This window comes from Aotus nancymaae, unplaced genomic scaffold, assembly GCF_030222135.1.
Source record: "Aotus nancymaae isolate 86718 unplaced genomic scaffold, 86718_ANA_hifiasm-v0.15.2.pri h1tg000021l, whole genome shotgun sequence".
NCBI lineage: Eukaryota > Metazoa > Chordata > Mammalia > Primates > Aotidae > Aotus > Aotus nancymaae.
In genome coordinates, this window is record NW_026988433.1 from 23,257,632 (window position 1) to 23,369,344 (window position 111,713).

At 51.5% G+C, this 111,713-nt stretch overlaps 3 protein-coding genes across 4 annotated transcripts; all 3 read left to right on the plus strand.

Moving 5' to 3' along the window:
* Positions 1–1,235: 1,235 nt before the first annotated feature.
* On the plus strand, positions 1,236–30,738 carry GLTP (glycolipid transfer protein). The gene is made up of 5 exons (XM_021675531.2): positions 1,236–1,505; positions 22,927–22,985; positions 23,994–24,127; positions 26,280–26,430; positions 28,972–30,738. Exons 1-5 carry the CDS (start codon positions 1,403–1,405, stop codon positions 29,152–29,154), a joined length of 630 nt encoding a protein of 209 aa, XP_021531206.2. The 5' UTR covers positions 1,236–1,402; the 3' UTR covers positions 29,155–30,738.
* On the plus strand, positions 20,597–22,920 carry LOC110569259 (ribosomal biogenesis factor-like). Its single transcript, XM_064379471.1, has 3 exons — positions 20,597–20,604; positions 20,791–20,958; positions 21,421–22,920. Exons 1-3 carry the CDS (start codon positions 20,597–20,599, stop codon positions 21,758–21,760), a joined length of 516 nt encoding a protein of 171 aa, XP_064235541.1. The 3' UTR covers positions 21,761–22,920.
* A 16,372-nt stretch (positions 30,739–47,110) lies between the features above and the next one.
* Positions 47,111–97,525, plus strand: TRPV4 (transient receptor potential cation channel subfamily V member 4). Of its 2 annotated transcripts, XM_064379871.1 has the most exons (16): positions 47,111–47,134; positions 65,986–66,604; positions 72,355–72,527; positions 77,925–78,077; positions 80,140–80,280; positions 81,977–82,275; positions 84,386–84,565; positions 86,634–86,792; positions 87,094–87,186; positions 87,502–87,575; positions 88,306–88,471; positions 88,693–88,759; positions 92,694–93,010; positions 94,547–94,674; positions 96,050–96,171; positions 96,707–97,525. In XM_064379871.1, exons 2-16 carry the CDS (start codon positions 66,219–66,221, stop codon positions 96,862–96,864), a joined length of 2,616 nt encoding a protein of 871 aa, XP_064235941.1. In that variant the 5' UTR covers positions 47,111–47,134; positions 65,986–66,218; the 3' UTR covers positions 96,865–97,525. The 2 variants fall into 2 exon arrangements, with proteins under 2 accessions (XP_064235941.1, XP_012324534.2); XM_012469111.3 differs by lacking the exons at positions 47,111–47,134; positions 65,986–66,604; positions 72,355–72,527 and adding an exon at positions 76,847–77,153 and having other exon boundaries at positions 96,707–97,268.
* Positions 97,526–111,713: the final 14,188 nt, after the last annotated feature.

A 111,713-nucleotide genomic window follows, 5' to 3' on the forward strand; every position in this document is an offset into this window, starting at 1 on the left:
CGTTAGCGAAGGGCGGTGGGATAGGAGTTGGTTTTATAGATTGAGGCAAATCTTTTGGGGAGGGAGCAAAGGTGTTATGGAGTAAGATCAGTTACAGTGGTGGGGGTAGGGGCATGGAGTATACATTACCATAAGTTCAGGGGAAGCTCCACTGGGTGATCAGGGATAATGGCGAACGCAGGCAGGGGTGGGGGTGATCATCTGAGGCAGGCAGGACTTTAGACTTTCTGGGTCCGGGCTTGCACATGGAGGCCTGACAGAAAGTCCACCCCACAGTGTGGGAGCGGCCCAAGCAAAGAGGCTCAAGAGCCCAGTTTACAGAATTTTGTGGGGTTTCAGTACTCTAGGGGTTTTCCATTGGTTACTTGGTGAATATTCTATGTAAATGAAGAGAATGAAGTCACAGAGTCATTTACTCAGAATGTGCCCTATTGCAAATGGAGAGGATGTTACTTGGAGTGTGTGGTCCATGTAAATGGAGAGGATGAATGTGAAGTTACAAAGTGTGAAGGGCATGAATGGAGAGGATGAAGTGAAGTTGCAAAGCGGAATTCACATTCCTGTCATTGCTGAGGTGCTCTCATTCGACTTAGGTCTAGGAAGTCAGCGTGGATCGGCCTTACGTTCCCTGCCTCCAGGCCCTGTTCTCCTGTCTCACAACAGGTAACATCAGACTGTTGAGGGCAGACGGGACCCAGATTTCGGTAAGCAAGAGTCGTCCAGCAGGGCAGTGGCTGAGTTAGGCTGTGACTTCAGCCGTGTTCAACAGGTATAAGGTCACTGAAGACGAAGAATCAAGCAATCGAGCGTCTCCGTCGGTTGTAGCGAAAGAGAACCGTGACCAACAGGAGAGCAGTGTCCACCCAGGTCATTTGGGGTTATTGGGGAACAATTTTGGGGAAACGGAGGTCCTGGGGAGCGTTGGCTGGTTGGGGCTGTAACCTAAGCTGGCGGGCGGGTTGTGAGCAGTGACCTGGCCCGAGCCGGCCTGTCCGGGTCGGGGGGGCCTAGCCGGGGGTGGCGAGAGGCACACCTAGGGAAGACTCACCTGGGAGCGGCTCACCTGGGCCCTTCGGGATCCAAGCGCCGGCGCGCCACCTCTGCGCCCCGCCCCCGGCCCGGCCCCTGGCCAATGGCGGCGCGGAGACCTCGGCGGCGGCCGCGGATTGGGCGCTGGCGAGCAGGGGCGGGGCGGCGCGCCTGGCTGCTTAGGCGCTTGGCCGGCGGGCGGCGCTGAGCGCTCGGCTACTGGGGCGCAGCGCGGGCGGAAGTGGCGACGCTGGCGTCCCCGGAGCCTGCGGCGGGAGGCTGTGACAGTCCTGGCACTGACGGCGGCGGCCCGGGGGGCGGCGTGGACGCCCGCGGCGCCGGCTGGGGCATCACCGCGGGCCTCGACCCCGAAATGGCGCTGCTGGCCGAACACCTGCTGAAGCCGCTGCCCGCGGACAAGCAGATCGAGACCGGGCCCTTCCTCGAGGCGGTGTCCCACCTGCCACCCTTCTTCGGTGAGCCGGGATGGAGGGGGGAAGAGGCCCGCAGCTCCACGCGCACCTGAATCCTTTCTCCCCCAAGCATCCCCTAACCACCTCTGCCCTAGACACCCCAAATCCTGTTTCCCCAGGCACCCAAGATCCTCTTTCCTTCCACACACCCTAAATTCTCCCTTTCCCAGGCCACTTCCAAGTCCTCTCCCCTCTGAACATGTCACATCCTCCCTCTCCCTGGATACCTCACATTCCTCCATATCCCCCAAGTGCCTCACGGTCATCCGTCCCCCCAACACCCCTTACTCTTCCGTCTCCCCTAGGCGTGCTCCAATCCACCATCTCCCCCGAAGCCTCCTGCCCCCTTTTCCCCAAAGTCCTTCATCCCTGGCGCTTTCTGATGGTTCTCAACTCCCTTCCCTTACAATGAACCCCCCCTCATAAGCCTTCTCTTTAAACGCTTCTATCCTCTCCCTCAGGGGACAGATGAACCCTTCTTTCTTCCCTCAGAATTACCCCATTCCAGATCAGAGACTCCCCGCCTCCCCCTCCAAGGGTAGGAAGCCTTGTGAGGCGGGACGGGGAGGGGGTTTTGAAGCTGGAGTTGTAAAACTCCTGGGGCTCTCTTTAGGGGAAACCACCTAAAGTTTTTCCTCCTTCTAGGACAGAGGTGAGAGTTGGGGGAGCGGGGGAGCTGTTTTGTGAGGCGACATCAGACATACAGAGCTTGGCACTAATTCCTTCCTCAGTTTGGGCTCTACAAGAGGAAGCCCCTCCCCTATAAGTCATGCGGAAGTTCCTGGGAGCACTGGGAAGGCAGTCCACTTTCAGACCCTTTCCCCCCACTCCCTCAGCCCAGCCCAGCCAAGGCCCCAGATGGAAAATGGGAACTAGAAGCCAGTACCACTGCCCTGCCCTTTGCCTTTTGGGTCCTGGGTAAAGGGTGCAACCTGAGCCTCTGTTCTCCTCCTCCACGTGGGCTCTGTCTCACCCTGCTGGTTCACTTGGTGGCCTTGCAGGAAGATACCAGCCCCCAGGGCAGAGTCCAGCTGAAACCCGCAAACAGGAGACTGTAAGACAGATGGACTTAGTGGGCGATGAAAGCTTACTGGGGGTGGCAGTTCTCAGTGTCCTGAGCTCTGGGAGGGTTGTGGTTACCTGGAGTCTATAGTTCCCCTCCTCCACCTCTTGAGCCTCAGTGTCCCCAGCTGTGAAATGGGGATGCTGATCTCCTAGGCCAGCTGTGAGGAGTAGATGACGCGTGTGTAAAGCACTGAGGCCCTAAGTACCAAATAGGTCTTCGCTGTGGGGGCCGTGGTTATAAGTTCCTGAATCCAGTTTTGGTTCCTTGCTAGAGTGATTAATCAGTGTTTGAGGGAGTGCAGTTGTCTGGCGTGCATGATTCTCAGACCTAGATAAGCGATCTGGGAGCAAGGGCTTGGTCTTTTACATCCACTCTGTGTCCCCAGTGCCCAGAATAGTGCCTGGCATATAGCAGATGCTCAGTCAATACTGCTGAATGCACAAAACTTTCTTACTATCAGTGTCGTAGTCTTGAGGCAATGCTCTCCAGGCAGGGGCCTGGGAGCGAACCGGCTCTAGCATTGAGAAGTTGTTTAATTTTGTGACAGCGTTGTTGTTTCTTGCTTGCTTCTTTCCTCTTTGGTTCCAGGAATAGTTTCTTTCTTTTTTTTTGGGACAGAGTTTCACTCTTGTTTCCCAGACTGGAGTACAATGCTGTGATCTCGGCTCACTGCAACCTCCACCTCCTGGGTTCAAGTGAGTCTCCTGCCTCAGCCTCCTGAGTAGGTGGGATTACAGGCGCATGCCACCACATTTTGTATTTTTAGTACAGACGGGGTTTCTCCATGTTGGCCAGGATTGTCTCAAACTCCCGACCTCAGGTGATCCGCCCGCCTCGGCCTTCCAAAGTGTTGGGATTATAGGCGTGAGCCACCGCACCTGGCCGCACCAGGACTAGTTTCAAGTCAGAGCCAGCTTGCCCTGGACAGGGATTCAGAATTCATTTAAGCCAGTGGTTCTCAACTGAGAATAGGGGACATCTGAGAATGCCTGGAGACATTTTTGTCACAACTAAGTTGGGGGAGGGGGCGTGGGGTCTTGTGGGTAGAGGCCAGGGAGCTGCTCCTCAACAGCTTATAGTGCACAGGACAGTCCCTCCACGACAAAGAATGATCCAACACCACATGTCAGCAGTGTCAAAGGTGGGGAAACCCAGGGTTAAACCGGGTGGCTTTTTCTTCCCTTATTTTCAGCGAGGTTGCACATCCATTCTGCATTTGGGGGTACCATCATTTGATGCAATTATCTGGCTGGTTTTGGAGGAAAGAGGGAGGTGGCAAGCCAGAGCCAGCAGGCATCTGGTGCCAGGGCTGAAGAGCAGCTCCTCTTCCCTTTCCCTGATCTCAAAGGACCCTTGTCTGTGTTGCAGTCCCTGTGCTGTGGGGTGTCACATCTGTTGACAGAAGTACCATTTATACAGAAGCCTCAGTGGGGTTGGTCCACAAAGCGTTAACCACCACAAGGCCCTCTGCCCACCAGAGCTGTTTACTGTTCACCAAAGAGGCCAATTCTTAGGACTCTAAAGAAGAAAAAGTGATAATTCATTTGAACCATTATTCTCTTCTGTTTCTCCTGAGGGTTTAAGACTTAAGCTTTAGGAAGATTCTTCCACAGTGACTTTTCTCTGAGACATTTGATCGAGATCAGCTGTTGGCTCTGATGCAGGGGCTTTTTCTTTTTTTGAGACAGAGTCCCAATCTGTCACCCAGGCTGGAGTGCAGTGGTATGATCTTGGCTCACTGCAGCCTTTGCCTCCCGGGTTCAAGTTATTCTCCTGCCTCAGCCTCCTGAATAGCTGGGATTACAGATGTGTGCCACCATGCCCAGCTAATTCTTGTATTTTTAGTAGAGATGGGGTTTCATCATATCAGCCAGGCTGGTCTTGAACTCCTGACCTCATGATCCGCCTGCCTCAGTCTCCCAAAGTGCTGGGATTACAGGTGTGAGCCACCGTGCCCGGCCGCAGGGGCTTTTTCTAGATCTTGGGAGCGTCCAGTCACCTGGATGATCTGGGTAGTGTGTGTGTCTCTTGAATGGAGCCGATCTGGGGTGATGGACAGCAGGAGTCTGAAACGCCTTGCAGTTTCCTCCAAGTCAGTGATTTTCCACCACGGCATTGCCAGCATTTGGGGCCAGGCCATCCTTTGTGGTAGTGGGGTTGTCCTGTGCGTTGTAAGATGTTTAGCAGCATCCCTGGCCTCGACCTACCAGATGCCAGTAGCACCCCCCTCCCCAAGTTGTGACAACCTAAACTATCCCCAGGGAGGCAAAATCACTTCTGAGAACCATGGCTCTAGATATAAATATGGCAAAGAACTGAAAGCTGTGTTTTTGGTTTTTTTTTTTTTTTTTTTGAGACAGAGTCTTGCTGTGTTGCCAGGCGCCAGGCTGGAGTGCAGTGGCGCGATCTCGGCTCACTGCAACCTCTGCCTCCTGGATCCAAGCAATTCTCCTGCCTTAGCCTCCCGAGTAGTTGGAACTACAGGTGCATGCCACCACGGCCAGCTAATGTTTGTATTTTTAGTAGGGACGGGGTTTCATCATGTTGGCCAGGATGGTATTGATCTCTTGACCTTGTGATCCATTCGCCTCGGCTTCCCAAAGTGCTGGGATTACAGGTTTGAGCCACCACACCCAGCCAAAGTTGTGTTTTAAAAAAGTATTTAATTCTGCAAGGAAGATCTGTCGATTAGAGGAAAACTGAGCAAATACAAATGATATATAAAAGTCTTCCTCTCATTCATTGAGCTCTTACTATGTGCTAAGTACTTTATGTAGATTAGTTCACTTGTCTGTCAACATTTGAGGTGGAGTTTTAAAGAAAGAATCTCTACTAGGATTTCAGAATATTTTCCTTCCAGACTCATTTACATCTATCTTTTTTTGGGGAAAAAAAGTATGGGCTGGTATGGTGGCTCATGCCTATAATCCCAGCACTTTGGGAGGCCGAGGCGGGCGGATTGCTTAAGGTCAAGAGTTTGAGACCAGCCTGGGTAACATAGTGAAACCCTGTCTCTACCAAAAGTACAGAAAATTAGCCGGGCGTTGTGGTGCACGCCTGTAGTCCCAGCTACTCGGGAGGCTGAGGTGGGAAGATTGCTTGAGCTTGGGAGGTGGAGGTTGCAGTGAGCTGAGATTGTGCCACTGCACTCCAGCCTGGGTGACAAAGACCTTGTCTCAAAAAAAAAAAAATCTATGTAACACCTAATTGTCACTCATTACTGGTTGGCAGAGTGAGATGTTGTCTCAAAAAAAGAAAGTATAACCTGCTTTTTATACCTAACAATATAGCATGACCATCTTTTAATGTGAGTCCTCTTCTGTCTTTCCTTTTCTTTCCCTCTCTCCCTCCCTCCCTTCCTTCTTTCCTTCCTCTTTCTTTTTCTCTTTCTTTTCTTCCTTCCTTTTTTCTTCCCTTCCTCCCTCTTTCTTTCTTTTCTTTTTTTCTGTCTTGCTGTGTCACCCAGGCTGGGGTGATACAGTGATGTGAACTCCTAAGCTCAAGGGATCCTCCCACTTCAGCTTCCTGAGCAGCTAGGACTACAGGTGTGTGCCATCATGCTCAGCTAATTTTTTAATTTTTATTTTTGTAGAGACCGGTATCTTTTTATGTTGCTCAGGCTGGAGTGCAGTGCCATGATCTCAGCTCACATCAACCTCCACCTCCTGGGTTCAAGTGATCCTCATGCCTTGCCCTCCCAAGTAGCTGGGATTACAGGCATGTGACTCTATGCCCAGCTAACTTCCGTATTTTTGTAGAGACGAGGTTTCACCACGTTGGCCAGGCTGTTCTTGAACTCCTGACCTCAAGTGAACCATTCGCCCTAGCCGGCGTGAGCCATCGCACCTGGCTGATTCTGTTGTTTCAATGTGGTATAATTTATTAAACCAATCCCCTACTGTTGGACATTCACACTTCTTATGCCGGGCTCTGGCAGACAGTGCTGCAGTGAATATCCTTGTATGCACTTCTTTGTGCACTCCTTTGGTTATTTCTCATTTTTAGAAGTGAAACTGCTACATTTCTTTTCTTTTCTATTTTTTTGAGACAGAGTTTTGCTCTTGTTGCCCAGGCTGGAGTGCAATGGTGTGATCACCGAAACCTCCGCCTCCTGGGTTCAAGCCATTCTCCTGGCTCAGCCTCTCGAGTAGCTGGGATTACAGGCATGTGCTATCATGCCCAGCTGATTTTGTATTTTTAGTAGAGATGGGGTCAGGCTGGTCTCGAACTCCCAACCTCAGGTGATCTGCCCGCCTCGGCCTCCCATAGTGCTAGGATTACAGGCGGAAGCCACCTCTCCCGGCCTCGCATCTCTTAAGCCTTTGTTAGGTGTGGTTTGTGGCAGGATCACCTGGGCTTGCTTCAGTGGGCGTGGGCTGTGAGCTAGCCTCCTGCCTGCCTGGTTTAGACCAACCACATCTTGGGCCTGCCCTTCCTCCTTATCTCCAATCGGAATCTCCCGAGTTGTACAGGTTTTACTACATCCACTTAGAGGCCAGCCCTGTGTTTATCTTCTCTCTCTACCTTGACCCAGTAATCAGATCTCTCCTGACCGATCAGTTTGCAAGACTGAATTCTGGGAGGCCTGCTTTCTCATTTTGAAGATGAATTTTTCAGCTGTTCTAAAGCATGAGCAATGGGAGGGCAGGGGCATGGAGAGTTAAGTGTCATCTAGTTCTTGACACTCCCTGCCTAGAAGGCTCTATGGTTCCCTATCACCCCGGCTTGAAGCCTTTGCGAATGGCTTGCAGCCCCACACGTGGCACGACTGTCATACTCTTGCCTCCATAGCTTCCCCCATCAGCCCCTCTGCCTGGTGGAGCACTCTGCCCTTCAGCCCACCTCCCTCCTTTTGCCTGTCTGGGTTCTACATACCCTTAAGGGGTCACCTTGTCTAGAAGTCTCTCCTGACTCTCTTAGACTCCCACGGACCCTATCAGATTCTGCGACTTTGAGGTATTTCAGTGCCTAGCACTTGGTGCTAGTGCTGTTCGCTGAATGACTGCTTTGCATTCCATTCTCATTCTCCTGGGTTCTTGTTGAAGATGCTGGGCCCTTCTCTCTCTTTCCAAATTAAAATACATGACTAGAGTGGGCACAGTGGCTCATGCCTGTAATCCCAGCACTTTGGGAGGCTGAGGCGGTGGATCACCTGAGATTGGGAGTTGGAAACCAGCCTGGCCAAAATGGAGAAAACCCGTCTCTACTAAAAATACAAAAAAATTAGGCGGGCATGGTAGCGTGCACCTGTAGTCCCAACTACTGGGAAGCCTGAGGCAGAAGAATCCCTTGATCCTGGGATTCAATCTCAGTGAGCTGAGATTGCGCCACTGCACTCCATCCTGGGCAACAGAGTAAGACTCCGTCTCAAAATAAATAAATAAAATAAAATACCTGACTAAATTAAACTACATAACCCCCTTTATAGCCCGTACTTATGGCAGACATCATTAATCAGTCATGATGCTGTTTCCACTTTGAGCCTAGACACAGCCTCGGCATCTTTCTTAACACAGCCACTCCAGGTCAGTTAGAGCGGTGCATGAGATGACTCCTGTTTGCTCTGGCTTAGGGAGAAACTAGACATGGAAGAGCTAAAGGTCATGATTTTCACCTCTCAGATCTTGAAATCCAAATTCTGGGGTTGATTTTTCTTCATGCCTCTTACCTTAATTAAATGGATATCTGTGGAATCTGGCCTTCTAGGTATCTGGCACTCATTAAATAGTCCTAGAGTGAATCCAGAAAGAGTGGTTTTCCATCACTTTTGGTTCAAGACTTGTTCCATTTTTGTGGGCAGGGGGACAGTGGCAGCCTAGAATTTATCTTGTTTTACAGCCAAAGAAACCAAGACCAGAGAGGTTAGGTGACTTGCCTGGGGTCACACAGCCAGTGAGTGACCAGTAGAGCCAGACTAGAACTCGGGCCTCTGGACTCCTTATGCAGTGCTCTTGCTGTCATGCCTGCCTGCTGTCCTGGCTTCCTCTCTGGTAAAGGAGAAGATGCCAAGTGGAGCCAGCCTGGTTGGCCACTTGAGGAAATCCAGTGGTTCTGCTGGCACCATGGTGACTTGTCCACATGACAAGTGGCATGGGTGCCACAGACCAGACATGCAGGTTTGCTCTGAGGTATGTAACTTCTAAACAGCCCCCCAAGCTGGTCCATAACTCCTGATCATTTGAATGTAAATTAGAAAATGACTCGGGTGTGGAAATCATCTTATGGGAAAATCCCCAAACAAGTTGGCTGTTTGTGTGTGTGTGTGTGTGTGTGTGTGTGTGTGTGTGTGTTTTATTTTTAAGACAGAGTCTCCCTCTGTTGCCCAGGCTGAAGTGCAATGGCGGATCTCTACTCACCACAATCTCTGCCTTTTGGATTAAAGCGATTCTCCTGCCTCTGTCTCCTGAGGACTACAGGCGTGCGCCACCATGCCTGGCTAATTTTTGTATTTTTAGTAGAGACGGGGATTCACCATGTTGGCCAGGCTGGTCTGAAACTCCTGACCTCGTGATCTGGCCGCCTTGGCCTCCCAAAGTGCTGGGATTACAGGTGTGAGCCACTGCGCCCAGCAGCATGTGTGTTTTTTAAGAGACGAGGTCTTGCTCTGTCGTCTAGACCAGCATGCTGTGGGGTGATCATAGCTCACTGCAGCCTCTAACTCCTGGGCTCAAGTGATCTCCTGCTTCAGCCTCTTGAGTATTTGGGATTATAGGCGTGCACCACCACACTCAGCTCTGGCATTTCCTTTAACTGGGATATCAGGCTAACTGGGAAGCAGCCCCACCTGTACCCCTTGATCTGTGAGTTAGACGTTCCTCCACTGCAACAAGTATCCTCTGAGATTTGGGACTACCCACCACAGCCTTGCAATGTTTTTTGCCTTTTTAAAAAAATTTAAAGTTAATGCTAATACATGTTTATTTTTGGCTTTATATAGCACAGGGGTGTCCAATCTTTTGGATTCCCAGGGCCACATTGGAAGAATTGTCTCGGGCCACACATAAAATACACTAATGCTAATGATAGCTGATGAGCTGAAAAAAAAATCTCAAATCTCATGTTTTAAGAAAGTTAATGAATTTGTGTTGGGCTGCATTCAAAGCTATCCTGGACTGCGTGCAGCCTGCAGGCTGCGGGTTGCACAAACTTGGTGTAGAATATCCTAAGAAAGACAAACTGTATTAACCCTTCTAATATAGCAGGTGAGTTATCATTTTGATTGACTGTTGAGAACTGGATTCTAGAGGAGTGGGATTTAGATTGTGTGCTTGGGAGGGACCCCAAGAAGGTGAAGCAAGTAACATCTTGCTGAGGGAAGAAGCCAGATAGACACTTTCCGCAATGGCTGTTACAGTTTTGAAACTGCTGGCCAACTTTGGAGATGCATTTGCAAGTAGTAAGATGCTTTCTTAGCCTTCAAGAGCACCTGCTGTGTGCTGGGGCCATGCTGGTGGGTCCCACTCTTGATTCCACCTGGCCAGAAAGGCCCATTTCCTAAAGGTCCAGGACCGTTGTCCTATCTGTGCAAAGATGTGGCGACTCCAGGCAGGGGCACCAAAACCAGTGGCTGACTTGGTGAATGACTACCAGGGCACAGAGCCAGCTGCATGGCTGCTTAAGGCTGACAGTTGCTCCAGTAGCCTCCTTTATAATGTCCAAAGGCCACAGCAGAGTACATACAGACCAGTGGCACCCGCCCACCCTGTCCTGGGATGGTGGTGATTAGATCTTTGTGTTCAGAAAAATCTGGCCCTTGAGGTCAAAGCCTGAGGTTTGGCCTCTCTGCTGCCAGAGGAAGAGGATTGAGTAGGAAGGGAGAGACTACAGTGGCTTGCTAACTCATCTATCCCTTCTCTGCTGCTTGGAGGGACAGCCCTCCACTGTGAATCCCTTGGGTCAGAAGTCAGGCCCTCCCAGGACCCAGCGATGGGCTTCTGCAGTGTAGGCGCCCAGCCTATATCCACGTGAAAAAAATGGTAGGAATTCGTGACAAAGGGCTTTGTAAAATATAATGCATGACCGTGATCATAGCTAGCGTCATCTGTTTTGAGTGGCTCTCAGGATCAAGCATCGAACTGGGCAGTAACTCTCAGGATCAAGCATTGAACTGGGCAGTAACTCTTTTTTTTTTTTGAGACCGAGTTTTGCTCTTGTTGCCCAGGCCTGGGTGCAATGGCGTGACCTCGGCTCACCACAACCTCTGCCTCCTGGGTTAAAGCGATTCTTCTGCTTCAGCCTCCCGACTATCTGGGATTACAGGCACGCGCCACCAAGCCCTGCTAATTTTGCAGCAGGTCCAGCCCGGTGACAGGGGAGACCAGCACCACTTCAGGAAACAGGAAGATGTTACAAGCCCTCTTCTGTGGGAGGAGAGGAAATGATAGAAAGTTCCTGGCTTGCATGACAATTCGATCATTTCAATGAGCTTCTTAGAATGGAAATGTTTGGTCCAGGTGTGTTGGCTCACACCTGTAATCCCAGCACTTTGGAAGTCTGAGGTGGGCGGATCATGAGGTCAGGCATTTGAGACCAGCCTGGCCAACATGGTGAAATACTGTCTCTACTAAAAATACAAAAAAAATTAGCCAAGTGTGGTGGCGCAAGCCTATAATCTCAGCTACTTGGAAGGCTGAGGCAAGAGAATCACTTAAACCTAGGAGGTGGAGGTTGCTGTGAGCCGAGATCGCGCCATTGCACTCCAGCCTGGGACAGAGCGAGACTCCCTCTCAAAAAAAAAAAAAAAAAAGAATGGAAATGTTGGGTTCTAGTCTTAGGTTTCACCGTTTCGGTAAAAACCTGCCAGAGTGAATGTTAACTCCTTTTATTACATTCTTACAGTGATTCTTATATGGAGGCTTTTTTTGTGGTTCTTGTTACAGTGTTAACTGTATCTGAGTTTTTCAGAGTCATTGTAGTGGATCAGCTCTCTCCAGGGTCTTCTAGAAACCTCGGCTTTCCACGTTGGCCGTTAGGCAGTCGATTCATACTTCCCTGTGTTCAGAAATGATTCATTTTCTGCCCTACTGTTCCCCCAAGTTCCTTACTTCATTCCCTTCTGAGATCTCTGTCTTAATGGTCTGGAATATATTTGAAGTCATTATTTTATGATGGGGAGATTTTTGCTAATTTTACCCATAGCAATCAATCAATGAGTCAATAATTCCTTTTCTCCCTCCTCCCTCCCTCCCTTCCACTCTTTATGCTTTGATTTCTTAATCATTGGAATAATTGTTTTCTGGATTTCCTCTCAAAAGAAAAACTTTGTCTGATGGGAAAGGTGATGATATAATTTATAATAATAAGCATAAATGATAATACCTTCTTTTTCTTTCTTGGCTTTTTTTTTTTTTTTTAACAGAGTCTTGCTTTGTCACCAAGGCTGGAGTGCAGTGGCATGATCTTGGCTCACTGCAACCTCCACCCCGCCACCCCCCATCAAGCGATTCTCCTACCTCAGCCTCCTGAGTACCTGAGATCACAGGCACACGTCACCATGCCCGGCTAATTTTGTTTGTATGTTTTGGGATGGAGTCTTGCTCTGTCTCCCAGGCTGGAGTGCAAGTGGCATGATCTCAGCTCACTGCAACCTCCACCTCCTGGGTTCAAGCAATTCTCCTACCTCAGCCTCCCAAGTAGCTGGGACTTACAGGCGCATGCCACCACACCCAGTTAATTTTTTATTTTTAGTAGAGATGGGGTTTTGCCATGTTGGCCAGGCTGGTCTCAAACTCCTGACCTCAAGTGATCTGTCTGCCTCAGCCTCCCAAAGTCCTGGGATTACAGGTGTGAGCCACTGTGCCTGGCCTGATACTTTCTTTTTCACTGAGCACTTACTAGGTACCAGAAACTATGCTGAGGCCTTTATTTATACAACTTCATTTAAGCCTTACAGCAACCCTTTGAAGAAGGGTCTGTTATGAGCCTTATTTTAAAAATGAGGAAACTTGCCGGGTGTGGTGGCTCATGCCTGTAACCCCAGCACTTTGGGAGGCCCAGGCGGGCAGATCTCTTGAGGTCAGGAATTCGAGACCAACCTGGCCAACATGGCGAAACCTTGTCTTTACTAAAAATACAAAAATTAGCTAGGTGTGGTGGCTCACACCTCTCATCTGGAGGCTTCTCTGGAGGCTCCAGAGGCTGAGGCACTCCTGAGGCTGAGGCAGGAGAATTGCTTGAACCCGGGAGCCAGAGATTGCAGTGAGCCAATATCACGCCACTGTACTCCAGCCTGGGCAAGAAAAATAAATGAACAAATAAATAAAATAAAAATGAGGAAACCAGTTTGGAGAGGTTAACTCATTTCTCCCAGACCATACAGCAATTAAGAAAAATGGTTTTCCCAACTGCATCATTCTTAGTTCAAGACTGGTTTTTCCTGAATAGGGAGAAATTATGGGACAAAGAGTTGGCATGTCATGGGGGTGAGGTTTTTGTTTTGTTTTGTTTTTTTGAGGCAGAGTCTCACTCTGTTGCTCAGGCTGAAATGCAGTGGCACGATCTCAGCTCACTGCAACCTCTGCCTCCTGGGTTCAAGTGATTCTCCTGCCTCAGCCTCCTAAAAGCTGAGATTACAGGTGCGCACCACCATGCCTGGTTAATTTTTGTATTTTTAGTAGAGATGGGTTTACACTATGTAGGCCAGGCTGATTTTGAACTCCTGGCCTCAAGTGATCCACCCACCTCGGCCTCCCAAAGTGCTGGGATTACAGCCAGAGGCCAAGGCACCCGGCCCTGGGGGGAGGTTTTTAAAGCAACGTTTTGAATTGTTTTGTAAACGTTCTTTCCTTTAGATAGTAGACTCAGAGCAGGAATCTGTGTTTTAGGAATGTAGGTAATCTCAAGGCTCAGTATCCTTAAAAATAGGTCTTATTGCAAACTGAGCTGTGGCAACCTGCACCCCCAGATTAATAAATGATTCATCTCCATCAGCTGTAATTTGAGTGTCTTATATTATGATCCTTGTAACCCCAGGACCTATAAGGTTAATCTGCCTCATCTGTTTAACAACTGAACTTTATTATCCAGCTATGAAAAAAACACTGAATTTGAAATGGAACCTCCCCACCCCAGGCTTGTAGCATCACGACTCAGGCATCCTGTTCTTTCTTTCTGGAAATAACTGTTTGGGAATTGGGCTAGGTGTGTTCTGTCCTGAATCACTCAGGCTGACAGTGAAGCAAGCTGTGCATCTTAAGGAGTGCTTTCTTGTTCCTAAATATTGTTTCTGAGATGAAATGAGAGGGTGGGCCAGGGCAGGGCAATGTGGTCACCTCGTTACTCAACGTCAGGAACGGGAACTTCCCCATGTCATAAGAGATGGCTGTTTGAAGAGGCAGGCATGGAGAGGCAGCTTGGATGGAAATTTCCAGATACAGGCTGTGGTCTTACTAAGAGTATAACAACCAGTACTGTCCAACTCTCTTGAGACCAGAAAAAGAGGAAATGAGGTCGGGCGCAGTGGCTCCTGCCTGTAATCCTAGTGCTTTGGGAGGCCAAGGCGGGAGGATCATTTGAGGCCAGGAGTTCAAGACCAGCCTGGGCAACAAAGTGAGACCCTATCTCTACAAAAAATTAAAAACAAAAAAATTAGCTGGGCGTGGTGACGTGTGTCTGTAGTCCCAGCTACTCCAGAGGCTGAGGCTGGAGGATCACTTGAGCCTGGGTAGTCAAAGCTGCAGTGAGCTGTGATTGTGCCACTACACTCCAGCCTGGGTGACACAATGAGACCCCATCTCAAAAAAAAAAAAAAAAAAAAGAAATTAGTATGATTTTGTGTGGTTACTGCTGGCTTACACGGAATTCTGCTTTCTGGGCAATGTCACCCGTCTGAACTGTGGCAGAGACCCAGGCAGGAAGCCCCAGATGGCCCTTATCTAGTCAGAATCGTCAGAGGTGATGGATGAAACCCCTCCTTGGTGCATGTCTCCTTTTTGCAAGCGATTCTGATTCTGGTGGCTATTTGGTTTATAAGTATCTAAAAGGATTCAGCTGGGCATGGTAGCTTACGCCTGTAATCCCAGCACTTTGGGAGGCTGAGGTGGGTAGATTGCCTGAGCTTAGGAGTTCAAGACCACCCTGGGCAACATGGTAAAACCCCATCTCTACTAAAATACGAAAAATTAGCCAGGCATGATGGGGCATACCTGTAGTCCCAGTTACTTGGGAGGCTGAGGCAGGACAGTCATTTGAGCCCGGGAGGCAGAGGTTGCAGTGAGCTGAGATCATGCCACTGCACTCCAGCTTGGGCTACAGAATGAGACTCGGTCTCAAAAAACAAACAAACAAAAAGAACTGAAGCACTGCAGGAAGTAGCTGTCAACCATCAATAGGAGTTTTCAAAACATACACAAAGTTGGCTGGGCATGGTGGCTCATGCCTGTAATCCTAGCACTTTGGGAGTTCAAGAGCAGCCTGGGCAATAGTGTAGTGAGACCAAGTCTCTACAAAAATTAAAAAAATTAGCCCAGCATGGTGGTGCATGCCTGTAGTCCCAACTACTCTGGAGGCTGAGGTGGGAGGATTGCTTGAGCCCAGGAGGAGTTCCAGGCTGCAATGAGCCATGATTGTGCCACTGCACTCCAGCCTGGGCAAAACAGTGAGACCCTGTCTCAAAAAAAACAAAACACAAAGCTGTCCAGCTGTCCTAAAAAACCCTGAAGGCACACCATCTATCACTTAGTGAAGCTTTGAGGGGACCAGTGACATTTTTCCACCATGTCTCTATCATAACTCATATTTTTGATGATGGCTTTGTTTAGAAAGTTACAAATGGCTTCCACTATGAAAGCAGTGATATTTGTGTTACATTTTGATGAGTTCCATAGAGGATGCTGAACTAGAACATTGTTGGTGTATTCATTTTGAAAGCCAGACACAGTGGTGCACACCTGTAGTCCCAGCTCCTCAGGAAGCAGAGGCAGGAAGATCACTTGAGCCCAGGATTTCTTGGCTGTAGTGTGCTACACTGATTGGGTGTCTGCACTAAGTTTGGCATCCATATGGTGACCTCCTTGCAAAGGGGACCACCAGGTTGCCTAAAGAGGGGTGAACTGGCCCAGGTCAGAAACAGCAGGTCAGAATTCCCATGCTGATCAGTAGAGGGATTGTACCTGTGAATAGCCACTGCACTCCAGCCTGGCTGATATAGCAAGTCTCTGTCTCTTTAAAAAAAACAGGTAGATGGAAAATAGTCCACTGTTTTCAGTTTTTTATTATTTAGATTAAGCATCTTTTCATTTCCGTTGTGGATTGCCCATTGTTCTATAGGGCTGTTGTTTTTTTCTTACTGATTTGTAAGAGCTCTTTACATATTAGGGATATTAGCGTTTTTTCTGTTACGCTTGTTACACAGTCTCTCTACTCTCTGCCGCCCAAATCGTTTGGTTTTGGTTGGTGGTGGGATTTCTCCTCTCCCCCACATAGGAGGTTTCTGTTTTTTATAATTAGATTTATTGGTTTCTTTCCTTGCGTCTTCTGAGTTGAGTAGTGTGCCTTCTCCATTAAACAGAAGGGGCCGTTTGCCAGCTGTTCCAGATAACCAAAGCTTTACCGTATTTGGAATCTGCTCATTCTAGTTGGTTCTGTGAAAGAAGATGGTGGGACCATATCTGATTTTTCTTTTTTTAAAGACAGCTTCAGACCAGGCATGGCAGCTCACCCCTGTAATCCCAGCACTTTGGGAGGCCAAGGCAGGTGGTTCACTTGAGCCCAGGAGTTTGAGACTGGCCTGGGCAAAATAATAAGACCCTGTCTCTATTTTTTTTTTTTTTTTTTTTTTTCAGATGGAGTCTTGCTGTGTCACCCAGACTGGAGTGCAGTGGCACGATCTCGGCTCACTGCAACCTCTGCCTCCCAGGTTGAAGCGATTCTCTTGCCTCAGCCTCCCAAGTAGCTGGCATTACAGATGTGCACCACCATGCCCAGCTAATTTTTGTATTTTTAATAGAGGTGGGATTTCATCATGTTGGCCAGGCTGGTCTTGAAGTCCCGACCTCAGGCGATTCTCCTGCCTCGGCCTCCCAAAGTATTGGGATTATAGGCGTGAGCCACCATGCCTGGCCCGACCCCATCTCTATTTAAAAAAAAAAAGAAAGTAAAAAAAAGCAATAATAATAAATAAAAATGGTTAAAAAAGACAGCTTCCTTTCTCCCTGGAGTTAAGATCATGAACTAGAGAACCCTCCAAGTCCCCTCCCTCCCTCCCTCCAGGCAGACAGGTTCTGGGTGGCATTTCAAAGAGCCTGTTTGCTGACAATTAAAAAAAACAAGTTTGGGGTAACTGCAAAACTGGTCAAACAAGAAGGGTAATTTGGGGTTAGGGCTGCATTCTGTAGGAAAGGGAAGGCTCCAGAGCCTGGTAGAAACATGTCATGCTCTATTCAGAGTGGGTGCAGGCTTGAATTTAAACTATTAGAGGCTGGGCGTGGTGGCTCATGCCTGTGATCCCAGCTACTGGGGAGCTGAGGCAGGAGAATCACTTGAACCCGGGATGGGGAGGTTGCAGTGAACCTAGATTGGGCCACTACACTCCAGCCTGGGCAACAGAGTGAGACTCTGTCAAATAAATAAGTAAATAAACAAACTATTAGAAAAGCCACCACATGCTTGAGAATTAAAATCATCTGGTTACCTATTTTCTCTGAGTTCAAAGAATGGTAGCATTCTAGTCAGAAAGGTTAAGGGTGTAGTGGAAGCAGCCTTGGCTCTGGAGTTGTGTCTGAATTCCTGGCACTCCACGTGTAACCCTGGCAGGTCATGTGGCCTCTCTGTGACTTGATGTCCTTGGACTGCACCAAAGGCAAACATAAGCCCAGAGCCAGGGCCGGGCGCAGTGGCTCACGCCTATAATCCCAGCACTTTGGGAGGCCAAGGCGGGTGGATCACGAGGTCAAGAGATCAAGACCATCCTGGTCAATAAGGTGAAACCCCGTCTCTACTAAAAATACAAAAATTAGCTGGGCATGGTGGTGCGCGCCTGTAATCCCAGCTACTCGGGAGGCTGAGGCAGGAGAATTGCTTGAACCCAGGAGAGGCGGAGGTTGCGATGAGCCGAGATCGCACCATTGCACCCCAGTCTGGGTAACAACAGCGAAATTCCGTCTCAAAAAAAAAAAAAAAAAAGCCCAGAGCCTTGGGTGGGTGATGTTGAAACAGGCTTCAGCCCAACCATATACAGAGCACTTCCTGTTTGCACAGCACCTTTGGGCTGTAGAAACCGAAGGTCCTGAACTTGGAGTGGTTAAGTCACTTGGCCAAACTCACACCAGAGCTGAGATTCAAACCCAGGACTGTGGATGCCACTGCTTCAGTGCCACTGCCCCGCTTGATACTACTGCTAATCACAGGCAGCCCACTTCCAGATGCTTCCAGATTAACTTCAGCATGCATGTTTACATAACACAGAGATGCATGCAGAGCTGCCTCTCCTGCCAGGACAGCGGTGTTCCCAGCCCCTGCCTCGCCTCCCTTCTCTTCTGGGCTTCCAGCCCCAGAAGTGCACTGGTGGCAACACATTCCTCCCCCACTGTTGAGCAGGACTTCTGGGCCTGTGCGGTGGCCTCACACACAATAACAGTTGCTGTTAGGCCCAACTCCTGCTGACCACGGCGGCCTCGTGACCCTCGAAGCGCACGGTCAGGAGAACACAAAACAAAAAGCCTTTCTCCCTGTCACCAGGGCAGGGCCATTCAGAACCGCACAAGGACACTGTAGAACATTCTTCTGTGTCTCTGAAATGCATGTTGAATGACCCGAGTCATTGAGAAAAGCTAATAAGCCACCCATGGTCGATGATTATCTGTCATCAAGCCCTGCCATCATCTTTTCACTGGAAAGCTTTGGTTGAAAGCCAGCCAGTGGCAGTAAAAACAATCATGGTCCGTGCTTTGGGCCCTCGCTTTGCACGCGTGACACCTCTCTCTCACAGCAGCCCTGCAGAGGAACATCCTAGAAGGATTTCCATTTTATAAGTAGGGGAACTGAGGCCCAAGTCCCTTCGTGTATCCTCTGCCATCCGGGTTGGATAGGTGCTTAAAACCAGTGCATTGGGGCAGTCTGAACCATGAGAGGGTGTAGAGATGGAGAGGCTGGCTGGGAAATCACTGACAGATCCCACATTTCCCACAGTTCATTCATTCATTCATACATTCATTCCTTCATTCACTCATTCATTCATTCATTCCACAGATGTCATACAAGTACCCACTGGGGTCAGGCATCAGCTGGGTGCTTGAGGCACAGCAGGGAACCTGGTCTCTGCCCTCTTCTGAGCTCAAGTCTGGTGGGAAGACGGTTGGTTTAAAAAAGAAAAAGGTGTTACACATGTGACTATCATCACTGTAACAGTGAAACGTACTTGGAAGAAAAAGTAGAAGAAAGAAATAGGACTTCTATGAGCAAAAAAAACTGACATTACTTTTTCCAATATTTTCTATGAGAAAATTCAAACGTGTAGCAAAGTTGAAAGAATTTTACAGCAAACTGTACTCTACACCTACTACCTAGATTAATATTTTACTATACCTATCTATCCATATATCTACCCATCTGTCCATCAGTCTCATGTAAGCCTTTGGACATGATATATTTTTATTTTTATTTATTTGTTTTTTGAGACAAGAGTTTCGCTCTTGTTGCCCAGGCTGGAGTGCAGTGGTGTGATCTTGGCTCGCTGCAACCTTCGCCTCCCGAGTTCAAGTGATTTTTCTGCCTCAGCCTCCCGAGTGGCTGGGATTACAGGCATGCACCACCACGCCTGGCTAATTTTTGTATTTTTAGTAGAGACAGAGTTTCACCATGTTGGTCAGGCTGGTCTCGAACTCCTGACCTCAGGTGATCTGCCCGTGTCGGCCTCCCAAAGTGCTGGATTACAGGCATAAGCCACCATGCCCGGCCTACATTTTAAATTTTTTTAGAGATGGGATCTCACTCTGTTGCACAGGCTGGAGTGCAGTGATACAATCATAGCTCACTGAAGCCTCGAACTCCTGGGCTTGAGCAGTCCTCCCACCTCAGCCTCCTGAGTAGCTGGGACTACAGGTGCATGCCACCATCTGGCTCATTATACATTTTGGGAGAGGAGGATGTAAAGCCATCAGCTGGATCTGAGGAGCAGCCATACCTCCAAATGGGTTTTGCCAGTCCCCATGTGGCCCATCCATGGCACCTGCCTGCCACCTCTGCCCCCCGTGAGGGTTGGAATTGGCACCCCCTGGTGGCACTGTAGTCATTGGCCGGGGTGGGGGTGTGTGGAGGATCTTGGCTCCGGGGTTATTATGTAATTCAAGAATGCATGGTCTTTCCAGAGAGGCAGTGGTAGCAGTGCTGGAAGAAAAACACCTTCCAGGCTAACAAGTGACATGACCTCCAATGTGGCCTCTGATGTGGCCACCCTAGGGAAGGCTCCAGCATGGCCCCTTGCTGGGAGATTTGCCTCTGCAGATAATGGAAAGAGGCTTAGTTGCTGAGAGAAGACTGCTCTCAACAACTGTGTGAGCCCAGTGTGAGGACAGCATGCCCAGAGCTTGCAGCAGGGGAAGGTGGGAGCCCTGGCCCTAGCGGGGCCTCACGGGGGAGCTCAGAGAAAGTGGCAGGGTTGCAGGTCAAGGATGGGTCTCATTCGGTGGAGGTTCTGGGGGACCCTGTGGCTTCCACAATAATGTCATTTGCTGGGTCACAGCGCCTGACCCTAGTAATGATATGAAGTCATAAAAATGATTGAAGTCCAGGTACTAAGTGCTCACCACTTACCAGGCACTGCTACATGTGTTCAGTGCCTTATTTTTAATTTCTTAAAGAAGCGTATGAAATAAGTACTATTATTGCCCCATTTGACATGTGAGGAAACTGAGGCACATAGAGGCGAGGAGACTTGCTCAGCTGAGGAGTGGTCACGCAGCATTCACACTCCATCTGTCTGAAACCCTAGTCCACCTTCTTTCCATTGGGCCATGGGGTGTTTCTTTAAATGTTTAATGCTGTTTTTCTCATACACCTCTTTTCATAGCTGCAATTAGAATGTTCCAGATGGATGGCCAGGTATGCAGGGTCTCCTTTGGTGGAATTCGGCTGAAGGAAGTTCCTCCCCTAGCCCTTTTGCCTCATGCAGTCGGCTGGTGCACACACTGAGGTCCCTGTCTGGCCTCCTGGGCATTGGCATCACTCCCATGGGGCTGGCACTCACCTCTAGCTTGCTCTGGGGTCTTTTTCACCTGGGCTCTGTAGCAGGCTTAGCAAGCTCACTTTTCTGGACTGGAACAAGGACAGTGAGGTGTCTCGGAAGCCCAGCAGTCTGTCTTCAGGCTCGAAGGTGGAGTCTACATCGAGCCTGCTCAGTAAAGAACCTGCAGACTTCCTTCATGGAAGGAGCGAGATGTCCTGTGACAGCCTGCCGTGGGGGTGACAAAAGAGGGAGAGGAGGAGTGGCAGGCAGCAGGCTGCTCACATTTTAGCAGATACCAGCACTTCAGGAACTGCCAGGCAGTTTCCAGGTCTACATTTTATCAACTCCAAGGTGTTACTTATACGACGCTCCGATATATTATGACCCACCAAGAAAGGAAAACGCCTCCATTTAAGAACATTCTACTGGGTGTGATGGTGTGTGCCTGAAATCCCAGCATTTCGGGAGGCTGAGGCGGGAGGCTCGCTCAAGTCCAGGTGTTGAAGCCTGCAGTGAGCTGTGATCTCGCCACTGTACTCCAGCTTGAGTGCCAGAACAAGACCCTGTCTTTATTTTATTTATTTATTTTTCTTCACTGTTACTTGCCAAAGGACCCTGTCTTTAAAAGCACACATAGGTGCACGCAGATGGCATCACATGGAGCAAGCTTAAGCTGCACGCTACTATTGAAGACAATGGCTGAACAAATTAAGAGGGCAGAAGTCCATGAGTGTATTTCACACAGCCAGCCGAAAACACTTCAAGGCTAAAAACAAAGCCAAACCAGTTACCTCTAATCTTAAGAAGATAAACACTATGAATGATGAAAAAGTCAGCAGAGTAGACGAAGCTTTTGTATTCAAAAACGGCAATCACTTTTGCACTAATCTAATAAATGTACAAGAGAGATTTGCACACTTCTTAAAAGGCCTTTTTCCTGAACCTCTGCAGAAAGAACTGATTCCTCAGCAGCATCATGAAAATAAACTAGTTAATATTGATGAAGCTACAAAACAAATGGCTCAGTTCTAATATAGTGGTGATGCATCTAATTCCCCCAAAAGACCCATAAATTAAATGTTTTATACAATTTAAAAAAACACACATTGTACAGCTCTAGACAAATTTTTTTTAATTCAATCACAGACACCTCATACAGGAGACAAATTTTCTTTATATCCTTATTCTATGAGCTTTTTTCTATTTTAAGAGTTAAGCACTTAAAAAAAAAAACTTTTGTTAAAAACAAAGACAGTTTAGGTCTACACAGGGTCCTGATCATCAAGCTCTGTGATGATCATCAAGATTTGAGACAGAGTCTCCCTATGTCGCCAGGCTGCAGTTCAACGGCGTAATCTCTGCTCACTGCAATCTCCACTTCCTGGGTTCAAGCAGTTCTCCTACGTCAGCCTCCTGAGTAGCTGGGACTACAGGCACACACCACCACGTCCAGCTAATTTTTGTATATTTAGTAGAGACAGGATTTCACCATGTAGACCAAGCTGGTCTTGAACTCCTGACTTCAAGTGATCTGCCCGCCTCAGCCTCCCAAAGTGCTAGGATTACAAGCATGAGCCACCGTGCCAGGCCAAAAAATTTTTTTTCATTAGCTGGGTGTGGTGGTGCGTGCCTGTAGTCCCAGCTACTCCAGAGGCTGAGGCGGAAGAATCGCTTGAACCTAGGAAGTTGAGGCTGCAGTGAGCTATCATACCACTGCACTCCAGCCTGAGTGACAGAGTGAGATCCTGTCTCAAGAAAAACCCCCCAAAAATGCCATTCTGATTCCAGAGATGAACCAAATGTGCGTCTTAAGATTGGATTATTTATTTCAAGCCATCCTCATCACACCTCTGTGATTGGTGCTGTGGCCTCATTTGCCAGGTGGGAAACAGGAAGCTCGGAGAACTGAGCTAGGGGCTATACCTAAGCCCATGCTGCCTTAGTAACACCCAGAAAAACTCAGCTCTCCCTGGGACACACCATGTGACCCGCCCCCCGTGTCCCCATGGCCCTGAAAAATCATTCTTGCTGGGAATCTCTTTTTCTTTCTTTTTTTGAGATGGAGTTCTGCTCTGTCACCCAGGCAGGAGTGCAGTGCCTGGGTGACAGGTGGCGCGATCTTGGCTCACTGCAACCTCTGCCTTCCAGGTTCAAGCGATTGAAGGAAATCTCAATCTCTCTTCTCATTTTGTCCCCAGATTGCCTTGGGTCCCCAGTGTTTACTCCCATTAAGGCAGACATAAGCGGCAACATCACGGTACGTACCTGGCCAGGCAGCCACAGCCCAGGACTTGCGTCAGGAATCTAAGCCCACCCGGGTTCCCAGCACCATGGTCTCAGCTGCAAGCTTCCCAGCCCAAGGAAGGGGAGGGAGACATGGAAGATGGACCCCAAGCTTGTCTGATTGGGGCTCGATGTTCTCGGCCCTCCTCCACAGCCTAGCCTGACTGGGACCGAAGTCTAATTAAAGTGTTGACCCTGAGAAAGAACCTGCTGGTTTTTCATCTATCCCCACCAAATAAGTAAGCCCCTAAGTCCATAGTCAGCATGGGTCTGGCCCTCCCCTTCTCCAATCCTGGTAGTTCCTGATGTCATCTCCCCAGCCATAGACTCCCTCCCTGCCTGTGAGAATCCACGTGGGGCCCAGCCAAGGGCTTGGGACATGCTGCATGGTCTCATTTCTCCATCCCAGCAGCCCTTTGAGGCTGGTCCTATGTTATCCCCTTTTTACAGATGAGGAAGCTGAGACTCAGAGGGGTTGAAGGACTCACTTAAGGTCACAAGCAAGTAAGTGGCAGAGCTGGGATTCAGACCCAGGCCTACCCGGCTGTATCTCAGAGGCCTTCGTTCCTGGATGTCTGAATCTTCAGAACCTATTTCCACTTGTCCACCAAAGCAGAACTTCAGATGCTTGGTGTCTGAGGCAGTGTCAGTAGCGGCTGGAGAACATGGACTCTGTACCGACTGTGTGACCTTGGGCAAGTCTATGCCCCTCTGTGAGCCTCAGTGTTTCTGCCTGTAAAATGGGATAATGACAGCAACATCAGGGTTGCCACTGGGATCACATAAGGCAGTGCCTATAAAGCACTTGGCAATTCCTGGTTCATGCGAACAGTTGTAATTATTGTTATAAGTTTTGTCCCTGCTACTCCTGGAGCGCAGGAAGGAGCGGGAGATGCTGGTGGGGTGCTCTTCACCCAGCGTGCGGGCCAGATGTCTGTGGAGGCAACTTACCCAAGGGAAAATCCTGTGTGCTCCATTTCAGAAAATCAAAGCAGTGTATGACACCAACCCAGCCAAGTTCCGGACCCTGCAAAACATCCTGGAGGTGGAGAAAGAAATGTATGGAGCAGAGTGGCCCAAAGTAGGGGCCACACTGGCGCTGATGTGGCTGAAAAGGTGACGGGCTCAGGTGGCAAGGCCCGTGCTCTGGGCTGCAAAGGAGGGAAAGCAAACTCATCACTGTTCCGTGGTGGCAGCTCAGGCTGGGAAGGTCACTCCCCAGCCCTTCCAGTGTGATGCCAGTTAATGGCTGGGAAAAGGCCTCCCGAGGGCCAGGGTCTGGCTGACAGTGATGCTTCCTGGTTCCAGTCCCATCAGAGCATATGAGTGAGCGCATACCCCCATCCGGGCATTGTGCTAAGCTCTTTATACGCCTGGTTGGGTTTCATATGCTGTAAGTTAGGTGTGGTAGCTATTCGCATCTCAGAGGAGGCCGCTGGTGTTTCTTGAGGCCAAATCACGTGCCCATGTCATCTAGCACAGTTGTGCAAGTTGCGTACTACATAGAGGTATCCTGTTTAGGGCTGGTCACATGTACAAAGTGGGTTTGTATGTCATGACAGTTTCTTGGTAAAATTACACCATCTTGAGAAGGAGTTCTTTTATTTTTATTTTTTATTTTTAGACAGAATCTCGCTCTGTTGCCCAGGCTGGAGTGCAGTGGTGCAGTCTCAGCTCACTGCTGCCTCCACCTCTCGGATTCAAGCAATTTTTGTGCTTCAGCCTCCTGAGTAGCTTGGATTACAGGTGTGCACCACCATGCCTGTTTAATTTTTGTTTTTTGTTTTTTTTTTTGAGACAGAGTCTCACTTTGTTACCAGCCTGAAGTGCAATGGCACAATCTCAGCTCACTGCCACCTCTGCTTCCTAGGTTCAAGCGATTCTCCTGCCTCAGCCTCCTGAGTAGCTGGGACTACAGGCACGCATCACCATGCCCAGCTAACTTTTGTATTTTTAGTAGAGATGGGGTTTCACCATCTTGGCCAGAATGGTCTTGATCTCTTGACCTCATGATCCACCCATCTTGGCCTCCCAAAGTGCTAGGATTACAGGTGTGAGCCACTGCGCCCAGCCTAATATTTGTATTTTTAGTAGAGACAGGGCTTCACCATTGTTGGCCAGCCTGGTCTCAAACTTCTGGCTTCAAGTGATCCGCCCACCTTAGCTCCCAAAGTGTTGGGATTACAGGTGTGAGCCATCATGCCTGGCCTTGAGGAGGAGCTCTATCTCATTTGCACAAATACATCCTATGGGCTGGTTTGAACCTATGCTGTTCTCTACCAGCTACAGATTCGTCAGCCCTCAAGCCCAGCACTTCTGTCCCTTAGAGCACCTCACCCTGACTCAATCCCTACCCCACTGCAGGGAGGGAGCAGAGCAGCTCACCTGGTGACTCCAGTGAGAGAGTGAGGGGCAGCAAAGGAAAGAGCCTGCCTGGGGGTGAGGCAGGCAGGTTCACATCCTTTTTTTTTTTTTTTTCTTTTTTCACTATCCACCTGGAGGTACGGGTTCACATTCTGGCCTGTGACTGAGCCTTTCTAGGGGACCCTCAATGCTTTCTTCTGTGAAATGATCTGATCATACCAAGCTCAGCCTCATGGGCCTGAGGGAAGCAAGAGATGAGATCATGGGTGCTAAGGGGTGGGCCCTGGTGAGATGTTTGATGTGGACTCCTTGCTGTGCCCCATCCACTTCTCCTGGCTCATGAAACATTACCCTACCCATCGAGGAAAGGCTCAGGTGGCCATTGGAGGATGCCCGGGGAGGTCTCAGGTACAGGGGCAACGAAGCAGATTTAGAAAGATGCTGAGGGCTGGAAGTGGAGGTGGGGAGCCCGGGGCATGTGAGGCCAGTCTCGGCAGTGTGCCCAGTGTGTCCGCAGTCTGTGGTCCATGAGCCCTTTGAGGGCTAGCGCTGTGGCGTCATTCCTTAAGCACTGATGGCTGCCTACCCTGTGCCAGACTGTGGGGGTCACGTGGACACAGAAATGGACAAGGCAGCCCCAGACCCATCCCTCATGGATCTTCCAGCCAGTGGGACCGTTGTCACAGGCCAGCACCAGGCCTGGAGGAGAGAAGGTGCTTGGGAGATAGTGAATGGAGCCAAGTGGTCACATTACTTGTAAGCAGAAGGGAAGATGATTAGGGAATAATAACTCCCGCTGGGGTGTACATATTCCTGGCTCACAGTAGGTGCCTAATTCAGAGTCTATCAGGGTCTTCATAGCAGAACTGTGCAGGTCCTAACCAACCTCCTCCCTGGGCCGTAGGGGCCTCCGTTTCATCCAGGTCTTCCTCCAGAGCATCTGCGATGGGGAGCGGGACGAGAATCACCCCAACCTCATCCGTGTCAACGCCACCAAGGCCTATGAGATGGCCCTCAAGAAGTACCATGGCTGGATCGTGCAGAAGATCTTCCAGGTGAGCCACGCCCACCAGCCCCAAAGGACCACACAGGTTCTGCTCCCTGCTCTGCCGCTGCTTGGCCGAGGCTTCCTGGCCTGTGAGGCTGTGGGGCTCAGGAAGGGCTCCCCCGTTTATTTGGGTGAGGCTGGTATACTGAGAGGTTCCCCTCCTGTGCCCTTGGCCCGCCCCATTCATGGCCACGGCAGGTGTCACTGTAGATACTCCATGGTGTTTCTCTTTGGGGCCTTGGCCTGTGAGGCCCAGTGGGGGGGCAACAAGAGAAACCATGGGGAAGGCCCTGGAGGACCCCAAGTTGATGGTGACCCAGCATGACAGCCCCCAAATTCAGCCTAGATCCCCACCTGGGGCACGTGGGGAAAGAAGGGCCCCATCCCTCTGGGAGCATCTGCTGAAAGGCCCTTTGGGTTCTTGGTAGCTTGTGTTGGGGTGACATTGGCCAGGGCTCCTAGAAATGAGGCTGCAGTACCTGCCTGGTTAGCTGAGAGCCCCAGGGTTGGTCACTGGCCTGAGATCCCTGCTCAGGAGACATCCGAAGGCCCTCTGGCTGCCCTGTGCCATGCCCATCACTTGCTGCTTGTGGCCCTCATCTCACCTGCGTGTCCCTGCCCAGCCTGTTCCAGCCACTCTTTCTGCTGCAGCTCCCTCTGCCTGCCCACCCTGGCTGCCATGAGAACGAGGGGCTGACGGGCCCTGTTCAGTGTTCCTGTGGGGTACAGGCTGCAGGCAGCCTGGGGCAGAAGCCAGTATGGTTCCAGAGAGGAAGAGCTGGTCATAGGCTGAGATGCATGGCAGTCCCTGGGCCATCCACCCTGGCAGAGCTGGAAACAGGCTCATTCCTATGGCCCCTCGAGAGTTCCACAGTGCATTGCCCCTACAAATTCTCAAATCACCCCAATAATAACACTGTGTCCTTTGTACCTGGCCAAGGGCAGCTACCCATGAATTATAATCTTCACAAACGCACCACAAAGTGGGCACTGTTCTCACCTCTATTTCCCAGATGAGGACAGTGACGCTCAGACCAGGTCACCCAACACAAAAATGGGGGGCTGTGATCCTACTTCCCTGAGCCTCAGTATCCTCATCTTTCAAATGGGTATAAAATAAGCCCTACTCAAAGAGTCATTGTGATGATTAAATGAATTCATCAGTATAAAGTGCTTGACACGTGGTTCACATGGTTTACACTCAGACATCAAAGCTATTATTATTATTTTTTTGAGACAGGGTCTCACTCTGTCGCCTAGGCTAGAGTGCAATGGTGCAGCCTTAGCTCACTGCAACCTCCACTTCCCAGGCTCAAGCGATTCTCCAGCCTCAGTCTCCTGAGTAGTTGGGACTACAGGTGTGAGCCACCAATGCCTAGCTAATTTTTATATTTTTTGTAGAGATGAGCTTTCACCATATTGCCCTACCTGGTCTCGAACTCCTGAACTTAAAGCAATTCTGTTATCTCAGGCTCCCAAAGTGCTAGGATTACAGGCATGATGAGGCGCCGTGCCCGGCTAGCCTACGCTTTTTATCCAGTTGCACCTTTCTTCTTCTGGCTCTGAAATTCTGTGAATTTCTAATTCTCTGCACTTTTCAAGTATCAGAGCAACCGTGATATTTAGAGAAGTATCGCCCCCCTAAGGACAGAAAAGAGACCACAGCACAGATTAGCAGTCTTCTCCCCAGCTCAGAAAGTGGGTTTTTCTGAATGTATTTTGCATATGAAAAGGACATTAAAAAAGAAAGAAAAGAAAGTGGGTTTTCCGAAGGAGTAGTTCACCTTTTCCAGAGCAGAGAACCCAGAGGGAAAAGACTCAACCATGCTGAACACCTACTGTGTGCCTGGTGTTGTGCTGAGCGCCTACCGTATGCCTGGTGCTATGTCAAGCACTTTGTACAACAGCCTTAATCCTTATAAAAGCAACCGGAATGACCGAGTGCAGTGGCTAACGCCTGTAATCCCAGGACTTTGGGAGGTTGAGGTGGGCGGATCACCTGAGGTCGGGAGTTCAAGACCAGCCTGACCAACATGGAGAAATCCCGCCTTAACTAATAAAAACACAAAAAATTAGCTGGGTGTGGTGGTGCCTGTAATCCCAGCTACTCAGGAGGCTGAGGCAGAATTGCTTGAACCTGGGAGGCTGAGATCGCACCATTGCACTCCAGCCTGGGCAAGAAGAGTGAAACTCCATTTCAGAAAACAAAACAAAACAAAACAAAAAACCGATTAGGTGGGAGCCATTATCCCCACTTTGCAGATGAGGAAACTGAAGCTCAGAGAGGCTAAGTGACTTGCTCAAGGCTCACAGCTAGTTGGTGGCCCAAACTGGCATTTGCACCCAGGTCTGTCTGTCCCCAAAGCTGATGTCCTTCCTGCTGTCTCTCAAAATACACCTCCCTTTTCCTTTCCCTTCCAACACCTCAAATAGCACAGCCCCCTGTCCAGCACGGACCCAGGGGAGACCCTCCTGGAACCCTGTCTGCTGGCCTGGCTTCTCCGCCCCTGCTAACGCTGTGCCTACCTCCCTTCTTGCCCGTCTCAAGGCAGCGCTGTATGCAGCCCCCTATAAGTCTGACTTCCTGAAAGCACTCTCCAAGGGGCAGAATGTGACAGAGGAGGAGTGCCTGGAGAAGATCCGCCTCTTCCTAGTCAACTACACAGCCACCATCGATGTCATCTATGAGATGTACACCCAGATGAATGCGGAGCTTAACTACAAGGTGTAGTCATGCCCACCGCTGGGCACGCCCCCGCCTTGAGGCCACACGGAGAAACATGCAAACCAGAATCACTGTGAATCAAGTCAGCGGCTGCCCCTGGCCTGCATCCCCCAGAGCAGCCCAGGTTCCTGCCAGAGTCTGCAGGGGCAGCACTCGTTTTTTAAGTCTTTTTTTGTTTTGGTCTATTCTAAAGGACCGGTAAATAATGATCTTACTTCCAAATCTCCTTGGAATTTCACGACAGCACAGACTGACTTATGCCTTCATTTCAGTGTGGTGAAAATCGATTAACACTTCTAACGAATAAGTCCTAGGGTTTTTTGGTTTTGTTTTGTCGCCAATGAGGAACACAACTCTGGGGGAGTGATGTCATCCACCTCACTTTAAAAATAAGCACATGATGGCCGGGCGCGGTGGCTTGCGCCTGTAATCCCAGCACTTTGGGAGGCAGAGGCGGGCGGATCACCTGAGGTCTGGAGTTCGAGACCAGCCTGACCAACATGGTAAAACCCTGTCTCTACTAAAAACACAAAAAATTAGCCAGGCGTGGTGGTGCATGCCTATGGTTCCCGCTACTTGGGAGGCTGAGGCAGGAGAATTGCTTGAACCCGGGAGGCGGAGGTTGCAGTGAACCGAAGTTGCACCATTGCACTCCAGCCTGGGCAACAAGAGTGAAACTCATTCTCAAAAAAAAAATTAAAAAAAAAAGATGCGGGTGGATCACTTGAGGTCACAGTTCGAGACTAGCCTGACCAACATGGTGAAACCCTGTCTTTACTAAAAATACAAAATTAGCCAGGTATGGTGGCGCACACCTGTAATCCCAGCTTATTGGGAGGCTGAGGCAGGAGAATTGCTTGAACCTGGGAGGCGGACATTGTTGTAGCCAAAATCCTGCCACTGCACTCCAGCCTGGGCAACAAGAGTGAAACTCCATCTCAAAAAAAAAAAAAAAGCACGTGACCTTTTATGAGGCTCTTGCTGTATTGCTATTTTGGTATTTTAAGGACTATGAAGAGTTTGATTTGAAATTATGCAGGGTCCCTATGTGGGTTTTTTTTTTACAAAAAGCAAACTTGTATGTATTCTCATGCGGTTTGCACGGCCCAGCCTCACAGCACCGTTATAAACCCTGCTCTTTCTGACTGTCTTTTGCTATACAGGTTTTGTTTGTTTGTTTGTTTTTACAGCTGAAACCAACCAGCAAGCCCTCGATGACCAAGAGGCGTTTCTTTCAAAGCTATAGGGCACAAACAATTGACCATAGATTACTAAGTTTGCATTCTTCTGCAGAATTATTTCCTTCAGGGACAGATTTTCCAACCTAAGAAACTACCTACTGTATGTATTCTCTTGACCGGGAGAGATGAACCCTTCAGCTGCTAAGACCCAAGAAAACGCCTCACTGCCTTAACTTTACTGTTCTTCCTGGCGCTAAAAAGAGCTGTATTTTTTAAAGTGCTGGGGCAAACAAAGCAACCCCAAAAGAATTGATGTGTGTTTAAAAAAAAAAACCCAATGAGGAACAATTGGTGATTTTTATGCAGAAACTAAATAATCCTTAATAAATAAATCTATTTTGGAATCACATCTGTGTACTATATTGGTTCTTGATTTTTTTTTTTCTTTTCTGCTTTAGAAATTACAACTGGGGACCCTTACAGATCCTACCAAGAGTCCAGGCGCGGTGACTCCTGCCTGTAATCCCAGCACTTTGGGAGGTCAAGGCGGTTGGATCACTTGAGGTCAGGAGTTCAAGACCAACCTGGCCAACATGGTGAAACCCCATCTCTATTAAAAATACAAAAAAAATAAAATTAGCTGGGCACAATAGTCGGCACCTGTAATCCTAGCTACTCTGGAGGCTGAGGTGAGGCAGGAGAATTGCTTGAACCTGGGAGGCAGAGTTTGCAGTGAGCTGAGATTGAGACAACACTGTACTCCAGCCTGGGCGACAGAGCAAGACTCTGTCTAAAAACAAAAAGAAAAACAAAAAACCAAGAACCTGTTTTCTGGCCTCCATGGTTTTAAAATTTTATTTATTTATTTTATTATTTTAAAATGTTTTTGTAGAGATTGGGGTCTCGCTATGTTGCCCAGGCTGGTCTCAATCTCCTAGCCTCAAGCAATCCTCCTGCCTCAGCCTCCCAAGGGTTGGGATTATAGGCGTGAGCCACTGCACCAGGCCTGGCCTGCATGGTTTTAAAAAACAGAACTGGTTGCTGCATTGAGAAATGGGAATTTCACATAAGAATCTTGGGTTTCGGCAGGGCGAGGTGGCTCACACCTGTTCTCCCAGAACTTTGGGAGGCCAAGGCATGTGGATCACTTGAAGTCAGGAGTTCAAGACCAGCCTAGCCAACATGGTGAAACCCTGTCTTTACTAAAAATACAAAAACTACCCAGGTGTGGTGCCTGTAATCCCAGCTACTTGGGAGGCTGAGGCAGGAGAATTGCTTGAACCTGGGAGAGGGAGATTGCAGTAAGCTGAGATCACACCACTGCACTCCACCAGCCTGGCTGATAGAGTGAGACTCTGTCTCAAAATATATATGTATAAATCTTGGGTTTCAGTAGCCATAAAAAAGAATGAGAATGAGTTCATGTTCTTTGTAGGGACATGGATGAAGCTGGAAGCCATCATTCTCAGCAAACAGGAACAGAAAACCAAACATCACATGTTCTCACTCATAAGTTGGAGTTGAACAATGAGAACACTTGGACACGGGGAGGGGAACAGCACACACTGGGGCCTATTGGGGGGTGGGGGGGTAAGGGGAGGGAGAGCATTAGGACAAATACCTAACGCATGCAGGGCTTAAAACCTAGATGACGGGTTGACAGGTGCAGCAAACCACCATGGCACATGGATACCCATGTAACTCAAAAAAAAAAACAAAAAAAACATGAATCTTGGGTTTCTAGCTTTTGAAAAACCAGGCTGCCTGGCAGGAGTTGAGAGATGACTGCCCCCTTAGCTGGGCAGGGCAAAGGAAGGAGGAATCAATTCTACACTTTGCCTGAGCCTCCACCCATCCCTGTCGCCTCCTCACCCCTCCACCGGTTTGCACTATTTCATGGGCTGTTGTTTTTTTCTGATTCTAGGGTTAAATGTAGAGGGAAATATTTATTTTATTTTGTTCCTGCTCCTGTCAAGCTTATAATCTAGTGGGCAAGATGGACCCGTAAATCAATAATGATGAAATAGAGTGGTCAGTTCCCAGAGGGAACCTGGAGCCTCAGAGGAGGGGCGGCAGCCTGGACTGTATCTTAGGGAACTGGGGCGTGTACTGAGACTCTGTGGAAGTTTGGGGGTGGGGGAGCCTAGTAGAAGAGGAGGGGCAGGGGACAACTTCAAGGCACAAGCAAAGACCTGGTGGCTTGACCCAGAGCAGGCTGCGTATGTGTGTATCACATTGCACTATTAAGGGATTTGACTTGACCCTGAAAATTATGGTACACCTTCAAGGCTCTTGTGTACAATCGAATATACCCAGGTATATGCAGATACCCAGTTTGGAAAGCTCCCTCTGACGTCAAGAGATGGAAGCCTGAAATAAGGTTTTTCGTGTCTGTGATTGTATTATATTTTCTAATAGTCCTCAGATTAGGGATGCTACTGTTCATTCTAAGCTCTAATTCCTTTTTAGGTTTTTTCCCCTTTGGATTTCCTAGAAATACAGAATTCTGTCTCTCCTTTTTAAAGTGATTTTTTTTTTTTTTGAGACAGAGTCTAGCTCTGTCACCCAGGCTGGAGTGCAATGGTGTGGTCTCAGCTCACTGCAGCCTCCACCTCCTGGGTTAAAGTGATTCTCTTGCCTCAGCCTCCCAAGTAGCTGGGATTATAGGCACACATCACCACATCCAGCTAATTTTTATTGTTGTGGTTGTTTTTGGAGACAGAGTCTTGCCTCCCAGCCTGGAGTGCAGTGGCACGATCTTGGCTCACTGCAACCTCTGCCTCTCAAGTTCCAGCAATTCTCCTGCCTTAACCTCCAAGTAGCTGGAATTACAGGCGTGCACCACCATGCCCAGCTAATATATTTTTTTTTTTTTGAGACGGAGTTTCGCTCTTGTTACCCAGGCTGGAGTGCAATGGCGCGATCTCGGCTCACCGCAACCTCCGCCTCCTGGGTTCAGGCAATTCTCCTGCCTCAGCCTCCTGAGTAGCTGGGATTACAGGCACGCGCCACCGTGCCCAGCTAATTTTTTGTATTTTTAGTAGAGACGGGGTTTCACCATGTTTACCAGGATGGTCTCGATCTCTTGACCTCATGATCCACCCGCCTCGGCCTCCCAAAGTGCTGGGATTACAGGTGTGAGCCACCGCGCCCGGCCATATTTTTGTATTTTTAGTAGAGACAGCGTTTCACCATGTTAGCCAGGCTGGTCTCAAACTCCTGACTGCAAGTGATCCATCCGCCTCGGCCTCCCAAAGTGCGGGGATTACAGGCGTGAGCCGCTGTTCCCGGCCTTTAAATGATCTTTTCTTTATGTCTCTAACATAATATGGTGAGAACCGGGAGGGCGATTTTTTTGTAGAAGTCAGGGATTTTTGCACACCAACCCCTGTTTTTGATACCTGTGGGGACCCTGGGAGCATTTTGGGTTTTTGACTCCAGAGCCAAAAGCTAGCAGGGCATCTATGCCCTTCTCATTTCATCCTTGTTAAAGTGGGACTGAATTCCACCTGGGGCAGGGAGGAAAGAACACACATTGATCACTATATAACAAGCAGGCCCTGCAAAAGTGCTCTATACAAATCATTTCACAACCACTTGAGACGTGGACCTCAGTAGCCCTGTTTATCAGAAAAGGAAATTGAACCCCTGAGGGTGTGGCAAAGAGACTTGCCCAGGGTAACCCAGCCAGATGTGGGGCCACAGGAGTTTCACGTCCATCTTCAAATCTGTCCTCGGCTGTGTTCACTTGGTGCCAGCTGACAGGGAGCCCAGCTTCAGCACACCTCCTGCCAGGATGTGTCCTGCTGATGGGGTGCTGCCTTATCTGACCCAGGTTAATCCCATACTGTACAGAAACCCAAATTAGCGCAAATGTTTGAAGAGGGTTGACATTCACTTGTTGATTCATCCAATTAAAACTCACCGAGACCATTACAATGCAACATTTCAAACCCATTGTAATATATCACTGTTATAGACAAGGAACTGAAATTCACTTTGTAACAATTAAGCAGCAGAAGAACTTTTTTTTTTTTTTTTTGAGGAGTCTCACTCTGTTGCCAGGCAGGAGGGCAGAGGCACGATATTGACTCAGTGCCACCTCCGACTCCCTGGTTCAAGTGATTATCCTGCCTCAGCCTCCCAAGTAGCTGAGATTACAGGCACGTGCCCCCACGCCAAGCTGATTTTTGTATTTTTAGTAGAGACGAGGTTTCACCATGTTGGCCAGGATGGTCTTGATCTCCTGACCCCATTATCTGCCCCCTCAGCCTCCCAAAGTGCTGGGATTATAGGCATGAGCCTCCAAGCATGGCCAGAACTTTTTTCTTTTTAAAGACAGGGTCTTACTTTGTCACCCAGGATGGAATGCAGCTGTGCAATTATAGCTCAGTGCAATCTCAAACTCCTGGGCTCAAGGGATACTTCTGCCTCAGCCTCCCTAGTAGCTGGTACTACAGGCATGCACCACCACGCCTGGCTAATTTTTTTAAAAAATGGGGTCTTGCTCTGTGGCCCAGACTGGAGTGCAGCGGTGCGATCTCAGCTCACTGCAGCCTCTACCTCCTGGATTCAAATGATTCTGCCTCAGCCTCCCGAGTAGCTGGGATTACAGGTGCCCACCACCATACCCAGCTAATTTTTGTATTTTTAGTAAAGATGGAGTTTCACCATGTTGGCCAGGCTGGTCTCGAACTCCTGACCTCAGGTGATCTGCCCACCTTGGCCTCCCAAAGTGCTGGAATTACAGGCGTGAGCCATAGCATCCAGCCCCGGCTAATCTTAAAAAAATTTTTTTTGTATTGACCATGTTGTCCACACTGGTTTAAGGGGCCTTTATCCATTCCTGTACGAGGGCTAGGATAAGTTTAAAGCAACTGAGATAAAATGCAGAAATAGCAATGACACAGTTTTCAAAACTAACTTTGGGATTAAAGAGGAAGTATGTAGACAATTATATTTTGTTAAAGATTTATAAGAACAAGGAGATTTGGCTAGTGTCACATGAGAGACCATTACCCAAGGACAAAGAAGGTTCACAAACCTCCTCCCGACCCTTGCCAGCACCCAGATGTCTGCAGTTGGCATCTTTCTCTCCCCCCTTACCTAACATAGAAGACAAGGCCAAACCCACATAATTCTAAGAAGGCTCTTCAGAACATTTAGGTCATCTGGGTTTGCTGGTCCTCCGAAATAAAGTCACTTTCCTTGCCCCAGCTCCTTGCCTCTCGACTTAGTGGTTGTCATGCTGGGATCAGAAGGCGTTTGGACTCAGTTACAGCTTCACCTTTCAGAGCTTCAGTTTCCTTGTCTGTAACACACAGGGCTTGTTGAGAGGCTTCAATGACATGTTACCATTTGTAAGGTAATAAGAACAATGTTTGGAGCATAGTAAGCTGCCTTAGTAGGTGTTCAATAAAACTGCAGGAATATGTTTACGTGATGGGGGTGTACGGTGATGAGATCGAGTACTGGAGTCCTGGGTCTGCTGTTTATTAGGGAGGTAGACTTGGACAGCTCATTTCACCCCTCCCAGCCTCAGTTTCCTCCTCCATACAATTGGAATACCAACAGTTACCCGCTCACTGAGTCAATGAAGCTGCCCAGGCAGGCGCTTATCTGCGTAATCGTTCAACGTTGACCAATTACCGTCGTTTGCAGGAGGTTATATGGTGACACCACACTTCGGTTCTGCTGGTCAGTGGACGGGCTCCCGGATTCACTCTGGTCCCACCGCCCTGCGCCTGCGCACTAAGCGCCTGCAGCTCCCACGGGCCCGGTAGATGGCGCTGTCTCCATTGCACCGCAGAAGCAGAGCTGGGAGGCCCCGCCAGGCCCTGCGCTTCCCCGCACCCCATGGCTCCCGCCCGCTCCCAAAGTGGGTGGGACGGAGGGAGGGCAGGAGGGAAAGGAGAACTTGTCCTCCTACTTTGCTCTGGCTGTTTCCTGAGAGCTAATGAGAAGCCTCACTTGAACACGGTTGGGAAAGTTTGCAGCTCCTCCAGCAGATGCTCCTCCAGGCCTTGACTTCACACCGGCCCCAGTGTGGTCATTAGGTGGGTCCTGTTATTTTCTCAGTTACTACTGCCACCAGCACCACCACCACCACCTAACAATTCTTGGGTTCAAGTCCAGGTTCTGAATCTTTGTAGTTTTGTGCCCAGGACAAGTCAGTTCCCCCCTCTGAGCCTCAGTTTCTGCATCTGTGAAATGGGACAGAAACATCTCTCTCTAACTTGCAGGATTACATGAAATAAGGTGAGTAAAATACCTGACACTTAGAAGATAGTCTAAGTGCAGTGGCATGATCTTGACTCACTGCAACCTCCGCCTCCCGAGTTCCAGCGATTCTTCTGCCTCGGCCTCCCGAGTAGCCAGCTTACAGATTGCGAGCTCTTAGCTAGGATCTACCTCTAGGGGTCCCTTTGGGGGACTCAGAAACGAGGCTGTCCCCTCCTCTGCCCCAATCCAACCTCTGCTCCTTCCTGGCTGGGTAAAGTGAGAATTCCTCACACATAGGGTTCTTTACTTTGTTGGGGGCATGGGGTAGGGAGGGTGTCCCAGGCCTCTGAAAGTCATGAGCCTCTCTCTGGAAGGTGCTTGCTCACCCCCTCACAATTTCACTCCCTGTTCTGGGACCTCCATGGACTCCCACTTACTGGGACCCAGGGACCCCAGCTGGGAAGCCCTGAATCAGTCCGCCTTCCCTGGGACCAAGGCCTCGACACCCCCATCACTGCCTGTGCCATTGCCTTCAGAAGGAAGCTACCTTTGAAGTGCTGTGGCCGGCTGTGACTGGCCCCACCCAAAGGCCACCACACCCGGCTGCCCAGAGGAATGGAATCACGGCCAGTGGCTGGACGGCTGAGAGTGGCTGTGCCCATGGCAACGGTCATCTGAGAAGAGCTTCCTCCTTACCTGGCCTCAGGTTACTGGCCCAGAGAGAATTCCAGAAGAGCCTCATTGAAGGTCCCTGGCACGGTGGGGCCCCGGTGTCTGGGACAAAAGCTAGCTATTCTTAGGACCAGGGTGGACAGAGCCGCTGATTGTCTGCAGCCTCGTTGTGTCCAGTCTCCGTGGCTTCTTGGTGAATGGGGAAAGATGTGATTTCATGGGGAAACAGACCATCAGACCCCACCTCCTCCCTGCTGGGTGACCCTGGGCAGGTTCCTTCACCTCTCTGGCTGTGCCTCCTCTCCTGCAGCTGGGAGGAGCTCATGAAGGCAGAGCCCTACACAGTGCCTCTGGCACACAGCAAGTGCTGCATAAATGCATACATGCTAGCCCCTGTGCTTCCCCTGGCCTTCCCCCCGCTAATTTCCTGTGTTTTTCCTTCTTTTTTTTTTTTGAGATGGAGTCTTACTCTGTCACCCAGGCTGGAGTGCAGTGGTGTGATCTCAGCTCACTGCAACCTCTGCCTCCCGGGTTCAAGCAATTCTCCTGCCTCAGCCTCCCGAGTAGCTTGGATTACAGGCACCTGCCACCACGCCCAGCTAATTTTTGTATTTTTAGTAGAGACAGGGTTACACCATGTTGGCTAGGCTGGTCTTGAACTCCTGACCTCAGGTGATCAACCCACCTCAGTCTCTCAAAGTGGTGGGATTACAGGCGTGACCCACCATGCTTGGCCCGTTTTTCCTTCTTATTGTCATGATTTGAGCCCATCCGTGGCATTCATAGGAAAAGAGCATAGAAGGCCGGCCAGACTGTCTCTCCATGTCTCCCACCCCGCCCCTACTCGCTGATCTCATCCTAGGGGTTGTGAGCAGGGACTCCCTTGGTGGTGAGGGGCCTGAGGCACACAGGGCAGTGGGAGGCGGTTGCTTAGTGGCTGAAAGGTGCAGCTGGAATTCAGACAATCCTGGGTTTGAATGCTGACAGCACCATCGGCAGGTATCTGTCTCCTTGGGTAAACGGCTTTCACTGTGTGGAGACTCAATTTGTCCGTCTGCAAAAGGGCAGGGAGAAGATCCGCCGACTCATTTCAGGGAGGGGTGGATGAGATGAGGATGATGGGGAGGAGGGAAGAGGGGCTGAGAGGCTGGCACAGGTGGGGCTGAGAGGCTGGCACAGGCGGGGTTGAGAGGCTGGCACAGGAGAGGCTGAGAGGCTCGGACTTGCAGGGGTCCAACCCCACATGGTAGCCTTGGCTGCATCCACACCTCAGAGACCCAACTCCAGGCCCCCAGGGACACAGACATTAACTCTTGGCCTAAACCAAGGTCAGGAGCTGTGAGGCCACCAGCCTGGCTAAGCGGGTGAAGGGTGCAGGGAAGGAAGGGAGAGAGCAGGGGCAGGACAGCAGGGAGTGTGGGGAAGGAGCAGAAAGAAGCTTCTGCCTGGGGAGGAGGAGGAGAGCTACGCTTGCTGTCTTTTGGACTCAATAGTTCTCATTCCTAAAATAGGCACAGTCAGATGGGGAAACTGATGCCAACTTCACAAGGTTTCTGGGAAGGGAGATGCGAAGGAACATATGGGAGAGCACTGGGTCAACCTGAAAGTGCTTGGGTGGGAGGGCATGGGAAGCTAGTCTTGGAGGAAGCAGGGCCACATCATGGGACTATTTATTGAACAGTTACCATGTTCCTGTACTGCCCAGCCCTTGCAAGCCCTATCATGTTTAATCCCCACAACCTGAAGAGGCAGGGGAGGTTACTGTTCCCATTTTACAGATGAGAGAAGCAAGCCTCAGAGAGGCAAGGTCACCTGCCCTAGGTCACAGCTTAGAAGTATGATGGAGCCACACCCAAATCCTTTTGACCCTAGAGACCATGTCTTTTCTCCTTCTCCTTCCTTCTCCTTCTCCTCCTCCTTCTCCTTCTTCTTCTTCTTTTGTAGAGATGGGTTCTCACTATGTTGCCCAGGCTGGTCTTGAACTCCTGGCCTCTCACCTCAGCCTCCCAAAGTGCTGGGATGACCGGCATGAGGCACTGTGCCTGGCCGTCTTCTTTTTAAAAAAAAAAAAAAAAAAACTTCACAACAGCTTTATTAAGATAGTCACATACCATACAATTCACCCATTTAAAGTATACGACTCAATAGTTTTTATTTTATTTACTTATTTATTTAATTTTTAATTAAAAAATTTTTTTGAGTCTCACTCTGTTACCCAGGCTGGAGTGCAATGGTGTGATCTCAGCTCACTGCAACCCCCGCCTCCCGGGTTCAAGCTATTCTCCTACCTGGGACTCCTGAGTAGCTGGGATTACAGGCACACAGGCATGTGCCACTACACCCAACTAATTTTTGTATTTTTAGTGGAGATGGGGTTTCACCATGTTGGCCAGGCTGGTCTAGAACTCCTGCCTCGTGATCTGCCCACATTGGCCTCTCAAAGTGCTGGGATTACAGGCGTGAGCCACTGTGCCTGGCCTTCAGTGGTTTTTAGTATAGTCACACGTATGAGCAACCATCACCAAATGTCAATTTTAGGACATTTGCATCATCCTATTTGGTTGGGCGTGGTGGTATGCGCCTGTAGTCCCAGCTGCTCAGGAGGCTGAGCCCAGGAGTTAGAGACTGCAGTGAGCTGTGGTCGCACTGCTGCACTCCAGCCTGTGAGACAGAAGAAGGAAAAGAAAGCCCATACCCTTTAGCTATTACCCTTGGCCCCCCGAATTCTTCCTTCCCCCAGCCCCTGACAACCCCTGATCTCCTTTCTGTTTCTATAGATTTGCCTCTGCTGGCCATTTCATATGAATGGAATTATGTAACATGTGGCCTTTTGGGTCTGGCCACTTAGCATCATGTTTCCGAGGTTCATCCATGTCGTTGCATGACTCAGTACGCCACTCATTTTATTGCCAAATAGTATTCCATTGTGTGGATATACTGTGTCTGCTTATCCATTGAGCATTTGAGTCATTTCCGTTTTTGGCTATTATGAATAATGCTGCTATGAACATTCAAGTTTTTCTATGGACATATGTTTTCATTTTTCTTGGTTATATTCCTGGGGTGGAATTGGTGGGTCATATGGTAACTCTAGATTTTTTTTTTTTTTTTTTTGAGACAGGATCTCACGCTGTTGCCGAGGCTGGAGTGCAGTGGCACGATCTCAGCTCACTGCAGCCTCCACCTCCTGGGCTCAAGCAATTCTTGTGCCTCAACCTCCTGAGTAGCTGGGATTACAGGTACCCGCTATCATGACCGGCTAATTTTTGCATTTTTTGTTAGAGATGGGGTTTCATCCTGTTGGCCAGGCTAGTCTCAAACTCCTGTCCTCAAGTGATTCACCCGCCTTGCCCTCCCAGAGTGCTGGGATTACAGGCGTGAGCCACCATGCCCAGCAGTAACTCTAGATTTAACATTTGGAGGAACTGCCAGACTGTTTTCCACAGCAGCCACACCAGCAGCGCTTGAAGATTCTAGCTTCTGCACTTCCTCGCCCACACTTACGGTCTGTCTCTTTGAGACTATATATATATATATTTATTTTTTTTGGCGGGATCTCGCTTTGTTGCCCAGGCTGGAGTGCAGTTCCCTGAACACAGCTCACTGCAGCCTCGACCTCCGAGGCTCAAGTGATTCTCCTGCCTCAGCTTCCCAAAATGCTGTGCTTACAGGTGTGTGCCACTGCACCTGGCCAAGAAAATATTCCTGCTGGCTATGCTACACTGTAATCTGCTGGGCTTGGGTTCAAATGTTACCAGCTGTGGAATCTCAGACAAGTGGCCTCTCTGTGCCGTTATCTATAAAAGGGTGTAATGGTGTAAGAATTCCTCCTTTCCAGGCTGTCAAGAGATGAATTGGGTTGGTGGCAGGACGGGACTCTGCTAACTGTAAAGTGAGGTGCACGCGTATTTTTTTTTTGAGATGGAGTTATGCTCTTCTTGCCCAGGCTGAAGTGCAATGGTACGATCTCAGCTCACCCCAACCTCCACCTCCTGGGTTCAAGCAATTCTCCTGCCTCAGCCTACCGAGTAGCTGGGATTACAGGCATGTGCCATCACTTGTGGCTGATTTTGTATTTTTAGAAGAGATGGGGTTTCTCCACGTTGGTCAGGCAGGTCTCAAACTCCCAATCTCAGGTGATCCGCCTGCCTTGGCCTCCCAAAGTGCTGGGCCACTGCGCCTGGCAAATGTCTTGTTTTATAACTGGATGCCCTGGGTGTAAAGTCCCTGAGATTCTTACTTGTCTGGCTCACCAATCTCCCCGCAGCATCTAGCACTGGACCTGACATACAGTAAGTACTTGTTAAATGCAGACCCTTGGCATTTAAGGGAGGTAGCCGAGTGCACCTGGTGCAGTCCAGGAGCTGCATGGAGAGCAAGGCTGCTCCCCACCTGTGGCTGCCACGTGACTCACAGCCAGTGCTAACGGCCTTGAAATTTTTTCCTTCCCTAAGAGGAAAAGTTCTTTCTGGCCAGGCAAAGTGGCTCACGCCTGTAAATCTAACACTTTGAGAGACTGAGGCAGGAGGATCACTTGAGCCCAGGAGTCTGAGACCAGCCTGGGCAACACAGGGAGACTCCCATCTCTAAAAAAAAAATTAGCCAGGCATACTGGTATGCACCTGTAGTCCCAGCTACTCAGGAGACTGAAGCAAGAGGATCACTTGAGCCCAAGAGTCTGAGGCTGCAGTGAGCCGTGATTGTGCCACTGCGCTCTAGGCTGGGTGACAGGGCGAGACTCAGCAAAATAATAGCAGTCACATGCTAGCAGCGACCTTCTTTATATTTAGTAAAACCTGCAAGGATTTGCCAGGTGCCCAAGGCTGCAGCACTTCCTCTTTCTACTCATCACTCCTGTGTGAGGCAGCTCTGGATGGCTTCAAGCAACCAGGGTTGTTGTTTTTTTTCCAATTTAAAAAATTTCAGTAAAATACACATAACATAAAATTGACCCTCTTAACCATTTTTAAGTCTACTGTTCAGGGATGTTAAATATACTCATGGCCTGGAAAGGTGGCTTGTGCCTGTAACCCCAGCACCTTGAGAGGCCAGGTTATGAGGATCACTTGTGCACAGGAGTTTGAGACCAGCTTGGGCAGCATAGTGAGACCCCACCTCTACAAAAAAAATAAAATTAAAAAAGCCAAACTTGGTGGCACGAGCCTATGGTCCCAGCTATTCAGAAGGCTGAGCAGGAGGATCGCTTGAGCCTAGGAATTTGAGGCTGCAGTGAGCTATGATCAGGCAACTGCACTGCAGCCTGGGCTAGAGAGCAATACCCTGTCTCTCTTAAAAAAAAAAAAAAGATTAACTTAAAAAGTATATTCATATTGTTGTGTGACCATCGCCATTATTCATCTCTAGAACTCTTTGAATCTTGCAAAACTGAAACCTTATACCCAACAAACAGCAACCTCCCACTCTTCTGTCTCCCAGCCTTATCAACCAGTATTTTTTTTTTGAGAAGGAGTCCTGCCCTGTCGCCTAGGCTGGAGTATAGTGGTGAAATCTTGCAACCTCTGCTTCCTGGGTTCAAGCAATTCTCCTGTGTCAGCCTCCTGAGTAGCTGGGACTACAGGCACCCACCACCACGCCAGGCTAATTTTTTTTTTCTTAAGTAGAGAGGGAGTTTCACCATATTGGTCAGACTGGTCTCGAACTCCTGACCTCAGGTGATCTACCTGTCTCGGCCTCCCAAAGTGCTGGGATTACAGGTGTGAACCACCCTGACTGCTCAGCTTTTTTTTTTTTGAGACGGAGTCTCGCTCTGTTGCCCAGGCTAGAGTGCAGTGGCTCGATCTTGGCTCACTGCAACCTCCCTCTCCTGGGTTCAAGTAATTTTCCTGCCTCAGCCTCCCAAGTAGCTGGGATTACAGATGCCTGCCACCACACCTAGCTAATTTTTGGATTTTTAGTAGAGACGGGATTTCATGATGTTGGCCAGGCTGGTCTTGAACTCCTGACATCAGGTGATCCTCCTGCCTTGGCCTCCCAAAGTGTTGGGATTACAGGTGTGAGCCACTGTACCTGGCCTACAGCCATGCCATTTTCATTTTCATCATTACTATTTCCTTCCTTCCTTCCTTCCTTCCTTCCTTCCTTCCTTCCTTCCTTTCTTTCTTTTCTTTTCTTTCTTTCTTTTTTTGAGATGGAGTCTCACTCTTGTTGCTCAGGTTGGAGTGCAGTGGCTTGATCTCAGCTCATTGCAACCTCTGCAATGAGAGAGATTCTCCTGCCTCAGCCTCTTGAGTAGCTGGGATTACAGGCGTCCACCACCACGCATGGCTAATTTTTGTACTTTTAGTAGAGACAGGGTTTCACCATGTTGGCCAGGATGGTCTTGAACTCCTGACCTCAGGTGATCCGCCTGCCTTCGCCTCCCAAAATGCTGGGATTACAGGTGTGAGCCACTCTGCCCAGCCCATCATTAGTGTTTTCACTAAATTGAGCCAACTCAGAGACTGTGGGGTAGATCCTTCCTCAGTTTGCAAATAGCAGCCTCTCCCCTGAGGTCCAGCAGCTGGAAAGTGAAAGTTTACAATTCCTGGAGGTATATATATATATATATATATATATATATATATATATAGAGAGAGAGAGAGAGAGAGAGAGAGAGAGAGAGAGAGAGAATGTGTGTGTGTGAACCCCTGAATAGGAGTGATGTGTTCACCACCAGTGTGAAACATTTACAAAGAAACAAACGCCAATAATTAACTCACTGAGCATAGAAGCATGGGGGGTGAGGGGGAGGAGTATTGCCAAGTAAACTTTTCTTGCAACAGGCTGTGAGGTAGGGTTTGCTGTACCCATTTTGCAAATGGGAAACAGGCTTGGAGAGGAGTGTGGCCTCTCCAAAAGCTGCTCCCTCCGTGGTGGGGGTGGGGTGGGGAAGAGAACCCTTTGAGAGTCCGGAGTAAACAGGCAGCTGTCTGGCAGTGGAGAGGAAGGTAAACACAGGACCCCTCACACCTCCCTGACAGACAGCTATCTGCTGGGGGCCCTCAGGGCTGGGGCTGGGGCTGGGGCTGGGGCTGGGCCAGGTTGAGAGTGGAGGAGTGAGTCGGGCCCATTTCTGCAGAAAGACCTGTCTCAAATTCAAAGAAAATGGCAAGGGTGATTCCGGCCACAGGAGGCTGATGTTGGGGACCAGAACTGCAGGAGATGGGGCTGGGCATGGTGACCTCCTCTCTAAGCTCGGAGGGAAGGGGGCTGAGCTCTCAGCATCAGTGTCGCTAACCCAACTCTTTCCTGATTCCCATTTCATAGATGGGGCAACTGAGGCTGCCATGCGGGGAAGTGACTCGTCTTGGGCTAGGCAGCTGGAGCTTGGCCTCTGCACCAGACGCCTGGGTTCAAACCCTGCCCTGCCGCTGGTGGGAGAAAGAGCTGTGGTGGGAGCTGTGGGCAAGAGCTTCCCTCTCTCTGTGCCTCAGTTTCCTCACCCAAAAAATGGGTATCAGTGTCCATGAAGCAAGAGAACATGTTCATGACCACAGGTCTAGCACCTGGCACTTAGTAGATGCTTTAAAAGTACTGGTTGATGGCTGGGTGTGGTGGCTCATGTCTGTAATCCCAGCATTTTGGGAGGCCAAGGTGGGAGGATTACCTGAGGTCAGGAGTTCAAGACCAGCCTGGCCAACATGGTGAAACCCCATCTCTACTAAAAATACAAAAATTAGCTGGGTGTGGTTGCAGGCACCTGTAATCCTTGCTACTTGGGAGGTTGAGGCAGGAGAATCGCTTGAAGTCGGGAGAGGGAGGTTGCAGTGAGCCAATCACTGCACTCCAGCCCGGAGAGTGAGATTCTGTCTCAAAAAAAAAAAAAAAAACTACCAGGTACCATAGCTCACACCTGTAATCCTAGCACTTTGAGAGGTCAGGGTGGGAGGATCATCTGAGGCCAGGAGTTTGAGACCAGCCTGGCCAACGTGGTGAAACCTTGTCTGTACTAAAAATACAAAAAATTAGCCAGGTGTGGTGGTGAGCGCCTGTAATCCTAGCTATATAGGAGGCTGAGGCAGGAGAATCGCTTGAACTCAGGAGACAGAGGTTGCAGTGAGCCAAGATCACACCGCTGCACTCCAGCCTAGGTGACAGAGTGAGATTCCAACTCAAAAAAAAAAAAAAAAAAACCTCTGCATAGCCAGGAGCCCCAGTGCTCCCAGCATCTTCACTGGGACAGTGAGGTGAGGACTTCTGTACACCCCACTCTACAGGGGGATGTGGAGGCGCTGAGGCACAAAGGTGAAGGGACTTGCATAGGGCTGCTGGGTTAGTGAGTCACAGAGCCAAGCTGTGGGCCCACTATAGGCTTTCCAGCCACCCTGAAGGAAGTGAGCTGCCCATCCTGTGGAGGTATTCAAGTGGACTCAGCATTGGGTAGAGGGTATGGCCATGTGTTAGGGCTTACCTTTGTTATCTGACCAAAAAAAAAAAACCATGGTGGGTGTGGTGACTTACACCTGTAGTCTCAGTGCTTTGGCAGATTGAAGTGGGAGGATCATTTGAGGCCAAGAGTTCAAGACCAGCCTGCACAACACAGTGAGACCCCCCCCGCTCCCCGCTTCTACAAAAAAGTAAAAATTAGTGGAGTGTGGTGGCATATGCCTGTACTCCTAGTTACTCAGAAGGCTGAGGTAGGAGGATCACTTGAGGCCAGGAGTTTGAGGCTGTGGTGAGCCGTGATTGTGCCACCACACTCCAACCTGGGTGATGGAGGGAGAACATGTGTGAAAAAGAATAATAATAAATAAATAGCCGGGTGCAGTGGCTCCTGTCTGTAATCCCAGCACTTTGGGAGTCCTGGGCGGGCAGATCAACAGAGGTCAGGAGTTCGAGGCCATCCTGACCAACATGGAAAAACCACGTCTCTACTAAAACACACAAAATTAGCCGGGCGTGGTGGTGAATGCCTGTAATACTACCTACTCAGAAGGCGGAGGCAGAGGCAGGAGAATCGCTTGAACCCAGGAGCTGAGATCATGCCGTTGCACTCCAGCCTGGGCAACAAGAGTGAAACTCCATCTCAAAAATAAAACAAACAAACAACAAAAAAAACCACATTGAGCTGGGCACGGTGACCCAGCACTAATGAGGCAGGTGGATCACTTGAACCCTGCAGTTTGAGACCAGCCGTGGCAACATAGTGAGACCGTATCGCTACAAAAAATTAAATAAAATTAGCCAAGCATAGTGGTGGGCGCCTGTGGTCCCAGTTGCTAGGGAGGCTGATACGGGAGGATTGCTTGACCTCTGGTGGTGGAGGCTGCAGTGAGTCATGCTCGCGCCACTGCACCCCAGCCTGGACAACAGAGTGAGACCCTGTCTCAAAAACAACAGCAACAAAACATATTGATGGCCTCCTCCGAGCCAGGCTCCGTGGTGAGCACTGGGTGAAGCCCGAGGAGAACAGCTCACATTGATTTACCCCTGAACCAGCACTATGGGCCATACCCGAGGGGAGGAGCAAATGGAGGGAACTGTCTGCTGAATGAATGAATGAGCAAACGCGTGGAGGACCCGACCGGGACGCCCATTAACAGACGAGGACACAGTCCCAGGGCGACCGAAATCCCGGAGCAAGAGCGAATGGGAGCCGATTCCAAGCAGAGTTCCCCCCAATGATCGCCTGCCTCTCCATGCAGGGATCGCGACGCCCATTTCCCAGGCGAGGAAACTGAGGCCGCGGCCCTCGCCTGGCGGGCGGGGTGCGAGCCGGGGCCGCCCCTTCCAGGGCCTGAGCTCAGCGGAGTCCGCGGGCCGGCGGGTGGGCGGGGAGCAGGCCGGGGGCGGCGCGCGGCTGGAACCTGAGCCGGCGGAGGAGGGACCCGCGGGCGGACGGGCGCCGGGCGGTCCGGCCGGGATTCAGGAAGCACGGAGCTCCCGGCCGCCGGCGCCCAGCCGACCCGGAGGTGAGTGGGACCCGGGCTCAGGAGGGGCGGCCCAGCCGAGGGCCCCTCGCGCCCCTGGGGGCGTCTCTGTGGCCCGTCCGGTTCCGGGGGTCCCGAGGCTCCGAAGTGTGGGCCGGGGGCTCGCGAGGCGGGAGGCGCGAGGTTCCCCGGGCGCCGGCCTCTCCGCTAAGTGCCCTGGGGCCGGACACCGGCTCTTTGGGCCTCGGTTTTATCACCTGTGAAATGGGCACCTACGCGGGTCCTGGGGTAGCTGGTCCGGGGAGGGCGGTCCAGTTCCCTGAGACCCCAAGCCAGGGACCCAAAGGCCCGGAGCTCTGCAACCTACCTGAGGGGACTTGGAAGAGGGATTTGGGCGGGGGGGCTAAGGTTTGCCCTTGGCCTCTGAGCATGTCGGAGGAAATTTGGAGTCTGGAGCTTCCAAAGGCTACTTCTTGGTTACTGAGTCCCAGAGAGACGGCTGTTTCCTCCTAAAAGCATGAAACTCTTTAACCTATAGTTCTGCCCTGGACTCTCAGGAAGGCCCTGGGCAGAGGGAGAGACAGACTCCCACACTCCCCACTTGCCTGGAAATACCAACCACAGACACGTTATCCAGCCGCCCCCGCCCTAGCCTGCCCCAGCTGTCCCCTCTGTCTGTGCTCTCTGTTTTGCAGATGGGGACACTGAGGCTTAGGGCGGGAATCTAACCAATCGGGATTTAAACTAGGGGCTGCCCTGCGCCAAAGCCCTCCCCTACCACACCAGGTGGCCTGTCCTGGGGCCAGCTCTGCACACAGGACCTGGTGCCCACGGGGTGCTTGGGAAGTGACAGAGCAGAGGTGGCCTATGACTGTTCGGGCTCAGCTGCTAAAACAAAGGCCTCTGCTGCGGGCAGGGGGGCCGTGAACCCCTCAAATGCTGGGCAGATGCCCTGTGGGAGCTTTGTTCTGGGATGCTAAGACCTGCTTGAGGATTTAAGCTTTGCCACTTTGGCTCTGGGCAAGGGGGTAACTCGGGATTGGCTCCTGAGGAGGGCGAGAGGTGGGCTTTTTGGGGAGCATGGGTAGAAAGTTCAGGCTGGGTCATCTGCGAGGTGGAGAGCAGGCCTGTGTGGGGCTGGGGGTGTGTGCTCTGCAGTCCCCTGCTGTGTGACCTTGGGCTAGGTGCTTAGCAGTCTGAGCCTCTGTGTCCTCTCCTCGGTAATACTGGGGTGCCTGAGGGCAAGCCCCAGGGCTGCCGTGAGGACCTCTGCCCTTGGAGGAACCTGGCTCGGCCACTGTTGGTTGCCATTGTTTCAACAGTTGTTGCTGCCCCAGACGTTTTCCTAACAGAGGGTGAAAAAAGTCAATTGGCCATTTCCACGTTTCTCTAGTTCATTCTGTCTGAAGAACGGTGGGAACCAGAAAGGCTGGGGACCCACCTTAACTGGTGGATTGTAGGGAGAAGGGACCCCAGACACAAACGGCAAATGGCAGTCATAGCTCAGGGCGGTTCACTTTGTAAGACCAAGGCGGGGCTGTTTGGAATGGAGGTAGCCAGGGAATGGTTGCCTGAACAAGAAGGGCGTGATGCCCCAGGAGGGAGGCTTCACATGAGCTCTGGTGAGGATGGGATTCCCCAGGTGAAACCCAGACACCTTATATCTGGGGCAGGGGCTGTGGAGTTTCCTCCTGCCTCATCCGGTGCCAGCCGTTCCTCTGCCACTTACTCCCTCCTCCAGTAAATGTTCTCTGCAAGCTCACCTGTGCCAGCTCTGGGCTGGGCACTGGAGCACTGAGATGCCTCAAATCCCAGCCTCGCTCTAGCCTGTGCAGGGAAGGATTTCCCCTGGTGCAGCTGTGGCCCCCAGGGAGGAGCTCCCACACCTGACTGTGGGCATCTAGCAAGGTGAGCATGGCCAGCGCTTAGTAAATGTATGCTGTGGAATGAATGGAGGTCAGGGGAGAACGCCAGAGGGTAGGAGGACCAGAAGGACCCACGAGGGCTGGGTCAAGGTGGTGTTTGAGCCACACCTTGAAGAATAAATGCAGAAGTAGAAGAAAGGGTATTCAGGCAAAGAGAATGGCGCTAGCAGAGACAGGACTTTTACCTGTTACCAGGTGGCTACACCTGGGGTTTACAGAGCAGAGAAATCGTTCTGTTTGTCTGGAGTTTGTGACGTGACCGAAAGGGTGAGGGATCAGACAGGCAGGGGCTAAGCCAGGCGCAGAGGCCCAGAGGTCCTGGCTGGGAGTGACATGGTTGTTGGTGTGTTCTAGAAAGGCCGCTCTGGCTGCAGAGTGGGAAAGATTGGAGGATCCTAGAGGGAGAGCTGGCGCCAAGGCTGGGGAAGTCGTCCAAGCTCCGAGTGGAGAGGGGCAGCTGGAAGGAGATGTAGGCTGGACGGAAACACTCAAGACTTAGCCTCCCGTGCCTGGCACATACTAGGTGCTCAGCCAGTGTTGATGGCATGGTTGTCTGAACAAATGCTTCTGAGATGGTCAAAGTCCTTAGAGTTCCTTCCTCTATTCCTAGGGGGATGGGGTCCACATGAAGTGGGTGCCTCTACCCCACGCAGGCCCTTGACCCTGCTGCCTGCCTCAGTTTCCCCCACTTGACTTTGGGAAAGACACGCCAGTCTGTTCTCCAAATTATAGGGACCCAAGTAACAGCTCCTCTTGTCACAAATAGCATCCGGGGAGCCAAGAGAGCATTTATTTCATGCTGGTGGGCCCTCTGGAATGCTCCGCATCACCAGTTTGGAGCAGAATTCACCTGTTAAAGATTAATTCAGATTTCTTGAGATAACTTGTGGTCTTCGGCCCTGTGGCTGCTGTTCTGAACTCTGGGTACAAGGTTCTGTCTGGCTTTAGCCAAGCCTGGGTTGCATTGACAATTATGATGGTGGCAAGCCTTTACTGAGTGCTCACTGTGTGCCAAGCAGTGAGCCAAGCACTCTCAGCACATTTGGATACAAAACTGTGATTGTCCCCTTTTTCAGAGGGCAGAATGAGGTCTGGAGGGTAAGTCACTTGTCTAGGTTCTCTCAGCTGAGAAGGGCAGAGCTGGGACCTGAATCCCATTTGTCTGATAGCAAACCCATCCCTTCACCTGTAAGGTGGCCCGTCCCCATTTGTCTGGACCCTCACTGGGGTGCCTGGGCTCATGGGGAGATACTCTACACTACAGAGATAGGAACCTGAATTGCCCGGGTAATCGCAGTGGCTCACGCCTGTAATCCCAACACTTTGGGAGGCCAAGGCGGGTGGATCGCTCGAGCCTAGGAGTTTGAGACCAGCCCGGACAACATGGTGAAACCCCGTCTCTAGAAAAAATACAAAATTTAGCAGAATATGGTAGCATGCAGCTGTAGTGCCAGCTACTTGAGAGGCTGAGGTGGGAGGGTCGCTTAAGCCCAGGAGTCAGAGGTTGCAGTGAGCTGCGATTGCGTCACTGCACTCCAGAGCGAGAGACCCTGTCTCAAAACAAACTAAGAACCTGAATTGCACAGACAGGCCTGGGCTTAAACCTCAGTCCCGCTGTTCCCCCAGGGGGAGCTCTGGGAAGCCACCTGGCCTTGCTGGGCCTCCATTTCCTCCTCTGTCCAAGGGACTCTCGTCCCACTAAGGGACGTGGATGGGGCTCTGAAGCCTGCTCTTCTCCCTCAGCCTGTATCGGCTCTCCTTGTCCCCACGCCCATTCCGGGGCATGGGTTCTTCCAGCTCATCCCCTGGCCACCCATAGAGAGCCCCCTTGTGCCAGGTGGGTGGGTGGAAGGTATTGAGGGCAAAGCTAGACTTGCATTTGGGGAAAGAATGATACCTTTTCAGCAGTGAAATATTTACGAGCATTGACTGAGCGCCAGGAGCCATCAGCTTTTTTTTTGCTTTCCTGATTTAACGCTTAAAAACTGGGGCTGGAGCCCAGCTGCCCAGGTTCAAATCTCAGCTTCCAATAAGTTCCCTTACTCCTTTGGCCTCAGTTTCCTCATCTGGACAATGGGGATAAGGTAATGCCTGCCTTGCTGGGAGGTTGTGGACAGTCTTCAGCACAACCTTGAGTATTTACTTTAAAACCAGCATCTATTGCTTGATATTCACTTTTTATTTTTATTTATTATTTTTAGAGACAGGGTCTCAGTCTGTCTCCCAGGCTGAAGTACAGTGGTGTGATCATAGCTCACAGCAGCCTCAAACTCCTGGGCTCAAGTGATCCTCCTGCCTCAGCCTCCCAAGTAGTTGGGTCTACAGGTGTGCATCACCACACCCAGCCAATTAAAAAAAACTTTTTTTTGCAGAGACAGGGATGTCACTATATTGCCCAAGCTGGTCTCAAATTTCTGAGCTAAAGTGATCCTCCTGCCTTGGCCTCCCAAACACTCAGATTACAGGTGTGAGACCTGATGTTCATTTTGATGTGGTAACAGCTTTCCTACTGCTGGGGATGGGCAGGCGCAGGAAGGCAGAGCCCCATTTTACAGCTGAGGAAACTGAGACTCAGAGAGGAAGCAATTTACCCAGGGATGCCCAGCTGGCTCATGGCAGAGCTGGAGCTGGAAGCCAGCTCTGAGTGACATTGGTGTCCTTGGGTTCATGAAAAGCCCAGTGGCCAACTTAGCTTCTTGTGTGGAAAGCGATGGCAGTCTCACTCACCTTGGAGCCTGCGCCACCTCAGCTCACCTCCCAGATCCGCCACTTGCTGCTCTGTGGCCTCAGGAAGTGACCTAACCTCTCTGTTCCTGGGCTTTGCTGAGGTCAGAGCTCTGCCGGCTTGAGGGGGATTTGTGTTACTCTGGTTGCTGCTTTTGTCCTGGCCTGGGCTCCTTCTGCCTCGGGTGCCCTTGGGCCCCAGGAGCTGGCACCCAGGTGGCCGGACAGAAATGAGGAAGGGGCAGGGCCTCACTTTCAATGTGACTCTGACTTCCTTCCCCACCCAGCCCCTTCCTGATCATTGGTTTCCCCTTTCTGCCCCGAGCCCTGGCCACTGCTGGTTGTGTGACCCCAAGGAGGTCACGCCACCTCTCTGAGCATGTTGCCTCATCGGCGAGGGAGGACCACACGAGACCACGCCAGGCACACAGGAAGCCTTCGCAGGTCTCCAGATGAGGTCGGGGCATTGGAAAGGCCGCAGAAGGAGGTGGGAGCTCAGGGGACAGACAGGCAGGCCATTGACCAAACGGGAAAATCCTTATTTTTCTTTGGGTAGTGAGTAACAGCTGCCCCTCCTGTCCACCCGCCCTACCCCTGCACAAAGAGCTCCTCAGTCTCACGGTGTGCCCGTTTTTCTCTGAGGGTGGAGTGGCCTGGGTTCCACCCGGTTGACTGGGAGGGCTGCCACCTCCTGGGACTGTTCCATGTGTGTGTGTGTATATGTGCATGTGTATGTGTGTATATGTGAATATGTCTATGTGTATGTCTATGTGTGTATATGTCTATGTGTGTATATGTATGTATGTATATATGTATGCGTATATGTGCATATATGTATGTCTATGTGTGTATGTGTGTGTATGTGCATGTGTACATGTCTCTGTGTGTATGTGTGTGTTTGTGTGTATATGCATGTGTGCATATGTGTGTATATGTGAGCATGTGTGGATGTGTGTATATGAATGTCCATGTGTGCATGTGTATATGTATGTATATGTGTGTGTATGTGTGTATATGTATGTCTGTGTGTATGTCTGTGTGTATATGTGTGTGTGTTTGTGTGTATATGTGTGTGTGTATGTGTGCATGTGTATGTGTGTATATGTATATGTGTGTGCGTGCATGTGTCTCTGTGTATGTATGTGTGTGTTTGTGTGTATATGCATGTAGTGTGTATGTGTGTGTGTGTTTATGGAGGGTGGGCTCCATGGGCTTTGGGCTGAGACCCCAGCAGGTGAGGGTGGGACAGGGGGCATGGGGCTGACTGACCTATGGGTGTGGTTCACTCCTGTCCTCACTCAGCACACAGGAGGGACTCAGGAATACCTGTAGGTAGAATGAAAGAATGAAGGAAGGAAGGAATGAATGACTGGGTGAGCTAGCCAGGCAGGGCATCAGAGGGAAGCACCTGCTCAGATGCAGGCTCTGGCTCTGAGACTGAGTTTGCTTGGGTGAGTGTCCTGGTCTTGTTTAGCCTCAGTTTCCTCATCTGTAAAATGGGCTCATGATAGTTGTCCTCATGAGAGGTGTTGGTCTCATAGGTCAGAAAGCCACACACAGTAGGTGCTCAGTAAGCTGTCTGTTAAAAGATGGAAGGTAAGAAGCTAATTAGTTGGGCAGAGGTTTGCTTTGGAGACCTGTCTGCCCTGGAGAGAGTAACTAAGCCTGTCTTCACTCCTTTCCTCTGTTTGTTCATCCATCCATCCATCCATTCCTCCATCCATCTACCCATCCATCCATCCCTCCATCCCTCTATCCATCCATCCATCCATCCCTTCATCCATCTATCCATCCCTCCCTCCCTCCATCCATCCATCCATCCCTTCATCCATCTATCCATCCCTCCCTCCCTCCATCCATCCATCCATCCCTTCATCCATCTATCCCTCCCTCCCTCCCTCCATCCATCCATCCATCTGTCCGTCCGTCCGTCCATCCATCCATCCCTCCATCCATCCCTCCATCTATCCATCCATCTATCCATCCATTCATCCATCCATCTATCCATCCATCCATCCCTCCATTCCTCCATCCATCCATCCATCCCTCCATCCATCCATCCATCCCTCCATTCCTCCATCCCTCCATCCATCCCTCCCTCCATCTATCCATCCATCCATCCCTCCATCCATCTATCCATTCCTCCATCCCTCCATCCATCCATCCATCCGTCCATCCATCCACCCTCCATCCATCTATCCCTCCATCCATCTATCCATCCATCCATTCATTCATCCATCCAACTATCCATCCATCCATCCATCCCTCCCTCCATCCCTCCATCCATCCATCCGTCCATCTGTCCATCCGTCCATCCATCCATCCGTCCATCCATTCATCCATCCCTCCATCCCTCCATTCATCCATCCCTCCATCCATCCATCCCTCCATCCATCCATCTATCCATCCATCCATCCCTCCCTCCCTCCATCCATCCATCTATCCATCCATCTGTCCATCTGTCCATCCGTCTGTCCGTCCATCCGTCCATCCATCCATCCCTCCATCCATCCATCCCTCCATCCATCTATCCATCCATTCATCCATCCATCTATCCATCCATCCATCCCTCCATCCATCCATCCCTCCATCCATCCATCCCTCCATCCATCTATCCATCTATCCATCCATCCATCCATCTATCCATCCATCCATCCCTCCATCCCTCCATCCATCTATCCATTCCTCCATCCATCCATCCATCCATCCACCCTCCATCCATCCATCCCTCCATCCCTCCATCCCTCCATCCCTCCATCCATCCATCCATCCATCCGTCCATCCCTCCATCCCTCCATCCATCCATCCATCCCTCCATCCCTCCATCCCTCCATCCCTCCATCCCTCCATCCCTCCAACCATCCAGGAAATACATCTTGAGCAGTTGCTATGTGCCGGGCCCTGCTCCAGGCATCTGGACCTCAGCAGTAGTGACTGGAAAGGAGTCCTCCCTCCTAGAGCTTTTGTCTGAGTCACGTCATCTCACACGCAATGCTCTAAGGCCACTTTGTGAGACTCTGATACCCACAATGACCAAGTAACCCAGCGGTGGGAACTGCGATGAGCTCCCTTTTACAGGCGAGAAAACTGAAGCTCGGAGGTCAAGTGATCCGCCTGGGGTCACAGAGTTACTAAATGGCAACGCCAAGATTCAGACTCCAAGCCTATCATCACTGTGCCATCCTGTCCTGCTGACTTCCAAGGGGCATGGCATTGAGAAGGGCAGTCCTAGGGAGGGGGCATGGTAGCCCCCAAAGGGATAAATGAACTCAAATAGATTTAAAAGCAGATGGTTGGAATTCTAGGCACATTCACTTCCTGTAGTTGTGGCCTCAGTTAAATCTCATTCTCTCTGATCCTCAGTTTGCTCATCTGTGAAATGGGGATAACAATAACACCTACCTCAAATGAGAGAGAAATGTGAAAGTGCTTAGCATATGATAGATATTGGATAAATGTCAGCCCTTACCTCCTTTCTCCGGGGACTGAGTTTATTCATCTAGGAATGGAGGCAAACATTTTTTATCTCTATAGTTATTATTTGGATTAAAACAGATAGAAGGGGCCAGATGCAGTGGCTCACGCCTATAATCCCAACACTTTGTGAGGCCAAGGTGGGTGGATCATATGAGCCCAGGAGTTCAAGACTAGCCTGGGCAGTATAGTGAGACCCCTTCTCTACAAAAGATAAATTTTAAAAGTTGGTGGTACACGCCTGTGGTCCCAGCTCTGGGGAGGCTGAGGTGGGAGGATGCAGTGAGCCATGATTGTGCCACTGCACTCCAGCCTGGGTGACGGAGCCAGACCCTGTCTCAAAACAAAAAGCAACCAAATGGGAGGTGCTGTGTGACGTGTGCCACGGAGGGTAGGCATTACTGATGGTGGGATTGCAGGCATTAGCCTCGGCCGTAATTCCAAGCAGTTTACCCCAGAGGCAGCAGTCTGCTGTTGGCACAGACTGGTGTTGAGGCGGGCTGGGGCAGAGGAAGGATCTTAAACTGCTGCCTCGGGCTCCCTTCCCCACTTCCCGCCCCATCCACCCATCCTGGGCATCTGCCTCCTTCCCCCTCCTCTGATTTGGCAAACTCGGACTTAACTCTTAGGAGTGGGGTAGAGGAATGTGCGCATGGATGAGTGTCCCGTCCCTTCTGGTCCTCAGTCTCCCAGCTGGGGGAGAGCCCTTGTCCTGACAGCCTTCCAAAGGTGACAGAAGATGGAAATGAGGTGGCAAAAGGTGAGGTCTCTGCAGTCACAAACCCTACAGAGACCTGGGAAGTGTGGGTTCCAGCGCCTGCTCAGTTCACCTCCCTAGACCTCATTGTCATCATTCCCACCCCCGCTGTAAGTGGAGGGAATCTTAGCAAGAATAGCAAAGCAGCTGCTGTTCATTGAATGCTTCGTGTTTGCCAGGCACTGCGCTGAAGGCTTGAACTATCACATTTAATCCTCACAATAGCTCTTTGGGGTAGGAGCTGTTATTTTATTTTTTAATATTTAAAAAAATAAATAAATGTATTTTTTTTTTGTAGAGATGGGATCTCACTATGTTGCCCAGGCTGGTCTTGAATTCCTGGGCTCAAGCGATCCTCCCACCTTGGCCTCCTAAAGTGTTGGGATTACAGGTGTGAGCCACTGTACCCAGCCTTGTTTTTAATTTAAAGCATGAATGTACAGTACACCAAATAATTATGGAGCAAATATGGCTCATCCCCACCCAGGTCATAGTAATCATACGCCCGCTTTACAGATAAGGAAACTGAGGCCCAAAGACAAGATGTGACTTGCACAAGACCATACGGCCAGTGAGTGGCAGATGAGTTGTAGAGCATTGATCAGGCAACGTTCGGAGGCTAAAGAATCCTCTCTGTGGCTGTGACTGTTCTTTAGGAGAGGGACTAGGCCAGAGAGAAGGCGGCCCTAAGGTTTTTTTTTTGTTTTTTTTTTGAGACGGAGTCTAGCTCTTGTCGCCCAGGCTGGAGTGCAGTGGTGCTATCCTGACTCACTGCAACCTCTGCCTCCTGGGTTCAAGTGATTCTCCTGCCTCAGCCTCCCGAGTAGCTGCAATTACAGGTGCCCACTACCACGCCTGGCTAATTTTTGTATTTTTAGTAGAGACCGGGTTTCACCATGTTGGTAAGGCTGGTCTCAAACTCCTGACCTCAACTCATCCACCCACCTCAGCCTCCCAATGTGCTGGGATTACAGGCATGAGGCACCGTGCCCGGCTGGCCTAAGGTTGTGATACCTCCCTTCTCCTGGGCTGAAGCTTAGTAGCCTGTTCTGAAGCAGGGCTGGCTGAGAGGGTGGAATCTTGGGGCTATGCTCTAATGGGAGGGAAGTGAGATAAGGAAAGAAGGACCTGGAGCCTCCTCGGGTAGTGACTTTGTATCCTTGAACCCCTACTGTGTGCCAGACCCTGTTCAAAACCCTTTACGTGGCCAGGTGTGGCTGACACCTGTAATCCTAGCACTTTGAGAGGCTGAGGTGGGTGAGTCATCTGAGGTCAGGAGTTCGAGACCAGCCTGGCTAGCATGGTAAAATCCTGTCTCTACTAAAAATACAAAAATTAGCTGGTGCAGTGGTGGTGCCTGTAATCCCAGCTACTAGGGAGACTGAGGCAGGAGAATCACGTGAACCTGGGAGATGGAGGAGGTTACAGTGACTCAAGATTGTGCCACTTGCACTCCAGCCTGGGTAAAAGAGCAAGACCCTGTCTCCAAAAAAAAAAAAAAAAAAAAAAAAAACACCCTTTATGTGTGCTTAATCCCCCTGGCATTCCCATATTGCAACAAGGAAACTGAGATTCTGGGAGGGAAGTGACTTGCCTGAGATCACTCAGCCTGGAAGGGTCATTTACATGTAGTTCACATATCACAACTCAGTCTTTTAAAACGTACAGTTCAGTGGTTTCTTAGTGTATTCGGAGTTGTACACACGTCAGCACCATCTCATCCCAGAACATTTTCATCACCCCCAAAAAGGACCCTGTACCCATCAGCAGTCACCACTCCCCCCTCCCAGCCCCTGGCAACAGCTAATCTGCTTCCTGTGTCTATGGATTTGCCTGCTCTGGGCATTTCATATAAATGGAATTCTGCAATATGTGGCCTTTTGTGTCTGCAAGGTGCATACTCTTAACCATTAAGCCACACCACCTCTTGGTGGCTCCTATCCCGGGGCCGGGACCCTTGGAAATGACTTGGTCCCTGTGAAAGCTCAGAGGAGCATCTGCGTGTCCTGTCAGCTGGCCTCCCTCCAGCCAAGGGCTTGCAGAATGACGGAAGGACTGCCACGGCCACGCTGGCCTTGCCCTCCGTGGGGCCCGGTGAGTCACCCCAGACCTGCCCTGCCTGGGTGGTGTGAGTGTAAGGGGGACACCCTCCCGCATGGGGTGGGGGCCCAGCAGGACACTGGGGCTCTGTCTGTCCTGGACAGGCGGCCACTGTGCAGCAAACAGGAAGCGGGCTGGGCCGAGACCTGCTAGGTAAATACAGGCTGGCCAGGGAAGGTGCTGGGCATGGCGCAATGCCTCCCCGCCGCTGCTGCCTGCCAAGGGCCGGGGAGCCGTGGGTAACCTGGCAGGCAGTAGCTTCTGCCTGACCAAGGAGCTGAGCTCCCAGCCGGCTGCTCCCAGTGGCCGACACTTCGAGATGGCTGCCAGAATCTACCTCCAAGGCTCTGGGTCCAGCTGCTCGGCCTTCTCTAGGACTCATTGCCTTTCTTGGTCCCTTTGTTTATCTGTTCCCCTAATGATACTAATAAATAGTACACTGATACTGATGATTCCAACAGCAGCCACTCTTGACTGAGGGCATGCTCTGTACCAGGCCCTGGGCTCAGTGTTTTGAAAGCTTTATCTCATTTAACCCTCATGACAGTCCCCTTGGAGTAGGTGCTACGAGCATTACAGGCGAGGAAACCAAGGCCTGGGAAGGCCAGGTGACTTGCCCAGAGCTGGTGAACTGGCAGTTCACTAGGGACTGCGATCCGCCCCCCCCACCCCATTCTTTCTCTGGCTCCTCCCTCCCAGAGTTCTCTTGTCTTTGTAGAGTGTCGGTCAAAGGCGCAGGTCCTGGGGATGGATGGATTCTAATCCTGCTTCCCACTTTCTGGAGCAAGGCAATGCCAGACAAGTGACTTCGCCTCTCTGAGCCTCAGTTTTCTTAACCTGGAAGGTGGGGAGGGGTGGACAGGTCTGGGACTTTCCTCTAGTACCAGCAAAGCTCAGAGTCCTTGTCTTCCTAGTACCTTCCTACCCACATGTCCCCTGCAAGACTGATCTGGAATGGCAGGCACTCACAGTTGCGTTTATTCGAGGGTACTGTAGGAAGTGGGGGCTCCCAAATTGGCCAAGGAGCCCCAGGATAGAGGGAGGAGGAAGCACACTGGGTCTGTCTGGGAGCCTGAGCTCCTTTCCCGGGGGCTGCTTCTACCCATGGATTCCTCCCCCACCCACCTCCCGCTGCTCACAGGCTCACCCTTCTCTCCCTCCTTTCCTTCTCCCTGTGCCTCAGGCCACACCATTCCTCTGCTTACCCTGCACTTCGCCCCAATACCTTTGTCCTTGACACCTCCTCTGCCCTTTATCCTCCTCCTCCTCCTTCTCCTCGAAGCCTCTCCCCGTCCCCATCAGGATTCCTGCTGCCCCTGCTTCGTAACTCTGCCTGGAACTTCACAGGTCCCTGGTCTTACCGATTAAAAAAACTAATATTCATTGACACCTCATTTTGCTTTAGCACCTTGCTGAATGCTGGGGACACAGGGGACACGAAATAGTCCCTACCACATGGAACTAAAACTCTGGAGGCGAAGAGAGAAGATGAATCAAAGAATAATATAGAGGTCAGGTGTGGTGGCTCATGCCTGTAATCCCAGCACTTTGGGAGGCCGAGGCGGGTGGATCACCTGAGGTCAGGAGTTTGAAACCAGCCTGGCTAACACGACAAAACCCCGTCTCTACTCAAAATACAAAAAATTAGCCAGGTGTGGTGGTGCATGCCTGTAATCCCAGCTACTCGGGAGGCTGAGGCATGAGAATTGCTTGAACCTGGGAGGTAGCGGTTGCAGTGAGTTGAGATCATGCCACTGCACTCCAACCTGGGTGACAGAGCAAGACTCTGTCTCAAAAAAAAAAAAATACACATATAGAAAAGTTTAATCGTGGGAAGTGCTATAAAGGAAGGCACATGTTACTTTAAGAGTGGAAACAGGAGGGCTTCTCAGAGGAAGTGCCTTTTAAGACGAGGCCTCAGGTGTAAGTGGGAGCCAGCCAGTGAAGGGAAGGGCACTCCAGGCAGAGGGAACAGCCTGTGCAAAGGCCTGAAGGCGGGGAGAGCCGTCTGCCTTCCTCCTGGACTGTGAGTTCTCTGAGGTTCCACACTTTTATGTCTCCCCTGTGCCCTGCAAACAGGTGCCACTCCACTGATGCCTAGTGGAATGAATTGATTCCAGAAGGGAGGGAACCGGCTGCCTGGAATCCTCTCCCCTGGCGCGGAGCAGCCTTGCACGCCCAAACTTGCCCCCAGATTTAAGCAGCTTTCCTTGGTCACGTAATCAGGAGGATGGGATTTGACAAATGTGTGCCAGCGTTTCCATGAGATCAGGCAAAGCCGTGGGTAACCCCGAGGATGGGCCCCTTTTTCTACCCTCCACAAGTTGGGGCAGGGGGACGGAGCCAAAGACCTCTGCCACCGCTGAGTCGGGATTCTCAGAGAGAAGGTGCCTGCTGTGCAATCTGCTGTTTAGTGAGGCTTTCTTTGTGCCAGGCACTTGGCTTGACGGATATCCCTCTCACAAGGACCCTGTTAAGATCCCTTAATAGGGCAGCTGAGGAAAGTGAAGATCAGAGAGGTTGAGTAACTTGCTCAAGCTCACCCAACGAATGAGCTGTGGACCTGGGATCTGAACCCCTGGTCTGTCTGACGTCAAAATGCTCAGGGGGCCATGGGAACAGAAAGCCAGGTTCCCGGAAAGCCTGGGGTCTCTGTCCAGGGCAGAAAGGAAGGCTTGGGGACCCTGGCTCAGCCCTGTATCTTGTCACCCTACTCAGGACCCCTGCACCCCTTAACTTGCCCACGCCGGAGCCCTTCTGGTCTATGCAGTTCTAACACTACCGGGCACGACTCTGCTGCTTGGCTTTTCCAGTTGTTTCCCCACCAGAAGGTCAGCCCCCAAAGGGATTTTTATCTGTTTTGTTCACATCTGTGTCTCTAGTACCTAGCACAGTGTCTGGCACATAGTAGGTGGTCAGTAATTGTGTGGAATAAGTAAATAGTTATCTGGTTTCTACTTCTGCCCCTTGGGTCCTTTCCAGAGGAAGATGCAAATTCTACCTCTGTCCATCCTAACACAACTGCCATCTCTGTGTGGACTACCCTTTGGCAAACATATTCTAAAGAAGGGTTTGACTATAAACCTTCTTTTGAATATATAGGATTTAAAACCAACATATTCAAAAACCGCTACTTTGGCTGGGCGCAGTGGCTCATGCCTATAATCTCAGCACTTTGGGAGGCCGAGGCGGGTGGATCATTTGAGGTCAGGAGTTCAAGATCAGCCTGGCCAACATGTGAAACCCCGTCTCTACTGAAAATATACAAATTAGGCGAGCGGTAGTGGCGTGTTCCTATAATCCCAGCTACTTGGGAGGCTGAGGCAGGAGAATCGCTTGAGCCTAAGAGGTGGAGGTTGCAGTGAGCTGAGATCGCACCACTGCACTCCAGTCTGGGTGACAGAGTGTGACTCTGTCTCAACAAACAACAAACAAACAAACAACCGCTGCTTTGAATGAACGCTGTTGTGAAGATGTCGGTATGTGGGGACGTTCACGGTTGTGCGGGAACGTTCTTGGGCGCCTCCCTGATGCATCCACTGGGGAGGGGCTCCTGGTAGGAGGCGTTGTGAGCCCGTGCGGGCACGAAGGGCCCACCATTCCTGCTCACAGTGGGTGCACACATGCACACGCGCATGGAGGAAGGTGGGAAGAAATGTGCATGAATGTCACACGCAGAGGAGGCGCACGCGGACCCACACCCAGGCTCTCAGCCTCTCTCCCTGCCTGCACCCCCACTTCCCTCCCTCCTAAAGCTGGCATGAGTTTGGAATGTGTAATAACAGCCTTCGGGGCAAATTAGAACAGGGAGTAAACTCTTTCTCTGACCACAGAGAGCAGGGCAGTGTTTGGGGAGGAAATTGCCACAGAGCGGCAGAGCGGGTTGTGTGTGTGTGTGTGTGTGTGTGTGTGTGTACACGTGCCTGTGTGAATGTGTATGTGTGAGCTGGTGTGTACACACTTCTGGGTGGTGTGATGTGGAAGGATCCCAGGCTAGGAGTCTAGAGGTTTTCTTCAAAGCCATTTGCTCCCTGACTGGCCTTTTGGAGCCTCCATTTCCTGAGCTGCGAAGTGGGAGCAATAGCGCAGCTTTGTCCAGGTTCTTCGCGGGATTAAATGAGAGAGGGGCTTGGTAGATTTTAACGTGGGCTCTAAAATGCCAGGCTGTAGCTCCGGAATGTGTATGCATGTGTGTTTTGGGGAGGAGGAGGAAGGAGGAGAGGAAAATCAGAAGCATATCACAGTGGTGATGATGATGATTAAATATGACAAGAACCAACATTTATCAAATATTTCCTAGATGCCCAAGAAACACTTGACCTGCCTTATCTCCCAGAAGCCCTACAAGGGAGTTCTATTATTGCAATCCACATTTTACAGGTAGAGAAACTGAGGCTCAGAGAGATGAGAATGGGCAGGCAGCAGTCATCCCTACCTCCTGGGATGGTTGTGAAGCTTGAAGGAGACATTGTAAAGGCTCAGCTGGTACCCTGGTACTCCATCATTAACCTGCTGTGTGACTTCAGGCAAGTCGCTTAGCCTCTCTGAGCCTCAGTTTTCTCATCTGTAGAATGGGAATGATCGCAGTACCTACCTCCAGGGCAGGCTTTCTCAACCTCAGTGCTGTTGACCTTGTGGGCTGGGCCATTCTTTGTGGTGTGGGCTGTCTTTTGCTTTGGAGGCTATTTAGTGGATAGCCTCTGGCATGGTGGATCCCAGCGAAGGCTCCTGTGCAGGGCCTGGCGAGGTGGCTGAGCTCCCTGATGGGGAGGCCTTCCCTTTCTCCTCCCTGATCAATCTGTTTGAGGGTGAGTATGGCTCCCTTTTGCCCTCACCTGGCACCCAGGACATCCCCAGTCCACGGAGGGGTTCAGCCTGGCCTCTGCAGCCGACTGCCCGCATTTCAGTCCTCGCTCTGTCACCAACCTGCTGTGTGACCTCAGCAAGTCGCTTAGCCTCTCTGAGCCTGTTTCCTCATCTGTAGAATGGGAACGATCGCAGTATCTACCTCCAGGGCAGACTTTGCCATTGTGGCCGGGTCATTCTTTGTGGCGCGGGGCTGCCTTCGCTTTGGAGGGTGTTTAGTGCCATCCCTGGCCTTGACCCGCCAGATGCCAGTAGTGCCCCTCTCCTGTACAGTTGTTACCACAAATTATGTCATCAGATATGGCCAAATGTCCCTGTGGGAAGAGCAGAACTGTCGCTGGTTGAGAACCACTGGTCTGGAGTCATGGTGGGGGCTGGATGAGGCCCCATGCTGGGCACAGCATGAGCTGTGTCACCAGGTGAGGATGGTGATTTAGTTCATAGTGATTATTTCATCCGAATTAGAATGCTAATCATGATCGCCAAGGCCTTGACTTGCCCAAGGCCACACCACAGCCAGTCAGGTTGAGGATTGCTGGGAGGGGATTTGAACCCAGGACTGGCTGGCACCAGAGTCCCCATTTTGGAGTCCCCAGGAACCCAGGGTGCTGTCCAGGCATTGGGGGGGGCTTTCCTCCTTAAGAGAGGGGTGTGGGCATGGTGGGGGCTGGAGGGACCTTCTTGGCTCCCTTCTCTGGCCTCGGGAGCTCCCTGGGGTGGGGTTCTATTAGCCCTTGGGGTGCCTTGGTGAGGGGTGCAGTGGATAGAAGGGTATTGACAACAGAGGATGCGCCTGATGCTGCCTTCTCCCCCGACCTCAGGACTGGGCCCCCAGTGAGGTGGACAGGGCCGTGCCCAGGAGAGTCTAATCCACCTCCCGCCAATGCCTGTGTCCCTGCAGATGCCCCTCCTGCCTCAGCATCCCCCCAGCCCCCATTCCTGCAGAGCAAAACCCAAACACATGCGGCAGCCATGAGGTACTGGGGGTCCAGGTCTCCCTCTCCCACCTGGCAGGTCGAAAGGACCTCATGTCTCCAGAGGTCCTACTAGGTGCTGGCACTGAGTAGGTGCCTCACGTGCTGGAGGACCCTAGGAGGAGGCTAGTTACCCCGGTCTTACTAATTATCCCATTCTACAGGTGGGAAAACCAAGGCACAGAGAGAGGAAGTGATTTGCCCATGGTCAAACAGCTAATGACGGCCAAGACAGGAACTGGATCTATCTGATTTCAGAACCTGGCCTCCTAACTTCTCTTTTCTCCTTTAGCTATAATAACTGAAACCCCCACTCTATTTATTCATTTTTAGATGGAGTCTTGCTCTGTTGCCCAGGCTGGAGTGCAGTGAAGTGATCTCGGCTCACTGCAACCTCTGCTTCCCGGGTTCAAGCCATTCTCCTTCCTCAGCCTCCTGAGTAGCTGGGACTACAGGTGCATGCCACCACTCCTGACTAATTTTTCTATTTTTAGTAGAGACGGGGTTTCGCCATGTTGGCCAGGCTGGTCTCAAACTCCTGACCTCAAGTGGTTCTCCCGCCTCAGCCCCCAAAAGTGCTGGAGTTACAGGTGTGAGACACTGTGCTCGGCCAAAACCCCACTTTAATCCCAGGAGCAGCACTGGATATACCTGGCCTCACTTCCCACTGCCTGCAACCTTATGAAGAAGGTACTGTAATTGTACCCATTTGGCAGAGGAGGAAACTGAGACTTGGGGAGCTCAAGTGACTTGCCTACATGTAAATAGCAGAGCTGGGATTAGAACCCAGGCCTCAATGACTCCAAAGGCCAGGCTCTCCCTCCCTGTTGGTGTCCAGAGGGGAGCCCACCCCTGGAGGGAGCTCTGACCCTCTGTGTCCTGCTGTGCCCACTAAGGGAGGCCTCTTGCTGTGTCCCCACCTCTCTGGTCCAAGCCTTCCCTCCTGGAAGTCACAGAACAAACAAGCTGGAAACTGGTTTATTTGTTTTTCTACGTGTGTCTTGGGTGGGAAGGGTGAAATGTACAAGAGAGGCCTTTTCAGACATGCCCCTGCCTCCCACGTGGGGTGGTGAGAGTTCCAGGAAACTCACCCTCGGTGCTCAGCCCTGCCCGGCCGGCACCATGCTACAGAGAACAGGCGACTGACAGCCAACCAGTGGGGTCTTACCCCTCCCTTGCCCTGGCTCCTGGCTAAGCACTGGACCTGGGAGCCAGAGAGACCTGATTCAAGTCCAGCCCTTCTCCCTGCAAGCTGTTTCACTACCGCCTTTGAAACCTGCTTCCTCATCTGATAAATGGGAACAAATGACATCTTTGTCATAAAGTTGTTCGTTTGTGTGAGGACTTGGGGATGAACAAGACAGATACATTTCCTGCCTCCTGACGCCCACAGCCTGGGAGCGGACTGTCCCGTGAACAGCTGGGATAAAGCTTCCGAGGAGATGAGCGTGGAGCGTGGGAGCGAGTATGTGTCGGGCAGGGAGGGCTTTCCAGAGGAGCCCAGTTGAGCTGGTACACCAGTGGGGAAGGAGTTAACCAGGCAAAGGTGGGGGAGGGATCAGCGCTTTGTGCTGGGGAGCAGAGTTTGTGCACTGGGGAAGTCAACTGAAGTTCTGGAGCCTCAGCTTCCTGTTCTGTAAAATGGGGATCATCATGATGGTGTGTGATGAGGAAGCAGGGCTGCCGGCCCACACGGCAAGCCCACGTGGATTTTCTGAGCCCCTTCTGTGCCTGAAGCCCATGGTTAATGGTTCTACTTTAGCAGGTGCTTATCACATGCCAGGCGCTGCACCGCACTGGCCACCGGCCAGCATGTTCTGCCCACCAGGCTTGGATATCCCCATCTTACAGGTCAGGAAACTGAGGCCATAAAACGTTGACTTGCTCCATGTCATGGAATGACTGAGTGTGGAGCCTGGATTTGAACTTGGCTCGGTGGGGCTCTGAAGCTGGCTTTCTTGGTCATCAATAGGGTCTGGGATCCAGGTATGGGGTCCCAGCGTGACCCTGCCCTCCACCCTCTTTCAGCCAATGCCCAGGGTAGTTGGACCTGGGGCCAATTTGTGTTTCCAGGTTCCTGAAAGAGGCTCCTGTTGCAGTTCCCGCCTGAGGCTGGCGGCCAACCACATCTGGGAGTGGCCTCCCTGCGCCCCTGTCATTACAACGGTGGCTTTGAAGCAGCTGGCAGCACTGCGCTTGTCCACGTGGGAGGGGGCTTCCTGGAGCCCCTGCTACTGGCCGGGTTCTGCCTGATTTCCTTTTCATTCCCTTGCAGACTGAGCAGTGAAGACGGGCCTGGGGCCGGCATGGCGGATCCCAGCGAAGGTCCCCGAGCAGGGCCCGGGGAGGTGGCTGAGCTCCCCGGGGATGAGAGTGGCACCCAAGGCGGGGAGGCTTTCCCCCTCTCCTCCCTGGCCAATCTGTTTGAGGGGGAGGATGGCTCCCCTTCGCCCTCACCGGCTGATGCCAGTCGCCCTGCTGGCCCGGGCGATGGGCGACCAAATCTGCGCATGAAGTTCCAGGGCGCCTTCCGCAAGGGGGTGCCCAACCCCATTGACCTGCTGGAGTCCACCCTATATGAGTCCTCGGTGGTGCCTGGGCCCAAGAAAGCACCCATGGACTCACTCTTTGACTACGGCACCTATCGTCACCACCCCAGTGACAACAAGAGGTGGAGGAAGAAGATCATAGAGTGAGTATTGCTGGCTTCCTGGCCAGTGGTCTTCTCTGTATCCATTCACCCATTCATCATCCATCCCTCTATTATCCACCCATCTATCCATCCATCCATCCATCCATCCATCCATTCATCCATCCATCCATTCATCCATCTGTCCATCCATCCATTCATCTCTCCATCCATGTGTCATCCATCTATCTATCCATCCGTCATCTATCATCCATCCATCTGTCATCTATCCATCCACCCATCATCATCATCCATCTATTCATTTATCCATCAGCCTTCCATCTGTCCATCTATTCATCTATCCATCATTATTTCATATGTCTATCCATCTACCCATCTATCCATCATCCATCCATCCATCTATTTATCCATTATCCACTCCTCTACCCATTTACCCCTCTGTCCACCCTTCCACAGGACATTTGTCTGTTCATCCATTCACCCATCCACCCACTCATTTATATAACTATTTATTCATCTATCTGTTCATTCATTCATCTGATTTTTTTTTTTTTTTTGAGATGGAGTCTCACTCTGTCGCCCAGGCTGGAGTGCAGTGGCGTGATCTCGGCTCACTGCAACCTCCGGCTCCAGGTTTCAGTGATTCTCCTGTCTCAGCCTCCTGAGTAGCTGGGATTACAGGTGCCCACCCCCAAACCTGGCTCATTTTTGTATTTTTAGTAGAGACGGGGTTTCACCATGTTGGTCAGGTTGGTCTTGAACTCCTGACCAACCTGAGTTCAAGTGGATCAAGTGATCCACCCACCTTGGCCTCCCAAAGTGCTGGGATTATAGGTGTGAGCCACCACACCCGGCCATTCATCTGATTTTTTATTCACCCACATATTCACCTAATCATCTGTCCCCCATTCATCTGCTTGTCTGTCCATCTCTTCACCTACACATCCAGCCTTCCATTGTTTATTATCTTCTTATTTATGCATCTATTTACCCATCCATCCATCCATTCATTTATCCGTCTATCATCTACTCATTCATTCATCCAGATACCCATCTTTTCACTCTTTTGTCCATCTGTCCAATCCATCCATCCATCCATCATCCACTTATTAAAATGTCTGTCTACCATCCATTCATCTGTCCAGCCGGCCACCCACATACCAGCCTTCCATTCCTCTACATTTACGCATGTGTATGTCATTCTGCCCTCATCTGCCCATTGTTTCTATTCACCTAGACATTCAGCTATCCAACCATTCATTCATTCATTCATCCATTCATTACCTTTCTAATGCTCGATTGCTAACCCACCTGCCTGCCTTCTTTCCTTCCTCTCCTTCTCTCTTCTAACCACCCATTCATTCACCCACCTCTGTCCATCCCTTTGTTTGCTTAGTCACTGACTCATTGATTCATTTGCTTATCTTTTCTTCCATTTTTGCATCTATTCATCCATCCTTCTACCTACCTTTTCCCTGCACACATGCAGCTGCCCCTTCTGGGTCTTCCTCAAGGATCACCTCCATTCCTGACCATCCAGTGGCTTTCCTGAGGCTTGAAGAGAACTGGCAACCCCAAGGCATCCCCCTTTCTCCCATAACCATAGCCTTATGACAGAAAAGACAGAGTGGAGAGAAGCCCTGGATGGGGTGACAGCATGTGGCCCCCACGATGCATTCCAGGCCAGGCCTAGCTGGGGCCGGGAGCCTCCAGCCCCCTTCCACCAGCTTGTCTGGTCCCTGTCCTTCCCCCAGCGGGTTCTGCTCTGAGTCTTACAGCCCAGACTCTAGACTCACATGCGTTTGCCTGGCATCTGCACGTGGTTCATGTGACATTCTGCAAACTCGAGCGCCCAGGGTTCTGTTTCCAGCATGACCCTGTCATCTGTCACCGGCAGAGTCCCTGCTTTGTGAGCTTGAGCCCTCCCTCCTGGTCTTTTAGAAAGTCCAGGGGCTTCTACAAGCTTTTGGCAGTTTTCGGGAGGGAGCAGGGCTTACAGTCTGCTAGCTAGCTCCTCCTGAGCCTCAGCAGGCCCTGCTGAGCCGTATCCTTTCTAGGTCCCAGCTCTGCTGTCCCTGATGTGCCCTGAAGTGACCCTTCCCTCAACTGCTCCCTGAGATCCCCTCTCGGTGACCTCTGTGTGTGTCCTGGAGGACGGCTCTGAGGTCTGCAGATGCCCTGGACATGCCTGGTCCTCCTCTCTCTCCGCTGCTGGCCGCGGATTCATTGATCTCTTGCATGGAGCCCATTCACCTTCGCAGCGCTTGCTTGGTCAAGAGCCGCCCCCTTTATTTATTCAGAGTCACCGATTCTTTTAGTGGATGTTTCTTTTTTTTTTTCTTTTTTGAGACGGAGTCTCACTCTGTCATTCAGGCTGGAGTGCAGTGGTGCGATCTTGGCCCACCATAACCTCTGCCTCCCAGGTTCAAGCGATTCTCCTGCCTTAGCCTCCTGAGTAGCTGTAAATACAGGTGTGCACCACCACAACCAGCTAATTTTTGTGTTTTTAGTAGAGACGGGGTTTTACCATGTTGGCCAGGCTAGTTGGAACTACTGACTTCAAGTGATCTGCCGACCTCGGCCTCCCGGAGTGCTGGGATTACAGGCGTGAGCCACTGCATCCGGCCGGTGGATGTTTCTTGAGTGCGCACTCTCTGTCAGTCAGTGGGGTTGGCCCTGAGGCTCCAGGGTGAGCCAGAGCAGATCTGCCTCTACTCAGGCGACACTTTCCGTTTAGAGGATGAGACAGGGAAGAAGCAAGTAGCTGAGCACATGGATGTATCATTTGAGTTGGGGAAGGTGCTGAAGTTAGAGAGTGGGAGGATACAGGAAAGGTAATCCAGGAGGGCTTCTTGGAGGAGTTGGCACTTAAGCCGAAAGCCAAGGGTTGCGAAGGGGCAGGTACAGAGAGGGAGGGAAGGGTGTTCTAGGTGGAGAGAAATGTGAGTGCAAGGGCCTAAGGCTGGAGAGGCTCTGTAGATGTGTCCACGGAACAAGGCCTCACAGTTGTGTGTGCGCTGAAAAATCTGTGCAACCTCTGCTCAGAGGTGGAAACGAACTGAGGGCCAGAGCAGCAGAGTGCCCGGGGTTCCCGCCCTTCCACTGAAAGCTGTGAGCTCTGTGTCTCCCCTTCCCTCCCTCAGACCCCTCCTGCAAGCCCTCCTCCCAACCCTACCCCAGGAAGTCCAGGCTGTGGAGGAAGCGGGGTGCAGCTGAGCCCTGAAGGCGGCCTCAGTGAGATCTGGTGGGAGCAGTATTCCTTTCTATTTTTTGGCTCAAAGGTCAAAGTTCAGGAAGAGGTAAAGTGGGGGCTGCCCAGGTGCCCTTATTAGAGGCTGTCCCTGTGTCTGTGCTCCGGTCAACAAGAGAGCACCTCTTACCCCACCGTGGATGCTAACGACCCTCTTTCCCAGCACCTGCCCTGAGATGGAAAATCTCGACCCCTGAGGAAGAGGAAGGGAGGAGAGTGGCTGTCCCCTTCTCATGGTGAGACAGGCGGGGTACAGCCAGATGCCAGCTTCGTCTGCCCTTGCAACCCTGTCCCACCTGCTTCCACAGCCTGCCCTGTCCTCAGTTTCCCCACCTGCATTCCCCCTTCCCCTCTGGCCCTGCTGCTTCTTGTTAGGGTTTTCTCTGTTCCCTCTTCTCCCTCCCAGACCCTGTGCTTCCATCCTCCTTCTCTTTAGCTTCTTATTCATTGAACAGAGTCTTACTGGACCCCAGGAGGTGCCAAGCACTGGGCCGGGTAAGAACGTGACAGAGAGAGCACTCCTGCCTCACAGTGGCCCTGGGCTTATTCTCTCTCAGCACCTAGCATATAATAGAGGCCCAAATAATGTTTGTTGAGTGACTGAATGAGTGTCTCCATGCCCTCCTTCTCTTAGTGTCTGTTTCCTTCCTTTCTCTCTCCATCTCTTCTCCTCCCAGCCCTCTCTGTGCCATGCCCTTCCTCCTTCTGCCTCTGTAGCTCCACATCTCCCATGCACATACAAGTTCCTGACACACAGTAGGTACTCCTTAATAATGGTAATATCAACTAACATTTATTGAGTGTTTACTGTGTGGCGGGCCATGGGCAAGTACATATAAGCATGGCCTCATTTGTTTCAAATGTTTGTTGAATAATAAATTTATTTATTTATGGAATGAATTATTATGGAATGATAGTTATGGAATGAATGGATGAAATGCTTCATCTTTTAGTCTGCTGTTTCTTTTTCTCTCTGTTTTTATCTTGTTCAGTCTGTCTGCCTTAGTAAGTACTCAATAAATGACTAAAATATGAGTGGGTGGGTGGGTGGATGGCAGTTGGATGGATGGATAGATGGATGGGTGGATGGGCAGATAGATGGATGGACAAGTGATGGATGGGTGGGTGGGTGGGTGGTTAGATGAGTGATGGACTGATAGATGGGTTCATGGATGAGTGATAGATGGATGGGTGGGTGGATGAATGAGTGATGGATGAGTGGATGGATGAGTGGGTGGAGGATGGATGAGTGATGGATGGATGGGTGGATAGATGGAGGAGTGAGTGGATGGGTAGATGGATGGATGAGTGATGGATGGATGAATGGATGGGTGGGTGGGTGGATGGGTGGAGGGATGGATGGATGATGGATTGGTGAGTGGATGGGTAGTTGGATGGATAAGTGATGGATGAATGGATAGATGAATGGGTAGATGGATGGATGAGTGATGGATGGATGTGTGGGTAGGTGGATGGATGAGGGATGGATGGATGGGTGAGTGATGGATGGATGGATGGATTGGTGGGTGGATGGGTAGTTGGATGGATGAATGATGGATGAATGGATCGACGAGTAGGTGGATGGGTGGATGGATGGATAAGTAATGGATGGATGGATGAATGATGGATGATGGATGGATTGGTGGGTGGATGGGTAGTTGGATGGATGAATGATGGATTAATGGATCGATGAGTGGGTGGATGGGTGGATGGATGGATGAGTGATGGATGGATGGATGTGTGGGTAGGTGGATGGATAGATGAATGGGTGGATGGATGGATGAGTGATGGATGGATGGATGTGTGGGTAGGTGGATGGATAGATGAATGGGTGGATGGATGGATGAGTGATGGATGGATGGATGTGTGGGTAGGTGGATGGATAGATGAATGGGTGGGTGGATGGATGAATGATGGATGGATGGATGAGTAATAGATGAATGGATGGGTGAGTAGATGAGTGATGGATGGATGATGGATGGGTGGATGGGTAGATGGACGAATGAGTGATGGGTGGATGGATGAGTGGGTGGAAGGATGGATGAAGGATGGATGGATGAGTGATGAATGGATGGATGGGTGGGTAGTTGAATGGGTGAATGGTGGGTGGGTGGATGGTTGGATGGATAGATGGATAAGTGGGTGGATGGATGGATAGATGGAGGAGTGGGTGGATGGATGGATGAGTGATGGATGGAGGGATGGGTGGGTAGATGGATGGATGAGTGATGGATGGATGGATGGATAGATGGATGGGTGGGTGAGTGGATGGGTAGATGGATGGGTGGATAGATGTATGGGCAGTCTATGTGTTTATTTCTTTATGTTTGTCTCCACCCAGCACACAGTAGGTACTTGCTATAGTTTGTTGGATAAAACATTCCTTAGTTCTTCCAGCTGCCCTGCCTACCTCGGTCTGCTCCTGTAGGGCTTCAGCTGCCCGCTTCACCATCAGGCACAATCTCTTGGTCCCTAAGGCCAGGGACAGTGGGGCAGGCAAGGGATGAACCCTCCCATCAACTTGCTTCCCCACCTCCTCCAGGAAACAGCCGCAGAGCCCCAAAGCCCCTGCCCCCCAGCCGCCCCCTGTCCTCAAAGTCTTCAACCGGCCCATCCTCTTTGACATCGTGTCCCGGGGCTCCACCACTGACCTGGATGGGCTGCTCCCCTTCTTGCTGACCCACAAGAAACGCCTGACCGATGAGGAGTTTCGAGGTAAGCCACCCAGATGGGCATAACCAGTGGGGCAGCCAGGGGTGTGAGGGAAGCCTGGCATTGGGGGTCCACTTTCCCCTCAGCTTCTTCCTTTGGGTCAGTGGACTGCATTGGCCTGAAAAGAGCACTGGACAGGGAGTCTGCTCCTACGTGTTCTTCACCATGTTACTTAACGTGGTCTCTGGGCCTCAGCTACCTCCACCTATTCATTCGTTCATTCAGCCCTTATTTATGAAAAGGTTACTGGGGTCAGATCCCACCTTTACTACTTAAGCAATGTGTGGCCTCTCTCAGCCTCCGTTTCCTCATCTGTGAAAAGGGGGAATGATCACAGCATGCTCCTGGCTCTGAGGGGAGATCATCTCACAAAGAGCCCAGCGCAGGCAGCTGGAGTCCTGGAGCTCCTGTTCCCCTGAGGGAAGGTCTGGAGGGGTGGGCAGAGTGTCTGGGCTGGGAGTTTTGATTCCAATTCTTGGAATCTGCTCCACTCCAGCGCAGCTGGGTTGAAGCCCCGGCCCAGAGAACTCACCCTTCAGCCTTGTCCAGATTCAAAATATCCACCTCAGGGCACCGGCACCCTCCACAGCCCCAGACCTCACCTGTGAACACCTGCACCCAGATCAGCCACCTGTGATGTGCTGGGTTCCGGGTAAGCCATTAGTAACTGGCCGTGATCTCACAAGTCAAGATACCATGTCAAGAAGTGTGACACCTAGGCTGGGCATGGTGGCTCCCAGCACTTTGGGAGGCCAAGGCAGGAGGATTGCTTGAGTCTGGGAGGCCAAGGCAGGAGGATTGCTTGAGCCTAGGAGGCTGAGACTACAGTCAGCTCTGATCGTGTCACTGCACTCCAGCCTGGGTGACAGAAAAAAAAAATTGTGACACCTGCTATGAAGAAGGGCCCATCTTGGAAGACTGACTGGTTGGTCTACATCCTAAATTTGAGGAAGCTTCAGGGATGTCAGAAGAGGCCATTTTTTGAGACTTCAGTTACTTTAAGTAAATTAAGTTCCCAAACGGTGAACAAGTCTGTGCTACGTCATCCACATACACCGTTATCAACCTGGATTTTTTTTGCTTTTCTTTTAAGATAGAGTCTCATTCTGACACATAGGCTGGCGTGCTGTGGTGTGATCACAGCTCCCTGCAGCCTTGGACTCCGGGCCTCATGCAATCCTGCTTCAGCCTCCACAGCAGTTGGGACTACAGGCGCAAGCTACCATACCTGGCTACTTTTTCTTTTTTGTTTTAAGAGACAGGATCTCACTCTGTTGCCCAGGCTGGTCTCAAACTCTTGGCTTCAAGCAATCCTCCTACCTCGACCTCCCAAAGTAGGCGTGAGCCACCGAGACTGGCCTCAACCTCATTCTTTTTTTTTTGAGATGGAGTCTTGCTCTGTCACCTAGGCTGGAGTGCAGTGTTGCAATCTCGGCTCACTGCAACCTCCGCCTCCCAAGTTCAAGCGATTCTCCTGCCTCAGCCTCCCAAGCAGCTGGGATTACAGGAATGTACCACCACGCCTGGCTAATTCTTTTGTGTTTTTAGTAGATATGGGGTTTCACTGTTTTAGCCAGGATGGTCTTGATCTCTTGACCTCGTGATCTGCCTGCCTCGGCCTTCCAAAGTGCTGAGATTACAGGTGTGAACCATTGCGCCTGGCCAACCTCATTCTTACACTGAAACAATACAATACACTGTCATTGTGTCTATCAGAAGATAATTGTTGGGGCAGGGCATGGTGGCTCACGAGTGTAATCCCAGCATTTTGGGAGGCTGAGGCGGGTGGATCACCTAAGGTCGGGAGTTTGAGATCAGCCTGGCCAACATGGTAAAACCCTGTCTCTACTAAAAATACACACACACAAAAAGAACCGGCTTGGTGGCACACACCTGTAATTCAGCTACTCGGGATGCTAAGGCAGGAGAATCACTTGAACCTGGGAGGTGGAGGTTGCAGTGAGCTGAGATCGCACCACTGCACTCCAGCCTGGCGACAGAGCGAGTCTCTGTCTCAAAAAAAAAGAGACAGTTGCTGGATGTATGAAAAATATTCCCTTGTGGTTCCCAGATAGGTGATGTGGCCTCGTTTGGAGGCACAAGTTTAGAGGTGTGGGAGGACAAGGCTTCTCTCTGCTCCTGGAGTAGCTCAGTGATGGCATGGATAATCTCATTCGGAGATAACCCGGGTTTAAGCCCTGGCCGAATGGCCTCTCCTGGGCCACCCAGTATGTGAGGCAAAGGTGGGGAATCTCTGGGCAGAGAGGATCCTGGGAGGTGGCTGCTGGCACCTGTGCCTTCAGCACCAGGCTTGCTCGTTGAGGCCTCTGGCTTCTCCTGAGTTCAGGACTGAGTCGGGGGCTCTTAGCCGAGTCCAGGAACCCCCCAGATGCCCGTGTGTCTGTGCGTGAGCATGGGTGGGGGCTCTAGATAGGCTTGGGAGGTGGGTCGCTGAAATTGCAGCGGCTAGTTTATGTGTGTAGAGGGAGACACTGTGAGGCCCGTGATGCTACTGAAGTGACAGGGCCCCTGGCTAAGGCCTTTTCTAAGGTCCTGGATCTGCCCCTGCATGTCTTTCTGGCTACAGGGTCATGAGCTCATCTGATTATAGGGAAGTCTGGAATGCCCTCCCTTGCCCCCACGTCCCCTCTGCAGAGTTTTACAACCTCCAATTTGGCAATTGTCAATTTAGAGCCCCTGGCTACAGCAGCCCACCCTGGGCAGAGCCACTTCGCCACCTGGTGGCCGGGTCCTGGAACTGCATGTTCCACCTCGTCTTTGGGAAGATCCTGCTCCCGACATCTCCCAGGACCCAGGCGCCCCGTCCCTGGGTCTATAACCTGTGTCTGAAAGCCCGAATCCAAGGTCTCTAGTTCCACTTTGAGTCACCTATGGTTTGGAATTGCCTGGGGTGCGCAGATCGCCCCTTCTTTCAATGTGTGTTAACTCAGCAAATGGTCGTGGGGCACCTACCCCATGTCAGGCACCATGCTTGGCAGAGGCCGAACAATAGTGAGCAAAGCAGACATCACAAGGTGCCCTCAAGGTGCTCACAGGCTCCTGGGCAGGACCAGCATTGACCAAGCAACCACAGAAATAAGCACACAGTTACAAACTGTAACGGGTGTCAACAAGAGGCTGTCCTGGAGGATTTGAACTAGTTAGGGAAAATCCAGGAGAGCTTCTTGGAGGAGGTGACACTTGAGCAGAGTCTGAGTGAGTTGCAGTTAACCAAGTGAAAAGAGGACGGAGGAGTATTTCAGATTGGGGTGGGGGTTCAGGGACAGCAGGTGCAAAGGCCCTGTGGTTCACTGTGGTCAGTTGCACTCTGAAGTGACCATTCCAGCTGCTATGTGGAAAGTGGATGAAGGAAAGCCAGAGCGGGAAATGAGGGCGGTGTCTTAGGCATCTGAGAGGGAGGGAGAGCCGTTGAGGGGTTGGAAAAATAGGAGGTACAATCGATAGGACATGTTGGGGTATGGACGTGGCAGAGAAGGAGGGTGAGGACAAGTGTGACACCAAGGCTTTGGGCTGGATGGGGATGCCGTCCTCTGGGAAGGGGACACATGCAGGCTGGGGTGTGGGAGGGAAAGATGTTGAAGTCAGCATGGAGACTTGTAAGCAGCCCAGCAAGAGACAATAATGAGAAAACAGACTAGCCACCTTGAGGCTGGAGCTGAGTGGGGGTGTGTCTGTGCATCAGGGCGGACTCCCACGGGCCTCGGCCGGCATCCTGGATGGGTAGGTGGATGGATGGATGAAGGAAGGCATTCCCTGGGGAGCAGGAGTCAGTTATTCATTCAAGAAATAGTTAGCTGGTGTCGCCTCTGAGCTGGGCACCAGGTGGACAGCGGGAAAGCAACAGGGAACGAGGCTTGTCCCAATCATCCCTGCTCCTGGAAGGGCCGAGACTAGAATTCAGGTCTCTGCGAGGCTGTCCCACTGCTTGCCGGCATTTAGGGAGACGGTTCCTAAATCCCCTCTCATTGAATAATAACAGCAACAGTAATATTTATCAAAGACCCCTATCTGCCTGGTACTGGGCTGATCAAATGCTGATTAAGCTCCTCAATTTCCCTTCATAGCTTTAATTTAGCCAGGAAGGACAGTAAGCAGAGAAATGGTCATACAGCTGTGGGGAGCAAAGCCAGGACTCAAACCCAAGGCGCCTGGCTTCAGAACGGGCACCTCAACCCACACCTGCATCTTCCACCCTCTGGCCATTCCCGAGCCCCTGGCATGATTTTGCCCTGTCCCTGATTCACAGGGGAGTTTTCAGCTCACTCTTTTGAGATATAAATCAACTCAGGTAACCATAAAAATAGCTACAATAGAAAGAAACTTGCAAAGAGACATCAGCAACATCAGCAGGTGTTAGCGAGAGGCGTTAAGGACCCGCTAGTACCAAACGGATAGTTGACTTCATGAGAGAGATTTGGCGGTGGATGAAACCTTCAGTGTTATTGTTGCACCCCTGGAATCCCCAAGATTCTCTCCTGCCTCTCCTAAGCTCCGTTCACGTCCACTGTGGCACGCAGTCCCACACTTCGGGGAATGCTGCACCCCTCCACCCCCTTCTAGGGGCACCAGTGCAAATGCTTCATGGGAAAAGGATTCTGTGTTCTGCAGGTGGGTGAACGCTGCCTAGTGTGTCTTGCTTTTAGAGGGTCACAGTCCCTGTGTGACAGGCTCTGAGAGGTCCTATGGGAGGAACGTACTGTTGGCTTGTTTAACCCGGCATTCTCACCATTTACTTGTTTATGAAGCACTTTTTAAAAATCTTTTCAAGGGCTGGGTGTGGTGGTTCACATCTGTAATCCCAGCACTTTGGGAAGCTGAGGTGGGAGGATCACTTGAGGGCATGAGTTGGAGACCAGCCTGGGTAACATAGTGAGATCCCATCTCTACAAAAATAGAAATTAAAAAATTAATTGAGCGTGGAGGTGCACACCTGTAGTCTTAGCTGCTACTTGGGAGGCTGAGGTGGGAGGATCACTTGAGCCCAGGAACCGGAGGCTGCAGTGAGCTAGGATTGCACCACTATACTCGAGACTAGATGACAGAGCAAGACCCTGTCTTTCAAAAAAAAAAAAAAGATATAAAAATAAATAAAAAAATCTTCCCAAATAAGATTAATTAAATAAACACCAATCTGTAGGCTGCAGCCTCTCACATTTCAAAGTACTTCTACCCCCATGAGTTCGTTGCACCCTCTCAGCACCACTGGAGGCAGATAGAATGGCCCTGGGTCTCCACTGGACAGATGAGGAAACGGGCTCAGAGAGGAGACATTGACAGACAGAACATCTGACCCCCTGCCTAGTGCTCTGTACCCCGGTGCCTAGAAGTTCAAGGTCACGGGCCAGAGCACTGTCTCATCCTGTGTGTCTCTCCTGCTAGAGCCATCCACCGGGAAGACCTGCCTGCCCAAGGCCTTGCTGAACCTGAGCAACGGCCGCAACGACACCATCCCTGTGCTGCTGGACATCGCGGAGCGCACCGGGAACATGCGGGAGTTCATTAACTCACCCTTCCGAGACATCTACTATCGAGGTGGGGCCTGGGCTGGGCAGGGGCGCCACGGCGGGTGGTGGAGACACTGTCCCTTGCCTGTCTTACCCCTGAGAGCTTTGATCTGGGCCTAAGTGCCAGCATGTACCCAGGACCTGATGAATGAATGGATGGATGGATGGATGGATGGATGGATGGATGAATGGATGGAGGAAGGAACAATAACTACCCCTTCCAACTTTGTTTCGAGTTTCAGAATAGAAGATTCCACTGGGCATGGTTGCTCTTGCCTGTAATCCCAGCACTTTGGGAGGCTAAAGGGGGCAGATCACATGAGCTCAGGAGTTCAAGACCAGCCTGGACAATGTGGTGAAACCACGTCTTTACTAAAAATACAAAAATTAGCCGACCATGGTGGCATCCTCCTGTAATCCCAGGTACTCGGGAGGCTGAGGCAGGAGAATTGCTTGAACCTGGGAGATGGATGTTGCAGTGAACCAAGATCATACCATTTCACCATTGCATTGCAGCCTGGGTGACAGGAGCAAGACTCATCTCAAAAAAGAAAAGATACAAAAAAGCCAGGCATTTTGGTGCACACCCGTCCATGTCAGTGGTCCCAGCTACTCAGAAGGCTGAGGTGGGAGGATCACTTGAGCTCGGAGGGTGAGGCTGCAATGAGCTATGATTGTGCCACTGCACTCCAGCCTGGGTGACAGAGTGAGACCCTGTCTCAAAAAAAAAAAGGTTTCAAGGTTCTGAGATGCAGCGAGTCTAGTGATCATGAACTGGGGATCTGGCCCTAACATGCTGTGGTGGCAGAGACTCTGAGGCTCTGTGATGGTGAGTCCTGCGCTCACAAACTAAGAGGCAAAAGCAGCTCTCTGGTTCTGAATTCTGAGATTCTATAAATCAGAGTTGACCATCAAATGCCTGGATATTAAAATTCAAAATCCATGAATATTGTATCTTGAGTCAAAAATTCTGGGAGGCCAAGATAATTTATAAAGGAAAGAGTTTTCCTCTAGGATTTTTTCTTTTTTCTTTTTTTTGAGACAGGGTCTTACTCTGTCACCCAAGCTGGAGTGCAGTGGTGTGATCACGGCTCACTGCAGCCTTGCCCTCCTGGGCTCAAGTGATCCTCCCACCTCAGCCTCCTGAGTAGCTCAGACCACTGGCATGGACCACCATGCCAGGTTAATTTTTAAAATCTCTGTAGAGATGGGGGTCTCAGTATGTTGCTGTATTAGTCTGTACTCATGCTCCTCTAAAGAACTGCCCAAAACTGGATAATTTATAAAGGAAAGAGGTTTAATTGACTCACAGTTCCTCAGGGCTGGGGAGCATCAGGAAACTTACCATCACGGCAGAAGCGGGAAGCAAACATGTCCTCCTTCACATGGTGGTAGGAAGGAGAAGTGTGGAGTGAAAGCGGGAAAAGCCCCTTCTAGAATCATCAGCTGTCTTGAGAACTCACTCACTATCACCAAAACAACACGAGGGTAACTGGCCCCGTAATTAAATTACCTTTCACGGGGTCCCTCCCATAACACATGGGGATTATGGGAACTACAAGGTGAGATTTAGATGTGGACACAGAGCCAGATCGTATCAGTTGGCCAGGCTGGTATTGAACTACGAGACTTAAGCAATCCTCCTGCCTCCGCCTCCTGAGTAGCTGGGACCACAGGTGTAAGTCACCAAGCCCAGTTAATTTTTAAAATTTCTCCTATGTTGTCCAGGCTTGCCTCAAACTCCTGGGCTCAAGTGATCTCCCTCCTCAGCCTCTCAAAGTGCTGGAATTACAGGCATGAGCCACTGTGCTTGGCCTCCTCTAGGATTTTTAAAGCATCTTATGAATCTAAAAGGTTCTCACCTTCAGGTTTCCACACCCTGGGTATCCTGTGGGCTTGAGATTTTGCTTCTGTGTTGTATCCTGGGGAATATCTGAGGGCCCTATCTGCTGCCCTTGGGTGTTGCTGGGCAGGACTCTACCCTCATCCTCCACCTCAATTTCTATATCCTGCACCCCACACCCACCCCCAGCAAGCCTGGCTGGGTCTCTGCTCCGCCAGGTCCCTGGATGACTGTCCCCTGCCCCCAGGTCAGACGGCCTTGCACATTGCCATCGAGCGCCGCTGCAAACACTACGTGGAGCTCCTCGTGGCCCGAGGAGCCGATGTCCACGCCCAGGCCCGTGGGCGCTTCTTCCAGCCCAAGGATGAGGGGGGCTACTTCTACTTTGGTAAGGAGAGGCCTGGTGAGGCTGACAGCATGCTGGAGAGGCATGGTGGGAGATAGCGTGGTACTGGTGGTGTCTGCAACTCTGACCATCCCCCAAACACCCAGGGCCACTCTGCCACGGGCACAGGCAGCACTCTGGGGCACAGGCAGCATGTCAGTCTTGGTCACGGGGCCCTGGCCTCTGAGGTGTAAGTGCCATAGGGGAACTTGGAACCGTGGAGCTGGATTCAAATCCTTACTCCAGCCAGGCACCGTGGCTCACACCTGTCATCCTAGCACTTTGGGAGGTCAAGGCAAGAGGATCGCTTGAGGCCAGGAGTTTGACACTAGCCTGGGCAACATGGCAAGACCCTGTCTCTATTAAAAATTTTAAAAATGGCTGGCCATGGTGGCTCATGCCTGTAATTCTAGCACTTTGGGAGGACAAGGCAGGCGTATCACCTGAGGTCAGAAGTTCAAGACCAGCCTGGCTAACAACATGGTGAAACCCCATCTCTACAAAAATACAAAAATTAGCTGGGCATGATGGTGGATGCCTGTAATCCTAGCTAGTTGGGAGGCTGAGGTGGAGAATCATTTGAGGCTGAGGCTGCAGTGAGCCGAGACTGCGCCATTGCACTCCAGCCTGGGTGACAGAACAAGACTCCGTCTCAAAAAAAGAAAAAAAAATTTTTAAAAATTAGATGGCATGGTGGCATGTATTTGTGGTCCCAGCTGCTCGGGAGGCCAAGGCTGGAGGATCACTTGAACCCAAGAGTTTGAGGCTGCAGTAAGCCATGATTGCACCACTGCACTCCAGCTTGGGCAACAGAGCAAGATCCTGTCTTTAAAAAGCAAAAAGAAAACAACAAAAAAAGCCAGATCCTCACTCTGCGCTTTCCAGGCATGTGACCTCACTTCTCTGAGCCTCCCCAGCTGTGCAGTGGGAATCACGAGAGGCCCTTGGGCTGTGATGTCAGTGCCCAGCTCTGTGTTGTCTGTGGTTATCTGGTTTTATCTGGTTTATGCTGGGACCAACGGTCTTATCACCAGGCCCAAAGTCCACCACTGCTATCGTCACCACTGGACTCATGAAATAGTTTGAATTTTGCCCCTGCTTAAAGGCACTCCTTACGTGCAGCTCAGGGACAAAAATCACACAAAGAATTCCATCATTGGCCGGGCACGGTGGCTCACGCCTGTAATCCCTGCACTGTGGGAGGCCGAGGCAGGTGGATCACTTGAGGTCAGGAGTTTGAGGCCAGCCTAGCCAACACGGGGAAATCCTGTCTCTACTAAAAATACAAAAATTAGCTGGGTGTGGTGGCATGCACCTGTAGTCCCAGCTACTCGGGAGGCTGAGGCAAGAGAATCGCTTGAACCCAGGAGGTGGAGGTTGCAGTGAGCTGAGATCGCACCACCGCACTCCAGCCTGGATGACAGAGTGAGACTCCATCTCAGAAATAGAAAAAAGAAAAGAATTCCATCATTGGATGTGTCCAGTCCCTTATAGCCTCCAAGTAGCATACCTGTACCCTTAACCAGCTACCCCCCATCTCCCCGGCATCACCCAGAGAAACGTGTAGTTCATATCCGCTGCTGGCACCGTCTCCGACGTCACCCTCAGAGTGCCACGGTGTCTGCCCCGCGAGTGTCTCCAGGCAGAGCCCCACCCTAGGCCCCCTTCACTGACCTTCCCCCCTCCCCCCGGCCCGCAGGCGAGCTGCCCCTGTCGCTGGCTGCCTGCACCAACCAGCCGCACATCGTCAACTACCTGACGGAGAACCCGCACAAGAAGGCGGACATGCGGCGGCAGGACTCACGCGGCAGCACGGTGCTGCACGCGCTGGTGGCCATCGCCGACAACACGCGGGAGAACACCAAGTTCGTCACCAAGATGTACGACCTGCTGCTGCTCAAGTGCGCCCGCCTCTTCCCTGACAGCAACCTGGAGGCCGTGCTCAACAACGACGGCCTCTCGCCCCTCATGATGGCTGCCAAGACGGGCAAGATTGGGGTGAGTGTGGGCGGGGGCACAGCTGATCCACCCACTCAAACCCCTCCACACACACATGAGGGTCTGCTGCTGGAATTCCTCATTAATACGTGCATGCACCTCCCAACGTGCCAACCCCAGTGTGCGGATGTCCCAGCTCAGGAACCTGCTATGGCTCCCTAGTGTCCAGCCAAGCTTCTTAGCTTCATCCTCGAGCCTCTCGCTTCATGTCACCCTATGCGATGTTCGCCACTCCACCCCCACCAGCCAGGATGAGCCACTGATAGGACACTGAGTCCCAGCGCCCTAGCCCAGCAGTGGTCCCAGCCTCGAAGCTGCTGAGTGGCCCTGCGCCAGCTCCTTTCCCTCTCCGGGCCGCACAGCATGGGGCCTGAAGGGTTTCTCAGCTTCAGGACGGTTATTTTGGACGGTTATTTTGCCGGATGATGAGCTGCATCCTGGCCTCTACCCACCAGATGCCAAGAGCACCTCCCCTTACACTTGTGACCACCAAAAATATCTCCAGGCCATTGCTGAATTGTCCTCTGGGGGGCAGTGTCGCCGTGCTTGGGAACCAAGTCTGGAGTTCCCTAGAGGGAGACCTGCCCAAGCCCCGGCCCTCCCACTTCCCAGTGTGTGACCTCAATGACCAGCCTCTGCCTCCCTCTCTTCTATTCCTTTCGCATCTCCCTTTTCTGTGCCTCAGTTTCCTTGTCTGTAAAATGGGGATATAGAGTGCCCTCTGGTGTAGTGTTGAGGCAGTTAAATGAGGTGATCCACATAAGGCTCTTAGGGAGGAGACGGGGAGAGGCAGTAAGGGCTCAGTGAATGGGGGGTGGGGAATATTGCCTGGCGGGCATGGTGGCACATGTCTGTAATGCCAGCTAGTTGGGTTGGGAGGCTGAGGTGGGAGGATCGTTTAAGTCCAGCCTGGGCAACATAGTAAGATCCCAAATAAGAATAAACAAACAAAAAATAAAAATAAAAATGTCGCAAAAATTACTAAAATTGCAATTATACCAGGGTCCTGAGGCACTATCAAGGCTCTGGTTTAAATCCTGACTTTAGCCGGGCTCAGTGGCTCATGTCTATAATCCTAGCACTTTGGGAGGCTGACGTGGGAGGATTGCTTGAGCCCAGGAGTTTGAGACCAGCCTGGGCAATATAGTGAGACTTCATCTCTACAAAAAATAAAAATAAATTACCCAGGCACAGCAGCATCTGCCTTTGGTTCCAGCTACTTGGGAGGCTGAGGTGGGAGGATCACTTGAGCCCAGGAGGTTAAGGCTGCGGTGAGCTGTGATGGTGCCACTGCACTCCAGCCTGGGCAACAGAGCCAGATCCTGTTTCAGAAAAACCCCCAAAATCCTGGCTGGGCATGGTGGCTTACGCCTGTAATCCCAACAGTTTGGGAGGCTGAGGTGGGTGGATCACCAGAGGTCCAGAGTTCGAGACCAGCCTGGCCAACATACTGAAACCCCATCTCTACTAAAACTACAAAAATATTAGCTGGGTGTGGTGGCGAGCACCTGTAATCCCAGCTACTCGGGAGGCTGAGGCAGGAGAATCGCTTGAACCTGGGAGGCGGAGGTTGCAGCGAGCCAAGGTTGCGCCACCGCACTCCAGCCTCAGTGACAGCAAGACTCCGTCTCAAAACAAATACAAACCCCAAATCCTAACATTGCCCTATGAAACTGCATGACCTTGGTCAACTCCCATCTCCTCTCTGTGCCTCAGCCTCCCTGTGTGTAAGCCAGGGAAGGAGGAGTGATAACAGGAAGGACCACAGATGATCGGCAGTATTATAATTCACATATTATTAAGATGGGCTCATTGCTATTTTAAAGGCATGAGGAAGATATTCATTACAATTAAGATGGTGAAGGCTCGCCCAGGTCCCGTCTGGCTCCAGCTGACTGGTTATATGGCTTCTGGAACGCCCTTCATTTTCCCCAGCCTCCACACTCTATCTGTAAACGAAGACCTTAAGAGCAAGAATTAACAAGATGAGGAAGGGGTCCTCCGGCAGCCGGGGCTCAGCTGTTTTCTGGGGAGGCATCACATGCTGAGCTGGGCTCAGCCCCGGGGGCCTCTCCAGTGTGAGACCCTGACCCTCCTGGCCCCTGTGCAGCTCTTTCAGCACATCATCCGGCGGGAGGTGACGGATGAGGACACACGGCACCTGTCCCGCAAGTTCAAGGACTGGGCCTACGGGCCAGTGTATTCCTCGCTTTATGACCTCTCCTCCCTGGACACTTGTGGGGAAGAAGCCTCCGTGCTGGAGATCCTGGTGTACAACAGCAAGATTGAGGTGGGCATCAGGACAGGGCATGGGGTGCAGGGAAGGAGGGGCCAAGCTGGGACGGGACCCTGGGTGGGGCTGGGCTGGGGGAGAGAGCCCAGGCCTCTGGGCCCCAACATGGTGGGTATGTTGGCTGAGTTCAAGAGGAGGTGCCAACGAAGTGCCCAGAACAGTGTCTGGCATGTGAGGAAATGAGCAAGACTTGTGGGAAGGTGGACTTTTGGGGCAGATAGGACTGGCTTGGGATCCTGGCTTTGTAACTTACATGCTGTGTGTCTCAGGACAAGTGGCTCCACCTCTCTGTGTCTCAGATTCCTTGTTTGTAACCTGGGGATAAGGACTGTGCATATACCTTGGGGTTGTTGGGAGGACCTGAGGTTAAGTTTAGAATGGCCTGGCACAGAGTAAATATCGTCAGCTATTAGCATTCGTGGTTGCTATATGAACTTTTGAAAGCTCTTTTTTTTTGGCCAGGCATGGTGGATTATGCCTGTAATCCCAGCATTTTGGAGGGCCAAGGTAGGCGGATTGCTTGAAGCCAGGAGTGTGAGACCCGCCTGGGCAATGTGGTGAAACCCTGTCTCTACAACAAAAATAAATAAAAATTAACTAGGCCTGGTGGTGTGAGCCTGTGGTCCCAGCTACTTGGGAGACTGAGGTGGGAGGATCACCCGAGCCTGGGGAGGTCCAGGCTGCAGTGAGCAGAAATCACGCCACTGCACTCCAGCCTGGGTGTCAGAATGAGACCCTGTCTCAAAAACAACAAAAACAAAAAACTCACAAGCGTTTTTTTTTAGCTTTTTTCCCCACTTAGCAGTATCTTGTGAACATCGTTCTGCACTTTCAAAGGGTTTTTGGTAATTCTGTTGCTGCATGTAAATATGCCGTGTTCAAATGAACCATTCTGTTATTGTTAGTCGTTTGGGTTTGTTTATGCCTTTAACCATCAGAAATAGCATGACAAGAGTCTCTCTGGCTGCGTTATTGCACCAATCATGATTATGGAGAAACTCAAGTCATTCAAGGGCTAGGAAGCTGTGCAAATGGAGCAGAAAATCCTGGGGACTGGGTGCAGGTGGTCTCCCTTCTAGCCTTGCCCTGTGGCTTACTGGGCCTGTGAGCTTGGCTTCATTGCAAGACCTCATTTGCCTCATCTTTTGAATTAGTGACCAACTTGATGTACATTAGCGGTGGCAGGAGGTTTAGCATCTCAGGTGCAAACTGATTGATTGCTAGTGTCTACCCAGGGAACTGTATAAATATGATTATGCAGGGCTCAATTATTGATGTCTGCCCTGGGTTCAGAATTGGAGAATGGTGGTGAGTCAGTCATTTATCATTTTTCGGCTAAATTTCCCAATCCTTCTCTCTGAATCAGAATTCCTGAGGATAGAGGCCAGTATTTATACTTGTAGGCAGTTATATAGATGATTTTGCCAGCAGCTTGCTCTATCCACAGATTGGAGTTTGGGAACCATGAGAATACATCTTTTTTTTTTTTTTTTTGAGATGGAGTCTCACTCTTGTGGCCCAGGCTGGAGTGCAGTGGTGTGATCTCGTCTCACTGCAACCTCCGCCTCCCAGGTTCAAGTGATTCTCCTGCCTCAGCCTCAGGAGTAGCTGGGATTAGAGGTGCACACCACCAGGCCCGGCTAATTTTTGTATTTTTAGTAGAGATGGGGTTTCACCACATTGGCCAGGCTGATCTCAAACTCCTGACCCCAGGTGATCTACCTGCCTCGGCCTCCCAAAGTGCTGGGATTACAGGCATTAGCCACTGCACCCAGCCTGAAAACAAATGTCTTTTAAGGGACTTTCCAGTTCTGAGTCCTGTGATGCTAAAATAGGGTAGAAAGGTACATCGAGGCACAATTGGGCAGAACCTCAAATGCTGAGCGCAGGAGCTTGGGGCTGATTTTCAGTCTGTCCGGTTCCCCGTGAATCCTGGAAGGCAGCTGAGGAATGAACAGAAAGAGAAAGCACTGTTGGGGCGGGAGGTGGTGGGAGGCACATCTGAGGCAGCCTGCGTGGACCCCCACCTCGGGAAGGCAGCCCCCAACCACCCTGCCTCTCACAGAACCGCCACGAGATGCTGGCTGTGGAGCCCATCAATGAACTGCTGCGGGACAAGTGGCGCAAGTTCGGGGCCGTCTCCTTCTACATCAACGTGGTCTCCTACCTGTGCGCCATGGTCATCTTCACCCTCACCGCCTACTACCAGCCACTGGAGGGCACGGTGAGTGCCCGGGGACCGGGCAGGGGCTGGGGCGGGCACCGGGCTGAATCACTCAGGACTGGGGCACAACCTCGTCCTTTTGATCCCCTGTAAGAGGAAATGGAGGTTTAGGAACGAGTTGGGGAGGTGCCCTCCAACATCCGGGGTGGCCCTGAGCTGGGAGGAGGGAGACCCAGAAGAAAGAGAGTGATGGAGGGGGCTCCATGAGATCCAGATGTTTCGGGCCTGGGGGAACATCTGGATCAGGGGCCAGATGTCGGAGGGGCTGGGTGAGGACCTGTGTACCCTTGCTGCTCCCCAGCCGCCGTACCCTTACCGCACCACGGTGGACTACCTGCGGCTGGCTGGCGAGGTCATTACGCTCTTCACTGGGGTTCTGTTCTTCTTCACCAACGTGAGTGCCTGGCCCCTGTGCCCCCACCCTGCCAGCCTTCCTGTTATCTTCCTGCACCTCTTTTCTCTCCCTCTTCTTTCTCCTCCAAATGGTCCTTCTCTCCTTCCTCCCTTTATTTTCCCCTTTCTCTTCTTCTACCTCCTTCAACCCCATGTTCTCCATCTCTGCTTTTTCTCCTTTTCTAACAGGAAAGAATCCTTTGTCTTTTCTCTGCACCAGCCTCTGCCTCCCTGTCTTCTATCCCTTTCTCTGTCTCCACTCCCTTCTCCTCTCCAGCTGGCCCCACCCCTTTCATGTGCCCCCTCTGTCTTCCAGATCAAAGACTTGTTCATGAAGAAATGCCCCGGAGTGAATTCTCTCTTCATCGATGGCTCCTTCCAGCTGCTGTAGTGAGTAGAGGTCCCTGGGCCGGCAGCTTCTGGGTGAGGAAGGTGGGGTTGGGGGGCTAGGTCATCCAGATTCAGGAGAGAGGTGATTCTATTAGAAATGAATGCACCCAACCTGGGCAGCTTTAACCCAAAGTCAGGACAAAGCCACAAACAATAGAGTCTTCTGGTTAAAGAAAAATTCTGATTGCTAGGGATATACACCATGGATATACATATGGGTAGAATTATACACCATGGATAGAATTAATTTTAACCTCTTATGCTGGTGAATGATTGCTAATGTTTGCCCGAAGTGCCATGTTAAGACTTTTGCGCCTGTGTCTGTATTTAGTGGGAAAGAGTTGGGATTGATTAATGATGTCTGCTTGGGACACAGGATGAGAGAGTTACTGCGTGTGTTACCTCTTCTGCATTTCTCGTAGAGTTGGAGAATGATGAAATTTGATTAGCCGCAAAATCTCCACTGAACACTACTAAATCTTTCTTTAGCAATTCCAAGGGGCATCACTTAGGGATCTTGTGGGACCTCAGGATTAATTGCCAGCTAATTAAGTGTTCTTGTTAACAGAATGCTAGGGAACCCTGCTAATCCACTTGGTTTCTTTTCTGGGGGTCCAGAAGGCATTGGGTAGTCCTGATATCCTGGAGGGCTTGGGGGCATGTCTCCCCTCCAGAGCCTCATCGTCCCCTCTCCCCTCTGGCCTGTCTTGTGGTCTCTGCTGCGCTGCAGCTTCATCTACTCTGTGCTGGTGATCGTCTCAGCAGCCCTCTACCTGGCTGGGATTGAAGCCTACCTGGCCGTGATGGTCTTTGCCCTGGTCCTGGGCTGGATGAATGCCCTTTACTTCACCCGTGGGCTGAAGCTGACGGGGACCTATAGCATCATGATCCAGAAGGTATGGGCTGGGGGGACCCTCTGGACTCATGCATCCCTGGAGGGAGCCACACATACCTCATGCACATCTTATGCACCTGCAGACCTGAGGATGCTGGGTACCATGGGGGCAGGAGGCATGGTCTGGACATTGGGGTTGGGCCAGGGTGGAGATGGAGGAATGGGGAAAGTGAGAAACCACGTGTCTCCTCTTTGCCTCCATAATCCCGCTGGGGTCTTTAGATCCTCTTCAAGGACCTTTTCCGCTTCCTGCTCGTCTACTTGCTCTTCATGATCGGCTACGCTTCAGGTGAGCTCTGGGTGCTCAGGTGGGCCTGGCAGGGGTGGTGCAAGGACGGGAACAGTAGCCATGATGTACTGGGGACAACAGCAGCCTTGCTGAGTTCTTTTTTTTTTTAACGGAGTTTTACTCTGTCACCCAGGCTAGAGTACAATGGCACGATCTCAGATCACTGCAACCTCCGCCTTGCAGGCTCAAGCAATTCTCCTGCCTCAGACTCCCAAGTAGCTGGGATTACAGGCACCTACCCCATGCCCAGCTAATTTTTATATTTTTAGTAGAGACAGGATTTCACCACGTTGGCCAGGCTGGTCTTGAACCCCTCACCTCAGGTGATCTGCCCGCCTCGGCTTCCCAAAATGCTGAGATTGCAGGCATGAGCCACCGTGTGGCCCCTGAGTTCTTATTTGTATGCCAGGAACTGGACTACGTCTGTTCTTGCCTCCAACAAGCCTGTGAGCTAAGTGTCTGTATTATCCCCTCTTGTAGAAAAGGAAACTAGGCTTAGGAGGGTTAAATAACCAGCACAAGTTCAAAAGCCAGTGAATGGTGGCCGGGTGCAGCGGCTCACCCTGTAATCCCAATACTTTGGGAGGCTGAGGCGGGCGGATCACCTGAGGTCAGGAGTTTGAGACCAGTGTGGCCAACATGGCGAAAACCCGTCTCTACCAAAAAATACAAAAATTAGCCAGGCGTGGTGGCACAGACCTGTAGTCCCGGCTACTCGGGAGGCTGAGGCATGAGAATCACTTGAACCCAGGAGGTGGAGGTTGCAGTGAGCCAAGATGGCACCACTGAACTCCAGCCTGGGCAACACAGCGAGATTCTGTCCCTCCCCCACAAAAAGAGCTAATGAATGGTAAAACTGGAGTATCTGCTACTGCTGCAAAGGAAGCCACCTAAAGCTTAGTGGCTTAAAATAGCACCCACGTGTTATTATTATTATTATTGTTTGTTTTTTTGTGGCAAAGTCTCACTCTGTCACCCAGGCTGGAGGGCAGTGGTGCTCTCGGCTCGCTACAACCTCTGCCTTCTGGGTTCAAGCAATTCTCTTGCCTCAGCCTCTCCAGTAGCTGGGATTACAGGCATGTGCCATCACACGTGGCTAAGTTTTGTATTTTTGGTAGAGATGGGGTTTCACCACATTGGCCAGGCTGGTCTTAAACTCCTGGCCTCAAGTGATCCTCCTGTCTTGGCTTCCCAAAGTGCTGGGATTACAGGTGTGAGCCACCGTGCCTGGCCAATTTATTATTGCTTATGAGTCTGTGGGTCAGCTGGGTGGCTGTGCTGCCCTGGGCCAGGTTTGGCCAGTCCCGACAGGCTCTTGTGCCTGTGGTCAGCTGTCAGGCCGGTTGTTGGCTGACCGGTCTAGCTAGTATGGACTGGGTTAGAGAGCTTTGCTATCTTCCACGTGGTCGCTCATCTCTGGCCAGCTAGCTTGAGCCTGTCCACATGCTGGCCTTAGGGTTCCAAGGACGTGAGTGGAAGTGTTCAAGGACACCTCCTGGCATGGCATCACTGCTGCCCTTACTCTGTTGGCCAAAGCAAGTCACAAGGCCAGCCTCAATTCAAGGGATGGGGAAATAGACGCTACTTTTTTTTTTTTCAGCATTATTTTTGGTCGAGACAGGGTCTTGCTATGTTGCCCAGGCTGGTCTTGAACTCCTGGGCTCAAGCAGTCCTCCTGCCTCAGCCTCCCAAAGTGCGGGATTACAGGCTTGAGCCACCACATCTAGCCTAGACTCCACTTCTTGGTGGGAGAAGCTGTAAAGCCACATTGAAGGGGTATGGATACATGGAAGAGAAAATTTAATAATGAAACTACCAGCCCAGGTATTTTTTTAAGCCCAACATCAGCTACCTTTGATACGCCTTCTCTGTGATGCCATGATGTCACTCAGAAGCATTCTGGGACCTCAGGACACCGCCCATGGGGGAAGGACCAGGGACCAGGGCTGGAGAAACTGACCAAGTCCTTGGGCTGGTCCCTGAGGGGTGGGTGATCTGACATCAATGCCCAGCATCCAAAGGGGAGTGGCCAACTTGGGTGGGACCCAGCAACATTCACATCTGAGCAGGTTTATCTGGGAACGGACCTGCACAGGAATCTGATGATGGTGATATTTTAACCTAAGATGGTGGCCAAGGCTCTGTGTGGATTATTGGGGGGAAGTGGAATTATAGTTTTCACTGTGGAGATAGGGACAGGGTACAGCTTTCCCCTCCCAGGGATTGCACTGGAAAAACTAGACAGTGTCAAGGGTTCAACATCGGTTTGGGATTCAGGTCAGGGATCCAGCCCTACTGCAGTCCTAGTTACTGAAACTGATAGAGCAGCAGCTCAGTGGTCGGTTCGGTCGCAGGGCTTCTAAGGTGCACTAGACCTCGGTTCTGAGGCTGACATGATAGAAACAGGGCACACACGCTGCTTTTCCCACACGTTGGTGCCCATGGCAGACAGTACTAATGGATCACAGAACCATTTTTCTGATGAGTCCAGACAAGGTCTCAGAATCCTTCTCAACACAGTGTTTCACCAGTCACTATACAACTGAGGAGCATTGGCATGAGCTGAAATCTGCTTCCTCTAATCCCTGGTGCACGCACTATGACGTTCTTGCCCCACCGACTGAGGGGCCGAGTCTTCTTCACGCGCCCCTCCCTGGCTGGTTTAGGGGCAGGTTGTTGCTGCCAAACTGAGTTAAGAAGGAAGCTGAAGCTTCACCTGGGCTTGGTAGGAAAGGCGAACCATGATGAGTTTGGGATGTCTGGAGCAGAGAGGCCCCGTAGAGAACACGGCTGCGGGGACAATCAGGATGGTGCCTGGTTTCAGCTTCCACTTTTCCTCTCTGGGTTGGGGGTGGAGTGGGAAACTGTCAGAGAGAGTCTGCCCCTGGGAATAGGGGCATTCCAGAGCCCCTGAGACCTCTGAGAATGGTAGGCTGCATTAGGATTTCCTAATACTTTTCTTTTTTTTTTTTTTTGAGATAGTCTCATTCTGTCCGCTAGGCTGGAGTGTGGTGGCACGATCTCAACTCACTGCAACCTCCATCTCCTGGGCTCAAGCAGTTCCCCTGCCTCAGCCTCCCAAGTAGCTGGGATTACAGGCGTGTGCCACCAAGCCTGGCTAATTTTTATATTTTTAGTAGAGACAGGGTTTCACCATGTTGGCCAGGCTGGTCTTGAACTCCTGACCTCAGGTAATCTGCCCGCCTCTGCCTCCCAAAGTGCTGGGATTACAGGCGTGAGCCACCACGCCTGGCTTTCCAACACTATTGACATTTGTGACCAGATCATTCTTTGTGGTGGGGCCATCCTGTGCATTCTATGGTGTTGGGCAGCACCCTGCCCTCCACCCACCTGATGCCAGTAGCACCCCCACCCCCAGTCATAACAACTAAACATGTCTTTAGACGTTGTCAAATGTCCTTTGCGGGGGAAACTGACACCCTCCCTGGAGTAGATCCTGAAAACCTTTTCCCTTCCGGTAGCAGGGAACCACCAGGTTGTGTAAGGAGGGGTGAACCGTCCCAAGCTGGAAATGAGCAGATCAAAACTCCCATGCTGATCAGTAGTTGGATTGCACCTGTGAGCAGCCACTGCATTCCAGTCTGGGCAACATAGCAAGACCCCATCTAAGAAAGACAGAGAAAGGAGAGAGACAGGTGAGGGGGGGAGAGGGGGAGAGAGAGAGAGAGAGAGAGAGAGAGAGAGAGAGAGAAGCTCTTCCTTATCAGCAAGACTTTATGGAACAAAGATGTCAAAGCCTTTGGGATCAGGAGGACCTGGGTTTGGTGTGGCTTGGCTGATGTGCAGGGTGACATGGGCCAGCATGCTCCCCTCACCAGGCCTCAGCTTTCCCCTCCAGCAAATGGGAATGACTCCCTCCACCTCTCTGTGCGTGTCCTAATACTCAGCGACTGCCCCTGCCGTCCCCCTACAGCCCTGGTCTCCCTCCTGAACCCGTGCGCCAACATGAAGGTGTGCAATGAGGACCAGACCAACTGCACGGTGCCCACGTACCCGTCGTGCCGCGACAGCGAGACCTTCAGCACCTTCCTCCTGGACCTGTTCAAGCTGACCATCGGCATGGGCGACCTGGAGATGCTGAGCAGCACCAAGTACCCTGTGGTCTTCATCATCCTGCTGGTGACCTACATCATCCTCACGTTCGTGCTGCTCCTGAACATGCTCATCGCTCTCATGGGCGAGACGGTGGGCCAGGTCTCCAAGGAGAGCAAGCACATCTGGAAGCTGCAGGTGAGGCCCCAGGGCCCCCGCCACACCCCACCGGCTCCCCCGCCCTTCCAAGGACACTCACCCGACGTTTCCTCAGCCTCTTCCACTCTGGGCAAGCCACGTCTTCTCATTCTGCCTCCACTTTCCTGTCTGTAAAATGGGTGTCAGAGGCTGCTGCTGACTTCCCGGAGCTGCCTAGTGGATTTCGAGGTGGCTTCTTCCTTGGCTGGCAGCAGTGGGCTCAGATTCTCCTTGTGGTCCAGCTCACAGGACATAGTTCCACTCAGCATGACCGAGTGATTTTCGCTGGCTCGGAAGGCGCTCAGTGGGCATCAGCGTTTCAGCAGGGGTCCCACGCTGAGCTCAGGGCAGCTTTTGTGCTCCACCACTCCAGCGCAGGGATGTCCGAGTTTTCACGGGGGTCTTTAACTAGCAACCCTGAGCGTGCCTCATAGAGGAGAAACCAATGGGGCCGCGGGCCGCCTTGGCCCAGGGGAGCTGCAGCCTTTACATCCCAGAAGCGTTCTCTGCAGTCCCGGAAAGCACAGGCGCTGGGCTCACATCCCTCCCAGGCCAGGTGCAGCCTAAGACCTGGTGTCCTAAGAAGCAGCGCTCTCCACGGCTCAGGAATGCAGTGCCCATGTTTACCTTGACTGTGCACCTCAGGGAAACGGTGCAGTGAGAAAAAAAGGCCCAGGACTGGGTCTGAGGGAAACAGCTCCGGCCTGCTCTTAACCTTGATCTGAATTGCTCACTTCACTGGGCCTCAGTTTCCCCACTGGACATTACGGGATGCGAACTGGGCATCCTATGGGCTGCAGCACAGTAGTGCGATCTTGGCTGATTGCAACCTCTGCCTTCCAGGCTCAAGTGATTCTCCGGCTTCAGCCTCCCGAGTAGCTGGGACTAAGGTGTGCACCACCGCACCTGGCTAATTTTTGTATTTTTCGTAGAGACAGGGTTTCACCATGTTGCCCTGGCTGGTCTTGAACTCCTGAGCTCAAGCGATCCGCCTGCCTCAGCCTCCCAAAGTGCTGGGATTACAGGTGTGAGCCACTCCATCCAGCCTCAGACCATTATACTAAAAAAAAAAAAAAAAACCTGCACAATTTAAAAATTAGGAGATTCCCTAAGAAAATCCAGGTTTCTGGCTTTTCTTGAAAAGGTGGAAGCCCCAAGCAGTGCAGGGTCTGAATTCCTGCCTGGCAGCCCTCAGGTGGAGTAACCGGCAGCCACCCTCTTACATGGGGCATTTGCTCCTGGGTTTGCCCTGGTCTCCACTCCTCCTTCATGTTTCCCACACTGAGTGGCGAGTGCTGTGTAAGTGTCTGGGGCATGGGCTTTCTGCGTCTGATCCTGTTTCACCTATTTATTTTCCTGCCTGCCACCTGTGGATATTTGAGTTAATAAATCCCGTTTCTACGGGGCAGTGTAAACGCCTAGTTCTCGGCCCACCCTGGCCCGTTGTTTCATTTCTGCCATCAGAGCGGCAGGTGCGGGCTTCAAGGCTCACTGATGTCCCTCCTGACCCTCCCTCCCGACCCTCCCTCCCTGCAGTGGGCCACCACCATCCTGGACATTGAGCGCTCTTTCCCCGTGTTCCTGAGGAAGGCCTTCCGCTCCGGGGAGATGGTCACCGTGGGCAAGAGCTCAGACGGCACTCCTGACCGCAGATGGTGCTTCAGGTGAGGCTGCGGAGTGGGGAGGGGTGGAACCGTCCCCACTGGATTGGGGCCCCTGGTGCTCCAGCGTCGTCTACCCATTGCAATTTCCAGAGCCACTGAGGCCCCGAGAGGCCCAAGCAGAGTTCATTTCCAGCAGGCGATCTTAGGCAAGTCGGCCCGCCTCTCTCAGCCTGTTTCTTCATCTGTGAAATGAGACAATGGTAGCTCGGACTCCTAGGCTGGCGGTGCAGGTTAGACAGGTCAACTCGTGAGAAGTGCTCAGCCAGTGCCCGACGCACACTGGGACACCGCAGGCTCCCCTGTCCCTTGCTCAGAGGAAAGCAGAGACTTGGATGGTGGGTGCATCTCAGAGCTTCACCCTCTGTCTACCAAACAGTGGGCTGGGCTCTAGTGCCTTGGGTGAAAGGGGAAGCCCAGGAGTCTGCAGTTTCCAGGACTCCAGACCTCACCCAGCCTGTCTGCAGTGACTCCATGTTCCAGGGGCACAGGGTGTGCCAGCTTCTTAGGGGAACCTCTTCATGAATCTTTTCTTTTCAGTCGAGTCATTCTTTGTAAAGTGGCTGTCAGCATAGAGCATAAGCAGAACATTTGGAGTCAGGCAAAGTCAGTTTCCTCATTTGGGAAATGGGAACAATAATAGCATCCACCTGCTAGGCCAGCCGGTCCGTTCAATTCCCTGTTTTGTTTGTTTTTAGAGACAGGGTTGCTTAGGCTGGAGTGCAGTGGTGTGATCGTAGCTCACTGTAGCCTCCAGCTCCTGGGCTCAAGGGATCTTCCCACCTCACAGCCTCCTCATGCCACCCCGTTCAACCAGTTTTTAAATTTTTTGTAGAAATGGGGTTCTTGCTATGTTGCCAAGGCTGATCTCCAACTCCTGGCCTCAAGCAGTCCTCCCACCTTGACCTCCCAAAATGCTGGGATTACAGGCACAAGCTACTGCACCCAGCCTCGGTTCAGTTTGAATCTAAAGCTCAAATCCTGGCCGAGCGTGGTGGCTCAAGCTTGTAATCCCAGCTCTTTGAGAGGACGAGGCAGGAGGATCGATTGAGGTCAGGAGTTCAAGATCACCCTGGGCAACATGGGTGTGGAGGTGCACGTGGTGGCACGAGGCACCACGTCTGGCTAATTTTTGTACTTTTAGTAGAGATGGGGTTTCACCAAGTTGGTCAGGCTGTTCTCAAACTCCTGACCTCATGATCCACCCACCTCGGCCTCCCAAAGTGTTGAGATTACAGGCGTGAGCCACCACGCCAGGCCTTGTTATTATATTTTACCATAATAAAGAAATAGGAGGGTGTGCTGGGGATGGTGGCATGGGAAGCGTCTCTGGGAAGGGCTCTCCATGACCCTCTGCTCTGGCCCCTGGCCCCTCCAGGGTGGATGAGGTGAACTGGTCTCACTGGAACCAGAACTTGGGCATCATCAATGAGGACCCGGGCAAGAATGAGACCTACCAGTATTACGGCTTCTCACACACCGTGGGCCGCCTCCGCAGGGGTGAGTGGAAGGGCGGGTGCGGAGGGGAGCCCTGGTCCATTCTTACCACGAATTTGCTTTGAGCAGTCCTGCACCTTTCCAGGACTCAATGTCCATGTCTGCCGAATGGGAGCGTGTGCCCCTGAGTTTCCTCTGCTGCTTGTAAATGCCCGGGGCACCTCACCTACATGGCTTTGTCCTGGCCCTCCCTACTGTGACACGAGCTGGCCTGGGGAGGGAGGACGAGCTCCTCAGCCGTCCCCGTGTGGAGAAAACCTTTCTGTTTGTCTAGTAAGCCGTGAGCGTGAGAGACGCAGCTGGAGAGGATGTAGGCACTCGGGGCATTTGGCTCTGGGCTTGCATCCTGGTTCCTCCATTTACTCCTGGGGAGGCACCTTGACCTCGCTTGAGCCCCAGATTCCACCTCTGTAAAATGAGCATAGTCACTGCCACCTTCAGATCACTGTGCAGTGCCCAGTACACAGTAGGCACGCCATATATGCTTGCTGTCTCTCCACCCACTGCCTCCCCTCCGTCTGATGTGCTCTCGGTGCAGATCGCTGGTCCTCGGTGGTGCCGCGCGTGGTGGAACTGAACAAGAACTCCAACCCAGATGAGGTGGCGGTGCCTCTGGACAGCATGGGGAACCCCCGCTGCGACGGCCACCAGCAGGGTTACCCCCCCAAGTGGAGGACTGATGACTCCCCACTCTAGGGACTTCGGCGCAGCCCCAACCTCTCTGCCGGCCCATTTCTAGTCCACCCGCATTTCAGCAGTGCCTTCTGGGGTGTCCTCCCATGCCCTGCTTTGGCCCCAGAGGCGAGGGCCCAGTGGAGGTGCCAGGGAGGCCCCAGGACCCTCTAGTCCCCAGGCTATGCCTCCCCGCTCCAGGGTGGGGGCTCCTGGCCGCCTGTCTTGCTCCCATGGAGTCACATAAGCCAACGCCAGGGCCCCTCCACCCACAGGGCTCAGGCCCCGGCCCCTGCCTCTCCTTTATTTATTTGCTCTGCTCTCAGGAAGTGGTATGACCCCTGCCCCAGCTGGAACCTGGCAAAGGCCTCAGGACCCCGTTCCAGGTGCACTGCCCGGCCAAGCCCCAGCCCCAGCCTGAGCTGCACGCACCACCACGTGCGGCAGCATGGCAGCTTTGTGAGGGGCTGGAGCCCTCGGCGCGGGGCCGTGCCTTCTGTGTGTTCTTTAGAGTGTCTGGGATTTGCCGGTGCTCAATAAATGTTTATTCATTGATGGTGGAGATGGCGGGATGATGGTGGGGAGATGGTAACAGCCATGAGACGACTGCAAGGGCGATGGAAGAGCTAGGACATGCCTGGGGGGAGGCGGGGGCAGGGGTGAGAGCGAAGGCGGGAGTACTGACCGGGAGGCACTGAGAGTGTTGGTGGTTGGGGCTGGACTGGGTGGTGGTGGTGGCGTTGCTGGCCTGAGAGGTGGCTGAGATTAGCGTGGCTGTGGGGAAGGTGGGGTGGAGGGAGGGGAGAGTGACATTGGCGAGGGTAATGCTGGTCAGGGAGAGTCATGTTGGCAGGGGGAGGTGACGCCGGTGGGGAAGACAGTAGTGCTGGCTGCGGGTAATGATGCCTGTGGGGACAGTACATTTGGGCAGGGGTGAATAGTACCGGCTGGGGATAAGGATGCCTGTGGGGACAGTACATTTGGGCAGGGGTGAATAGTACCGGCTGGGGATAAGGATGCCTGTGGGGACAGTACATTTGGGCAGGGGTGAATAGTACCGGCTGGGGATAATGATCCCCGTGGGGACAGTACATTTGGGCAGGGGTGAATAGTGCCGGCTGGGGGTAATGATGCCCGTGGGGACAGTACATTTGGGCAGGGGTGAATAGTACTGGCTGCGGGTAATGATGCCCGTGGGGACAGTACATTTGGGCAGGGGTGAATAGTACCGGCTGGGGATAATGATCCCCGTGGGGACAGTACATTTGGGCAGGGGTGAATAGTGCCGGCTGGGGGTAATGATGCCCATGGGGACAGTACATTTGGTCAGGGGTGAATAGTACCAGCTGGGGATAATGATGCCCGTGGGGACAGTACATTTGGGCAGGGGTGAATAGTACTGGCTGGGGGTAATGATGCCCGTGGGGACAGTATGTTTGGGCAGGGGTGAATAGTACCGGCTGGGGGTAATGATGCCTGTGGGGACAGTACATTTGGGCAGGGGTGAATAGTACCGTCTGGGGATAATGACGCCTGTGGGGACAGTACATTTGGGCAGGGGTGAATAGTACTGGCTGGGGGTTGACGATGCAGGTGCGGGGACTCTGGTGCTTGTCAGGGGACAGTGATGCTGCTGGGAGGACTGTCCTCCTAGCGGGGAGGATGGAGCAGGCGTGGCAGTGGGCGAGCCCCAAGTGTCAGCCAGGGTGCTGGGTGTGCGTGTCAACTGCTGTGGTGAGGACTATGGTGGCAGTGGTGCGTTGGCAGTGCTTGTGGAGCTGGGGTGGGGGAGCTCACGGTGCTGCTGGGCTGAGTGGGATGGCGCCTCCTTGGGGACTGCCTGCCTGTGTCTGTCCGTGTGCCACCCTGAGCTGTGAGCCATGAGCCGGAGGTGAGGCTGACCCTCTTCCCTTCTGTATTAGTCTGTTCTCATGCTGCTGATAAAGACATACCCAAGACTGGGTAATTTATAAAGAAAAAAATGGATTCACAGTTCCATGTGTCGGGGAGGCCTTAACAATCGTGGCAGAAGGTGAAAGGCACGTCTCACATGGCAGCAGGCAAGAGAGAAGAGAGCTTGTGCAGGGAAATGCCCCTTTATAAAACCATCAGATCTCATGAGACTTATTGACTATGACAAGAACAGTACAGGAAAGACCCACTGCCATGATTCAATTACCTCCCACTGGCTCCCTCCCAGGACACGTGGGAATTGTGGGAGCTACAATTCAAGATGAGATTTGGGTGGGGACACAGCCACACCATATCACCTTTCCAGGGCAGCCATTTGCCCAGGGTCACACCCAACATCAGTCAAGCTCCCAGGCAGCTCCAGACCTCCTGGCGTGAGAAGGGACCCTACAGCCAAGGAAGCCTCAGCCAGCTACAGTTTCCCATGGCCTCCAGCTCCGGGTCCAGCCTCGGGCTGTGATCTCACGTCCTTCTGAAGCTTCAGTCGAGAAGAGCTTGGGTCTGGGAGGAGACCAAGGCCAAGGGCAGCTGTGGTGGAAACTAGCAAGGGCTTGGGCTGCACAGACCTGGGCTTGCACTGGCAATGGGTTATTTGGTCCAGGGAACATCGGTTGAGTCTCTTTACCTCTCTGGGCCTCCACCTCTTCATCTGTCAAAAGGGAGAGTCAGTGGCAGGAGGGACGTGAGTCTGCCAAGCTCCGTGAGGACTGGGATTACCACCAAGGCCGCCAGGGGGCTCCAAGCCCCCACCTCCTCCTCCATTGCTCTCCAGGAGCCCATGGCACCCTGTGGTCCAGGGGTAGCCCAGCTTTTCCCTGGGCTCCGTGCTTTCTCATCTGATCCCACACTCAGACAAGGGGTCCTCAGGCAGCACTCTCCGCAGGCGTCCCTGGAGCCATTCTGATTAGATGGGTTGTGTTAGAGGTTGCGCCTGAGCCAGTCCCCACGTCCGGGTGACGGGATGCTCCCTGCTAAACCTCCCCAGAATCACAGGGAACCCCAGCCAAGACTGGCAGGTCAGTCCCCGGAGGCTGCAGACAAGCATCTTTCCCTCAGGTCACGCTCTGGGAAGGAGCAGCCATTGTGACTGAGCTCCTGGGGCTCGACTCTGAGAAGGGCAGAAGGTCTGGTGCGGAGAGAGGAACACTCTTTTCCTTTTCCTCTCCTCTGTTGAGGGGAAAACACTCATTTACTTAAGTTGTTGGTGTTGGTCTCTTCCCCTGGGTTGGTCAGAAGACAAGATGGCCACCTGGATCTCTCCTTGAAGCTGGTTGTTTGGGACAAGGAGGGGGCCTATTTTGCCTTGGGTGCCCTTGAAAAGAGCAAGAATGGTAATGGGGGACATTGGCAGGTGGGGGAGGTCCTAGAAGGCTCTGGATTTGGGCCAGGCACAGTGGCTCACATCTGTAATCCCAGCATTTTGGGAGGCCAAGGCAGGTGGATCACCTGAGGTCAGGAGTTCGAGACCAGCCTGGCCAACATGGTGAAACCCTGTCTCTACTAAAAATACAAAAATTAGCCAGGTGTGATGGCATGCGCCTGTAATCCCAGCCACTCGGGAGGCTGAGGCAGATGATTTGTTTGAACCTGGGAGGCAGAGGTTGCATTGAGCCAAGATTGCACCATTGCACTCCAGCCTGGGCAACAAGAGTGAAACTATGTCAAAAAAAAAAATGTTCTGGATTTGGAATCCAGAGAGCTGATTTGAGTCTTGCCTCAGGAACTGATCTTCCAGGCATTTGTAGGTAGATCAGAAATGTTCCGAGCCTCAGTTTCCTCATCTGTAAAATGGGCACAGGCTTTGTGATGATCAAGTAATTCCAGGAGGCCTTTAAATTCTCCCAGGCAAGCCGAGCACGGCTGCTCAGGCCTGTAATCCTAGCACTTTGGGAGTCCAAAGTGGGCGGATCACCTGAGGTCAGGAATTCCAGAGCAGCCTGGCCAACATGGTGAAACCCCGTCTCTACTAAAAATATGAAAATTAGCTGGGCGTGGTGGCGCACCCTCTCTAATCTCAGCTACTCAGGAGGCTGAGGCAAGAGAATCGCTTGAGCCCTGGCGGGGTTGGTGGGGGGGTGTGTGGGACGGAGGTTGCAGAGAGCTGAGATCACAGCACTGCACTCCAGCCTGGGTTACAAGCGAGACTGTGTTTCAAAAAAAAAAAATTCCCCCAGGCTGCAGTTGAATCATAAATAATATCCAAATCAATGAGGAAGAAGAGAGAATTGTGGCTGTAGTGTTCATACCGTTATGTTATTTGGGTAGCAAGTAACAGAAAACTTACACTGGCTGAAAGAAAAAGCATATTTATTGTCTCAGCAGGATGCCCCAAGTTAGGGAGGATACGAAGGCTGGTTAATTAAGAGTCTCCATGATTATTAAGGACCCAGTTCTGTTCTTCATGTATTCCTTCAGCATTTAAGTATGGATTCCAACCGTGCGTCAGGCACTGGGCGAGGCAGTGCCCGCCTAGTGTGCTGGCTTTTTCCTCATGCCAGCTTTCCTCAAGGACACAAGATGGCGCCCTTGATCCTAGCATCATATCCAGATTCAGTTTCATTCACAAGGAGGGAAGGCAGCCCTTTCTCTTTTTCCCTGACGTCTCTTAGCTGGCCTTTCCTCTTCTATTATTGGCCAGAATTGTGTCACGTGTCCGCCACTTCAGCCAATCAGCAGGCAGGTAACAGCAATTGGCCTAAAGAAGCAGATGGCAATATGGAGGAAGGAAGTAATCCCAGCCAGGCCTGGGTTCTGTGAGAAAGAGGATGTGGGAATTGATATTGCCTAGGCAACCAGTAGCATCTACTACAGTCCTTTTTGCAGATGTCCACCCTCCACCCCAACATTGTCACCAAGAATGGCTGTGGTTCATTCTGGGTCTGTGAAGAGGTCACTTCTCTAGGGGCAGACGGGATGGGCCTGCCTGCCAACAAAATCAAAACACCCTCCCAACTCAAAGAGACTCAGTAACGTCCAAGGTGAGTGTTTAATTCATTTATTTTCATTTTTTTTTTTATTTTTATATAAGACAGGGTCTCACTCTGTTGCCCAGAATGGAGAGCAGTGGTGCAATCTTGGCTCGTCGCAACCTCCCTCTCCCAGGCTCAGGTAATTCTCTTGCCTCAGCCTCCCGAGTAGCTGGGATTACAGGCACACACCACTATCTCCAGGCTAATTATTTTAATTTTTTTATAATGAAATAATTTTGGCTATGAATTTTCCTATGAGTACGCTTTTAGCCATGTAGTAAGTTTTTCAACTGTGATTTTTCAAAATATTTGATGATTTGGATATTGACTGTGACTCAATAGCTGTCTGGGGGAACTGAAAAATTTACAAGTGATTGGGATTTTGTTTGCTCCAGTAAGATCTTAAACATAACCTTCCCAGTGTTTTCAAAGTGTGGGACATGCGCTGGTGGTATGCCAGAGTATTGTCAGGTGATACAATGGACATAGGATCACAGTTTAAAAACCCATGTTCTTCTTTCAGTTCTCTGTGTCCCTTGACTATATCAAGGTCTCAGTTTGGTGCTTTTGTGTTTTAAATGCCTTCCCAACATTCACTAATCTTTGTTTTCAAAGAGAGAAAAGCCTTAGGCTCAGAACCTCTGGAAGAACATGGTATCTAGGAAGAGCTTAAAAACATTTTAATTTCTTGGCAGGGTATAGTGGCTCATGCCTGTAATCCCAGCGCTTTGGGAGGCTGAGGCAGGTGGATCACGTGAGGTCAGGAGTTCAAGACCAGCCTGGTCAACATGGTGAAACCCCATCTCTACTAAAAATACAAAAAATACAAAAAAAAAAAAAAAAAAATCAGCTGGGTGTGGCGGTGTGTGCCTGTAACAGCCAGGTACTCGGGAGGCTGCGACAGGAGAATCACTTGAACCTAGGAGGTGGAGGTTGCAGTAAGCCAAGATCATGCCACTGCAATTCAGCCTTGGTGATAGAGTAAGACTGTCTCAAAAAATAAAATAAAAATAAACCATTTTAATTTCGCTTTATTTTAGAGTAATAAAGCCTTCTCTTTATGGAAAATGATACAATTTTCTAGATAAAGTAGTGGTCTCAAGTGTAGTTTACAAGAAAGTCATTTAGTAATAAAAATGTAGCTTGTAAAAAAAAAGAATACTCAGATGATTTTAGGAACTATATTAAATGAATAAACTTTCATGGGGAAAATGATGACTATGTTATAGAAATGACTGATATTTGGGAATCATTAAATTAGCCCAATCCTATATCCATGCTTGATCCCTTTTCACCACCAAGCCTACAGCTCTGTATTTGCATACCTCCTGTGACAGGAGGTTCATCACCTCTGAAGACTGTAAAAAAGCAGCATCCGTAGCTTAGTACCTGATGCCCTTCTCCAAGATCGAGCACTTCGGTTCCTTTAGCCACTCCTCAGGTAATCATTGCAGCTACCATGTATGGAGTGCCTCCTGTGTCTGACACTGCCATTCAGTCTCTCTAAGACTGAGGAGGTGCAGACTCTGCTAAAGGTCACACAACTTGTAAGTAGATGAGGTGGGATTTGAACCTAAGGCAGTAATTCCAAAACCACAGGCCCTTTGCCCACGTCATCTCGTTTCCTCTTCTGGTAATCCTGGGAGGTAAAGAATAAGAAGTTTTGTTCCCTTTTTGAATAAGGCACAGAGATGAAGTGATCTGTTCAAGGTCACCCAGCTACCTGATGAGTGTGGATTTAAGTCCAAATGTCATCTGACTCCAAAGATGCCAAGCTAACCTTCCTTTGCCATGATCTCCTACCATCTTCCCCGCCCCAGTTGCTCAGTTGTGCAGGAGGTCTCGTCTGTCTTTTTGGAGGTAAATACTTTCGATAAAGGATAAAAATTCACCTTCATTCATTGAACTCTTCAAGTGTCCCAGGCTTGATCTTACTTCTATATATGGCACCTCATTGAAGTCTCACGGGGATTCTATACAGTTGGCACTGTTGATTACCTTCCCCATGCCTTGCGCCATATTAGTCACAGTTTTGGGGGGCACAGACTTGTGACAGCAAGTCTGAGTACACATTGGCTCACGTTACTGAAAAGACCAGGCATGTTTGGCTTCAGGTATGGCTGGATCCAGGGGCTTGAATGAGGTAATCAGGACTCAGTCTCTCTATTGTGTGCTTGTCTCACAGCTCTGTCTTCCTTCAGTGAAGCTTTCTTCTTAGACAGGCTCTCCCAAGGTGTTGAACCCTGGAAGCTGCAAACTGACATCCTACCAACTCAACAATCTTAGAGAAGAGAGCTGCTTGTTCAATCATCCCAGCAAAAGCCCCAGGTCCCTGACTCTCACTGGACCAACTTGGGTCATGTGTCCGTTCCTGAATCAATCACTGTGGCTTGGGAAGCAGAATGATCTCTGATTGGTCAGACTTGAGTTAGTTGACAATCTCCAGAGCTAGGGGTAGAGTTAGCTTCTCCCAGACCCAGGGGCCTGAGAGTGGGGAATGGCAGTGCCCTAAGCAAAGTTAGAATGTGGACACCTGTGCTAGATGGCCTCAGTGGCCCCAAATCCCCACTCTTCCCTTTATTTGGGCCCTTTGCAGTCTAACTTTGTGATGTCCTCCCACCGTGGGCAGAGCATAATTTCCCACACCTGGGCTTGACCATGTGACTTATCTTGACCAATGCAATGTTACCAGATGTGCCAGGGCCGGCCCTCGGGAGGAGGATGAGAGACACCTACCCCAGGCGATCTGGCTGAGATCAGAGGAACCCCGCAGCTTCGTGAGAAATGAATGTTTTTGGATACCACGGATTTTTTTTATAAGAGTGTGTGTGTGTGTGTGTAAGTGCAGGCAGCAATAGCTAATGGATACAGACACTAGAAGAGAGTAAATAGAACCCAGGCAGGCCAAAAAAAACCTAAATACTACATTCCATGTTATAGATGAGGAAACAGGTTCAGAGAGGTGCAGGCTCTTGCCCAGGGCACCTGGCTGCTAAGCAGTGGGATTGGGAGTTGAAGCCAGGCGCTCTGCTCAGAACCCATGTTGGAGAGAAAACACCCTGATCCCTGAGCAGTGGGAGGTAAGGAGGCCAGGCCACTTCCGCGGTGAAGACTGTGGCCTGTCACTTTCACGGAGCTCCCCAGCCTGTCAGCATTCACTGAGAGCTCCACACCCCTAACTTTATTCCAGCCAGGACTTGTTCTCGTGCGCATGTATGTGTGTTTAATAATGATACAGCACTTGTATGTCATATTTGACAGGAGGGCTTTTTTCCTCCCAAGTGTAAAGCACTACTGGGAAAGAATTAGTGCCACTGGAGGCAAAAACAAAGGGACCCCATCAAAAACGACAGTCTCTGAAACTCTGGGATCTTAATTGAACAATTACCTCTTATGCCTATGAATGGTTCATTATTACATGCCCTGTTATTATTAGCTGTTATTATTGTTTTAGATGAATGCTGGGAATTTTGTTTTAATCAAAAGCCATATTCAGACACGCCGTTCATCTCCCCGCAAAATGCACGCTTCTGACATTTCCGAATGTGATAATGTTGTAGTCGGCAGTCGGTCCCCGCACCTCGCTCAGATAACGGTGTACTCGGATCATTTCCGTTGTCTGGATGGAGCAGTTAAATACTCCAGGCCTCTGTTCATGCTGTTATTAATTTTTGGCTCCCTGGTGAAAGCATTCATAAAGCACTTCCTTTCTTTGATTCCTTAGGAATCCAGTGTCACTGGGGACAATGAAGTGATCTTTGTTCATCCCAAGCTTTTGAGATAGAAGTAAGAGGGGGGGCAGTGATGGAGCCTGAGGTCAGGATGGGAGAGGCGCTGGATGGTGGAGACTCAAGCCCCAGGACTGAGGCGTGGAAGGCTGGCTCGGGAGAGGCCGGGCTGGGAGTCTTGTGCTCTCAGAGGGATCACAGAAAGGGGGAAACAGTATGGACAAGGCCCCTGGCATGTGTTAGCTGCCGTGCTTAGAGTTTGGGATTCATATCTCAGGAACCATGTGCGGGAGCTTGTGGGAGCTCATGAACCAGTATTCATACCATCCTAGAAATCATGCCCGCTCTTCCTACAGCACCTGAGCCAAACACCATGACTCTCCTTCCCTCACTAGGTATTGGTATGGGAATAGCCACGTGACCCAGTTCTGCCCCATGAGACAAGCAGGGGGGTCTGCTGGGGGAGGGAGAATTCTGGGAAATGAAGAGAAATCTAGGAAAAGACTGTCCTCTTTGTTGCTGGTCACTGTTGCATCTGGATGTGATGCCTGGAACTGCAGCAGCCACTTTGTGCCCCTGAGGGGCCTTGGCAGCTCAGAAAGATGAAAAGGACATTGGTCCCTGATGACACCATTGAGCTGCTGAATTAACCAACCATGGGGCCACCATGCCTTAAGGCTTCTTATGATTATTCCAGATAATAAATGTTCTTTCTCATTTAAACCAGTTGAGTCAGGGGGATTTTCTGTTATTTGGCCCATCATGCAGATAGAAGTACGAATCTGTATCCCCATTTTACAGATGAAGAAAGTGAGACCCAGTCACTAAGGACACATAGTCTGGATGTGGTGGAGCTGAACCTTTCTAGGGAATGGCAGGATTTTTTGAAAAAACTACTTAGTGTTTTTGGCATTTCCAAAGCAGGCCCACATCCGACTTCTCCGCAGCGGCAGGCTGTAATGGCTTCTAACAGGTAAGGACGGGAGAGGTGGGGTTTGAAGCAGGGACTCAAACCCAGGTCCGCAGGTCTCAGCTTAGGACCTTCTTAGCACCGTAAGGTTCTTAGTGACATTAGAGAGTCTCCCTTGTTGTCAGCACCCCTCGGTTTTGGGGTACACCCCCTGGATCCCAAAGATCTGCCCTTGGCTGGCACAGGTGGGGCTGCTGCGGTCCTGGAGATTGGCCACCAGAGGTCGCTGTCGTCACACTCAGGGGCCTCCTCAGAGGTGTTGAGAGGGAAGCTTGGAACCTGGGGACTCAGTCAGGAAGACTTCCAGTGAACGCTCTGTTAGGTGTGCCCTGAGGCTTTGAGACAGGAAATATCCTCCCCACCCCCATACCCCTACCCCTAGAAGGAGAGAAGGTGGCCTCAACTGCCTCTGAAGAGTTTGGGACCTAGTTGCTGTGTGCCCTTAGGCAAGTTGCCTCCCCTCTCTGAACTTCAGTTTCCCCTCTTTCAAAATAAGAGTACTCATCCCTACTCAAATGTGGCTTCCTCCTTTTCCCTGAGGGCCTTCACCTTCTTTTGTGCCAAATTCAACACAATGGACAGGACCAGTTAGGGTGCACCAGAAATGAGACCCAGTGACTCCAGGTCAGGGTTGGGTTCCAGTTCTTGCTCTGCCACAAATTCATGAGTCCTTGTGATGTAACCGGGGAAACTGAGGTCCAGAGAGGAGAAAGGACTTACTCAGTTTCCCTAGTTGCATTTTGAGAGGCAGGATTCAGTATTTCCTGAAGTCCTGTTTGTTCCATGGGGTGTAAATAGAAACAAAAACTTAGGTGGTCAAAAAATTTAGAGAAATGCTGGGTTAAAGCTCTAAGGGGGCTGTGTGTGGTGGCTCACGCCTGTAATCCCAGCACTTTGGGAGGCCAAGGCGGGAGGATCACTTGAGGTCAGGAGTTCGAGACCAGCCTGGCCAACATGGCAAAACCCATCTCTACTAAAAATACAAAAATTAGCCAGGCTAAGTGACACATGCGTGTAATCCCAGCTACTCGGGAGGCTGTGGCAGGAGAATCGCTTGAACCTGGGAGGCAGAGGTCACCGTGAGCCAAGATGGTGTCACTGCACTCCAGCCTGGGTGACAGAGCACGACTTTGCCTCAAAATAAAAAAGCTGAAAGGGTATCTTGCCTGCAGGATTTGTTAGAGTTTTTATATGTTAATGCGAATCGTGTATCTTCAAGAGCCGGGATAGGCATGTTTCTCAAACTCTTTGTACTGAGAAACCCACTTTTCAAGGTGACTGGGAAATTAGCTGCGTTAGGTGAGGACGGGAACACTACACCTAACTCTGTGGTACATCTTCTACCTAACGGCTCTGTGCCGCTGGGGTATTTGGCCACCCATCTGCTAAGTTAAACCTCACATGGTACGTACTTTAAAATATTAGCCTCATTTCATTGTATGAGACAAGGTCTTGTTCTGTTGCCCAGGCTGTAGTGCAGTGGTGTGATCATGGCTCACTGCAGCCTCTTTCTCCTTCACCCACCAGGACACCTGGGCAGCTGGGTCTCTGGGACCCAAGGCTAGGCTTGGGTTCTGGAGCCAATTTGGCCACATCTGGTGGTTGACAGTTGTTTTCCCTTTTCCTCAAAGTGTCACAGCTGGGAACTCGGACTCAGAATCAGACAGGCCTGGGTTCTATCCCAGCCACTTCCCTGTTATTCATCCTCAGCTGTGTGACTTTGGGCGAAGTGACTGCCCTTCTTTGGGCCTCACTGACCTCGTCTGTGATGTGGGCACATGCACCTCTGTTGCTCTGAGTGGTTGTGAGGACCAAGTAACGTTTAGCCCTGAGCCTGGTATTCGGTCTGCCTGTAGTAACTGTGAGATCTCAGTAATTGTAGAAGCCCTCCTGGGCTCGAGTGATCCTCCTACCTCAGCCTTCTGAGTAGCTGGGACTACAGGCGCACACCACTATGCCCAGCTAATCTTAAAATTGTACAGATGGGATATCACTGTATTGCCCAAGCTGGTCTCGAACTCCTCCTGGGCTCAAGTGATCGTCCAGCCTTGGCTTCCCAGAGTGCTGGGATTACAGAGAAACACAGCTCCCCGTCAGAGCCTCACTTTACAGTTGGGAAATAGGTGGCTCAGGAGTGATCACTTGCCCAGGGCCACGCACACCTGCTCACGGCCTCAGGATGGAACCAGTTCCGTCTGACCCTCAGAAAACTACATCCCACAGCACTCAGAGGGGTTCCTCTCACAGGACAAATCTGCCGTATCATCCTAACTACCCATCACCTGATGCCACCCCACTCCTTCCTTCGACAGATCTGGAAATTGAGGCTCAGAGAGGCACACAAGTCGCCCCGGGTCACACATGGAGTCAGTGGGATACTACAGTTTTTCCTGCCTCCTCCCCTCCCCCTGCCACTTGCTGGTGAGCTGGTGATGGTGGCAATTTAAACAGAAAACCTTTAGTCCCTTGTTCTCATCTACCGTGCTGGCCGGACCCCACCTTCTCCGGCCAACGTTGGGGGCGGGACCTTTAAGAGCTCCTGGGAGGGACCCACAGGCGCAGTGCTGCTGGGCGCACGTGGAGCTGGGCGTGGAGGAGTCTGGGCTGCGGCGAGGGAACTGAGTAGGGCAAAGTTAGGATTCACTGTTTTGATGGCAAGTGCAGAAGCTGGAACTTGCCTCAGTTTCCCCCTCCAGAAATGGGGTTGTGGTCTAAAGACAGGGAGATGAGTGAAGAAAACACAGAACCACCCTGGAAAGGTGAGTGTCCGCTCATTGCTTCCTCTGCCCAGAATTGCGCCTGAGACCCGTGGCCTTCTGGGGCATGTCTCTGACCTGGGGTCACCCCGTCTCTGATCTGGGGTGATCTTCTAATGGTCGCTGTGACAGGAAATGATAGCCGAGGTTTTGTGGCTGCATACCTGGCCACCGTATTGGACAGCTCTGTTGTAAAGGGTGTGAGCCCGAGACTGCTAAATAGGGAGCGAGGGGTCCTAGTGTCAGAACAGAGACCTAGGGGAAGACTGCAGCTCCCGCTGGGGGCCTGGGTGAGATGGCTGCTTCTCCTCTCTTGCTCCTTCACCCATAGGACGCCCGGGCAGCTGGGGCTCTGGGACCCAAGGCTGGGCCTGGGTTCTGGAGCCAAATTGGCCACATCTGGTGGTTGACAGTTGTTTTCTATTCTCCGCCAAGTGTTGCAGCTGGGAACTCGGACTCAGAATCAGACAGGCCTGGGTTCTATCCCAGCCACTTCCCTGTTCTTCATCCTCAGCTGTGTGACTTTGGGCGAAGTGATTGCCCTTCTGTGGGCCTCACTGACCTCGTCTGTGATGTGGGCGCATGCACCTCTGTTGTGCCAAGTGTTTGTGAGGACCAAGTAACGTTTAGCCCCGAGCCTGGTATCTGGTCTGCCTGTAGTAACTGTGGGATCTAGGTAATTGTAGCAGGGATAGTAACACTTTGGTCACGTGTCCTTCCCCCATCAATGCGGTAATCAAAGGTGATTGATTGTATAAAGCATGCTAGAAAGGCTACCCTGGAGGGCACTTTGAGATCAGCCAGCCCAGTTCCCAGATGGGGAAATGGAGGCCCAAGGAGGCACAGGGAGTCAGTGCTAGGACAGGGCGAGAGCCCTAGGTCCAGACTGTGCCATGTGCCTCCACATGCCACGCACAGACCCCACCCCACAGGGGATGAGGAGGTTTTTCCAGGATAGCAGGTGCATCCTTGGCCCTGGTCTCCAAATGTGAGGGACCTGGCATGGGGCGTGGCTCCAGCTTTGCCCGTTTCGCCTCTCCTGATGCCCCAGTGTGGGTATGCCTGGCAGTTGACCAAGGACGTGGGCACCTGGGTGACCAAGTTGGTGCTGGGTGGCCCCAGTGATGATACCTGGGAACACCTGAGCCACAGGCCACTGCCCAGCGCTACACCTGGCCTAGACCTTGGTTTCCTGCCCGCTCCGAGTGCTCACCCGGTGCTTTTGTCTGCTTGAATTCCATCTCTGGTTCTGGTGCCACCCCACTGGGAGATGGATTGGTTAGGGTCACTCACAGTGGCAGGATTGGAACCCAAGAGGCTGGGCCTGCTGGTTTGCCCCATCCAAGCTCCCCTGGGTTCCGGATGCCCCCAGGTGGGCTCTGATTATGAATGGGGATGGGGGTGGGGCTCAATGTCAGAATACCTCACTCCCTCTCAACATCCTTGTGGCCGCTGCTCAGCTTGTGTCATCTATAAAGTGGGCATGATTTTATCACCTGCCTGATAGACTCAAGTGAGATCAGAAAAGCACCCTGTCAATTGCCGTTTATACTAGTTGTGTCCTATTTGTGATGCAGCCTTCCAGGCAGCTCCGCCTCTCCCAGCTTCTCACCCCACAGGGCCCGGCTCCTGCTCCTCAGGGGCTGGGGTGTGTGCTTGGCTCACTGACCCAGCGCACAAGGGCCTGGGTCCCGCTCTCACACAGGAGCCTCTGTTTCCTATTCCGTGGACTGGGTAGCATGTGCTGCCCGACTTGGGTGCCTGGTCTCAGGGAGGTGGACTACCCACCACAGAGTCGAATCCAAGGCCTCCCCTCTGCCCTGGACTTCACCACTGCCAGCCACCCTGGCAGGGCTCTGTGAATGGGAGGGAGGCCTGCCAGAGCCAGGAGCTCCCAAGCTCCTCCGGCCTGATGTTGGGGTAGGAGTCCAGGGAGGGGAGGAGGCGAAAGCAGGGACAGGACACAGGGAAGAATCCATGCTGAGGCTGAACCCCAGCTTCGCACAGATTTGCTGTGTGACCTCCTGTAGGTCGCTTTCACGTCCTTAGTTTCTTCCTCCTGAACGCCTCCCACCCTGCAAGGGTGTTGTGAGGCTCTGGCAAGATGCAGTATGTAGGAGAATGCCTGGTACACAGCCAGGGCTTGATAAATGCTGAGCTCCCTGGGGCAGGGGCGGTCTCCCACAAATCCCCAGGCACCGGAGCAGGGGGTAGGTGGGCACCGGCGTGTCTGGCCTGGCTGAGATGGGGTTGGCAGTGGAGATGGCTGCTACCTAGCCACTGGGGCCTGTCCCCAGCCCCACTGCCACCGTGGCCCCTTGAAGCCTGCCAGGTACAGAGGGAGAGCTGGGAAGGAACTGTGATGGAGGGAAGATGCCACCCCCAGACCACCATGGAGGAAATGAAGACAGCCCCTGTTTGGTTCTGTCTCTGCTGCTCTAGGGATCAATCACTGGCTGTGGCGTAGCGGCCATCAGCC

Coding starts and splice junctions, on each gene's coding strand:
- GLTP (XM_021675531.2), top strand. CDS start 1,403: ATGGCGCTGCTGGCCGAACACCTGCTGAAGCCGCTGCCCGCGGACAAG. Junction 22,986..23,993: donor ACATAAGCGGCAACATCACG/GTACGTACCTGG, acceptor GCTCCATTTCAG/AAAATCAAAGCAGTGTATGA. Junction 24,128..26,279: donor GCGCTGATGTGGCTGAAAAG/GTGACGGGCTCA, acceptor CCTGGGCCGTAG/GGGCCTCCGTTTCATCCAGG.
- LOC110569259 (XM_064379471.1), top strand. Junction 20,959..21,420: donor ATGTCCTGTGACAGCCTGCC/GTGGGGGTGACA, acceptor CTACTATTGAAG/ACAATGGCTGAACAAATTAA.
- TRPV4 (XM_064379871.1), top strand. CDS start 66,219: ATGGCGGATCCCAGCGAAGGTCCCCGAGCAGGGCCCGGGGAGGTGGCT. Junction 86,793..87,093: donor ACCAGCCACTGGAGGGCACG/GTGAGTGCCCGG, acceptor GCTGCTCCCCAG/CCGCCGTACCCTTACCGCAC. Junction 87,576..88,305: donor GGCTCCTTCCAGCTGCTGTA/GTGAGTAGAGGT, acceptor GCTGCGCTGCAG/CTTCATCTACTCTGTGCTGG.